The sequence below is a fragment of the Salvia splendens genome, chromosome 15 (genome assembly GCF_004379255.2).
Source record: "Salvia splendens isolate huo1 chromosome 15, SspV2, whole genome shotgun sequence".
NCBI classification, from domain to species: Eukaryota; Viridiplantae; Streptophyta; class Magnoliopsida; order Lamiales; family Lamiaceae; genus Salvia; species Salvia splendens.
The window spans coordinates 29,915,060-30,034,335 of NC_056046.1; the positions used below are offsets into that span (position 1 = coordinate 29,915,060).

Genomic DNA, 119,276 nt, shown 5'->3' on the forward strand with positions numbered 1-119,276 from the left:
GTACATACATCCAAATTTATGTAGGCTACAATAGACAACATACAGATCGACTTAGGCAAAATATTCAGGCGAGAATATAATTCTCTCTGGGTATAACCCTTTGCCATTATTCTAGCCTTTTGAGATCCATGCTTACACTTGCAGGTCCACTAGCTCCCACTGACTGAAATAGTCTATGGATAGTATCGCAAGTCTTGCAAACATTTTTGTCTATTTAAGATTGTTATTCAGAATCTATCATCTTATCAAGAATGATTATCTGAATAAGTCATTGCGTCCTTGTAGTTACAGGGATTATGTTCAAGTTGATCTAAGACTGTGTTTTAGGACTCTTTTAGATCCATGAACTTATTATGTTCGCAAAGAACGCTCCCACTACGACACGACTCTTACAATCTTAGGTACAAACGTTGATTTTCTTAGTGCATAAGTTTCTAATGGTATGACTTCTTGGTTAAGATGGAAAATAGATATTCTCATTATCTTGAGAATTATCATGTTTGTTATGCTTGTAGTTCTCCTCATAATCTTCATCAAAGAATCTAGTATTCATGTACACAAACACATATCTTGCCGTGAAGATTATAGAACCTATACCTTTTCTATCATTTGGGACAACCTTAAAACATACATCAGTACACAACTCCAATTACTTGGATACCTTTTCCAAAACATGTCTTGGAATAACTCCACACCTTGAGATGTGCTGGACTAAACTTACCTCTAGTCCACAACTCGTGTGTTGTAGAAGGTACCGATGTTATGGTAGTTTCTTTAAGGTATAACTCGTTGTTTCCAACGTATATCCCATCAATGATAAGGTGTTATTGACTAAAACTGTTCACTTATCGAACTTGTCTTCGAGAGACTTCGATATCTTCTTATATGACTATCCCATTCTTTAGAAGAATGCTTGGAGTAGTCAACTAGGATTTAGCTCCCACTACTGATCTTAACTCATTGCTCGTCTCCTATGGTATAAACCATTAAGATTTGCTAGTCTTTCTATGTCGCACCTCTATAAGTATTCTGAATCCCTTGAACCACCAAAAGATTCTAACTTATTGTGCATCAACCAGACTTACCTGACTTTCAAGCTATTTAACAAGTAAGCTATTAAAATCTCGATAGTCACTTGAGTTAGATAAAATTAGTTTGAACAATTACTAAGTACTTTCTTGGCCTTATGATTAAGTACCATAAATACTTTATCATTCATTGTTTAAGAAGTTGAACTGTCTTGTTAAACTCAATCTTTTTGCAATTACATTGTTTAGATATAATTTGTTTTTCTATGGTACTATGATAGATATTCGATCCACATTTCTCAATAATGCAAGCATTATAAAATGAAATTGAACATCGTAGAATCATAAATGAGTTTAGAAACTGAATATAAATTTGTTCTAAACAAGACTGTACCAATAAAACAAAATCTCTAATATCAAAAACAAAACAATAAAGTGAGCATAAATAAATAGCTCCCAGTGCAACAATTGCCCAACTGGATCTAGATCTCTCTTTTAGAAATTGCATTGTTATCTAAGTCATTGTCCTTCTATAGAAGAGCTCAATCCGACTTATAATGCATCTTCTTTTTGCCTTTTCACCCAATTTATCTTGTCTTTCTTGCTTTCAGCAGACATTGATGACAATTCAGCTCTTCCCTCTTTCCATTGCTAGTCTTCTGTTCTATTGAACTGAGACATAAGAAAGATGCAGCCTTAATGAATTCGTCAACTATCATGTTATCTTCCTCCAATAGTAATTAAGTGAATATAATGCTTAAGGTTTCCAACTTTTCAGTAACAACCTTCATATAATCACTTCCTATTACATTTGGCGATGAACTGAGTGTAGAAAATATTTGAGTAACTGAATCAGAAGATTCCTCAAAACATTCTATCTCTTGTGGATATTCCAATAGAATCTGGACAACGTCCTTATTGGATATCTCTTTATCATCAATAAAAACCAAGACATGTCTCACTACTTAAAAGAAAGTAGTTTGATCTTCTTCCTCAAAGAACTTGTCAAGTACATGCATAAAATGCATTCTCAAACTTTCTTTGTGGAATTTTGTCGATGAAATAGAGGACATGAATTGGTGAGTACAAACTTTAAGTTTTCAGCAATGAGAATCTTATCCATTTACATTTCCAGTCTACATAATTTTGGCCTTCGAGTTTGATTTCATTAAGGTTCGCAGACATTATTAAGAATTTGGCTGAGAAGAAATAAAACTATTTATCACATACTATGCTTGATACATAATTGCAAACAACCACAAAACAATTTATGTATTTAACAACTGTGAAAACCAAAATAAGTACGCCTCTAGGGAGGTCATACAAATTCGGATTCCAACAATTTCTTGGTCACAATACCGACGAATAGTCCAGAGACCACTAAGGTGGAATGGCCGCCAAATATTGCCTAAGCTTTTACCATAAATATTTGCATCTAGGAATTTCGTTTCTGTTTTGATACTCCTTCTAGGGAAGGTCGTACGCCACTAACAAAATTCCATAGCTATCTTATAAATATGTTTTAAACATATGAACTTGCAATTTCACAGGATTATTGCTCCCACTAGGGTGGGTCGCGATAATATTAGAAACATGCTTCTAGTTTAAACAATTTACTATTAAGAAGTCTAATCTTATGAACTTGCTATTTCGTAGGATTATTGCTCCCACTAAGGTGGGTCGCGATAGTATTAGAAACTGCTTCATAAATAGACCAATTTATGGAGACCATGTACAACGCATTGTTGTAATTATCGCTTAGTAATTTTAAACATAGTTTTTACATAATTATCACATAAGTAGATAAGGCAGATAACCCACTTAAAATAGATTAACACCAAATAAACAGATAAATCCATTTAATTCATGCTGATTAATCATTGGATAATTATTTAAATTATTTAATAAATCTTGGAAGATTTAATTAAATAATTAATTGCTTATCTTATCAAAAATAGGAATTTCGGATTTGATACGATTTACTTGGATACTTGATTATCCAAATTAATTTAGGATTTATCTAGATAGAGTTGAATTTATCTAAATCCATTTAAGATTATTCTAGATTTTATAAGAATAAAACCGCACTTCCTAAGGATAGGAAGCACGGGGAATCGTGACCAGTGGGGGAATTAAAGAGCGGGGAAGAAGGGGAAACAATCAATTCAAGGCAATACAACTTAACAGTCAAAGGCGAAATGCCAATTAAGTTAACTAACGTTTCAATCCCGAAGTTTACAAAATGAAAGATAACAGAGTTCGACAATAAAGAAAATAACAGAGTTTCTTAATGAATCGAGTATTTCATCCATACTTGGACAAGTTCGTCCTGATATTCATAGATGATGTGCTAGTTTACTAGAAGGATGAAAAGGAACATGAGGAACATCTAAGGATCACGCTGGAAACACTCAGAACAGAGAAGTTATACGCCAAGTTCAGTAAGTGTGAATTCTGGCTAAAGGAAGTGAATTTTCTGGGGCATATTGTGACAGCCGAAGGGATTCGAGTTGATCCCGCAAAGGTGGAGGCCGTACAACAGTGGAAGGCGCCAAAGACCCAAAAAGAGATTCGGAGTTTCCTTGGACTGGCAGGATACTACCGAAGATTTATTGAAGGATTTTCTAAAATTGCACGGCCAATGACTCAACAATTGAAGAAGGGGACCAAGGTCAATTGGACACCGGAGTGTGAGGCTAGCTTCCAGTTGTTGAAAGAGAAATTGACCACCGCACCTATTCTAGCCGTGCCGGAACCAGGGGTAGACTATGTGGTTTACACTGATGCCTCGAAGATTGGATTGGGGTGTGTTTTGATGCAGAACGGTAAGGTGATTGCCTATGCTTCGCGGCAGTTGAGACCACACGAGTTGAATTACCCTACTCATGACTTAGAACTAGCGGCTGTTGTACACGCATTGAAGATTTGGAGGCACCATCTCTATGGAGTTCGGTGTGAGATTTTTACCGACCACAAGAGTCTGAAACACTTCTTTGAGCAGAAAGATTTGAACATGAGGCAACGCAGATGGCTCGAGCTAGTCAAGGATTATGATTGTGGTATTAACTATCATCCGGGTAAAGCAAACGTGGTGGCGGATGCTTTGAGCCGGAAAGCTCAACCGCAGTTGGCTACTTTTCTCACTCAGGAAGCGGAGTTGATTCGCAATTTTAGCAAGATGCAATTGGAGGTAGTAAGAGCTCCGGAGACCGTGAAGGGAAAGATTGCCACCTTGGTAATTGCATCCGATCCGCAGACAAGGATAATAGAAGGGCAACGGAATGATGAAAATTTGGAGAAAATTCGACTGAAGGTGAGGAAGGGCGAACAAGAGAAGTTTCGAGAGGAGGCTGATAATGCTCTCACCTATGAGGGGAGACTATGTGTGCCAAGCGACGAAGGACTTCAAAATGAAATTCTGACCGAGGCACACGAGACTCCATACACCGCTCATCCTGGAAGTACGAAGATGTACCAGGACTTGAAGGGATCATTCTGGTGGGATGGAATGAAGAGGGACATAGCTTCGTTTGTGGACAGATGTTTGGCATGTCAACAAGTAAAAGCTTTACATCAACGACCCTATGGGAAGTTGCAACCGTTGGAGATTCCGGAGTGGAAATGGGAACATATCGCCATGGATTTTGTGACAGGTTTACCAAAGACCCGGCAAGGTAATACGGCCATTTGGGTGATTATAGACCGCCTCACCAAGAGTGCGCATTTTATACCCATCCCCATAACGCATGGATCCAACAAACTGGCCCGGATTTACGTGAAGGAAATCATTCGGCTACATGGAGTGCCAATAACAATCACGTCAGACCGGGATACAAGGTTTACTTCAAGGTTTTGGATAAGTCTGCAACGGGAGCTTGGTACACGACTGAATTTTAGTACTGCCTTCCATCCACAAACCGATGGACAGTCCGAGAGAACGATTCAAACTCTTGAGGACATGCTGAGAGCCGTGGTGCTCGACAGAGGAGAAAATTGGGAAGTAGTACTACCATTGATCGAGTTCGCCTATAACAATAGTTTCCAGGCGACAATAAATATGGCCCCGTATGAAGCATTGTATGGGAGAAAATGTAGATCACCACTTTACTGGGATGAGGTTGGTGAAAGAAGAGTACTCGGGCCAGATTCGGTCGAAGAAATGATAGAGATCGTGCGACAAATTCGACAAAGGATAAAGGAAGCTCAAGACCGACAGAAGTCGTATGCTGATGTCCGGCGTACCGATTTACAGTTCAATATGGGAGATAAGGTGTTCTTGAAAGTATCTCCGTCAAAGGGAATAACGAGGTTCGGTGTAAAGGGGAAGTTGAAGCCACGATACATAGGGCCTTATGAAATCCTTGAGAAGGTGGGACCCGTAGCGTATAGGTTGGCACTACCACCAAGTTTTGGGACTGTGCACAATGTTTTCCATGTGTCACAATTACGAAAGTACGTGTTCGATCCCAAGCACGTGGTTCATCAAGAGGAAATGATTTTGAATCCTGACTTGAGTTACGAGGAGAAGCCCGAAGCTATTCTGGACAGGAAAGTGCAAGAGTTGAGGAACAAATCGATCGCGTCCGTGAAAGTACTTTGGAAACACCATGGCCACGAGGAGGCTACTTGGGAACTCGAGGATAAAATGAAAGAGAAATACCCGGAACTTTTCGTTAGAAATGAGTAAATTTCGGGACGAAATTTCTGTTAAGGTGGGTAGAATGTAACACCCGTACCTTAAGTTTGAAATTTATTTTATGTAACGGAATAATTGATAAAATTATTTCGAAATGCTATGCTTCTCGATAAATGTGATAAGGGAAAAATTGTGGTTTATGTGTGTGGTGTGAAAAGGAATGTGTTTATGTTTTTTTTTTTTTTTTTGTGAACGATGGGGGGCACGTTTAAGGTCTCGATGAAAGGTAAATGATGAAATTGCTATTCTTTAGCAAGGCGAATGAATTAAGTGGAAAGGAATGTATGTTTTATGGATAACGACGCGCGTAATTTGAGGAACGGTTGAATGAATATTATATTTGGAACAACACCAAATATAAATTATGTACGATTTCTCGTACTTTAATTTTTGGTTATGAAGAACGAGATAACAAAATTTAATAAAGGCCCGTGAATTTTATTTAACGAAGGAAAATGCGAAAAATATAAAAAAATGTATGAAATTATTTTGGACTTTCCAAAATAAATTTGAAGTCCAATTAAATATAAGATAATTTGAATTCTAATCACTCTTTAAATCCATCAAGTGATAGTTTTTAACTTGGGCTTGTAATTTATTTGTTGATTTTAGCCCAATTGAAATTAAATCATAGAAGCCCAAGTATGGATTTAAATTATCTAAGCCCAAATTAATTCTCCCCCCCCCCCCACGTCCGACGGTTCCTTCTCCCCCCCCCCCCATGATGTTCGACGGTTTTCTCTTCTTCAAGGAGGAGACTCCTCTTTGTTCCACCTCTCCACTTCCCCCATCAATATCTACACCCTCCTTAAACCCCTCTAACCCACTCACCACTTTCACTTAGCAAAAAAAAAAGAGAGAAGAGAGAAGGAGAAGCGGCGAGAGAGAGTGCCGAGAGAAAAGGAGGAAGCTTGAGCCACCACTTTGTGTTTTCTTCTACCATTTTCAACCATCTTAGAGGTATAATTCTTTTCCACCCTCAAAGCATGAGTTTAATGTAGCCTTTCATGATTCATGTAATCTTAATCTTCTTCCGTAGTCAATTAAGTAGAAACCGACGTAGAACCAACCGAACGATCGCCGTACGTAGCCGAAGCTTAGAAAGAACTTAACTTTATAATAATAATGCGTGTTGCGGGTTGAATCGGGGTCGTTCGGGGTGGTTTCGGAGAAGGGGAAGCCGTCGCCGGCGACGGGCAGCGGCGGACAGCCGCGCTCGGCGTTCCCCGGTGCAGACAGCGTCTCCCGACGCGACGGCAGTAGCTCCCTTCCCCGTGGCAGTAGTGGCGGCGTCGTGGTGAAGTGGCAGCGGCCTCGCGGCAGCAGCAGCGTCACAGCGGCTCCCGGCGACTGTAGGCGACCTCAGCCGCGACGGCGGCGACTCCAGCGGCGGCGGCGGGCGACTCCAGCGGCGGTGTCGACGCTTCATGGCGGAGCGGCTGCTGCGTTGTGTCGAGAGAGAGAGACGAGTAGAGAGAAGTTTGAGAAGAGGATAGAGGGAGAGAGATGTTGACCGAGAGTTGTGGGAATTGAAAGTCAAAATTGGGCTTTGGAGGTAATTTGAGAATTTGGGCCCTTGGCCTTGTGTAAAAAAAAAAGGAAAAGGGAGAAGAGTTTGGGCCTCTTCAATTTAATCTTTTGGGCCTAGCTAAATAAATGGGAGAAATAAGGTGGGCTAAGATGCTAGTTAACTTGGATCAAATAAATTAAGTCTTGGGCCGATGTTTTAATCGTAAAGAATGATTTAATTTAATCGTGGGAAATCTTAATTGATTCTTGATTAATGTCAAGGATGAATAATTTATCTCAAGCCCGAAATAATTAATTCGAAGGAAAGAAATTGGTGAAAGTGAGTTAAGCGCTTAATCAAAATCTTGGGATTAAATCCTATATCATGGAGGAAAATTATGAGGAGTCAGCGAAGGAGTTATAAGCGTAAACGGCCGACCGGCGCCGCACGCGACGCCTTGGGCGGCCGCTGAATAATCGATAATGCACGAAAACCGATAAAAAGGAAATAAAAGACTTTAATTAGAGTGCATGCATTCTAAATGTTTTCGTTATTGAGATTGATGTGTACTTTAATTGTTTTTCGAAAAGGTGGTTCGCACGCTCGTTAAAGTCGGATCGAGAAGTTATAAAAGGAAATTTCCAAGCTATTGAGGTGGGCTTTATTCTTTAACGTTTATTTTAAATCAATATGTTTACGGTGTTATAAGGATGTTTCAATAAGTATGTCATGCCGTGTTTATGTTTTGAAACTGCATATCTGTTTGTCTACTAGAACAAAACTCTACTAGACTTGATGGTTAACGAATTCGGGTCTAACTAGGGTCTACGCCCTACTTAGACTAGTGCACTGATGGGGATCGTGAGCCGTCCCCTAGGTCGGCCGGTCCAGTGATCGAGATTGTGGCCACAGTCTCGTTTCACATGATGGTTCAGATATGGTATATGATAGAGGATGATGTTAGTCCGCGCGGACACTGTTTTATGGAAATGAATTTTTGTGCTTCTCGGTTCTTTTTAAAGTAAAACCCGGGATTCACACGATGATGGCTTGACATATCTTAACGATGAATGTTTTCGGGCGTGAGTTCACTGGGTGCATCAAGTACTCAGCCCCTGCATATGTTCTCCCTATGTGCAGGTTGGGCGAGGTCGGGAGGCGGAGGATGTTGAGTGATGATTCAAGAACTGGTCCGGTTACTATTATGTCATCATACGTAGTAGTAGCTAAACTCTCAAATTGCTTCCGCTATTTAATGTCCTAAGAAACTCTCTTATTTTCTTTATTGTCGAACTCTGTTATCTTTCATTTTGTAAACTTCGGGATTGAAACGTTAGTTAACTTAATTGGCATTTCGCCTTTGACTGTTAAGTTGTATTGCCTTGAATTGATTGATTCCCCTTCTTCCCCGCTCCTTAATTCCCCCACTGGTCACGATTCCCCGTGCTTCCTATCCTTAGGAAGTGCGGTCGTGACATTATAAGAATAAAACCAAATCCAAAATTCAAGATAAAACTGACCTTGGATTATCATTATCTAAATCATACCAGGATATTTCAGGATGAAAAAAAATTTCTCCAAATCCATAAGATAAAGATAAAACCCAATCATTCCAAGATTTAAAGAAACCTTAGATTATTTAGAATAAGAACCTAGAATATATCATATCTATTAGGATTTATTCTAGATAAAATTAATTTTATCAAAATCCAATTAGAAAAGGATTATCTTGTATTATCTTTATCCAAATTTATCTAGGATATTTTCTAAATAGAAATAAATCTATTTATATCCATAAAATTAAGATAATCTATAATTAATATTAATTTAATTCAAACAGGATTTAACTAGAAAGAACTAAATCTTTCTTAAATCCAAAAGATAATACAATACTGGATTAATAATTATCTAAATCTACTAAGATATATTTCTAGATAGATATGAATCTATCAATATCTATAAGATATAGATAAACTTATTTATCTAAATCACAAGGATAATTTCTTAATAGAATTAAATCTACAAATATCCACAAGATAAAGATAAACATAGATTTTAATATCCAAATCTACTAAGATGTATTCTAGATAGATATAAATCTATCAATATCTACAAGACATGGATAAACTTAATTAATGTTTATCTTAGTCTGTCTAGGATTTATTCACATAGAATTAATCTATATAAATCCATAAGACAATAAAATAATTGTTATCCCAATTTTATCTAGGATTTATCTAGATAGAATCAAATCTATCAAACTCCATAAAATAAGGATAAAATCCAAATATAATTAATTATTTATCTAGTCTATCTAGGATTTATTCACATAGAATTAAATCTATATAAATCCATAAGACAAAACAAAATTAATTATTATCCTACTTTATCTAGGATTTATTTAGATAGAATTTAATCTATATAAATCCATAAAATAAGGATAAAAATCACATTAATCCATAATTTAATTAAAAAATTATATTTTATAGATAATCCAATTAAATTGATATATTCAAAACTTATTCTAAATTATATCTTGAAATATATTCAAAACTAATTCCTAGGATTATGAAAACCCTAACTAATTTTGAATATTTTCTCCAAATTAGTTCCTAAGATTGAGGAAACCCTAACTAATTTGAAAAAATTTCAACGCAGCCCCACGAGCTTGGGAACCGCCACCGGGCTCCCACTCAGATCACCCTTTTGAGCCACTGATCGGACCGCCTGGGCAGTCTCTTGGGCTGCTCTCGGCTGAAACGAAACTGTCCAACCTGAACCCAAACTACCCTAGTCCGGAGGTTGCCCAATTCATGGCTGCTGCTGCAGCTGCTTCACCACAGCCAATGTCCGTCATGTCCCCGTAGCCGTCGGCGCTGCTCACGCGCAGATCGCCGTCCTCAGCCACATCATGCTGAACTGCTTGTGCTGTCTGGCCGCTGCCTTGCGTCGCTGAACTGCTGTCCGATTGTTAATTCAAGCAGTCGAAGTTGTTCTCTCAATTCTCTTTCCGCGAACTCGCGTTGTGACTGATTCTTGATGCCACAAGCGCGACAATTTGATTCGAACAAATAAAATGCACGACAACAGTTAAAACAAATTACAAGAAGGAGTTATCAAGTAATTATTCATGCAATCATTATTTGGGAATCAAAATTCTCGCAAACATCATGTAATCATTATATCATGACTACATACATTGAATATTGTATCCAATATTCATGCCAAGTTATCAAAATTTGGGAAAAGGTCAAAAACCCTAGCTTGGCAAATCGGCGTGTGCTGCTGCCGCTCAAACCCTTCTTCGTGTTCTTTGCGTTTATCACTATTGAAACGATACAAATAACAACACGAAGCGAAGAAGCTAATGCATTCAAGCAATTACATAACATGAAATTAATCCATATAATCAGAGCAAAATTGGCTCTGATACCAATTGCTGGGATTTGGTGGCCCCTTGCACAGCGGAAGACATGCATTCACAAATAAATCATACATATGGATCTATTTGACAGATTATGGATTAATTGATTCACATGTTAAACAATGAATTGCAACAAGAACGCACAAAATCATGCTTAAGGATTAAAATCCTAATTCATGATAATTCTACGGTTTAGGATTACCGATCTGATTCTCTAAAGAATCGACGATTGCTTGCGCCTTCTCCACGTGATGTTCTTCGTACTCAACCACGAATCTTCTAATCTATATCCCGAACTCGGAATCTGACCTTTGGGTGGGCAAAGCTTGTCAGAATCGAAAAGGGCTTGATTAGAAAGGAGACAGAATACCAGTTCTATCAAAAACTGATTTTTTCTTCCACTCCCAGAGGGGAGCACGAAAATTATAGGTTTATTAACGCTAAATCTCCCTACTAATCTCCTTTCTAATCTCCTTTTTTATTGAGTTATAATGAGCCAGATTAGATATCCATGGAGGTTGGACTTGGGCCAAACCTGTTGGAATTTTACTAATTAAATTGAGCCCCAATTTAATACAAGTCCAATAGAATATTATTATCATCCACTATAGTATAATAATATTGACTGCCCGTCTAATCCCAAATTACGAGTAATTCGGGCTTTACCTCTTTAATTTATTATTTCCCGTGTTTAAGATATAAATATCCATTAATTAATTTAAGACTGCTATTTGACTTTAATTAAGTAATATCTTTTTCCAAGAGTTCTCTAGTTCAAAATCTTTATTTATTATTCTGGAATAAATTCCAACCGGCCGGGTTACTGAATAATAAAACCTTTTTCGAACACCTCTTGAGGATATTATCAAACTTGACTCACCCAGCACACGATTCATTGTAATAACAATACTAGCACATCTAGACATTAATCACCACTACCCAAGATATCAGGATTCTTGGATTGCAAAAAATCCGCACCATTTGATAAATCAAAGTAGTGCATAATCAATATCGTATGCTCAATGTTATGTCAACAATGATTAAGAAATAACAATCACCGAGACCTCGTCTTTCAGTAAATAGCAAGAAAGACTTATCTCAATTGTTAGATCTTTCAGTGCTATACCACACCAGTGTCGTTTATTTCCTAAGGTAAGGAAACATGCAGACTGACACTGCAACCTTTCACGATAGGTAGTCAAAGCCTATCTAGGTTGTAAAATTCTATTTCTCTTCTACAAAGGACCGACTGTGTCACCTTCTGTGAACGTCGTTCACGACCAGTCTACTATGCAGAAGAATTAGACTTATTTGCTTCTTATACATTTAAATGTTTGAGAAACATCTTATAAATGCATAAGCAAACACCAATGCGATGAAATTAATTCTTCTCGCCTTGGGTTAAAAGTGGATTGTAGAGTTTATTGTATACAAGCAATTCTATCCGTGCAACATGCTCGAAATACGCTTTTCTGTATACCAATCCTAACAGTGTATAACTCGATCTACGATCGAGTACGAGCTTAAAGAAGAAGCTGCAGCTAATGTTGAAATCGCTTCCATTAAACCATTCATTGGCCTCATGCTACTCTGTGCTAAGTATTTGCTCCGCAACAATGACAATTGATCAACTATAGCCGCAACAATGACAATTGATCTACTATTAACTTGGGACTGCGTGTTTTACTTTCATGTTTGCTAAAATAAATTTCTATCCTCCTACTATATATCTCTGTATTTCATTTTCTCTTTTTCCATGCTTTAATAACAACAATCAATATGAATCTACATATTTTATCAACTCATAACTATGAAATCTTGAAAAAGCTGCCACAAGAAAATCCTGCTCCCTACGGTAGCTATTAAAAGTGACACTTTATCCGCCACGAATTTTAAAAAATGTTAATAGAAAGTGAGTTGAAAATATTAATGAAATGGGAGTCATACTCTTTGATACGCTCGGTTTTTGCACTATTTTAGGGCCTTTATAATGGTCATTTGATATATTTTGGAAAATTGATTGGAATATTGAAGTGAAAGATCATTTTTTGAGTAAGGAATTGAATATGGTAATGACTAATAACTAAGTGTGATTATGTGAGTGGATTAACCATAGAAATGAGACTAGAATTGATGATTGAAGCATATTCTAACGATTGCAAATAATTGAGATTAAAGAAATTTAGTTGATAAGGTTAATGAGTTTTATTTATAAGATTTGGTAATAGAAATATGATTTAGAATGACTATGGATGTGAAACTAAATTTGAGGATTTACTAAGTAAGATTAGTAATTACGGAGTATAAAGTACCTAGTGGAAATAGTTACTTAGAATTTGATTAAGGGAATAAAAAAAAGGAAACAAACATGGAATGGATAGATAAAATGAGTAGTATATGGAATGCATTTAGTTGATCTTGAAATTTATCTGTGATTATTAATATTTTTAAATTAGTATTAAGTTGACGAACATAAAACTGTGAATAGTAATAGAATATTTGGTGATTTTTTTTATTGGAGGATTTAATTAGGAGTAATTACTGCAATCTATATATATATATTGTTAGGGTTTGTATGCTAGAAATCACCTTTCGAGTGATTGAATACTGTAAAACTCTAATTATTCTTTTCCAAGTAATGCAACGGATTATTTTTGTCATAATGTTGTTATATTTTACATTTAATGGATGTTTATTGCATATTTAAATGTATAAGCGAATATAATAAAGTCTAAGTCTTTGTTTTAGTAGACCGGTTGTGGGCTGCGCTCAATTTAAGGTACGCGGTCAGTTCTGAACAAAGAAAAATAATAATTTCACAACCTAGATAGGCCTAGACTACCTATCGTGAAAGGTTGCAATGTCAGTCCGATTATTTCTAAGCCTTATTGAAATAAGATGACGTTGGTGTGGTATAGCACTGAATGGATCTAACAGCAAGACGAGTCTTTATGCTATCTACTGAAAAACGAGGTCTTGATAAATAATTTCTTAATCAATGTACGTTGGCATTGAGCATACGATATTGAGTATCTACTACTTTGACTTACCAAAGGTGCTGGTTTTTCGTCTTTCAGTAAATAGCATGAAAGACTTATCTCAATTGTTAGATCTTTCAGTGCTATACCACACTAGTGTCGTTTATTTCCTAAGGTAAGGAAACATGCGGACTGACACTGCAACCTTTCACGATAGGTAGTCAAAGCCTATCTAGGTTGTAAAATTATATTTCTCTTCTATAAAGGACCGACTGTGTCACCTTCTGTGAGCGTCGTTCACTACCAGTCTACTATGCAGAAGAATTAGACTTATTTGCTTCTTATACATTTAAATGTTTGAGAAACATCTTATAAATGCATAAGCAAATACCAATGCGATAAAATTAATTCTTCTCGCCTTGGGTTAAAAGTGGATTGTAGAGTTTATTGTATACAAGCAATTCTATCCGTGCAACATGCTCGAAATACGCTTTTCAGTATATCAATCCTAACAATCTCCCACTTATACTCAAAATCATGCTTTCGAGTATACCCACTGCCAAAACTCTCCCACTTATACTTTAAGCAGGTCTCGGGCCATGATACATCAAACTACTGTACTTTTCACCTCATGTGTAAAACATGTTGCCATATAGGCATTTTGTGAAAAGTTCTGTCAGGTTGTTCTCTGATGATATCTTGGAAACCATAACGTCTTGCTGAGCACTTAATCCTTAATTAATTTCATACTTCATCTCCATGTGATTGCTTAGCTTTATCAGATCTTGTTTCCCTCGAGTTAGACATATGACTAGAGTAATTATAACAAAATATAATACTCATACACATACTCGGAATCACGGTCAAAGCTATTAGGAAGTTACTGAGATTAACAACTACCTTAGTAGTTTCTGATGAAACCACACTTGTAATTTTCATGATAGAGTCTGTGATGTAATCACACTCCTTTATGACTCAGTTTTCAACTCCTAACGTTAACACATAGTCAGAGGATAACTCGATCATCAATCAATTATAAAATCGAGTCGATGCAACCTAAAGGACATAACATGGATGTCTGGTAAACTAGAGCATACTGTTTAGTCTTCTTCAAGTACTATAGTATATTCTTTACCCAATCCAATGTCCTTGGCCATGGTTAAAATGATATCATGCTTCTATGCCAACGGCAAAGCTAATATCTAACTTAATACACATCATAGCATATATGAGACTTCCAATTATGGAACTTGTCTCATTCTTCTTGATCTCATTCAATGTCGAAAAACACTTGACTAGAGACAAAATAATTCCATCTAGAAAAAGAAAAACCTTTTCTTGGAATTTTCATTGCTAAAGTGTCTAAGTATTGTGTAGATGTAGGATTCTTTAAGAAAACATACATTCTTTTCTAGCAATCTAATGACACAGATGCTTATAATATAACTAGATTATCTTAAATCCATCATCCTTAAACTGGGTAGACGACCAGTTTCCTACGCTAGATAATCCTCTTAGTTGTTTATCAACTTTTATAGATGTCATCATCGTAGAGTACCAGGAATACCAAATATAGTGCACGTTCAACTTTCTTGCCATGTATTACATAACCATTAAGATGTCCCATGCAGATGATCTCCTCAAGACTTCTACTTAAAGAAAACTGTCTTGACAATCATAGTACATACATCCTAATTTATGTAGGCTACAATAGACAATATACAGATCGACTTAGGCAAAATATTCAGGCGAGAATATAATTCTCTCTGGGTATAACCCTTTGCCATTATTCTAGCCTTTTGAGATCCATGCTTACACTTGCAGGTCCACTAGCTCCCACTGACTGAAATAGTCTATGGATAGTATCGCAAGTCTTGCAAACATTTTTGTCTATTTAAGATTGTTATTCAGAATCTATCATCTTATCAAGAATGATTATCTGAATAAGTCATTGCGTCCTTGTAGTTACAGGGATTATGTTCAAGTTGATCTAAGACTGAGTTTTAAGACTCTTTTAGATCCATGAACTTATTATGTTCGCAAAGAACGCTCCCACTACGACACGACTCTTACAATCTTAGGTACAAACGTTGATTTTCTTAGTGCATAAGTTTCTAATGGTATGACTTCTTGGTTAAGATGGAAAATAGATATTCTCATTATCTTGAGAATTATCATGTTTGTTAGGCTTGTAGTTCTCCTCATAATCTTCATCAAAGAATCTAGTATTCGTGTACACAAACACATATCTTGCCGTGAAGATTATAGAACCTATACCTTTTCTATCATTTGGGACAACCTTAAAACATACATCAGTACACAACTCCAATTACTTGGATACCTTTTCCAAAACATGTCTTGGAATAACTCCACACCTTGAGATGTGCTGGACTAAACTTACCTCTAGTCCACAACTCGTGTGTTGTAGAAGGTACCGATGTTATGGTAGTTTCTTTAAGGTATAACTCGTTATTTCCAACGTATATCCCATCAATGATAAGGTGTTATTGACTAAAACTGTTCACTTATCGAACTTGTCTTCGAGAGACTTCGATATCTTCTTATATGACTATCCCATTCTTTAGAAGAATGCTTGGAGTAGTCAACTAGGATTTAGCTCCCACTACTGATCTTAACTCATTGCTCGTCTCCTATGGTATAAACCATTAAGACTTGCTAGTCTTTCTATATCGCACCTCTATAAGTATTCTGAATCCCTTGAACCACCAAAAGATTCTAACTTATTGTGCATCAACCAGACTTACCTGACTTTCAAGCTATTTAACAAGTAAGCTATTAAAATCTCGATAGTCACTTGAGTTAGACAAAATTAGTTTGAACAATTACTAAGTACTTTCTTGGCCTTATGATTAAGTACCATAAATACTTTATCATTCATTGTTTAAGAAGTTGAACTGTCTTGTTAAACTCAATCTTTTTGCAATTACATTGTTTAGATATAATTTGTTTTTCTATGGTACTATGATAGATATTCGATCCACATTTCTCAATAATGCAAGCATTATAAAATGAAATTGAACATCGTAGAATCATAAATGAGTTTAGAAACTGAATATAAATTCATTCTAAACAAGACTGTACCAATAAAACAAAATCTCTAACATCAAAAACAAAACAATAAAGTGAGCATAAATAAATAGCTCTCAGTGCAACAATTGCCCAACTGGATCTAGATCTCTCTTTTAGAAATTGCATTGTTATCTAAGTCATTGTCCTTCTATAGAAGAGCTCAATCCGACTTATAATGCATCTTCTTTTTGCCTTTTCACCCAATTTATCTTGTCTTTCTTGCTTTCAGCAGACATTGATGACAATTCAGCTCTTCCCTCTTTCCATTGCTAGTCTTCTGTTCTATTGAACTGAGACATAAGAAAGATGCAGCCTTAATGAATTCGTCAACTATCATGTTATCTTCCTCCAATAGTAATTAAGTGAATATAATGCTTAAGGTTTCCAACTTTTCAGTAACAACCTTCATATAATCACTTCCTATTACATTTGGCGGTGAACTGAGTGTAGAAAATATTTGAGTAACTGAATCAGAAGATTCCTCAAAACATTCTATCTCTTGTGGATATTCCAATAGAATCTGGACAACGTCCTTATTGGATATCTCTTTATCATCAATAAAAACCAAGACATGTCTCACTACTTAAAAGAAAGTAGTTTGATCTTCTTCCTCAAAGAACTTGTCAAGTACATGCATAAAATGCATTCTCAAACTTTCTTTGTGGAATTTTGTCGATGAAATGGAGGACATGAATTGGTGAGTACAAACTTTAAGTTTTCAGCAATGAGAATCTTATCCATTTACATTTCCAGTCTACATAATTTTGGCCTTCGAGTTTGATTTCATTAAGGTTCGCAGACATTATTAAGAATTTGGCTGAGAAGAAATAAAACTATTTATCACATACTATGCTTGATACATAATCGCAAACAACCACAAAACAATTTATGTATTTAACAACTGTGAAAACCAAAATAAGTACGCCTCTAGGGAGGTCATACAAATTCGGATTCCAACAATTTCTTGGTCACAATACCGACGAATAGTCCAGAGACCAATAAGGTGGAATGGCCGCCAAATATAGCCTAAGCTTTTACCATAAATATTTGCATCTAGGAATTTCGTTTCTGTTTTGATACTCCTTCTAGGGAAGGTCGTACGCCACTAACAAAATTCCACAGCTATCTTATAAATATGTTTTAAACATATGAACTTGCAATTTCATAGGATTATTGCTCCCACTAGGGTGGGTCGCGATAATATTAGAAACATGCTTCTAGTTTAAACAATTAACTATTAAGAAGTCTAATCTTATGAACTTCCTATTTCGTAGGATTATTGCTCCCACTAAGGTGGGTCGCGATAGTATTAGAAACTGCTTCATAAATAGACCAATTTATGGAGACCATGTACAACGCATTGTTGTAATTATCGCTTAGTAATTTTAAACATAGTTTTTGCATAATTATCACATAAGTAGATAAGGCAGATAACCCACTTAAAATAGATTAACACCAAATAAACAGATAAATCCATTTAATTCATGCTGATTAATCATTGGATAATTATTTAAATTATTTAATAAATCTTGGAAGATTTAATTAAATAATTAATTGCTTATCTTATCCAAAATAGGAATTTCGGATTTGATACGATTTACTTGGATACTTGATTATCCAAATTAATTTAGGATTTATCTAGATAGAGTTAGAATTTATCTAAATCCATTTAAGATTATTCTAGATTTTATAAGAATAAAACCGCACTTCCTAAGGATAGGAAGCACGGGGAATCGTGACCAGTGGGGGAATTAAGGAGCGGGGAAGAAGGGGAAACAATCAATTCAAGGCAATACAACTTAACAGTCAAAGGCGAAATGGCAATTAAGTTAACTAACGTTTCAATCCCGAAGTTTACAAAATGAAAGATAACAGAGTTCGACAATAAAGAAAATAACAGAGTTTCTTAATGAATCGAGTATTTCATCCATACTTGGACAAGTTCGTCCTGGTATTCAAAGGATCACACTGGAAACACTCAGAACAGAGAAGTTATATGCCAAGTTCAGTAAGTGTGAATTCTGGCTAAAGGAAGTGAATTTTCTGGGGCATATTGTGACAGCCGAAGGGATTCGAGTTGACCCCGCAAAGGTGGAGGCCGTACAACAGTGGAAGGCGCCAAAGACCCCAAAAGAGATTCGGAGTTTCCTTGGACTGGCAGGATACTACCGAAGATTTATTGAAGGATTTTCTAAAATTGCAAGGCCAATGACTCAACAATTGAAGAAGGGGACCAAGGTCAATTGGACACCGGAGTGTGAGGCTAGCTTCCAGTTGTTGAAAGAGAAATTGACCACCGCACCTATTCTAGCCGTGCCGGAACCAGGGGTAGACTATGTGGTATACACTGAAGCCTCGAAGATTGGATTGGGGTGTGTTTTGATGCAGAACGGTAAGGTGATTGCCTATGCTTCGCGGCAGTTGAGACCACACGAGTTGAATTACCCTACTCATGACTTAGAACTAGCGGCTGTTGTACACGCATTGAAGATTTGGAGGCACCATCTCTATGGAGTTCGGTGTGAGATTTTACCGACCACAAGAGTCTGAAATACTTCTTTGAGCAGAAAGATTTGAACATGAGGCAACGCAGATGGCTCGAGCTAGTCAAGGATTATGATTGTGGTATTAACTATCATCCGGGTAAAGCAAACGTGGTAGCGGATGCTTTGAGCCGAAAAGCTCAACCGCAGTTGGCTACTTTTCTCACTCAGGAAGCGGAGTTGATTCGCAATTTTTGCAAGATGCAATTGGAGGTAGTAAGAGCTCCGGAGACCGTGAAGGGAAAGATTGCCACCTTGGTAATTGCATCCGATCTGCAGACAAGGATAATAGAAGGGCAACGGAATGATGAAAATTTAGGAGAAAATTCGACTGAAGGTGAGGAAGGGCGAACAAGAGAAGTTTCGAGAGGAGGCTGATAATGCTCTCACCTATGAGGGGAGACTATGTGTGCCAAGCGACGAAGGACTTCAAAATGAAATTCTGACCGAGGCACACGAGACTCCATACACCGCTCATCCTGGAAGTACGAAGATGTACCAGGACTTGAAGGGATCATTCTGGTGGGATGGAATGAAGAGGGACATAGCTTCGTTTGTGGACAGATGTTTGGCATGTCAACAAGTAAAAGCTTTACATCAACGACCCTATGGGAAGTTGCAACCGTTGGAGATTCCGGAATGGAAATGGGAACATATCGCCATGGATTTTGTGACAGGTTTACCAAAGACCCGGCAAGGTAATACGGCCATTTGGGTGATTATAGACCGCCTCACCAAGAGTGCGCATTTTATACCCATCCCCATAACGCATGGATCCAACAAACTGGCCCGGATTTACGTGAAGGAAATCATTCGGCTACATGGAGTGCCAGTAACAATCACGTCAGACCGGGATACAAGGTTTACTTCAAGGTTTTGGATAAGTCTGCAACGGGAGCTTGGTACACGACTGAATTTTAGTACTGCCTTCCATCCACAAACCGATGGACAGTCCGAGAGAACGATTCAAACTCTTGAGGACATGCTGAGAGCCGTGGTGCTCGACAGAGGAGAAAATTGGGAAGTAGTACTACCATTGATCGAGTTCGCCTATAACAATAGTTTCCAGGCGACAATAAATATGGCCCCGTATGAAGCATTGTATGGGAGAAAATGTAGATCACCACTTTACTGGGATGAGGTTGGTGAAAGAAGAGTACTCGGGCCAGATTCGGTCGAAGAAATGATAGAGATCGTGCGACAAATTTGACAAAGGATAAAGGAAGCTCAAGACCGACAGAAGTCGTATGCTGATGTCCGGCGTACCGATTTACAGTTCAATATGGGAGATAAGGTGTTCTTGAAAGTATCTCCGTCAAAGGGAATAACGAGGTTCGGTGTAAAGGGGAAGTTGAAGCCACGATACATAGGGCCTTATGAAATCCTTGAGAAGGTGGGACCCGTAGCGTATAGGTTGGCACTACCACCAAGTTTTGGGACTGTGCACAATGTTTTCCATGTGTCACAATTACGAAAGTACGTGTTCGATCCCAAGCACGTGGTTCATCAAGAGGAAATGATTTTGAATCCTGACTTGAGTTACGAGGAGAAGCCCGAAGCTATTCTGGACAGGAAAGTGCAAGAGTTGAGGAACAAATCGATCGCGTCCGTGAAAGTATTTTGGAAACACCATGGCCACGAGGAGGCTACTTGGGAACTCGAGGATAAAATGAAAGAGAAATACCCGGAACTTTTCGTTAGAAATGAGTAAATTTCGGGACGAAATTTCTGTTAAGGTGGGTAGAATGTAACACCCGTACCTTAAGTTTGAAATTTATTTTATGTAACGGAATAATTGATAAAATTATTTCGAAATGCTATGCTTCTCGATAAATGTGATAAGGGAAAAATTGTGGTTTATGTGTGTGGTGTGAAAAGGAATGTGTTTATGTTTTTTTTTTTTTTTTTGTGAACGATGGGGGGCACGTTTAAGGTCTCGATGAAAGGGAAATGATGAAATTGCTATTCTTTAGCAAGGCGAATGAATTAAGTGGAAGGAATGTATGTTTTATGGATAACGACGCGCGTAATTTGAGGAACGGTTGAATGAATATTATATTTGGAACAACACCAAATATAAATTATGTACGATTTCTCGTACTTTAATTTTTGGTTATGAAGAACGAGATAACAAAATTTAATAAAGGCCCGTGAATTTTATTTAACGAAGGAAAATGCGAAAAATATAAAAAAATGTATGAAATTATTTTGGACTTTCCAAAATAAATTTGAAGTCCAATTAAATATAAGATAATTTGAATTCTAATCACTCTTTAAATCCATCAAGTGATAGTTTTTAACTTGGGCTTGTAATTTATTTGTTGATTTTAGCCCAATTGAAATTAAATCATGGAAGCCCAAGTATGGATTTAAATTATCTAAGCCCAAATTAATTCTCCCCCCCCCCCCCCCATGATGTTCGACGGTTTTCTCTTCTTCAAGGAGGAGACTCCTCTTTGTTCCACCTCTCCACTTCCCCCATCAATATCTACACCCTCCTTAAACCCCTCTAACCCACTCACCACTTTCACTTAGCAAAAAAAAAAGAGAGAAGAGAGAAGGAGAAGCGGCGAGAGAGAGTGCCGAGAGAAAAGGAGGAAGCTTGAGCCACCACTTTGTGTTTTCTTCTACCATTTTCAACCATCTTAGAGGTATAATTCTTTTCCACCCTCAAAGCATGAGTTTAATGTAGCCTTTCATGATTCATGTAGCTTCTTCCGTAGTCAATTAAGTAGAAACCGACGTAGAACCAACCGAACGATCGCCGTACGTAGCCGAAGCTTAGAAAGAACTTAACTTTATAATAATAATGCGTGTTGCGGGTTGAATCGGGGTCGTTCGGGGTGGTTTCGGAGAAGGGGAAGCCGTCGCCGGCGACGGGCAGCGGCGGACAGCCGCGCTCGGCGTTCCCCGGTGCAGACAGCGTCTCCCGACGCGACGGCAGTAGCTCCCTTCCCCGTGGCAGTAGTGGCGGCGTCGTGGTGAAGTGGCAGCGGCCTCGCGGCAGCAGCAGCGTCACGGCGGCTCCCGGCGACTTCAGCAGCGACGGCTGCGACGGTAGGCGACCTCAGCCGCGACGGCGGCGACTCCAGCGGCGGCGGCGGGCGACTCCAGCGGCGGTGTCGACGCTTCATGGCGGAGCGGCTGCTGCGTTGTGTCGAGAGAGAGAGACGAGTAGAGAGAAGTTTGAGAAGAGGATAGAGGGAGAGAGATGTTGACCGAGAGTTGTGGGAATTGAAAGTCAAAATTGGGCTTTGGTGGTAATTTGAGAATTTGGGCCCTTGGCCTTGTGTAAAAAAAAGGAAAAGGGAGAAGAGTTTGGGCCTCTTCAATTTAATCTTTTGGGCCTAGCTAAATAAATGGGAGAAATAAGGTGGGCTAAGATGCTAGTTAACTTGGATCAAATAAATTAAGTCTTGGGCCGATGTTTTAATCGTAAAGAATGATTTAATTTAATCGTGGGAAATCTTAATTGATTCTTGATTAATGTCAAGGATGAATAATTTATCTCAAGCCCGAAATAATTAATTCGAAGGAAAGAAATTGGTGAAAGTGAGTTAAGCGCTTAATCAAAATCTTGGGATTAAATCCTATATCATGGAGGAAAATTATGAGGAGTCAGCAAAGGAGTTATAAGCGTAAACGGCCGACCGGCGCCGCACGCGACGCCTTGGGCGGCCGCCGAATAATCGATAATGCACGAAAACCGATAAAAAGGAAATAAAAGACTTTAATTAGAGTGCATGCATTCTAAATGTTTTCGTTATTGAGATTGATGTGTACTTTAATTGTTTTTCGAAAAGGTGGTTCGCACGCTCGTTAAAGTCGGATCGAGAAGTTATAAAAGGAAATTTCCAAGCTATTGAGGTGGGCTTTATTCTTTAACGTTTATTTTAAATCAATATGTTTACGGTGTTATAAGGATGTTTCTATAAGTATGTCATGCCGTGTTTATGTTTTGAAACTGCATATCTGTTTGTCTACTAGAACAAAACTCTACTAGACTTGATGGTTAACGAATTCGGGTCTAACTAGGGTCTACGCCCTACTTAGACTAGTGCACTGATGGGGATCGTGAGCCGTCCCCTAGGTCGGCCGGTCCAGTGATCGAGATTGTGGCCACAGTCTCGTTTCACATGATGGTTCAGATATGGTATATGATAGAGGATGATGTTAGTCCGCGCGGACACTATTTTATGGAAATGAATTTTTGTGCTTCTCGGTTCTTTTTAAAGTAAAACCCGGGATTCACACGATGATGGCTTGACATATCTTAACGATGAATGTTTTCGGGCGTGAGTTCACTGGGTGCATCAAGTACTCAGCCCCTGCATATGTTCTCCCTATGTGCAGGTTGGGCGAGGTCGGGAGGCGGAGGATGTTGAGTGATGATTCAAGAACTGGTCCGGTTACTATTATGTCATCATACGTAGTAGTAGCTAAACTCTCAAATTGCTTCCGCTATTTAATGTCCTAAGAAACTCTCTTATTTTCTTTATTGTCGAACTCTGTTATCTTTCATTTTGTAAACTTCGGGATTGAAACGTTAGTTAACTTAATTGGCATTTCGCCTTTGACTGTTAAGTTGTATTGCCTTGAATTGATTGTTTCCCCTTCTTCCCCGCTCCTTAATTCCCCCACTGGTCACGATTCCCCGTGCTTCCTATCCTTAGGAAGTGCGGTCGTGACATTATAAGAATAAAACCAAATCCAAAATTCAAGATAAAACTGACCTTGGATTATCATTATCTAAATCATACCAGGATATTTCAGGATGAAAAAAAATTTCTCCAAATCCATAAGATAAAGATAAAACCCAATCATTCCAAGATTTAAAGAAACCTTAGATTATTTAGAATAAGAACCTAGAATATATCATATCTATTAGGATTTATTCTAGATAAAATTAATTTTATCAAAATCCAATTAGAAAAGGATTATCTTGTATTATCTTTATCCAAATTTATCTAGGATATTTTCTAAATAGAAATAAATCTATTTATATCCATAAAATTAAGATAATCTATAATTAATATTAATTTAATTCAAACAGGATTTAACTAGAAAGAACTAAATCTTTCTTAAATCCAAAAGATAATACAATACTGTATTAATAATTATCTAAATCTACTAAGATATATTTCTAGATAGATATGAATCTATCAATATCTATAAGATATAGATAAACTTATTTATCTAAATCACAAGGATAATTTCTTAATAGAATTAAATCTATAAATATCCACAAGATAAAGATAAACATAGATTTTAATATCCAAATCTACTAAGATGTATTCTAGATAGATATAAATCTATCAATATCTACAAGACATGGATAAACTTAATTAATGTTTATCTTAGTCTGTCTAGGATTTATTCACATAGAATTAATCTATATAAATCCATAAGACAATAAAATAATTGTTATCCCAATTTTATCTAGGATTTATCTAGATAGAATCAAATCTATCAAACTCCATAAAATAAGGATAAAATCCAAATATAATTAATTATTTATCTAGTCTATCTAGGATTTATTCACATAGAATTAAATCTATATAAATCCATAAGACAAAACAAAATTAATTATTATCCTACTTTATCTAGGATTTATTTAGATAGAATTTAATCTATATAAATCCATAAAATAAGGATAAAAATCACATTAATCCATAATTTAATTAAAAAATTATATTTTATAGATAATCCAATTAAATTGATATATTCAAAACTTATTCTAAATTATATCTTGAAATATATTCAAAACTAATTCCTAGGATTATGAAAACCCTAACTAATTTTGAATATTTTCTCCAAATTAGTTCCTAAGATTGAGGAAACCCTAACTAATTTGAAAAAATTTCAACGCAGCCCCATGAGCTTGGGAACCGCCACCGGGCTCCCACTCAGATCACCCTTTTGAGCCACTGATCGGACCGCCTGGGCAGTCTCTTGGGCTGCTCTCGGCTGAAATGAAACTGTCCAACCTGAACCCAAACTACCCTAGTCTGGAGGTTGCCCAATTCATGGCTGCTGCTGCAGCTGCTTCACCACAGCCAATGTCCGTCATGTCCCCGTAGCCGTCGGCGCTGCTCACGCGCAGATCGCCATCCTCAGCCACATCATGCTGAACTGCTTGTGCTGTCTGGCCGCTGCCTTGCGTCGCTGAACTGCTGTCCGATTGTTAATTCAAGCAGTCGAAGTTGTTCTCTCAATTCTCTTTCCGCGAACTCGCGTTGTGACTGATTCTTGATGCCACAAGCGCGACAATTTGATTCGAACAAATAAAATGCACGACAACAGTTAAAACAAATTACAAGAAGGAGTTATCAAGTAATTATTCATGCAATCATTATTTGGGAATTAAAATTCTCGCAAACATCATGTAATCATTATATCATGACTACATACATTGAATATTGTATCCAATATTCACGCCAAGTTATCAAAATTTGGGAAAAGGTCAAAAACCCTAGCTTGGCAAATCGGCGTGTGCTGCTGCCGCTCAAACCCTTCTTCGTGTTCTTTGCGTTTATCACTATTGAAACGATACAAATAACAACACGAAGCGAAGAAGCTAATGCATTCAAGCAATTACATAACATGAAATTAATCCATATAATCAGAGCCAAAAATTGGCTCTGATACCAATTGCTGGGATTTGGTGCCCCTTGCACAGCGGAAGACATGCATTCACAAATAAATCATAAATATGGATCTATTTGACAGATTATGGGATTAATTGATTCACATGTTAAACAATGAATTGCATACAAGAACGCACAAAATCATGCTTAAGGAATTAAAATCCTAATTCATGATATTCTACGGTTTAGGATTACCGATCTGATTCTCTAAAGAATCGACGATTGCTTGCGCCTTCTCCACGTGATGTTCTTCGTACTCAACCACAAATCTTCTAATCTATATCTCGAACTCGGAATCTGACCTTTGGGTGGGCAAAGCTTGTCAGAATCGAAAAGGGCTTGATTAGAAAGGAGACAGAATACCAGTTCTATCAAAAACTGATTTTTTCTTCCACTCCCAGAGGGGAGCACGAAAATTATAGGTTTATTAACGCTAAATCTCCCTACTAATCTCCTTTCTAATCTCCTTTTTTATTGAGTTATAATGAGCCAGATTAGATATCCATGGAGGTTGGACTTGGGCCAAACCTGTTGGACTTTTACTAATTAAATTGAGCCCCAATTTAATACAAGTCCAATAGAATATTATTATCATCCACTATAGTATAATAATATTGACTGCCCGTCCAATCCCAAATTACGAGTAATCCGGGCTTTACCTCTTTAATTTATTATTTCCCGTGTTTAAGATATAAATATCCATTAATTAATTTAAGACTGCTATTTGACTTTAATTAAGTAATATCTTTTTCCAAGAGTTCTCTAGTTCAAAATCTTTATTTATTATTCTGGAATAAATTCCAACCGGCCGGGTTACTGAATAATAAAACCTTTTTCGAACACCTCTTGAGGATATTATCAAACTTGACTCACCCAGCACACGATTCATTGCAATAACAATACTAGCACATCTAGACATTAATCACCACTACCCAAGATATCAGGATTCTTGGATTGCGAAAAATCCGCACCATTTGATAAATCAAAGTAGTGCATAATCAATATCGTATGCTCAATGTTATGTCAACAATGATTAAGAAATAACAATCACCGAGACCTCGTCTTTCAGTAAATAGAAAGAAAGACTTATCTCAATTGTTAGATCTTTCAGTGCTATACCACACCAGTGTCGTTTATTTCCTAAGGTAAGGAAACATGCGGACTGACACTGCAACCTTTCACGATAGGTAGTCAAAGCCTATCTAGGTTGTAAAATTCTATTTCTCTTCTACAAAGGACCGACTGTGTCACCTTCTGTGAACGTCGTTCACGACCAGTCTACTATGCAGAAGAATTAGACTTATTTGCTTCTTATACATTTAAATGTTTGAGAAACATCTTATAAATGCATAAGCAAACACCAATGCGATGAAATTAATTCTTCTCGCCTTGGGTTAAAAGTGGATTGTAGAGTTTATTGTATACAAGCAATTCTATCCGTGCAACATGCTCGAAATACGCTTTTCTGTATACCAATCCTAACAGTGTATAACTCGATCTACGATCGAGTACGAGCTTAAAGAAGAAGCTGCAGCTAATGTTGAAATCGCTTCCATTAAACCATTCATTGGCCTCATGTTACTCTGTGCTAAGTATTTGCTCCGCAACAATGACAATTGATCAACTATAGCCGCAACAATGACAATTGATCTACTATTAACTTGGGACTGCGTGCTTTACTTTCATGTTTGCTAAAATAAATTTCTATCCTCCTACTATATATCTCTGTATTTCATTTTCTCTTTTTCCATGCTTTAATAACAACAATCAATATGAATCTACATATTTTATCAACTCATAACTATGAAATCTTGAAAAAGCTGCCACAAGAAAATCCTGCTCCCTACGTTAGCTATTAAAAGTGACACTTTATCCGCCACGAATTTTAAAAAATGTTAATAGAAAGTGAGTTGAAAATATTAATGAAATGGGAGTCATACTCTTTGATACGCTCGGTTATTGCACTATTTTAGGGCCTTTATAATGGTCATTTGATATATTTTGGAAAATTGATTGGAATATTGAAGTGAAAGATCATTTTTTGAGTAAGGAATTGAATATGGTAATGACTAATAACTAAGTGTGATTATGTGAGTGGATTAACCATAGAAATGAGACTAGAATTGATGATTGAAGCATATTCTAACGATTGCAAATAATTGAGATTAAAGAAATTTAGTTGATAAGGTTAATGAGTTTTATTTATAAGATTTGGTAATAGAAATATGATTTAGAATGACTATGGATGTGAAACTAAATTTGAGGATTTACTAAGTAAGATTAGTAATTACGGAGTATAAAGTACCTAGTGGAAATAGTAACTTAGAATTGATTAAGGGAATAAAAAAAAGGAAATAAACATGGAATGGATAGATAAAATGAGTAGTATATGGAATGCATTTAGTTGATCTTGAAATTTATCTGTGATTATTAATATTTTTAAATTAGTATTAAGTTGACGAACATAAAACTGTGAATAGTAATAGAATATTTGGTGATTTTTTTTTATTGGAGGATTTAATTAGGAGTAATTACTGCAATCTATATATATATATTGTTAGGGTTTGTATGCTAGAAATCACCTTTCGAGTGATTGAATACTGTAAAACTCTAATTATTCTTTTCCAAGTAATGCAACGGATTATTTTTGTCATAATGTTGTTATGTTTTACATTTAATGGATGTTTATTGCATATTTAAATGTATAAGCGAACATAATAAAGTCTAAGTCTTTGTTTTAGTAGACCGGTTGTGGGCTGCGCTCAATTTAAGGTACGCAGTCAGTTCTGAACAAAGAAAAATAATAATTTCACAACCTAGATAGGCCTAGACTACCTATCGTGAAAGGTTGCAATGTCAGTCCGATTATTTCTAAGACTTATTGAAATAAGATGACGTTGGTGTGGTATAGCACTGAATGGATCTAACAGCAAGACGAGTCTTTATGCTATCTACTGAAAGACGAGGTCTTGATAAATAATTTCTTAATCAATGTACGTTGGCATTGAGCATACGATATTGAGTATCTACTACTTTGACTTACCAAAGGTGCTGGTTTTTCGTCACCCAACGATCCAGGTATATTGGGTAGTGGTGATCATTATCTAGCGGTGCTAGGATTGCTATTATGTTGAATCATGCGCGAGGAGAGTGTCGTTTGATAACATCCACAAGAGGAGCTCGAAACGAGGTTTTATTATTCGGAACCTAGCTAGTTGGAGTTTAATTACTCTATGAATAATAAATAAGAGTTTCTTGCTAAGTCCACTCTTGGAGATTAAAAATATGTTAATTAATTAATCCCATAGCAGACATTAATTAATTAATGGATGTTTCTATTTTAAGCGCGGGAAATGAATTAAACAAATTAAAGGAAACCCGGAATACTTGTAATTTCGGATTTGGAAAGGCAGTGCAATATTTCTTCTGTAGTGGCTGCTCGTAATATTCCAATATAAGCTTGTTTTAAATTGTAGGTTCAATTTAATTAATAAAAAGCTAATTGGATGAGGCCATGTCCAAATTCATTCTTAGATCCCTGATTGGGCCCAATATGCGACTTAATATAAATAGGAGAATAAAGGAGACAGAAGACAACTTTTTCATTATTGTTTTTACTCAAATTTTCATCCCCCCTTATCCTAGAGGGAGTCAAAATTTTGCTCTTCTTCCATGAGCAGAATTCTGTCTGTCTTCTTTATTTAAGTCCTAGTATTTTGGTGAGATTTGCCCACACAAATATCAGTTTACAGTCCGGGACACCAGTCAGAAGATCCGAGGTCGAGTACTCAAGATCTTCGACTCTCAAGAGAATCAACGAGGTAATTTGGCTAACTTCGTAGTAAGCATGATTTAGGAATTATTTGTGCTAAAGCATGTTTAAATTCAAGTTATGAGCATGATACATGTGATAATTACGCGAATAGAATTTATCTAAATAATCTGCTAAATAGATCAGTTTATGTGATCCGTTACAAGCGCAACGCTTCCGCTGCCAACCCCTTCAATTGGTATCAGAGCCGGTCTTTAGCTCTGATTATTTGGATTTAAATTTCGCGAAATTCATGTGTGCATGTATTAATTGATTGCGAAGCATGTTCTTGGTGACCGAGACCGCAAACCCTAGGCGGCTCTCGCCCGAAGCTTCGACGAGGCGCTGGCGCGGTGCGGCGGTTCGACCGAGAACTTGCCGAGACACCGAGACGCCGAGCCCCAACCTTAGGCGGAAGGTCCGGCGCCACCCGACGGAAAGCCTGGCCGAGAGCGTCGCGCTTGTGAGCAAGACACTGGCTCGGGCAGAGGGAGGAGCTGGAGCGAGATGGACCGAGACGGGCGGTCGGAGCTGGCCGAGAGCAGGTGCGCCACCACGCGCGCTTCTGGCAGAGAGCTCGCGCCGCCCGACGGATCATCAGATCGAGACGGGCGCTCGCTGCAGGCCGAGAGGAGCCGCGCCACCGCACACGCTCCTGGCCGAGATGCCTGCGACACCCGACGAGCCATTGGCCGAGACGCTGGTGGGCCACCTGCGCGCCGGTGGCTGTGACGCCGCGTGCGTCGTGGTCCGATGATGAACTCGTCGGACCATATACAAACATTGAGTTCATCGTTCATGCACATCTTGATCGATGAGATAACGATGAAAGATTATTTTAATGATTGTTTAATTCATTAATTAAAAGATATCATTAAAATATTATTATTTAATGGAAATAAAATCTTTTGGAAGATTTACCTAGATTTTAGGAATATTTTTATTATTATCTATATCTATGGAAATAAATAATATTATTTTATTCCTAGATGATATGGATGAGAATAATTTAATAGTTTCCTAATATTTTCCTAATATTTATATATCTAGAATCCTAATTAGGATAGATATGAATGAATACATTAAATAATATAATTTCTCTTCCTAATCTTGAACATGGAAATAATTTGTATTTAATATTTCATGTCTAATTAAGAATTAAATACTTTGTTTATTTTAGATATATCTTATAGAAGACATGAACAAGAATTAAATTCTAGAATAATTATTTTCCTAAGATGAGATAATAAAATACATTATCAGATTTAATTATCCAGTCAATTAAATACTAATAGAATTTAATTAAGCCTTTTTCCTCCTTAAGGCTAAGGATAATTGAATAAAAACCATAACCCAAAATATCTATGCTATAATTACGAACTCAACGTTTGTATATGGTCTCCATCAATTGGTCTGCAATTTATGAAGCTTTTTTCTAATATTATCGTCACCTGCTCTGTGGGGACAATAATCCTAAGAAAATAGCGAGTTCGTAAGGGCGGACTTCTCAAATATAAATAGTATGAACTAGAATGTGGTTTCCAATATTATCGCCACCTGCTTTTTGAGGACAATAATCCTAAGAAACTACGAGATTCAGAAGTTCACACAGAATTTATGAGATAGCTTGATCTTGTTAGCAGCACATAAGCATTGTTATGTGAGTGTGTTGTAGGAATGAGATTCTGTAATGCTAAATTCGGTGGTCTTGTTTAGGCAACATTAGGCGGCCATGCCACTCTGTGTCTCTGGACTATTCGTCGATGATTGTGATCAGTAAAATTGTAAGATTTTAATGCGTATTGACCTCCTCTGGAGGGTACAAAATTTTAATTTTGCAGTTGTAAGATTTTGAAAAGTTTTATGGTTAATCTAATCAAACTTCTTACATAAGTTTATGACAAATAAGTTAAAACTCTGTTTTGCAATGCAAATCAAATCGTCAAAATGTCATTCTATCCTCTTTCTGCAATTCTTAAAGAAAGTAAACTCGAGGGCCAAAATTACATAGAATGGAAACAAAATTTGGACATCGTTCTTACAGCTGAAGAGTACAACTTTGTGCTCACAACCCCGCGACCTCCAGTGCCGGCAGCTAACGCTGCGGCAGGAGTCAGAGATGCACACAAACGGTGGCATAAGGCGAATGAGATGGCTAAGTGCTACATGTTCGCTTCTATGTCTTCAGTACTCAAGCATCCGCATTCTGCCATAGAAACTGCCGCCGAGATCATGCAGAATCTCAAGAATCTTTTTGGTACTCAGAATCGAACGGCCAAGTCTCAAGCCTTTCGGAGTATCATATCGAAGACAATGAAGGAAGGCTCCTCTGTGAGGGACCATGTCCTCGAGATGATGGGCAACCTCAACCAAATTGAGGTTTTGGGAGGGACGATCGATCCCTAGTCCCAGGTAACAATTATCCTTCAAAGTCTTCCCCCTAGCTTCCAGCAGTTCAAGCTCAATTTCGAGATGAACAAAAGGAATTTCACCTTGGCACAACTGTTGACTGAACTTCAGTCGGTAGAGGACCTTATGGTTCAGGCTAAGGCTGCCATGATGACTTCGGCGCCTCGTTCCTCTGGCTTCAAGCCTAGCAAAGGAAAAAGGCAGGTACCGAACTCAGAATCGGGCAAAGTGGCTAAGGGAAAGAAGAAGAAGAGGGCTAACAAGAAGCCCACGGGGAAGTGTTTCAAGTGTGGAGAGAAGGGGCATTGGAAGCCAGACTGTACTAAAAAGGGCATGGCTACAGGTATGCACCAAGCTCTAGTAGTCGAGTCATGTTTGGCTTCGACATCTACATGCACTTGGGTTATTGACACAGGAGCAACTGATCATATTTGTTTTGATCCTGACTTAATGCAGGTGACAAGACGGCTACATGATCGTGAGATCGAAGTCCAGCTGGGCGACGCTACAAAAGTGGCGGTCGTTGCAGTGGGAGACATTTATTTGCATTTTAGTAGTGATAGATTTTTGATTTTGAAGAATGTTTTGTTGATACCTACTTTTAGAAGAAATTTAATTTCAGTTTATAAATTAGTTTTTGATGGAAATTTAATTTAATGACAATTGCGTTATTAAGAAAGATGGTTCTTATATCTGTGGTGGTATCATGGAAAACGATCTGTACACAATCACATCTACACAATATAATAATCGCAAATTAGAACTCAATACAACATCGAAAATTTCAAAGAAACGAAAAGAACCTTCAAGTTCAATGAACGAAACGTACTTATGGCACTTTAAACTTGGTCATGCCAATGAAAGGAGGATCCATTCTCTTGTTCAACAAGATCTTATTAAAGGTCTAGAGGAGGAACCCTTTCATAAGTGTGAGTCATGCTTAGAAGGCAAGATGATCAAGAGGCCTTTTCAGGCTAAGGGCAATAGGGCCAAGGAAGTACTTGAGCTCATTCATTCCGATGTATGTGGACCAATGTCTACTGAAGCAAGAGGTGGTTTTCGATACTTCATCACATTCATTGATGACTTCTCGAAAATTGGATACGTCTAATTGATGACCCACAAGTCAGAGTCTTTTGACAAGTTCAAGGACTTTAAGGCTCAAGTGGAGAAGTATCATGGTAAGAGTATCAAATGCCTGCGATCTGATCGTGGAGGCGAATAGCTCAGTGCTGAGTTTTTGGACTACTTATCGAAGTCGGGAATTCAATCCCAATTGACTGTGCCGGGCACGTCCCAGCAGAACGGCGTGGCTGAAAGAAGGAACATGACCTTGTTAAACATGGTCCGATCGATGATGAGTTATGCACGGCTACCTACTTCATTTTGGGGACATGCCTTGCTTTCTGCAAGCCATATATTAGACAACTTACCGTCAAAATCCGTACCTACTACTCCTTATGAGTTGTGGACTGGGCGCAAGCCCAATCTAGCACATCTCAAGATTTGGGGTTGCCCGACTCATGTATTGGAAAAGGATCCAACTAAGCTAGGATCAAGGACAGAGGTATGTTTGTTTATAGGATACCCCAAAGGAACGAAAGGTTATGAATTCTTTAGTCTCCGAGATAAGAAAGTTATTGTGAGTACTCACGCAACATTCTTAGAGGAAGACTATGTAATGAATCATAAACCCAGCAGTGAAGTGGCTCTTGAAGAGCTAACTTCTGTCACAAATTCCATTAACCAAGAACAAGTACCAAGTGTACAAACAATTCCCGAAACTTCAACTTCTACTCCAAGTATTGTATTGCCGCGTCGCAGTGGGAGGGTCTCTAATGAGCCCGATAGATACATTGGTTTGGGGGAATCTATGGATCACTCCTCGGACAATAATGTATTAGATCCCTGGATCTTTGCAGAGGCACTGGCGGATATCGATCATTGCGAATGGGTGAAAGCAATGGATTCGGAACTACAATCTATGATAGACAAAGTCATCTACGATTTATCCGTCCTACCCGAAGACTGTACTGCCATTGGGAGTAAATGGATATATAAACGTAAACGTGGAACCAATGGACGAGTTAAAGTCTTTAAGGCAAGACTAGTGGCTAAGGTGTATACCCAAAAGAAAGGTGTCGATTACGACGAGACCTTCTCCCCGGTGGCCATGCTCAAATCGATCCGTATACTATTGTCTATAGCAGCTTATATAGATTGGGATGTATGGCAGGTGGACGTTAAGACTGCGTTCTTGAACGGTAGTCTTGAGGAGACCATCTACATGGAACAACCCGAAGGATATGCCATAAAGGGCAAGGAATACATGGTTTGGAAGCTTAAGAAGACTATTTATGGCCTTAAGCAAGCATCTATATTGTGGAACCAGTGTTTCGATCAAACTGTTCGAAAATTTGGATTCGAAAAGTGCCCAAATGAAAGCTTCGTTTATAAGAAGATTGAAAAGGGGAATGTGGTGTTCTTAGTTTTATAAGTAGATGACATTCTTCTTATTAGAAACAATAAAAAGATGTTGTCATCAGTACGAACTTGGTTATCAAACCAGTTCGAGATGAAGGATATGGGAGACGCGGGACACATCCTCGGGATCAAGGTTCTTCGGAATCGAGAAAAGAAGATGTTGTGCTTATCTCAAGAACCTTACATCAACACAGTACTTAGTCGTTTTAGCATGCAGGACGCCAAGAAAGGTTTCTTACCTTTGAGACATGGCATCCATTTATCTCAAGAGATGTGCCCTAAAACGCCGTCTGAGATAGAAGCAATGAGAAGGATTCCATATGTTTCGGCGGTTGGAAGTCTCATGTATGCTATGCTTTGTACAAGACCCGATATTTGCTTTGCCGTTGGCATGGTAGCAAGATATCAGTCCAATCCGGGCCAAGGACATTGGACTGCCGTAAAGAACATACTCAAGTACCTTTAACGGACTAAAGACTATGCTCTAGTTTTTAATGCAGTCGAGCTCTGTCCTTTGGGATATACTGACTCAGATTTTCAAGCTGATCAGGACTCGAGAAAATCTACTTCAGGATTTGTGTTCACCTTAGGAGATGAAGCCGTAATTTGGGAGAGTGTGAAGCAGAAATGCATCGCGGACTCAACCATGGAAGCCGAGTATGTGGCCGCTTCGGAGGCTGCAAAAGAGGCAGTATGGTTCAAGAACTTCCTTATGGATTTAGGTGTGGTTTCGAATCTGCCCAAGAGCATCACTATTTAATGTGACAACTCTGGTGCTGTGGCAAACTCGAAAGAACCAAGAGCTCACAAAGCGAGCAAACACATGTTCTTGCATCCATTGGAGTTGGAATTTTCAAGAGTTCCCGACGAATCGCATCAATCATTGCTTCTACCGTTTGATTTTTTATTCAAGAAGGTATAACTAAAATCTTTTCCTCATCTTCTCCATTGAAACCTTGTTCTTGATTCTCTCATGCATATAGTGAGTGTAGGAATCTTAGATCGCATAATTAATCGGTGAGAATTTGTGTTTGTATGAGAACAATTGTGAATATGCGATTTTGAATGAATATGTGTGAAGTTTGAATGAATCATTGATGAATGATGTGTGATTATATGAGAACAAGATTGTGAGAACCTTTTTAAGAATGATTGTGTGTGGGAAACATAAAAAAAAATTGTGCTGGGATGAATGAGGAAGAAACCCTAATTTCGAAATTGTGAAGCCTGAAAACTGTGGTGTTCGGACAGTGGATTCCGACGTGTGTTTGACCAACCAAACGATCGATTTTTGACACTTGTATTCTCGCCCAGAAGTTTCGTTTTCACTTTGACCGACCAAATAGCCTCCTTTTGATGTGAATTTTGAACTAGATGAAATTTTAAGTGTCTTCTGAGTTGTGTGAAAATTTCAGCCTCATTGGACATCGGATGACTTTTTGGTGAATTTTTCAATCGAACTGCACAGTGCTGCCAGAAATTTTGTGTTCCGACCAGAGAGTTGCATTATTGTTCTGACTGACCAAATGACGTGATTTTGGTGTGAAATTTTAACTGGATGAACTTGAATGTGTCTACTGTGTTGTGACCAAATATTAGCTTCATATGAGGTCGGATGGATTTTTGGTGATTTTTACAAACCAACCGCGCAGTTCTGCCAGATTTGTTGTTATGTGGAAATATCACTTGTTGCCAAGTTTGAGTGAATTATATGATGCATGTATGATTTAGGAATGTATCCTATGACGTGATTATGTGTGACACGTTGAGAAATATTATGGCATGTTTTCCTTATGTTGATGAATGTTGGGATGGGTAATTTAAGAGAATGATAAAAGGAACGATAGGACATGCATGATAATGTGAATTGATGGAAGGCTAATTTGTATTGTGGTTTGGCAAGGGTTTTTGTGTGTACGTGAGCACAAGGAACGAGGGTTGCCTTAAGTGGATATTGAATTGTTTAAGCAAACGAGGTGGGCTTTCTTTTTCAAATCTCTTTATTTTTCGAAAATATGTTGTGGTGTTATAAGGGTGGTTTAACTATTATGTCATGCCATGATGTTTTGTTTATGAGATTGTTGCCTGATGCCTAGTTCGTCTGAGCTTGGTCCGTTAGGCTATATGACTGTGTTGTGAAACGAATTCGGGTCTGAGTAGGGCCACAAACCCTATCAGGTTGTGTACACTGGTGGGATCGTGAGCCGTCCTTGCTAGTCGGCCGGTCTCATGGGCGAATAGTGTGGCCACACTTTCGTCACACTGTGATATGATGATTGTGATTGATGGATCGATGAGAAAGTGGGGAGAATAATTGTCTAGCCAGACTTTGAAATATTTTTGTGTTCTCGTGATATTTCTTAACTGCACATAAAACTCGAGATCACTGGTATGGATGACATAACTGTATAAAATGTTTTCGGCATGAGCCCATTGAGTACAACAAGTACTCAGCCCTGCATATGTTTTCTCTATGTGCAGGTTGAGCGGGATGTTGCGGTGGATGTTGAGTCGACCTAGGAAATGTTGGATGCGTTGTGTCTTCATACATAGGCGTCATCCTTGACTATCTTTGAAACCTTATTTCCGCTGCTATATTTCTGAACTATGCCTTAAGACCTTACTTTATTTCGTACTGTTTTGAGTATGTCAATTTCTATTTTAATCCGTTGTTTACTTCATTACTCTAAAATGGTGTTTCGTAAACTAAAACAAATATTTTCTTGTAGAAGTTAATTGGATTTTTGATGTTTATTTTCCCCGCTGCTTCTTTGGAAAAATCGTTTGCTAAGTCTTTGCTAATTAATAATGAATTTTCGACATTAAGTTTCTTTAAACTAAAAACTTGTTGTTTAACAGTTGATGGGCTAATTTTTTTTTTCTTTTAAGCTAATTGAGTCTTTCTTATGAACTGTTATCCTTAAATGTTGCCCTTAATGTTTGTCCCTTGGTCACGATCGCCTCGTTTGTAGTACCCCTAGTATGGGCGGTTGTGACATATATATATATATATATATATATATATATATGAATGTAAATACAAAATATGGGGTGTTACAACAATTGATCTATGTCAGTAGGTGAAATAATTATGCGACACGTTCTACCATCGCACTAATAAAAATGTGAAACATCTATGTCAATAATAATTCCGTTGGTGGATAACTTCGACCTGAGCTCGATTAGGATGGTTCTGTCAGGGGCGGTGCTGCTGGGGAACGAGCTGGAAGTCGCAGACAGTTTTGTAAAGGTGAAAAGTGAAAAATAACTTATATTCCTTACTACATTTTTCATGTCCTTTGAATGATCATTTAATACCGGAAACACTAAATTCAATTTAATTAGTCCCTATATTTGTGTAGAGATTATAAGAATTATACAACTAATTGATTAACTTTATTTTATTCTAAATTCAGTGTTAGGAAAATTAGTTGGGTAGGTGGAGGAATGTGAAGTTAAGTCGGATTAACTTGTCATTACTCCCTATTGATGTATTGCATATATAACTAATCGATTTGAATCCTTATTATGACAATAGAATGGCATACTTAATATTTAGTTATATTATAATCCAAAATTGTCAAAGTATTAGATGCAAGTGGTACCATGATAAAGATTCGAATCGATTAGATATATATGCATCACATCAATGAGGAGTAATGACAAATTAATCCGACCTAACTTCACATTCCTCCACGTACCCAACTAATTTTCCTAACACTGAATTTAGAGTAAAACAAAGTAAATCAATTAGTAGTATAATTCTTATAATCTCAACACAAATATAGGGAGTAATTAAATTGAATTTAGTGTTTCTGGTATTAAATGATCATTTGAAGGACATGAAAAATGAAGTTAGGTATATCAGTTATTTTTCACTTTTCACCTGTCCAAAAACCGCATGCGACACGCGGCTGAGCAGAGGCGCTTCCAGCTCCCTCCCCAGCGGCGCCGCCCCTAGCATAACCATCCTGATCGACCTTAGGTCGAAGTTATCCACCAGCGGAATTATTAGTAACATAGATGTTTCATACTTTTATTAGTGTGATGGTTGAATTTGTCGCAGAATTATTTCACCTATGAAACATAAATCAATTATGTCTTCAACTAGTCTTTTCAAGTGATGTTTCAAAACTAATAAAGATGATTTTTATATTTCTACGGCCGAGGGCTATATTAGTAAATTCTGTGTAATTTAAAATTGAAATAGTGTTGCACATATTATTATCACTGAATTTTTCATGATAATAAAACAGTCATTTTCAGCCATAGTTCAACGGGCCATTTCCCATTAAACGAGTCACACAGAAAATTTAACCAACAAATCAAACACTATATTGGGCCGTTAAATGCTCTATGAATGCCCCTATTTACCAATTCAACCACACCCTTATTTTATAAATAATAACCCTCTCAATCTCAACTCCTCTTTGTAGTACATAGACATCACATCTGCCGCAACCGGAAATCGAAGATGTACGGAACAATGTCCGCTGAGATGACGGTTGATGTACCGGCAACCGAAGCGTGGAAGCTCTACGGCACTCTACAGCTCCCCAAAGTGGCAGAGAAAGCCAACTCCGACTTTATCAGCCGGGTCGACGTCGTCCAAGGGGACGGCGGCGCCGGAACCATTCTCGAGGTCGTTTTCCGTCCAGGTACCATCCACATTCAGTTCAATCAACTTCCGCTAGATTTATGTAATTATTAATTAATTGATTAATTGAGCAGGGATGGGAGGGGGAATGAAGTCGTTCAAGGAGAAATTCGTGGTGGTGGATAATGAGAAGCGTGTGAAGGAGGCTGAGGTTGTGGAAGGAGGATTTCTGGATCTAGGGTTCACGCTGTATCGTATGAGAGTCAATGTGATAGAGGTGGAGGGAAACGAGAAGCAGTGTATAACTCGATCTACGATCGAGTACGAGCTCAAAGAAGAAGCTGCGGCTAATGTTGAAATCGCTTCCATTAAACCATACATTGGCGTCATGCTGCTCTGTGCTAAGTATTTGCTCCACAACAATGACAATTGATCAACTATAGCCGCAACAATGACAATTGATCTACTATTAACTTGGGACTGCGTGTTTTACTTTCATGTTTGCTAAAATAAATTTCTATCCTCCTACTATGTATCTCTGTATTTCATTTTCTCTTTTTCCATGCTTTTAATAAAAACAATCAATATGAATCTACATATTTTATCAACTCATAACTATGAAATCTTGAAAAAGCTGACACAAGAAAATCCTACTCCCTACGTTATTGAAAGTCACACTTTATCCACCACGAATTTTTAAAAATGTTAATAGAAAGTGAATTGAAAATATTAACGAAATGGGAGTCATACTCTTTGATATGCTCGGTTTTTGCACTATTTTAGGGCCTTTATTTGGTCCATTTTGAGTATTAATGTTGCATTACATGTCCAATAATTATATATTTTATCTATTTTGGTATTTTGACGTGTTTTGTGAGAAATGTGCAAATTTGAGCCTAAAAAGATAGCTAAAACTCGAAGATGAAAATCTGGAGCATTCGACCCGCCCAGCGGACCACTGGCGGCCAACGATTGTTGAACAAATAGCAGTCCGCTTCGAAAAAGTTGTGCTGGAAAGACTAGTTCACGACATAATATTAACACCCCAAATCAGGGTTTAGTTGGAAAATTCCTTTCTACCTAAATTTGTCAATTTAGGCTGAAATTTTTATAATTTGTGCACAACACTGAATGTTATTTTATATAGAATTGGGGTTACACAAGTATCACGTCAGTAAGATTGAGCAAGAAAATAGAATTAAATCGGAAATTATATAGTGCATACAATAGAAGGGAGAAATGGTCATTTTGCATAAAAGATGCTATGTATATTTTTATCTCCAAAACTCTTCGAGAGGCACAATTTTTTTAGGTTTGTAATTTTTTTTACTACAATCAAGACAATTATACATGGAATCATCTAGAAAGAATATGAATGATCAAAATAGTGTCATTTGTCATTTACTATTCATAATTAATTAAATAATGTGGCTCTTGCTGTACAATCAAATATAGCTACTAGCCTACTATTCACCCCACTTTGGAGAATCAACCGATTAGTAATCAAAGGAGGAATAAGAAGTTGCAATCTATGAAAGTTTCACTTAATTTGTGTTGACGCTTTGAACCAGTCGAACCAACGTATGGTTATCAAGGTAGGGCTCTCTTTTATCCTATTTTTCTTTTATTTGAAACTTATGATAGGTTATGAGGTAAAAATTTTCTGACATCGTTGGTTATCAAATAAGGTGTGTGTTACGTTTTGAGTTTATCTATCAATCCTTGTCCGTAGACGTCGGAAACATTAGTTTTTCCATTGAACTAAATTGAGTTGAACCTATGTATGATTTTGGGTATGAACTGACTATCTTAGTGCATTAATCCATGAATCTTAATTGGTCAAATTGTTGTTGAAAATGAATAATATATCTTATTTAGTGACCAAAATAAATTTATTAGAATTTATAATGGTCAATTGATATATATTGGAAAATTGATTGGAATATTGAAGTGAAAGATTTTTTTTTGAGTAAGGAATTGAATATGGTAATGACTAATAACTAAGTGTGATTATGTGAGTGGATTAACCATAGAAATGAGACAAGAATTGATGATTGAAGCATATTCTAACGATTGCAAATAATTGAGATTAAAGAAATTTAGTTGATAAGGTTAATGAGTTTTATTTATAAGATTTGGTAAAAGAAATATGATTTAGAATGACTATGGATGTTAAACTAAATTTGAGGATTTACTAAGTAAGATTAGTAATTACGGAGTATAAAGTAACTAGTGGAAATAGTAACTTAGAATTTGATTAAGGGAATAAAAGACATGAAACACACATGGAATGGATAGATAAAATGAGTAGTCTATGGAATGCATTTAATTGATCTTGAAATTTATCTGTGATTATTAATATTTTTAAATTAGTATTAAGTTGACGAACATAAAACTGTGAATAGTAATAGAATATTTGGTGATTTTTTTATTGGAGGATTTAAATAGGAGTAATTACTGCAATCTATATATATATATACTTATATATAATGGGGTGTGCTAGGGTCCTTACAGCATCTTAGTGTAAAACACAACACAAATCACAACCCTTGGATCATTAGGTTGGATGATTGTGATTAGTTACATTATCATACTAAAAATCTACATTATTAGCCGAGGTACATTAGACTAGAAATTTACATTATTAGACTAAAACTGTACATTTTTAAACAAAATGCTACATTATTAGCCGAGGTACATTATTAGGCTAAAAATCTACATTATTAGATGACACGCGGCATTAATCTAACCGTTAGATCACAAAACCAATGGATTGCATGTGTTTTGTGTTTCACTTATACTTAGCTTTTGGATATGAATACATCCCTATAATATATACATATATATATATATATATATATATATATATATGTGTGTGTGTGTGTGAATGTAAATACAAAATATGGGGTGTTACAACAATTGATCTATGTCAGTAGGTGAAATAATTCTGCGACATGTTCTACCATCACACTAATAAAAATGTGAAACGTCTATGTCAATAATAATTCCGTTGGTGGATAACTTCGACCTGAGCTCGATTAGGATGGTTCTGTCAGGGGCGGTGCTGCTTGGGAACGAGCTGGAAGTCGCAGACGGTTTTGGACAGGTGAAAAGTAAAAAATAACTTATATTCCTTACTTCACTTTTCATGTCCTTTAAATGATCATTTAATACCGGAAACACTAAATTCAATTTAATTAGTCCCTATATTTGTGTAGAGATTATAAGAATTATACAACTAATTGATTAACTTTATTTTACTCTCAATTCAGTGTTAGGAAAATTAGTTGGGTGGGTGGAGGAATGTGAAGTTAAGTCGGATTAACTTGTCATTACTCCCTATTGATGTATTGCATATATAACTAATCGATTTGAATCCTTATTATGGTACCACTTGCATCTAATACTTTGTCAATTTTGATTTATAATATAACTAAATGCACGGTTCCTAGAGAGAGATATTGCACCGAATTTTCAACAAATTCAACATTTATTTATTGAACAATAGAATGGCATACTTAATTTTATTTCATTTTATTTAACCCTTTTTTATAGTGATGCTCCCCTCTTTGTCGGGTAATTTCAATAAATTGTTTAATTAATCATAGAATGACTGCCAATCTCTGCAGTTGCTACCACGTAACATGCATGTTAAAAATTTGTACACAAAGTTATGTACTTGGCCATGTATGATAATAATAATATTATCATAATTTATATCCTTTTTTATTCTAGGTGGGTTAGATAGACCACGAGGAATTCAAAGATATTAGACAAAAATAATAAATTCATGGGCCGACTAATAAACATAAACTTCCTAGCCCGTTTGTCCATTATTATAGGTGGGTTAGATAGACCACATGGAATTCATGTTATTGGAAAAAAATAATAAATTCATGGGCTGAATAATAAAAATAAATTTCCTAGCCTGTTTGTCCATACTATATTTTTTCGTAAGTAATATTTAGTTATATTATAATCCAAAATTGTCAAAGTATTAGATGCAAGTAGTACCATGATAAAGATTCGAATCGATTAGATATATATGCATCACATCAATGAGGAGTAATGACAAATTAATTCGACCTAATTTCACATTCCTCCACCTACCCAACTAATTTTCCTAACACTGAATTTAGAGTAAAACAAAGTAAATCAATTAGTAGTATAATTCTTATAATCTCAACACAAATATAGGGAGTAATTAAATTGAATTAGTGTTTCTGGTATTAAATGATCATTTGAAGGACATGAAAAATGAAGTTAGGTATATCAGTTATTTTTCACTTTTCACCTGTCCAAAAACCGCATGCGACACACGGCTGAGCAGAGCCGCTTCCACCTCCTTCCCCAGCGGCCCCGCCCCTAGCATAACCATCCTGATCGACCTTAGGTCGAAGTTATCCACCAGCGGAATTATTAGTAACATAGATGTTTCATATTTTTATTAGTGTGATGGTTGAATTTGTCGCAGAATTATTTCACCTAGGAAACATAAATCAATTATGTCTTCAACTAGTCTTTTCAAGTGATGTTTCAAAACTAATAAAGATGATTTTTATATTTCTGCGGCCGAGGGCTATATTTTGTTTATTTATGTGGCTAGCCAGGGCCATATGGGCTATATGTATATATATATCTTTGGATTGGACCGGCCCGACCCGACCCAATATCTTGTTGGCCCATAATCTATATGGTCAGATCAGTTAATTATATGTAAAAGAAATTAATTAATTTTGTCACTTTATATATATACCTCTTTATGGCTTCATTCAGGTACGATTCTTCATTGTAGTTGAATGCATCATCAAACCCCAATATGTTCTTTAAAAGGTCAACCTTGAACAAAGTAATATATATAAATAAATTAACTCTAAAAAATATAGTAATTACAGCCCCAAAAAGAAAATTGCTGCTTCAGTATGAAGATAATTGCTGAGGTTATTTTTATTAATATTTTTTATTAAAGATAATGCTTATTGAATATTTTAAACCTTGAATTAGAGTTGACTTTTGACTGTATGGTTATTTATGTTAATTATTACTATTATGTTCCATATTCATTTAATCACCAACAAATTATGCAAATTTAAATTGAAAAAAGAAGTTGGTGAATGGATTTTTATAAATTAATTTAAAAGAGTAATTAAAAGACATTATGTTGTGATCCTGCGCTTCCAACGACATAACACCTAAATAGCTTAGCAAATTGGCCAACAAGCTAACCTACAACTCCTGATGCAGCCGATATAAAGACGAGTTCACCCTTTTTTGGAGAGCAAATCTCGTAAAATCCAACATATGCAGTGATACCGGCCATACCTTCACAAAATGATCGTCAAAAAATGCAGTGATAGACACAGAAAATTTCATTTAAAGATTATTACTTAAGTCTAATACTTTTGTTAGCGATGCGTGTATGATGTGGTTATGTGTTATTATTGTTAACATTTTAAAACACGTATTTCACAATTGATTTATTCTGATTTTGCTTCCGATTAAGATTTTGAGTTTAAAATGGTTTGATATAATTCTATAACCATAATTCAACCAATGAATTATTTAACTATAAAATTTAACATTATTTTGGTTGATGTCACATTTAATAGTTAAAATGCAAAATCAAATCGAATCAGTAATTTGGTTGTAAAATCAGAACAAATTAATAGTTTGATCGTTTACATGTGAATTTAATAGTTTGGTTGCAAAATAGAACAAATTAATAGTTTGATAATTTACATATGAATTGTAAAGTCTGTATGCAAAAACTATATTTTGATGAAAATTTATAAATTTATAGGCAAATTATCCTACAATAATATGCACTGACACGATACATACGGCGGCTAATTTGACAAACAAATTTACCAAGAATTCCAGTGTAATAGGAGAGAGGCACATCCATAGAAGGGATTTTTAATAAATGTGATGTATATTAAATTCAACCCTACTTATATTTTTCTTTTGTTTCTTGAACTTTGTTTATAGTTTGCCGTTTTTATATATTAAATTAAGTGAAAGATATGGATTAAAATCCCACTAGTCACGAATAAATATATTACGGTTAATTTTTACCGTGAATTATCCAAGTTTATACATTCAAAATATTATTCTTGATTCTCACATAAAATGTGATTTTCACATTAATCCATGAACACAGATAAAGTGATGTAATTATGTTATGACTATGAAAAAAATACACTAGAACATTTAGTGTCTTAATACCTTCATAAATAACTTTATAGCGCCTAAATTAACACTTTATTAAGCAATAACGTGTAGTTTCTTCATAGCCTCCAATAAATATAGTATAAATTCTCAATTGATCCTTGATTAACACTCTCCTTGTCATTAGCCGTTGCATATCTGCTATTCTTTCTACATCGTTGGGTCGAAGACTTGAAGCACAACGACAGAAGCTTGATTCTGGCGGTATTCATGGGCCGGCGGTGGGGCGGTCGGCCCCCCTCGACCCCAATCGCCGTTCATTCCTAGATCTGGTTATATGTCTTGGCCATATTAAAATACTAATTTTGTTAATAATTAATGGTTAATTAATCTCATTTTGACTTACGAATGAGTTAAATATGGATTGACTTGATTAACATGTTAAATATGAATTGAACTATATAGGTTAGGACCAGAAGCGAGGACACTTAATTGATTATTATTGTATAGGACAAAATATGTTTTTTTAATATACGAGCCTAATTTTGGACTTTAAAATACAAGTACTCTTCTAATTATTAATGTATAGGATAAAATATGTTTTTTAATATACGAGCCTAATTTTAGACTTTAAAATAAAAGTACTCTACCTAATTGACAAATCTATTACTCCCTCCGTCCCCCAAAATTTGTCACCATTTGACCCGGCACGGGTTTTAATAAATGTAATAGAAAGTGGGTTGAAAAAGTTGGTGGCATGTGGGTCCTACTTTTATATATTAGTTTTATAATAAAATGTGAGTGTGAATGAGTTAGTGGAATGTAGGGTCCACTACCAAAAATGGTAAAAGTGATAGGTGACAAATTTTTAGGGACGGACGAAAAAGGAAATAGGTGACAAATTTTCAGGGACGGAGGGAGTAATATATAGGACAAAATATGTCTTTTTAATATACGAGCCTAATTTTGGACCTTAAAATACAAGTACTCTACTAATTATTAATGTATAGGATAAAAATGTTTTTTTTAATATAGGAGCCTAATTTTAGACTTTAAAATAAAAGTACTCTACCTAATTGACCAAATCTATTAATGTATAGGACAAAATATGATTTTTTAATATACAAGCCTAATTTTAGACTTTAAAATACAAGTACTCTACCTAATTGACAAAATCTTTAAACAGTGGATCAAAATATCTTTTTAAATAAATATGCGAGACAAAATTTAAACTTTAGTCCAACTAAATAAATAATAAGTCTAATATTGTGTCGCATTTTTACGAAAAATTGAAAGTATTGAAAACAACTTTACAAATGTTGTGCGTGAATTAGTCAAATGTAGTGAACTTAATACCTAATGACCTATAAATACAATAAATTTTGCCAGTCATAACCTAAAGTCATAAAAGAAAATACAAACTGAGACTCGTTCAGTTTCCCTTATATGGCCTGGTGGGCCCACGTAATTGGATCTTTTTTCTAGTGTTCAGTGTTGGAGAATTGCAGCTGGTTAGGGGCTTTAGGTGTTAATATTTGTTTTTTAATTAAATGGTTGTTGAAGAAAATACCCCTGCCTATTATAGAGTAGAAGGAATTTTTTTTAGTCCACGAACTTTGTCAATGTATCATTTTAGATCCGTGAACTTTAAAAATATCATTTGAAGTCTGTCAACTATGAGTTAATATCAATCGAAATATTTTTTTACTATTTTCAAGTTTTTTTTATGAAAATACCCTCAATACCGGGTACATATTTTTAATAAACTTATCACATACCCATATTTTTTTATACATATTTTTACTACTCCCTCCGTCCCTGAAATTTTGACACATTTCATTTTCTGCACTCGTTTTGAACAAATGATACTTCCTCCTTCCGCAAAATGTTGTTCATGTTTGATTTGGCACGTGTTTTGAGAAATGTAAAGAAAAGTGAGTGAAAGAAGTTAGTGGAATGTAGGTCCCATATTTATATATTGAATTTATAATAGAATGTGAGTGTAATGAGTCAGTGAAATATGAGAACCATTTACCAAAAAAGTAAAATAATAGCAAAGTGGACAACATTTCACGGACGGACCAAAATGGAAAAACTGGAAAACGTTTCATGGACGGAGGGAGTAATAAATAATTAATGAATAAAGGGTAAAGTAAGATAGAGAATAATGTAGATAAGACTCTCTTCTAAGTTATTCTCTCTCTTACTTTGTCATATGTCCACTTTAGCTATTTATTATCATTTACAAAAACCATATGAGTATGTGATAAGTTAATTAAAAATATGACTGAGGGTATTTTCATCCAAAAAACTTGAAAATAGTAAAAAAAGTACTTCGACTGATATTAACTCACGGTTGACGGACCTCAAGTTATATTTTTAAAGTTCACGGAATCTAAAATAATATAAAAAAAAGACGTCCCTCCATAGGAAAATTAGAGCTCCCTATGATTCTCACCTAGCAGAGGCGCCGCTACTACACACAACCCAAAACTTCTACTCCATTAGCCAAGAGCTTTTCTAGGGATTTTCAGATATAAAACAATGAAGCTGAACACCAGAATTCCACCAGAATCAACGGCAAAATGGGTGAGGAAATTAGCAACAAGCAAGTGATACTCAACACTATGTCAAACATCTGTGAAAGAATCCGATTTGTCGCTGAGAACTTCCAAAATTCAGCTCAAAATTCCCAGCGGTTGCGACGGCGCCGTTTTCGTGAAGAATCTCTACTTATCCATCGATCCTTTTATTCTTGCCCTCATGAAGAATCAGGAGCTCGATTTACCTTCTTCACGCTGGATTCTGTAAGTTTAGTCTTTTTAAGTGAAATTTTTCTTGTTGAAATTAATTTTTCTTCTGGTTGGAATAGAATTGTTATACATGTCTTGATTTAAATGGGGCCCTTAATTTTTTTATTTTATTAAAAAAATAGACTTATAATACAATATTGTGTAGATGATCTCATTGGACTATAACAGTAGTATTTTTTTCGTTTGATGAATAGTTTGAGATTTCGGGGAGAAAATTATAAACTGTATCTTTCTATTGATAAAATGTTTGTTATGTCTTTTTGATGTTTCTGCAGAGGTCTTGTTTGATGAATAGTTCGAGATTTTGGGGAAAGAAATAAAAAATGTTATCTTTCCATTGATGCAATGTTGGTTGCATCTTTTTTGTGTTTGTTGACCTTTTTCTGGTGACAGCCTATTTATGGATTTGGAGTGTCGAAAGTACTGGATTCGTCTCATCCAAATTTCAAGACGGGCGAGCTAGTTTGGGGGTTTACTGGCTGGGAGGAGTATAGCCTTATTAAAGATCCAGACCAATTGTTTAAGGTTCAAGATAAAGATTTGCCCCTCTCTTATTTTATAGGGATTCTTGGTGAGTTTCTCGAGCCCCTTGTGATTATCGACTTCAAATTTCACGCATGATTCCTGCTTCCTAGTGCTATTTGTCTGACTAGAACTAGTTGTTTGTGATTCTGCAGAAGTTATGTATGCAGTTAAACTGTTAACGAAAACGAGCTGTTGATGAATTATATCTGCTTGAATTAATAGATTGGGATTTGTAGCGTTTATCTTGATAGTTTCTGAAAAACAACAGTAGGAGATGTACTAACTTGAGACTGAAAATCAACGTGTTTCGCTTTATCATTTTAGGCATGCCTGGCATGACAGCTTATGTTGGTTTTTCAAGTTTTGCTCTCCCAAAAAGGGGGAAACTGTGTATGTCTCTGCTGCATCCGGAGCTGTTGGTCAGCTCGTTGGTCAGTTTGCAAAGATCGCAGGGTGTTACGTTGTTGGGAGTGCAGGGAGCAAAGAAAAGGTCAGAATCTAATGGCTTATCGAAAACTTATTAGATTGTTGGCTAGATTGGTTGTCGATTTATGTGATATTTTTCTTCTGTGGCAAGTTTATGTTTCACATTTGATGAACAAGTCGGCTTTTGCATTGATGAAGGTCGATCTCTTGAAGAACAAATTCAGGTTTTTCGAAGCATTCAACTACAAAGAAGAGCAAGACGATAATGCAGCGTTGAAGAGGTTCTATCATTGCTATAAAAATGTGTATACTTATTTAACATTGAAGAATAGTTAGTAATTTAACACACAATACACATATTTATGTTATTATATAACAAAAGAATCCTTTTGTATTCAACACAAATTTCATAAAAACTAGCAAAAAACCGCGAAGTTTGGTAAATAAGCTGAGAAAACCACCAAGTATGGATCAGTTCACAATCATCCCACGACTGTGGATAACAAATCCAAATATATAATTTTTTGGTTAGTTTTTGAAAGAATTTGACCAAATTTATAGTTTTTCCGGCAATTTTATCGTTATGTAGATAATACTCACAAATTTGTGTTGTTGTTAATTAGGTACTTCCCCGATGGCATCGACATCTACTTTGACAACGTGAGAGGGAAGATGCTCGAAACGGTGCTAAACAGCATGAGACTCAACCGTCGTGTTGCACTTTGTGGGATGATCTCCCAATACAACAGCCTTGAGATGCCCGAAGGCGTCCACAACTTGAATAACGCATTAGTAAAACGGGTCCGTGTGGAAGGATTTTTCACTAGCGACCACTACCATCTCTACCCCAAGTTCTTGGAGATGGTTGTGCCTCTAATCAAGGAAGAGAAGATCACATACGTCGAAGACATAGCCGAAGGCATTGAAAGCGCGCCTGGGGCTCTCTTTGGCTTATACTCCGGTCGCAACGTAGGGAAGCTGTTGGTGGTGGTTGCTCGTGAGTAATTATGTTTTACCATCGGAAACAAGGAAGGACTTAAATAAGGTTATAATCATGAATTATAAATATATGATCATGAATTTGATGTATTGTTATTAATTTAAACAGTAGCACCTCCAATCCTCCATTTCTTATTTATCTCTTCCCTTCACTATTCATGGCTCTCATTATTTCATTTTCTATTTAATATATTTATTATAAAACTTAGTCAAAATACGAACATACAGAATCAGGGCTTAGGAGGAGTTAGAGGAACTCAAGGAATACAGAGATAGCTATCCAACAGTAGCTCTTTAGTGGACCGCTGGGTCTTATTAGAACCCACCGTGATTGTCACGTGGGTGCGCACCTCGTGCTTGTTTGTCAAAAGAAGGGATGGTATCTGATGAGAAATTTTGGGTGATATGATCTTTATTTAGGTGACGTACCGATGACTCAAGAAGAATTACCACTCGTTCTGGGAGTGATGGAATTAAGCAATATACTCTGAATTTCAACTCAACTTTGAGGAGCGTCGTATTCTTCTAAAGATTTGGGAGTTCCGCTAGGTCACCGTGTACCTATCCAGTTATGATAAGAGTGGTGAAGAGAGGATATATACTCATAATGACGGCTTTTCGTACGAGATATGGTCACTATGAGTTTGTCGTAATGCCGTTTGGATTGACAAATGCACCCGCAGTATTCATGGAATTGATGAACCGAGTATTCCACCTATACTTAGATAATTTCGTCTTGATCTTCATAGATGACGTGCTTGTCTACTCGAAGAATGAGGAGGAGCACGATGGGCATCTACGAATCACCTTGGAGACGTTGAGGACCGAGAAGCTATACGCTAAATTCGGCAAGTACGAGTTTTGGCTTAAGGAAGTAAATTTCCTTGGTCACATCGTGTCGGCAGAAGGAATCCGAGTGGATCCCGCCAAAGTTGAGGCTGTAAAATAATGGAAGTCACCATCGACACCGAACGAGATTCGGAATTTCCTAGGATTGGCAGGATACTACCGAAGGTTCATAGAAGGATTCTCCAAGATAGCGAGACCAATGACCCAACAACTCAAGAAGGGAGTGAAAGTCAATTGGACTCCCGAGTGCGAGGCTAGTTTCCAACTCTTGAAGGAAAAGCTAACTAGTGCACCAATCTTAGTTGTACCAGAACCTGGAGTGAACTACGTGGTATACACGGACGCTTCGAAGGTGGGACTTGGATGTGTATTGATGCAAAACAACAAGGTGATTGCTTACGCATCCCGGCAATTGAGACCACACAAGTTGAGCTACCCAACCCAAGACTTGGGTCTAGGTGCAGTAGTACATGCCCTAAAGATTTGGAGGCATCATCTCTACAGAGTTCGATGTGAAATCTTTACGGACCACAAGAGCCTGATATATTTCTTCGAGCAAAAGAGATTTAAACATGCGACAATGAAGATGGCTCGAATTGGTGAAGGACTACGATTATGGCATCAACTACCACCCTGGCAAGGCAAATGTAGTGGCAGATGCCTTGAGACGGAAGGGTCATTCCCAACTAGCCACCTTTCTCACCATAGAAGAAATCCTGGTTCGCGAGTTTAGTAAGATGCGCTTGGAAGTGGTGAGAGCACCGGAAACAGTGAAAGCGCGAATCGCCACTTTAATGGTTGAACCTAATCTAAGAACAAGAATCGTTGCACAACGAATGTATACGAAAGTTGGAAAATTTCGAACTAAAATGAGAACTGGAAAATCGGGAAGTTTTAGTGAGGAATCCGACAACGCCCTCACTTTTGAAGAGAGACTGTGCGTACCGAACAACGTGGAACTCAAGAACGAGATCATGAGTGAAGCTCATGAGACTCCATACACCGCTCACCTGGGAAGCACGAAGATGTATCCAGACTAGAAAGAGTCCTTTGGGTGGAATTGTATGGAGAGTGACATAGCGACATTTATGGAACGCTGCTTAGCCTGCCAGCAAGTGAAGGCTCTACATCAACGACCGTACGAAAAGTTGCAACCACTAGAAATTCTCGAGTGGAAATGGGAGCACATTGTCATGGACTTTATGACAGCTTTGCCAAAGACTCAAAAAGGGAATACTGCCATATGGGTAAGTATAGACCGACTCACCTACCGATTCCCGCAACGCCTGGATCGAACAAGCTAGCTCAGATCTACATATAGGAAATAGTGCGACTGCATGGAGTCCCAGTGACGATCACGTCTGACCGTGACTCGAAACTCACATCAAGATTTTGGATAAGTCTGCAACGCGAGCTTGGAACTCGATTAAATTTTAGCACGACTTTTCACCCGCCGACCGATGGACAATCAGAGAGGGCGATCCAAACTCTCGAGGTCATGTTGAGAACCGTGGTGCTCGACCGCGGAGGAAGTTGGGAATCAATGCTACCGCTGATCGAATTAGCTTACAACAACAGTTTCCAAACAACAATAAACACGGCGCCGTACGAAGCCTTGTATAGAAGAAAGTGTAGATCGCCGCTCTCTTGGGACGAAGTTGGCGAACGAGGAGTACTTGGACCTGATGCAGTTAAAGAAATGATTAAAATTGTTCGACAAGTTCGTGAAAAGATCAAAGAAGCACAGGACAGACAAAAGTCGTACGCGGATGTCCAACGAACCTACTTGCATTTTCAAACCGGCAACAAAGCTTTCCTCAAAGTATCCTCGTCAGAAGTGGGTAAGGAAGAACACATATTCTGTTAATTTGACTGGGAACATGTCAGGGTCTAAAGTGAAAGTGGGTGAGGAAGATTGCATTGAAAACCGAATGGACTTGGTGTGAGTCTCTGTCTCCTTCTAATAAATTGTTGATTAAAGATGTCGATGCGTAAGCTTAGATACAAGTATAAGAAAGTGACTCTCGGCAGGTTACTTTTATATCCTCAATTTGCTTCTCTCTTGGAATAGAGAGACTCTGCCAGTGTTGTGCTACATGGTTGCTCATTGAGCAGTTCCTTTTACGACATCATAATTGGAGGGTATGATATTTTTTTCTTACTACTTTTGTTCGTATACTATAATATAATCTAAATTTTGTAGCCATTGCCCGAAAATACTGTGTGCCCAAGCTGAAGAGGGAATTTTAACTTATAGTAATCTATTTGTTCAAAGTAGAGCAACTAACCACTAAACCAGTATGGTAATTCTTCAACAAACAGTGCCAGATTTTGAATAACTAATGCTACTAAATCAACTTCTGTTATTTGCACTTAGACCTTTGTATTTCAGTGGGAATGTGCAGGGGATTCCTATCGAAGTGTTCCAGATATCCCAAGTGGTAGAAGACTCTCTTAGAAGGGCTCAGCATCTGAAAATACATCTGCTAAACTCTTACTCAATGGGGTTGGATGGTCAAGACCACAATCACATGGTAAATAGAGTACCAAAACCATCACACCGAGTAAAAGTATGTATGAGTTGTACCAGAATCCGGCTGAGAGGATTGGAACAACTTCAAGTTTAGGAGTGCAGGAACCTTGGTATTGGTTTCCTAGTCCTGCATCTAATTGGAATGGGCTTGATTTTGCAACTCGTGCTGGAGGTCTGAAGGTTGAACTTCCATGGAAAATCAGAGCATCTATCGTACAATCTGTTCGTGCACATCATGGAGCTCTGAGATCTTTTGTTGTTTGTCAGAATGAGTATACTGTTTTCACAGCAGGAGTTGGGCCAGGATTCAAGGGAAATATTCAGAAGTGGGATTTGTCAAGGGTGGACTGCATGTCAAGCTATAATGGTCATGATGAGGTTTGTTGTGTCAGTGATACCGATATGCATCTTAATAGTTTATTAGTTTTTCAGCCGTCATTAGTTTGTTAAAGATAAGTTTATCTCTTAGAGCTTTATTTGGATTAGGAGTCTAGTATATATCTTTATAGTTTTATTGAAGTTGAACTCTTTTATAGAGTCTCTACAATAGGGCTTTGCTCAGAATTAAAGTTTGGTTCGACTATTTTTGCTGTGGCTTTTTCGGAGGATGGTCTCTTAGTCACAGGAGGAGTATTTAACCTTTACTATATTGATCTTATTTTTTTCGTTCCATGTCTTCTTCCTTGTTATCGTGTCACTTGTACAACATGCTTCGTATGATGAGATATTAGTGAATGCTTATGGTAAGCCCACCTATCACTTTGTGTCAAATGGTGTGGTGAACATACCTTGTGGGAGGGAGTATGTAGTATGTACCTTGCATGAGGTAGAACATTGACGGATAAGAGAAGGCGATTGAGGATCTGTACGCAGACGAGCGGGGAGACTTCCATTAGTCATGCACAATAAACATGCACAATAAACATTTGGCCCACTCTATGCCTCTCTAATTGTCTTTTATGTCCCATCATTATCACATAAGCGTTTATCCATTAGTCATGTGACTAGAGAGCTGAACAGTAAATTAGTAATGCAACCTCAATTTTGCATGTTGCAGGATATCAAGACGGGGACGATAGTTGGGTGTGGCGCTAAGCGATGCGGACTGTACTATGTGGACGAGATAGCCCAACAGAGTGCTGCGATGATGCTGACTCCCGGACCGACAGACAGACAGGCTTGGCATCGTCGGTTAGGGCACCCATCTTTAGGATATTTTTGCCTACTTTTTCCTGAATTAGCTACTTCTTTGAGCTCTTTTCAGTGTGATACTTGTGTGTTGGCCAAAAACCATAGACATTCTTTCAAGTTGAACAATACGAGAATACCAATTTAAGAGTACTACCGGGGCATATCTCGTCTTGCGAAAAGAGGACTCCTCGACTCGGCTAAACTATTGTTTGCAGTTTACTGTTTCGTTTTCTACTTTGTAATTTCGTTTCAGTTTGGTCTTTTGTATTCCTTCTTTTGGGTTGTATTACGCCTGGTTTATCCCTTGTAATCTAGAAACCAACAAAAGCTGCTGGAATTATAATTCAAAATAAAAGGCTTAGTAAATGAAGATCATAGATTAACATTAAACCATGGAATCCATAAATTATTCAAATATTTCACAAACCAGGAGCACATAAGACTTTTAGTTACAAATCCTCCTTTTGCTTTAGTTCATTCTGATGTTTGGGGTCCTGCTCCTATCACTAGGGGACAAGGTTTTCGTTACTTTGTACTTTTTATTGATGATTACTTCCGCATGACCTGGATCTATTTTTTGAAATATAAACATGAAGTGTTTGATAAGTTCGTAGATTTCTATAACCTTATTCAAACTCAGTATAACCACACAATCCAGATCCTTAGATCAGACAATGGGGGGGAATTTTTCAATAATAAAATGCAAGACTTCTTTTGGATAAAAGGACTAGTCCACCAAACCTCGTGTGCATATACTCCGGAACAAAATGGGGTAGCCGAAAGAAAAACACCGTTACATCCTTAATATTACCCGAGCCCTCTTAATTGAATCCAAAACACGAAAATCCTTTTGGCCCGAAGCTATAGCTACCACAGTCTATCTCATAAATCATCTACCTACCGGGATACTTAACTTTAAAACACCCTTAGATACCTTTTCCCAGCACTTCGAAATCCCATCATCTTTATTCCTTGAGCCCAGAGTTTTCAGATGCTCGGTCTTTGTCCATATTCCTAAACACGAACGTTTCAAATTTGATCCCTGCGCCCTAAAATGTGTCTTCCTTGGCTATGGAAAAAATCAAAAAGGTTACCGATGCTATGACCCAAAAACTCGTCGGATGCACACCACCATGAATTGTGGTTTTGTGGAGGGGAAATCCTTATACGGCCAATCTAGTAGTCAGGGGGAGATACAACATTCAGACAATAGTCCAAACAATGACCTCCTAGATTGACTACCAGATATTGAAAACCACCACTTAGGGGGAGAGCCACATCCAGGGGAACACCCAACAAGGGGAGAGTCACAGCCAAGCCCTGTTACAGACGTTTGTCCACCTAAGGAAGTTAGCGGCACCGCCGGATAGTCAAGTCCTATAATACAGAACGAAGAACAAAGTGACACTGACCAACTGTCAACTCCGCCTTCGATTCTTGAGGTAAACAGTTCAGATTTTGATAATATACCTTCGGACGCACTACTCTTGATAGGGGAAATAATGAGGAGTGTGGAGCTAGTGGAAGAAGTGGAGATACAGGAGATCCATACGAGTTTCCCCCGAGGAGGAAGTGGAAATACGCAGTATCCAATATTGCTCAAAGTCACCTATCCGAAATGGCCCTGGCCTTCGAAGCTGCTATATGAGGAAGAAGACATTCCACAGTCATTTGAGAAGGCCAACAAACATAAACATTGGAGAGAAGCCATGAAGAAGGAGATAGATGCCCTAGTAAAGAATGGCACATGGGAGAAATGTAAGTTGCCAAAAGGAAAGAAGCCAGTTGGATGTCGGTGGATATTCACCATAAAAAGAAGAGCAGATGGTTCAATCAAGAGATACAAAGCGAGACTCGTGGAAAAAGGATACACTCAAGTGTATGGAGTGGATTATGAAGAGACAATCTCCCCATTTGCGAAGATAGATAATGTGCGAGCACTACTATCTGTAGCAGTGTGCAAAGACTGGCCACTACACCAGTTCGATGTGACCAACGCCTTCCTCCATGGAGAGCTAGAAAAGAACAAGGAAGTGTACATGGAGGTTCCACCAGGATTCTCCGAAGAATTTGGAGCAGAGCTCGCAGACAGGGAAAGGTACCAACGGCTTGTCGGAAAACTCATTTATCTCTCACATACTAGACCCGACACCACGTATGCCGTGGAAATTGTGAGTCAGTTCATGCACCAACCTCAAGCTAATCACATGGAGGCCGCATTGAGGATCGTGCGTTATTTGTAAAGTACTGTAGTATTCCTAGCAAAGAGAGAAGACTTGGAGATTGATGGAAGGGGCACCAAACCCCAACAATTGGTATCAGAGCCAATTTTTTACTCTGATTATGTGGAATAATTTTATGTTATTTGAGTTGCTTGAATGCATTAAGAAAATTACATAGGTTCAATTGATATCAAATTCACGTGAGTTTGAATAAACAAATATGTAATTTTATTTCAGTACGCTTTTGAATTAAATTATTTGAATGAGATTCAATTTGTAATGATGATCACGAGGGAAATTCATGGTGGCTGCCTTTATTGGTTGATCATGGAGAATCAACGACTCCACAATGTTTTTGAGTGGGAGACCCGACTGCGTTCGCGAAGGAAATCCGAGGGGCAGCTGCTGCAACGCAGAGACAGCAACCCCAGCGGTGGGACATCGACGCAGCAGCGTCGGAGATGTCCAGCAGTCACGATGGCAGTTCAGCGCGGAGAGGCAACAACGCAGCAGCCGCTGCGAAGGGAGCATCGCAGCAGCGAAGGCGAAGCGTGACAGAAACTGTCGGCAAAGGCGGCTGATCGCGCAGCCGCGCCGGCGGAGAGGCAGCGACGGAGCAGCGAGACAACAGCAGCACCGCGAAGGTGGCTGCGCTGCAGCAGCGGTGATCGGGCGGCGGCAGGTGCGACGACGCAGCGACAGCAGCGTAGGTATCCCGCAGTGCAGCGCCAGCAATCCGACGATGACGCACTCCAGCAGCCGAGGACGGCGGTCTGCCATGAGCGGCGCCGGCGGCTACGGAGAGCAGCGGCTGTGATTCGAGTGGGAGCCTTTCGCGGGTAGTTTCCCGGACTCGAGTTCTACGTCGCTTGGCCTCGTTCAGTCAATTCTCTTTCCAAAATTGATTAGGGTTTCCAAATCCTTGGAATTAATTTTGGAAACAATTCAAGATTAATTTGGAAATAAGATTTGAATATATATTTTTGTGGATTTTATATATTATATGAGATTTAATTGTAAATTAAATCATGGATTAATTAGATTCTTTCCTTATTTTATGGATATATATGGATTTTACTCCTAGATGAATCCAAGTAATATTTGGAAAGTAATAATCTAATTTTTATCATATGGATTTAATGTATTTATTTCTAGACGAATCCTAGTTGGATTTAGATAATGATAATATTATTTTATTCTTATCCTATGTATTTATAGGAATTTATTCATATACGAGTTCTAGATGGATTTGGATAGTGATAATATAATATATTATTCTTATCCTATGAATTTATATGGATTTATTCATATATGAGTTCCAGATGAATTAGAATATTGATAATATAATATTATCTAATTCTATGGATTTATATGGATGTATTCCAAGTTAAATCCTAGATGGGTTATGATTAATATTAATATTAATTTATTTTTTTCATATGGATTTGAGTAGATTTAATTCTATTAAGACAAATCCTAGATGGATTAGAATAACTATTAATCCAAGTTATCCTCATCTTTTGGATTTATATCCTAGATAGATTAGGATATTAATTAATATATAAGAAAATCCTTATTTAATTGGATTTAGATAAATTTATTTATCTAGAAAATCCTAAGTAATGTTTGATATATTCTAGTTGTCTATTCTAAATAGAATTGAGATTGATATAAATCTTGGTTGATAGGATTTTAGTTTTATCTAATGGATTATGATGGAATTGTTTCTATCTAGTAATATCCGAGTACGATATAAATAATGATAATCCTAGATCAACGTTATCTTGAATTGTAGGATTTGATTTTATCGAAATAAAATCTAGAATAATCCTAAATAGATTTAGATAGTTAACTCTATCTTGATAAATCCTAAATGAATTTGGATAATTTCTATCCAAGACAAAATTTAATTATTTAATTGAATCTCCCTTGACTAGATTAAATAATTGTTGTTTATTATCCAATGTGTTTAAATGCCATGCAATAAATGAAATTATCTGTTTATTTGGTGTTTATCTTTTTAAGTGGATTATCTGTTTTATCTACTTATGTGATAATAATGCAAAAACCATATAAAATATCTAAGCGATAATTACAACAAGTGCGTTGTATATGGTCTCCATCGATTGGTTTGTCAATTTATGAAGCTAGTTTCTAATATTATCACCACTCATTATGTGTTGTTGTTGTTGACATAAATAATATAGGTCGTTGACATGAAAATATTTGTTGTTGACATTAATTATTGGTAAAATGCTGTTGTTGACATAACAGTTGACATAAATAACGTTTGTTGTTGACATCATAGTTGACATAAATAACATTTGATGTTGACATCGCGTGAAAATGACAATTATGCCCCCTAGTTGACATAATGTCTGCATAGTTGAAATCGCGCGAAATTTGTAATGAGTGACTGAAAATGCATCTCAATTTTCAAATAAGCTAAAAAATCTCAACCTAACAAGACCCCATATAATGTCAACTACATGTATCTACATATATTATATGTAAAACGTTGTTGTTATTGTTGACATAAATAATATAGGTCGTCGACATGAAAATATTTGTTGATGACATTAATTATTTGTAAAATGTTGATGTTGACATAACAGTTGACTTAAATAACATTTGTTGTTGACATCATAGTTGACATAAATAACGTTTGTTGTTGACATCGTAGTTGATATAATGTCTGCGTAGTTGACATCGCGCGAAAATGACAATTATGCCCCCTAGTTGACATAATGTCTGCATAGTTGACATCGCGTGAAAATTGTGAATGAGTGGCTGAAAATGCATCTCAATTTTCAATTAAGCAAAAAAATCTCAACCTAGCAAGACCATATATATATATATATATAGGAAAATGATCAATACAAAACTTGATCTCAATACAAAATCCAGACCAAATCCTGACCATGAGATTTGACAATCCAATGGTCAATAATTAAACAAAAACACGGAGGGTCATTGTAAAGCAGTTTTAGGTCATATTATAAACTTTGGATTTGAGGTCATGTTAAGATCATTTCATGTCATCCTTACTATAATGACGTAAAAATAAGCTTACAATGACCTAAAAATGACTTTTGTATGCTTAGTTCTGCATTTTTGTATTAAGAATGGTTTTGCATGGATCAAAACCATATATATATATATATATATATATATATATATATATATATATATATATATATATCTTTATAAAATAAGAAAAAAAGTCTCACTAATAAATTCTCAAACTATTACTATCAAGGGATAATATTTTTTCTATTTTTTCTTTTACATGAATAGAATAGTACTCCTTCCGTTTCACTATAGTTGAGTCATTTTATCATTTCGGGAAGTTTCTTCATAGTTGAGTCATTTCCTTATATGGTAACTTTTTTCTCTCTCTTACTTTACTCTCTCTTACTTTATTCTCTCTATACATTATTCTCTCTACCTTTTCCTCTCTCTTACTTTTTTATCTATTTATTTAACACACCCAACATTACTTTCTAAAACTCCGTGCCGAAATGTTTCGCCTCAACTATAGTGAAACCGAGGGAGTAATATGATTACTTTTCAATGTGTAAAATATTACTTCTATTATATTAAGAGGTCAATATACTTTTATATGTCTATATTGCACACAACACACCTATTCTATGATTGCAATTTCCATATTTAATAGTAATAGTATATTAATGCTACTTTCCATGAATAATGGATGTTTATTTTGTGAAAGTTTTATTGAATTGGTGTTTAATTGATGTGGCATTACAGATTTTTTTATTTCCATTTGTCAAGGAATTATTGGTAAGGTACACCAAGTCACTATGTCAACTTGGTATGGAGGGATCTTGGAATTTTTACACCCAAAAAGTCATAACCAACATTTAAACTATGGAAAGATACAATTTTTATTTCTTCCCACTATTCGTCAAACAAAAACAATACCAATATATTCCAATGAGATCATCTACACAATGTTTTATCATACGTCAATAAAAAATTAAGGGCCCGAATTTAAATCAAGACGTAAATAAAAAATTATATTCGAACAAGAAGAAAAAATTAATTTCAACAAGAAAAATTTCACTAAAAAAAACATAGTTACAGAATCTAGTATAGAGCTCCTGCTTCTTCATACGGATAAGCATGTAAGGATCGCAGGATAAATAGAGATTCTTCACCAAAAGGGTGTCGTCGCAACCCCTGGGAATTTTGAGCTGAATTTTGGAAGTACTAAGCGACATATCGGATTCTTTCACAGATGTTTTGACATAGTTGTTTAGTATCACTTGCTTGTTGCTAATTTCCTCACCCATTTTGGCTTTTGCCGTTAGTTCTGGGAAATTCTGGTGTTCAGCTTCATTGTTTTATATTTGAAAAGCCCTAGAAAAGCTCTTGGCCCGCACTCTTCTTCCTAGACTTTTCCAGTTTCGAACAAGAGCTGCAAATTAATGGAGTAGAAGTTTTGGGTTGTGTGTTGTAGCTGCAAATTTAGAAAATTCATAAAAAAAGAGTAATGATATTTATAAAAATATATGAGTATGTCATAAATTTATTAAAAATATATATCCTTCAGGGTATTGAGGGTACTTTCGTCCAAAAAACTTAAAAATAGTAAAAAAAACTACTTCGATTGATATTAACTCATAGTTAACGGACCTCAAATGATATTTTTAAAGTTCACGGATCTAAAATGATACTTTGACAAAGTTTGTGGACCAAAAAAGATGTTCCTTCTTCTCTATAATAGGCAGGGCTATTTTCGTCAGCACCCATTTAATAAAAAAAACAAAATTAACACCTAAATCCCTAACCAGCCGCAATTATTCAACACTAAACACTTAAAAAAAGATCCAATTACGTGGGCCCCACCAGACCATATTAAGGAAACTGAACGGGTCTCAGTGTGTTTTTTTTTATTTATGACTTTACACTTCCACATCAAGTCATTGACAAATTATCATCCTCGCATTTCATATCCACATATCACATCGCAATGCAGTTCAAAAGAACACATCACAAAGTCTCATGTTCTTGAAACTCGCACTTTTCAAAATTTTCACATCGCACGAACATTTTCCCACCTTGTATCTCCCAAATGTTCGAAAAATTTGACACACAATCATCATAAAAATTTGGGACTTCACCCATTTTCACAAAAGTTCAAAAGTCTCACTTTTCTCAACATCATCAAAACAATTCGTTTTCCTCATTTGAAAATCGATAGTACCTCTTTTCGTGATTGAGCATGACGTGTCGGGTGTTGAGCCATCGATAAATGAATTCGTTTAGTCTAAGGATACAAACTAGACCAAGATTGAGAAAGACTCTTGGGTCGAGAGCTTGAAAGAACATAAGCTCTGATACCACTCTGTCACACCCGCCCTTTCTAAGGATAGAAAGAACGGTTTATCACGACTGGGAAGGGATATAAGAAGCGGGGAAGAAAGGGGAATTGAAGTAATATCATACTTAGACAAAAATAGACCGAATAACAATTTATTTAATCTTCAAAAAGATTTATCAGAATGATCGAGTTTAAAGTATCTCGGCGCACAGCGCATTATTCAAAATAGTAAATTGTGTAAGCGGAAGCAATCAAGAGTAAAAGAATGACACCATGAAGGCACGACTCATTCGGTACACGATAACAAGTAGACTTCAGAGGCTCCACTCAAACCCAACACGACTCATCATAGCTCAACCTGCACATAGGGAAAACACATGCAGGGCTGAGTACTTGAAAAGATACTCAGTGGACAGTTGCCGAAAATATTTACATAAAAATAATTGTCAAGCCAATCTCGAGTGATCTTGGGTTTTAGCTTTCAAAATAACCCAAGTACACAAAAGTGTTTCGTTTCCATAAAAAGTCCGTTGCGCAACCTTTTTCCGTTGTCCATACACTATCCAAACTATCCTCGTGAATCGGGAATGTGGCCACATTCCACGACGGTCACTGGACCTGCCAAATGAATGACAAATAGCACACGTCCCCACATGGTGTACACTAGTCTATGATGGGTTTGCGCCCCACACTTGAACACGAATTCGATTAAACATCTGGCACAACCAGGCAACCAGCAAAAAGCCAGGACAGATAGGTATTCCACAAAATCCAAAACACGGCATGAAAATCATTCATTTCACGTCAAAGAATTTATCATTATTGGGAACAAAGCCCAAAATATTTCATGAACGGTACTTAAAAGAAAGTCCACCTCGTTCGCTTAACAGATATCACAACTTGAGTATTCCTCTTTCCGGATTAGGGTCTCACGGAACAATTCCCTTTAAACAAATAAAGTAGTAACACAACAATTAGCGCGAGAAAACTACTAACTAGAATTTTTTGCACTCTAATTAAAGTCTTTTTTATCTCGTTTCTTGATTTTTGCGTATTTTCGAGTGTTCGGCGGCCGCCCAAGGCGTCCCGTACGACACCGGTCGGCCGCTCACGCCTAAAATTTCTTCGTTGGCTCCTTGTATTTTCCACGACGATGTTGAAATAAATTCCCCAAAATTATTTAAGTACATAATTACATTATCGCAACATTTCCCTTTGCAAAATTATATTTATTTCAGATTTGGGATTATTCCTGAAATTAATTAAATAATTCCCCACAATTAAATTAAATTATCAGCCCAAGGAATTAAGTTAATTGGCCCAAAACTTAATTATTTCACCCCATCCTTCTTTCTCCAATTTAATATTTGAGGCCCAACTTAATTAAAAGAAGGATCCCAAATCCATATTAACAATAAAAGCTCGATTTCCCCAAAAAAAAAGAGGGGTTCCCCCCCCCCAAAAAAAAGAGTGGGTTTTCCCCCCCAAATAAAAGAGGGGTTTCCCCCCCAACAAAAAAAAGAGAGGAGGTTTTCCCTCCTAAAAAAAATGTATGTTTTCCCCCCCAAAACAATCGTTAGTTTCCTCTCCCAAAATAAGTGGTGGTTTTTCCCCCCAAAAAAGTGTGGGTTTTATTCCCTCCAAAAAAGAGAGTTTTTCCCTCCTTTAAAAAAAAGTTGGTCTATAAATAACAGTTTCAATCACTCACAAGATAATCATTCTCTCTCTGTAATTAACTACATGTTCTTTTCTTATTCTCTTTCTTAAATGTTAGTCTCTCTTATTTTTCTTTTACTACTTCTTTGTTTTGTAGGTATTGAAGGTGGAATTTATTTAATTCTTTTTTTTGATCTTTTACTTTTTAGCTTTAAAATGCTAACCATTTCTTATCTTGCAGACAATAAAGGTAAAATATTGTATTTTAATTCTTATAGATTTCGTATTGTTTTATTTAATGTTTAGTGTTTTTTATTCATTAATTATTTAAAAGCTAACTTTTTTTATATTTTGCAAATTATTAAAGGTGAGATCTGTGTATTTTAATTTTGTTGGTTTTAGTATTGTTTCTTTTCTGTTTTGTTTTGTATTTTTATTTTATTAGCCTATCTATTACAAAGATACAAGGTAAAAACAATAAAAAAATAAAAACTCATTCATTATTTTTACAATATCTTCAAGCGTTTTGCAGAAATCGTCTTTATCTTCTACGCAGAAGTTCGCCAATGTTCACTGCAAATACTGCACAGGGAAAACCAACAGAAGTTAGAACTTTACTTTTTTTAGCCAAAATACATCGATAGTAAATGATTTTAACTTATAGATCTGGATCTAAAAGGAAAACAAAAAATGTTGAATAGAATTACAAAATACGTAACATAATTTTGTTTTTCGCAGGAAGAGCTGAGAATGAGCTAACGCAGTTTGAATTTGAAGATGGAAGGTGGAGAGAATTGAACAGGCGATACCGTAGTTTGATTTTGGAAGATGGTGGAGAGAATTTAGCTACATCACTTAGCATCAGCTCTTCTTGTTTCGCTCCTTTTTTTTTTGAAGCTTCATTTCGTCTTCTCTATCATCATCTTCTTGAAATCTTCCTCGTATTTCTTTTGTCCTTATCATTCACGAAAAACGATAGAAAATAGTAAAATAGTTCACACACTAAGCTTGCTTCAACGTTCCGCGCCATTCCAAAGAATAGAAAAAGTTTCATGGTTCACCGGCCTCCATTCGCACTCTCGATCTCCTTGTCTCGTATCTTGGTAATCTAGGAATTTCGCCCCTCTTCCCTTTCTCGTTCGTTTTCATCGCTCGGGAAAGCGATAGATAAATTGTCAACTTACAACTATGGTTCGCGCACATTCCATCTAGCTTAGTCTTAGGCATTCTAATTTCACAACACATTTCACCACCTCATAGATCAACAACTATCACATTTAAAGTCATTCATACTTAGAATATCAACTTTCATCTTTCATGTAAAAACAAACAATCCATCGTCCCTCATCAAAACTCGTTCTTTTCTCAAACATTAGCCAATACTCTTCTCAACTCGAAATCAATCCCTCACAGAAAGATTCTACTTCCTCCTTCGTATAAAAATTTTCTCCTCTTTCTTTCTCAAAAATTTTCTCCTCTTTCTTTCTCAAAAATTTTCTCATCGTCCTTTCTCCGAAACTTTCTCATAAAAATTTTCACATAAAAAAAATATTACCTCTTTCTTGGTTGAGCGTGGCGAAGCGGGATGGTGAGCCTTCCAAATTTAATCTTGTTTTAGTCTAGCGAATTGAATCTAGACTAAGAATGAAAAAGACTCTCGGGTCTAGAGTGGAAAGAAAAAATGCTCTGATACCACTCTGTCACGATCGCATTTTCTAAGGATAGAAAATACGGTTGATCGCGACTAGGGGAGGATGAAAGAAGCGGGGAAGAAAGGGGAAACTGTGGCACAACTGAAGCTTGAACCGAAATAACTCACATAGTATATATCAGAGTGCACGATAAAAAGAGTGCAAACTCGACTTTTGCAGTGCAGTGGAAGAGTCAAGAGCAGATAACGTTGTATATGGAGACACGTCGCATCCGAGTACTATTCTATTGAAGGATCTTCATCGTCTATGCTCAACATCGCCTGCCGTCATCACTGCTCAACCTGCACATTTTTAAAACATATGCAGGGCTGAGTACTTGGTGTACTCAGTGGACACGTGCCGAAATATATTTTCATAACAACTGATTTTGTCAAGCCACTCTTTGAGTGAACTCGGGGTTTTAGGAAAAGTCCGAGAACACTAAAAATTTTTCTTTTCCTTTTTCAAAAGCGATCTTTCAATCTATTTTCCTGGAACATATGCCGTATCTGACAAACCCGATTTCACTATCTCTTGTTCATTCATCAATCCATTCATCATTCATCGGTCCTTTCATCAATTATCATATCTTAACATTCAAGTGCCGGGGAAATGGTTACCTCCCACGGTCACCCATCAATCTATTCCATTCAAGTGCCGGGGAAGTGATTACCTCCCACGGTCACCCGTCAATCCATTCCATTCAAGTGCCGGGGAAGTGGTTACCTCCCACGGTCACCCATCAATCCATTCCATTCATTGTTGCAGTCAGATAGGCATAGTTCCAAAACAAAATATGGCTTGACATAACCTTTTCAACTTTTATTTTTTCATAACACATTTTTGAAATGTCAATCATTTTTCTGTCATCAAAAGCCGTACACATAACTTTCAAACTCAACAAAAGCTACACTTCATAAGCACTCGTAAAGCAACACCTAACGACATATAATAACACCAAGCAAATAACACTTATCATAATACTTCACATTAAATAGCAAGCTCGCACTTAACATCATATCTTAATTAGAAAGCACATATAAATACTTTTCATAAAAACTGTAAACATACTTTAAAGAGAGTCTTAAAAATACTCAGTTCGAAAGCCCACCTCGTTTGCTTAAACAATTCAATATTCACTTAAGGCAAACCCTCGTTCCTTGTGCTCACGTACACACAATAACCCTTGCCAAACCACAATACAAATCAGCCTTCCATCAATTCACATTATCATGCATGTCCTATCGTTCCTTTTATCATTCTCTTAAATTACCCATCCCAACATTCATCAACATAAGGAAAACATGCCATAATATTTCTCAACGTGCCACACATAATCACGTCATAGGATACATTCCTAAAAAATACATGCATCATATAATTCACTCAACTTGGCAACAAGTGATATTTCCACATAACCACGAATCTGGCAGAACTGCGCAGTTGGTTTGTAAAATCACCAAAAATCCATCCGACCTCATATGAAGCTAAAATTTGGTCACAACACAGTAGACACATTCAAGTTCATCCAGTTAAAATTTCACACCGAAATCATATCATTTGGTCAGTCCGACGTTCTGGCAGTACTGCGCGGTTCGATTGAAAAATTCTGGTCGGAACAATGAAAATTGTGGTCGGAACATAAAAATTCTGGCAGTACTGCGCGGTTCGATTGAAAAATTTACCAAAACTTCATCCGATGTTCAATGAGGCTGAAATTTTCACAAAATATAGAAGACACTTCAAATTACATACAGTCAAAAATTCACATCAAGATAAGGCCATTTGGTCGGTCAAATAGAAAAAGAAACTTTCTGGGCGAGAATACAAGTTTCTGGCAGAATTGCGCAGTCAACTTCAAAAATTTATTAAAAATTTATCTCTCGTCAAAAAGGTCTGATATTCACACACAACACAGATAATACCTTGAAGGTTACTCAGTTAAAATTTCGTGTTAAAATTCGATCTTTTGATTGGTCAAACACACGTCGGAATCCACTGTCCGAACACCACAGTTTTCAGGCTTCAAAATTTCGAGATCAGGGTTTCTTCCTCATTCATCCAAACACAATTTTTCATGCTTCCAACACACAATCATGCTTCAAAAGGTTCTCACAATCATGTTCTCATATATTCACACATCATTCACCAGTGATTCATTCAAACTTCACACATATTCATTTAAAATCGCATATTCACAATTGTTCTCATACAAACACAAATTTCCACCAATTAATTATGCGATCTAAGATTCATACACTCACTATATGCATGAAGGAATCAAGAACAAGGTTTCAATGGAGAAGATGCGGAAAAGATTCAATTATACCTTCTTGAATCGAAAACCAAGCGGTAGAAGCAAAGATTGATGCGATTCGTCGGGAACTCTTGAAAATCAAACTCCAATGGATGCAAGAACAAGGATTGGAAGAAATTTTGGAGAGGATGAAGAGAGGGCGAAAATCTTGATGGTAGCTCTTTGTTGGTGAAGTAAAAGAATTTGGAGTGGATGGAAGTTATATATAGAGAGACAAAAGAGAAACAAAAGCATGGAATGAAAATTACATTTTTCACAAAAGACAAAAACTCCCAACTTGTCATTTCGAAACGACGACTAATAAATGCGGCCGTCGTTTGGAAAACGTGAAATTTCGTTTGGAGTTGAACCGTGGTTCGTAGAACGCGAACCGTCGTTTGGAAAACGTGAAATTTCGTTTGGAGTTGAAGCGTCGTTCGTAGAACACGAACCATCGTTTGGAAAACGTGCTTGATGTGATGCGGTTCTTGTCAAACTTTTCGTCTTAATTTGATGTCGAAAGTGGATTTGACACGTGGTCCATCCTTTCGTGTAGGTATCGGGAGTAAAAAAAATATGGTGATCGAGCAAGACCCGGAGGAAGGAAGACGGCTGTCCCGGGGCTGCCCGGCGCGAGTCCGTCCCGGCACGACTCTTGCGATGTCCGAAATCGTGTTCTTATTTTATTCTAGCATCGAACTCGTTGTAAAAACGCTTTTGGACTTTTATTTGTAGAAAGAACCTCTCAACTAGCTATTAGTTCTTCAATGCTAAAAGAACTTCATTCAGCTGACGACATGATACTTACTTTAAACATATCACTCGATCACAACGCGAGGTGAAAGAGATTAGATACGAATAACAACACTAAAGAGTCAATTTTCCACAAGTTAGAAAAAAAAGTGGGTGTTACATCCATAGAAGGGATTTATAATAAATGAGATGTATATTAAATTCAACCCGGCCTACTTATATTTTTCTTTTGTTTCTTGTAACTTTGTTTATAGTTTGGCGTTTTTATATATTAAATTTAGTGAAAGATATGCATTAAAATCCCACTAGTCACGAATAAATATATTATTTTCATACGGTTAATTTTTACTGTGAATTATCTAAGTTTATACATTCAAAATATTATTCTCGATTCTCACATAAAATGTGATTTTCACATTAATCCATGAACACAGATAAAGTGATGTAATTATGTTATGACTATGAAAAAAAAATACACTAGAACATTTAGTGTCTTAATACCTTCATAAATAACTTTATAGCGCCTAAATTAACACTTTATTAAGCCATAACGTGTAGTTTCTTCATAGCCTCCAATAAATATAGTATAAATTCTCAATTGATCCTTGATTAACACTCTCCTTTTCATTAGCCGTTGCATATCTGCTATTCTTTCTACATCGTTGGGTCGAAGACTTGAAGCACAACGACAGAAGCTTGATTCTGGCCGTATTCATGGGCCTGCGGTGGGGTCGGTCGGCCCCCCTCGACCCCAATCGCCGTTCATTCCTAGATCTGGTTATATGTCTTGGCCATATTAAAATACTAATTTTGTTAATAATTAATGGTTAATTAATATCATTTTGACTTCATGAATGAGTTAAATATGGATTGACTTGATTAACATGTTAAATATGAATTGAAATATATAGGTTAGGACCAGAAGCGAAGACACTTAATTGATTATTATTCTATAGGACAAAATATGTTTTTTTAATATACGAGCCTAATTTTGGACTTTAAAATACAAGTACTCTACTAATTATTAATGTATAGGATAAAAATGTTTTTGTTAATATAGGAGCCTAATTTTAGACTTTAAAATACAAGTACTCTATCTAATTGACAAAATTTATTAATGTATAGGACAAAATATGTTTTTTTAATATACAAGCCTAATTTTAGACTTTAAAATACAAATACTCTACCTAATGGACAAAATCTTTAAACTGTGGATCAAAATATCTTTTTAAATAAATATGCGAGACAAAATTTAAACTTTAGTCAAACTAAATAAATAATAAGTCTAATATTGTGTCGCATTTTTACGAAAAATTGAAAGTATTGAAACAACTTTACAAATGTTGTGCGTGAATTAATCAAATGTAGTGAACTTAATACCTAATGACCTATAAATACAATAAATTTTGCCAGCCATAACCTAAAGTCATAAAAGAAAATACAAACTGAGACTCGTTCAGTTTCCCTTATATGGCCTGGTGGGCCCACGTAATTGGATCTTTTTTCAAGTGTTCAGTGTTGGAGAATTGCGGCTGGTTAGGGGCTTTAGGTGTTAATATTTGTTTTTTAATTAAATGGTTGCTGAAGAAAATACCCCCGCCTGTTATTGAGAAGAAGGAATATTTTTTTAGTCCACGAACTTTGTCAATGTATCATTTTAGATCCGTGAACTTTAAAAATATCATTTGAAGTCTGTCAACTATGAGTTAATATCAATCGAAATATTTTTTTACTATTTTCATGTTTTTTGGATGAAAATACCCTCAATACTGGGTACATATTTTTAATAAACTTATCACATACCCATATTTTTTTATACATATTTTTACTACTCCCTCCGTCCCTGAAATTTTGTCACATTTCATTTTCTGCACTCGTTTTGAACAAATGATACTTCCTCCGTCCGCAAAATGTTGTCCATGTTTGACTCGGCACTTGTTTTGAGAAATGTAAAGAAAAGTGAGTGAAAGAAGTTAGTGGAATGCAGGTCCCATATTTATATATTGAATTTATAATAGAATGTGAGTATAATGAGTTAGTGGAATATGAGAACCATTTATCAAAAAAGTAAAATAATAGCAAAGCGGACAACATCACGGACGGGCCAAAATGGAAAAACTGGAAAACGTTTCACGGACGGCAGGGAGTAATAAATAATTAATGAAGAAAGGGTAAAGTAAGATAGAGAATAATGTAGATAAGACTCTCTTCTACGTTATTCTCTCTCTTACTTTATCATATGTCCACTTTAGCTATTTATTATCATTTACAAAAACCATATGAGTATGTGATAGGTTAATTAAAAATATGATTGAGGGTATTTTCATCCAAAAAACTTGAAAATAGTAAAAAAGTGATATTAACTCACAGTTGACGGACCTCATATTATATTTTTAAAGTTCACGGATCTAAAATAATATAAAAAAAAGATGTCCCTCCATAGAATATTAGAGCTCCCTATGATTCTCACCTAGCAGAGGCGCCGCTACTACACACAACCCAAAACTTCTACTCCATTAGCCAAGAGCTTTTCTAGGGATTTTCAGATATAAAACAATGAAGCTGATCACCAGAATTCCACCAGAATTAACGGTAAAATGGGTGAGGAAATTAGCAACAAGCAAGTGATACTCAACAATTATGTCAAAACATCTGTGAAAGAATCCGATATGTCGTTGAGAACTTCCAAAATTCAGATCAAAATTCCCAGCGGTTGCGACGACGCCATTTTGGTGAAGAATCTCTACTTATCCATCGATCCTTTTATTCTTGGCCTCATGAAGAATCAGGAGCTCGATTTACCTTCTTTCACACTGGATTCTGTAAGTTTAGTTTTTATTCTGTAAGTTTAGTTTTTTTAAGTTAAATTTTTCTTGTTGAAATTAATTTTTCTTCTGGTTGGAATAGAATTTGTTATACATGTCTTGATTTAAATTGGGGCCCTTAATTTTTTATTTTATTAAAAAAATAGACTTATAATACAATATTGTGTAGATGATCTCATTGGAATATAACAGTAGTATTTTTTCGTTTGATGAATAGTTTGAGATTTTGGGGAGAAAAATATAAACTGTATCTTTCTATTGATAAAATGTTTGTTATGTCTTTTTGATGTTTCTGCAGAGGTCTTGTTTGATGAATAGTTTGAGATTTTGGGGAAAGAAATAAAAAATGTTATCTTTCCATTGATGCAATGTTGGTTGCATCTTTTTTGTGTTTGTTGACCTTTTTCTGGTGATAGCCTATTTATGGATTTGGAGAGTCGAAAGTACTGGATTCGTCTCATCCAATTTCAAGACGGGCGAGCTAGTTTGGGGGTTTACTGGCTGGGAGGAGTATAGCCTTATTAAAGATCCAGACCAATTGTTTAAGGTTCAAGATAAAGATTTGCCCCTCTCTTATTATACAGGGATTCTTGGTGAGTTTCTTGAGCCCCTTGTGATTATCGACTTCAAATTTCACGCTTGATTCATGCTTCCTAGTGATATTTGTCTGATCTAGAACTAGTTGTTTGTGATTCTGCAGAAGTTATGTATGCAGTTAAACTGTTAACGAAAACGAGCTATTGATGAACTATATAAGCTTGAATTAATAGATTGGGAAATACTGGATTTGTAACGTTTATCTTGATAGTTTCTGAAAAACAACAGTAGGAGATGTACGAACTTGAGACTGAAAATAAACGTGTTTCGCATTATCATTTTAGGCATGCCTGCCATGACAGCTTATGTTGGGTTTTTCAAGTTTTGCTCTCCCAAAAAGGGTCTACTGCATCCGGAGCTGTTGGTCAGCTCGTTGGTCAGTTTGCAAAGATCGCAGGGTGTTACGTTGTTGGGAGTGCGGGGAACAAAGAAAAGGTCAGAATCTAATAGCTTATCGAAAACTTATTAGATTGTTGGCTAGATTGGTTGTCGATTTATGTGCTATTTTTCTTCTGTGGCAAGTTTATGTTTCACATTTGATGAACAAGTCGGCTTTTGCATTGATGAAGGTCGATCTCTTGAAGAACAAATTCGGGTTTGACGGAGCATTCAACTACAAAGAAGAGCAAGACTATAATGCAGCGTTGAAGAGGTTCTATCATTGCTATAAAAATGTGTATACTTATTTAACATTGAAGAATAGTTAGTAATTTAACACACAATACACATATTTATGTTCTTATATAACAAAAGAATCCTTTTGTATTGAACACAAATTTCATAAAAACTAGCAAAAAACCGCGAAGTTTGGTAAATCAGCTGAGAAAACCACCAAGTATGGATCAGTTCACAATCATCCCACGACTGTGGATAACAAATCCAAATATATAATTTTTTTGGTTAGATTTTTGAAAGAATTTGACCAAATTTTATAGTTTTTTCGGCAATTTATCGTTATGTAGATAATACTCACAAATTTGTGTTGTTGTTAATTAGGTACTTCCTCGATGGCATCGACATCTACTTTGACAACGTGGGAGGGAAGATGCTCGAAGCGGTGCTAAACAACATGAGACTCAACGGCCGTGTTGCGCTTTGTGGGATGATCTCCCAATACAACAGCCTTGAGCAGCCTGAAGGCGTCCACAACTTGATTAACGCAATAGTAAAATGGGTCCGTATGGAAGGATTTTTCACTAGCGACCACTACCATCTCTACCCCAAGTTCCTGGAGGTGGTTGTGCTTCTAATCAAGGAAGAGAAGATCACATACGTCGAAGACATAGCCGAAGGCATTGAAAGCGCGCCTGAGGCTCTCTTTGGCTTATACTCCGGTCGCAACGTAGGGAAGCTGTTGGTGGTGGTTGCTCGTGAGTAATTCTGTTTTTACCATCGGAAACAAGGAAGGACTTAAATAAGGCTATAATCATGAATTATAAATATATGAACATGAATTTGATGTATTGTTATTAGTTTAAACAGGTAGCACCTCCAATCCTCCATTTCTTATTTATCTCTTCCCTTCACTATTCATGGCTCTCATTATTTCATTTTCTATTTAATATATTTATTATAAAACTTAGTCAAAATACGAGATTTCTGAATTTTAACTTCCATAGACGTCTCTGGTAGGGATGTCAATCGGGTTCGGCCCAGCGGGTTTCAGGCCAACCTTGCCCGAGTTATGGGTCACTCAGGTGCGGGCTAATCAAGTAGTGGTTTTTTTCAGGTTATAGAAGTTCAACCCTAACCCTAAAAACTCGGGTTTCGGGCTAGCCCAACGGGTTAATCGGTTTGTTACCGATAAATTTAACATGTGATTAATCAAATAATGTTGAAAATTAGTTATATTTATAAAATGTAAAACATTTAATAATATTGAATTTGAGATATATGCTTAAATTCAAACATAAACACGATTAAATACTATTGAGACTTATGCAAAATAAAACATAAACATCAAGAAATTTCAAAGCATATTTTAGAATTTTAAATGTTTTTCTTAGTGAATTTGAAGTTTCCAATTTATTTTATCTATTATTATATTAATAAAATTTAGTATATAATTTATATATTTAATATAAAGTTGAAAGTTATTTTTTTTAGTTATCTATATTATAAAATAATCAATGAAGTGTTGAATTAGGAGTCAAACAAATCGGGCCAACCCTAATTTTACCCCCGTGAAGCGCAATTATATTGACTCTTTTGCCCCCCGGCGAGGTCCGTGTTTTCCCTTTTCCTTCACCAAAAAGGCACCGTTGGGAATATTCCGTTTGATTTATGAGGTTTTCAGAATCAAATCTGATTCCTTTATCAAACCCTTCACGTAGTCTTTCGATACAATCTGCGTGTTTCCCTCCATTTTTCATTATGTGTTTTGTTTTGTTTATATTCTAAATTGAAGTGATCTTGACATATAATATCATGAAACTTTCCAAGTATTAGTTTATCCCAAGAGCATTAAAATTAGTCTAAATTATCACAAACCTTACATTTTATTGTTATTTCACAACTCAGCACAAATATGATTTTTTCAGAAAAAATCTTATTATACGTGGGCAACCGTGAAGTGTTTATAATATTTTAGATATACGTTGAAAAGCTACGTTGAAAATCACAATGATTTAGTAAGTGCCAAGTAAGATAAAAAATGCGCGGAAGTTGGTTGGATATGGTGATTGACCTGCCATGGGAAATAGTAGTACTAACAAACAAATTAAGTGTAAAGTTTGTTATATTTTAGACCATTTTTTAAGTTATTGGGAAATACTAAATCTTGGCCTAATTTTGATGATTTTGGAGACCGATATACCTTTATAAAACAATATGTGTTGGAAAAAAATTGCTTCCTGTTATGTGTTGAAAATTTGGAAGTGCAATAAATTGAAAGGAATAATTTTCTTTAACCAAGCGTGAAATACGTTTATTTTTAGATGTGTGGGGATGGTCCGAGGAGTACTATAAAATTGACCATGCTTGTGAAAAATAAATGTTGGATTTATAGCAGCAGACCTTTAATAACAAAATGACTGCGTAGGAGTAATACTAATATAATACTAGTACAATAAATATCAATAATTGATCAACCATTGCCAGCGGATTCAAAATATAATTTGGATAGGAAATTTGTGTTCTCAACTTATCTTAGAGTACTTTAATGAGAGATAAAATTTTGATTCATAATCATAATGTTAGTTTAAAAATACAGATTACATCATTAAGGGACGTCGTTGAAGTCTTTTCGACACATGTTCCTCGATAAGAATGCAACATATAACATTTAGAAGACTGCGATATTTTAGTTTAATTTAAGCCCATATAATGGTGGTTGAAAGATGATAAAACTATACTATTATACAAAATTTCAACATGGAAATATTAATATTATAATATTATAATTCAAGAATAATAAATTATTATGAATCTAACAACATCTCCTGCTGTGACTGAATACAAAGTATGAGATCGAAATGTGAACTATTCAGTGGCATTACTTTCACTCAAATTCAAATGTTCTATCCCTTTGACTAGTGTATTCAAGCGTCGATTTCTCTTGACTAGGTCATCGAGAATTTTTTTTTAATGAATTAAACAATTTTAAGCAAAGAAAATTTCATTGTTGCCTTCGATTTATTCTACAAAGAAGTTTCTAACATGTATAAAAATGGTAATTCTTTATTGAAGCTTACACAAATTATTTTAGATATAAATTAATACACAAATCAATCCTCACCGTCCATTAAATCAAGATCGATAGGACCAAATTGATCAATCACGAGCCACAAGAACAAATTGCTTTCCCACATTGCGACCAGAAAAGTGTCCAACCAAAGCAGCTGGCGCAGCCTCAATTCCTTCAACAATGAAGTAGTAGAAGACGACGAATCCTTGCATTCGGATTTTCTTTACGATCACATACATCAAGTTGTGTGTCGCGTCTGGCTCCTCCTCGTCATACTGCGAAATCGTCCCGCAGGCGGTGATGCGACCGTGGGGTCTAATGTTCGGTAGCACCGCATCGAGAATTTTGCCTCCTACAGTTTCGAAATATATGTCGATCCATTCGGGGAAGTACCTAAATAGTTGTGATTAATTTCATACACTTATTAGAGATAACAAAGTACGGGCCGGGGTTGTGCTCATTAGACCGAAAGAGAAATTTTGATCATAAATATATGTTTTTTGTTTATTTATGTGGCTAGCCAGGGCCATATGGGCTATATGTATATATATATCTTTGGATTGGACCGGCCCGACCCGACCCAATATCTTGTTGGCCCATAATCTATATGGTCAGATCAGTTAATTATATATGTAAAAGAAATTAATTAATTTTGTCACTTTATATATATACCTCTTTATGGCTTCATTCAGGTACGATTCTTCATTGTAGTTGAATGCATCATCAAACCCCAATATGTTCTTCAAAAGGTCAAGGCTAGCCAGGGCCATATGGGCTATATGTATATATATATCTTTGGATTGGACCGGCCCGACCCGACCCAATATCTTGTTGGCCCATAATCTATATGGTCAGATCAGTTAATTATATATGTAAAAGAAATTAATTAATTTTGTCACTTTATATATATACCTCTTTATGGCTTCATTCAGGTACGATTCTTCATTGTAGTTGAATGCATCATCAAACCCCAATATGTTCTTCAAAAGGTCAACCTTGAACAAAGTAATATATATAAATAAATTAACTCTAAAAAATATAAAGTAATTACAGCCCCAGTATAAAGATAATTGCTGAGGTTATTTTTATTAATATTTTTTATTAAAGATAATGCTTATTGAATATTTTAAACCTTGAATTAGAGTTGACTTTTGACTGTATGGTTATTTATGTTAATTATTACTATTATATTCCATATTCATTTAATCACCAACAAATTATGCAAATTCAAATTGAAAAAAGAAGTTGGTGAATGGATTTTTATAAATTAATTTAAAAGAATAATTAAAAGACATTATGTTGTGATCCTGCGCTTCCAACGACATAACACCTAAATAGCTTAGCAAATTGGCCAACAAGCTAACCTACAACTCCTGATGCAGCCGATATAAAGACGAGTTCAACCTTTTTTGGAGAGCAAATCTCGTAAAATCCAACATATGCAGTGATACCGGCCATACCTTCACAAAATGATCGTCAAAATATGCAGTGATAGACGCAGAAAATTTCATTTAAAGATTATTACTTAAGTCTAATACTTTTGTTAGCGATGCGTGTATGATGTGGTTATGTGTTATTATTGTTAATATTTTAAAACATGTAATTCACAATTGATTTATTCTGATTTTGCTTCCGATTAAGATTTTGAGTTTAAAATGGTTTGATATAATTCTATAACCATAATTCAACCAATGAATTATTTAACTATAAAATTTAACATTAATTTGGTTGATGTCACATTTAATAGTTAAAATGCAAAATCAAATCGAATCAATAGTTTGGTTGCAAAATCAGAACAAATTAATAGTTTGATCGTTTACATGTGAATTTAATAGTTTGGTTGCAAAATAGAAAAAATTAATAGTTTGATAATTTACATATGAATTGTAAAGTCTGTATGCAAAAACTATATTTTGATTAAATATTATAAATTTATAGGCAAATTATCCTACAATAATATGCACAGACACGATACATACGGTGACTAATTTGACAAACAAATTTACCAAGAATTCCAGTGTAATAGGAGAGAGGCACATCCACAGAAGGGATTTATAATAAATGTGATGTATATTAAATTCAACCCTACTTATATTTTTCTTTTGTTTCTTGAACTTTGTTTATAGTTTGGCGTTTTTATACATTAAATTAAGTGAAAGATATGCTTTAAAATCCCACTAGTCACGAATAAATATATTATTTTCATACGGTTATTTTTTACCGTGAATTATCCAAGTTTATACATTCAAAATATTATTCTCGATTCTCACATAAAATGTGATTTTCACATTAATCCATGAACACAGATAAAGTGATGTAATTATGTTATGACTATGAAAAAAAAATACAGTAGAACATTTAGTGTCTTAATACCTTCATAAATAACTTTATAGCGCCTAAATAAACACTTTATTAAGCCAAAACGTGTAGTTTCTTCATAGCCTCCAATAAATATAGTATAAATTCTCAATTGATCCTTGATTAACACTCTCCTATTCATTAGCCGTTGCATATATGCTATTCTTTCTACATCATTGGGTCGAAGACTTGAAGCACAACGACATAAGCTTGATTCTGGCGGTATTCATGGGCCGACGGTGGGGTCGGTCGGCCCCCCTCGACCCCAATCGCCGTTCATTCCTAGATATGGTTATATGTCTTGGCCATATTAAAACACTAATTTTGTAAATAACTAATGGTTAATTAATCTCATTTTGACTTGATGAATGAGTTAAATATGGATTGACTTGATTAACATGTTAAATATGAATTGAAATATATAGGTTAGAACCTGAAGCGAAGACACTTAATTGATTATTATTGTATAGGACAAAATATGTTTTTTTTAATATACGAGCCTAATTTTGGACTTTAAAATACAAGTACTCTACTAATTATTAATGTATAGGATAAAATATGTTTTTTAATAAACGAGCCTAATTTTAGACTTTAAAATAAAAGTACTCTACCTAATTGACAAAATCTATTAATGTATAGGACAAAATATGTTTTTTTAATATACGAGCCTAATTTTGGACTTTAAAATACAAGTACTCTACTAATTATTAATGTATAGGATAAAAATGTTTTTTTAATATAGGAGCCTAATTTTAGACTTTAAAATACAAGTACTCTATCTAATTGACAAAATTTATTATTGTATAGGACAAAATATGTTTTTTTTAATATACAAGCCTAATTTTAGACTTTAAAATACAAGTACTCTACCTAATGGACAAAATCTTTAAACAGTGGATCAAAATATCTTTTTAAATAAATATGCGAGACAAAATTTAAACTTTAGTCAAACTAAATAAATAATAAGTCTAATATTGTGTCGCATTTTTACGAAAAATTGAAAGTATTGAAACAACTTTACAAATGTTGTGAGTGAATTAGTCAAATGTAGTGAACTTAATACCTAATGACCTATAAATACAATAAATTTTGCCAGCCATAACCTAAAGTCATAAAAGAAAATACAAACTGAGACTCGTTCAGTTTCCCTTATATGGCCTGGTGGGCCCACGTAATTGGATCTTTTTTTCAAGTGTTCAGTGTTGGAGAATTCCGCTGGTGGATAACTTCGACCTGAGCTCGATTAGGATGGTTCTGTCAGGGGCGGCGCCACTGGGGAAGGATCTGGAAGTCGCAGACGGTTTTGGACAGGTGAACAGTGAAAAATAACTTATATACCTAACTTCATTTTTCATGTCCTTTAAATGATCATTTAATACCGGAAACACTATATTCAATTTAATTACTCCCTATATTTGTGTAGAGATTATAAGAATCATACAACTAATTGATTTACTTTATTTTACTCTAAATTCAGTGTTAGGAAAATTAGTTGGGTATGTGGAGGAATGTGAAGTTACGTCGAATTAATTTGTCATTACTCCTTATTGATGTATTGCATATATAACTAATCGATTTAAATCCTTATTATGGTACCACTTGCATCTAATACTTTGTCAATTTTGATTTATAATATAACTAAATGCACGGTTCCTAGAGAGATATTGAACCAAATTTTCAACAAATTCAACATTTATTTATTGAACAATAGAATGGCATACTAAATTTGATTTCATTTTATTTAACCCTTTTTGTATAGTGATGATCCCGTCTTAGTCCGATAATTTCAATAAATTGTTTAATTAATTATAGAATGACTGTCAATGTCTGCAGTTGCTACCACATAACATGCATGTTAAAAATTTGTACACGAAGTTATGTACTAGCCATGTATAATAATAATATTATCATAATTTCTAACCTTTATTTATTCTAGGTAGGTTAGATAGACCACGAGGAATTCAAAGATATTAGACAAAAATTATAAATTCATGGGCTGACTAATAAACATAAATTTCCTACCCCGTTTGTCCATTATTCTAGGTGGGTTAGATAGACCACAAGGAATTCATGATATTGGACAAAAATAATAAATTCATGGGCTGACTAATAAACATAAATTTCCTTGCATGTTTGTCCATACTATATTTTTTCATAAGTAATATTTAGTTATATTATAATTCAAAATTGACAAAGTATTAGATGCAAATTGTACCATGATAAATATTCGAATCGATTAATATATGCATCACATCAATAAGGAGTAATGACAAATTAATCCGACCTAACTTCACATTCCTCCACCTACCCAACTAATTTTCCTAACACTGAATTTAGAGTAAAATAAAGTAAATCAATTAGTAGTATAATTCTTATAATCTCAACACAAATATAGGGAGTAATTGAATTGAAGTTAAGTATATTAGTTATTTTTCACTTTTCACCTGTCCAAAAACCACATGCGACACACGGCTGAGCAGAGCCGCTTCCAGCTCCTTCCTAGCGGCGCCGCCCCTGGCATAACCATCCTAATCGAGCTCAGGTCGAAATTATCCCCCAGTGGAATTATTAGTGACGTAGATGTTTCATATTTTTATTAGTGTGATGGTTGAATTTGTCGCATAATTATTTCACCTACTGACATAGATCAATTTTGTCTTGAACTAGTCATTTCAAGTGATGTTTCAAAGCTAATAAAGATGATTTTTATATTTCTACCGCTGTGGGCTCTATTAGTAAATTCTATGTAATTTAAGATTGAAATAGTGTTGCATATATTAATATCACTGAATTTTTCATGATAATAAAACAGTCATTTCCAGCCTTAATTCAACGGGCCCTTGCCCATTAAATAAGTCACAGAGAAAATTTAACCAACAAATCAAATTCTACATTGGGCCATTAAATGCACTATGAATGCCCCTATTTACCAATTCAACCACACCCTTATTTTATAAATAATAACCCTCTCAATCTCAACTCATCTTTGTAGTGCATAGACATCTCATCCGCCACAATCAGAAATCCAAGATGTACGGAACAATGTTCGCTGAGATGACGGTTAACGTACCAGCAACCGAAGCATGACCTAAAAAATGCTTAATTATGACCTTCCGTGTTTTTGGTTAATTATTAACCATTAGATCATCTAATCCTAGGGCTAAGATTTGGGCTGCATTTCTGGATTTAAACACATACTTATTTTGATCATCTCCCTATATATATATATATGTGAATGTAAATACAAAATATGGGTGTTACAACAATTGATCTATGTCAGTAGGTGAAATAATTATGCGACACGTTCTACCATCACACTAATAAAAATATGAAACATCTATGTCAATAATAATTCCGTTGGTGGATAACTTCGACCTGAACTCGATTAGGATGGTTCTGTCAGGGGCGGTGCTGCTGGGGAACGAGCTGGAAGTCGCAGACGGTTTTGGACAGGTGAAAAGTGAAAAATAACTTATATTCCTTACTTCATTTTTCATGTCCTTTAAATGATCATTTAATACCGGAAACACTAATTCAATTTAATTAGTCCTTATATTTGTGTAGAGATTATAAGAATTATACTACTAATTGATTAACTTTATTTTACTCTAAATTCAGTGTTAGGAAAATTGGTTGGGTAGGTGGAGGAATGTGAAGTTAAGTCGGATTAACTTGTCATTACAACCTATTGATGTATTGCATATATAACTAATCGATTTGAATCCTGATTATGGTACCACTTGCATCTAATACTTTGTCATTTTGATTTATAATATAACTAAATACACGGTTCCTAGAGAGAGATATTGCACCGAATTTTCAACAAATTCAACATTTATTTATTGAACAATAGAATGACATACTTAATTTGATTTCATTTTATTTAACCTTTTTTTATAGTGATGCTCCCGTCTTTGTCGGGTAATTTCAATAAATTATTTAATTAATTATAGAATGACTGCCAATCTCTGCAGTTGCTTCCACGTAACATGCATGTTAAAAATTTGTACACGAAGTTATGTACTTAACCATGTATGATAATAATAATATTATTATAATTTATATCCTTTTTATTCTAGGTGGGTTAGATAGACCACTAGGAATTCAAAGATATTAGACAAAAATAATAAATTCATGGGCCGAAATACCTTTTAATGTTATTAGAGTTCGAAAGTTGTGCAATTCATCACTCCTTTCATTCTAGGGTGTGAGCCCTTTGTAACTCTATCAAGCATACATTAGTTCCATTTCTGAATATTTCCACTTTTAAAAGTAGAAAAATACAAGTCTGAATATTCTTTATGTCACGCGACCTTACTAAGGATAGCAAGACGGGGGAAATCGACGATAGGAGGGACTAAGAAGCGGGGAAAGAAATGGGGGACGCAAAAAAAAATGGACGTTTAAGGCAAAGTAATTAATTCCACACGAACAAATGTTTAGACCACAAAACTTTTAGTTTTTAAAGTAAGCAGCGGAATTCAAAATATCTAAGTGTTTTACCCCCGTTTGTCCATTATTCTAGGTGGGTTAGATAGACCACCAGGAATTCATGATATTGGACAAAAATAATAAATTCATATGGGCTGACTAATAAACATAATTTCCTTGCATGTTTGTCCATACTATATTTTTTTTCATAAGTAATATTTAGTTATATTATAATTCAAAATTGACAAAGTATTAGATGCAAATTGTACCATGATAAATATTCGAATCGATTAATATATGCAATACATCAATAGGGAGTAATGACAAGTTAATCCGACTTAACTTCACATTCCTCCACCTACCCAACTAATTTTCCTAACACTGAATTTAGAGTAAAATAAAGTAAATCAATTAGTAGTATGATTCTTATAATCTCAACACAAATATAGGGAGTAATTGAATTGAAGTTAAGTATATTAAGTTATTTTCTTCACTTTTCACACCTGTCCAAAAACCACATGCGACACACGGCTGAGCAGAGCCGCTTCCAGCTCCTTCCTAGCGGCGCCGCCCCTGGCATAACCATCCTAATCGAGCTCAGGTCGAAATTATCCCCAGTGGAATTATTAGTGACGTAGATGTTTCATATTTTATTAGTGTGATGGTTGAATTGTCGCATAATTATTTCACCTACTGACATAGATCAATTTTGTCTTGAACTAGTCATTTTCAAGTGATGTGTTCAAAGCTAATAAAGATGATTTTTATATTTCTAACCGCTGTGGGCTCTATTAGTAAATTCTATGTAATTTAAGATTGAAATAGTGTTGCATATATTAATATCACTGAATTTTTCATGATAATAAAACAGTCATTTCCAGCCTTAATTCAACGGGCCCTTGCCCATTAAACGAGTCACAGAGAAAATTTAACCAACAAATCAAATTCTACATTGGGCCATTAAATGCACTATGAATGCCCCTATTTACCAATTCAACCACACCCTTATTTTATAAATAATAACCCTCTCAATCTCAACTCATCTTTGTAGTGCATAGACATCTCATCCGCCACAATCAGAAATCCAAGATGTACGGAACAATGTTCGCTGAGATGACGGTTAACGTACCAGCAACCGAAGCATGACCTAAAAAATGCTTAATTATGACCTTCCGTGTTTTTGGTTAATTATTAACCATTAGATCATCTAATCCTAGGGCTAAGATTTGGGCTGCATTTCTGGATTTAAACACATACTTATTTTGATCATCTCCCTATATATATATATGTGAATGTAAATACAAAATATGGGGTGTTACAACAATTGATCTATGTCAGTAGGTGAAATAATTCTGCGACACGTTCTACCATCACACTAATAAAAATATGAAACATCTATGTCAATAATAATTCCGTTGGTGGATAACTTCGACCTGAACTCGATTAGGATGGTTCTGTCAGGGGCGGTGCTGCTGGGGAACGAGCTGGAAGTCGCAGACGGTTTTGGACAGGTGAAAAGTGAAAAATAACTTATATTCCTTACTTCATTTTTCATGTCCTTTAAATGATCATTTAATACCGGAAACACTAAATTCAATTTAATTAGTCCTTATATTTGTGTAGAGATTATAAGAATTATACTACTAATTGATTAACTTTATTTTACTCTAAATTCAGTGTTAGGAAAATTGGTTGGGTAGGTGGAGGAATGTGAAGTTAAGTCGGATTAACTTGTCATTACAACCTATTGATGTATTGCATATATAACTAATCGATTTGAATCCTGATTATGGTACCACTTGCATCTAATACTTTGTCAATTTTGATTTATAATATAACTAAATACACGGTTCCTAGAGAGAGATATTGCACCGAATTTTCAACAAATTCAACATTTATTTATTGAACAATAGAATGACATACTTAATTTGATTTCATTTTATTTAACCTTTTTTTATAGTGATGCTCCCGTCTTTGTCGGGTAATTTCAATAAATTATTTAATTAATTATAGAATGACTGCCAATCTCTGCAGTTGCTTCCACGTAACATGCATGTTAAAAATTTGTACACGAAGTTATGTACTTAGCCATGTATGATAATAATAATATTATTATAATTTATATCCTTTTTATTCTAGGTGGGTTAGATAGACCACTAGGAATTCAAAGATATTAGACAAAAATAATAAATTCATGGGCCGAAATACCTTTTAATGTTATTAGAGTTTCGAAAGTTGTGCAATTCATCACTCCTTTCATTCTAGGGTGTGAGCCCTTTTTAACTCTATCAAGCATACATTTAGTTCCATTTATGAATATTCCACTTTTAAAAGTAGAAAAATACAAGTCTGAATATTCTTTATGTCACGGCCGCCCTTACTAAGGATAGCAAGGACGGGGAAATCGCGACTAAGGGAGGGACTAAGAAGCGGGAAGAAATGGGGGACGCAAAAAAAAATGGACGTTTAAGGCAAAAGTCAATTAATTTCCACAAGAACAATGTTTAGACCACAAAACGTTTTAGTTTTTAAAGTAAGCAGCGGAATTCAAAATATCTAAGTGTTTTACACAGGCAAAACCATACGACGTAAAGTAAATTCTTATGACATCAGTTTCAATAAATAGCAGCGGAAAAGAGTTATCAAAAGAGAGTCATAGGATGACGCCTATGTATGAAGACACAACGCATCCAATTTTCCTATGCCGACTCAACATCCATTGCCACATCCCGCTCAACCTGCACATAAGAAAAACATATGCAGGGCTGAGTATTTGATATACTCAGTGAACACGTGCCAAAGTAATTTATATAAGTTATGTCATCCATACCATAGTGAACTCGAGTTTTACGTTTATTTAAAAGAAAATATCACGAGTATCACCAAAACATTTTCATAGACTGGCCAGTCAAACAATCTCCCCACTTTCTCATCACAAACCAACAATCACATCATCATCCACAGTGCCCCGAAATTGTGGCCACACTATTCGCCCACGAGACCGGCCGACTAGCTATGACGGCTTCCGATCCCACCAGTGTACACATTTTCATAGGGTTTGCGGCCCTACTCAGACCCGAATTCGTTTCACACGAAGTCATATAGCCTAACGGAGTAACCTCAGACGAACTAGGCATCAGGCACACAATCTCAACATCAAAACTGTCCATGGCATAACATAACACTTTAAACCACCCTTATAGCTCCACAATCATACTTTAGAAAAATAAAAGAGTTTTCAGTTAAAGAAAGCCCACCTCGCTTGCTTAGATATCACAAAACATAATTCAATGTAACTCTCGCTCCTTGTGCTCACGTACGCACGACAACCCTTATCAACAACGCAATAAAATCAGCCCTTCATCACAACCATTATCATGCATGCCCTAACGTTCCTTTCATCGTCTCTTTAATTTTTACCCATCCCAAACGTTTATCAATACAAGGAAACACAACATAGCCTGCATCAACAAACAACACATCACTTCATCATAGAATGAGTTCCTTAACACATATGCATCATGTATATCCTTCAAGACTTAACAACAAAGATTATTTTTGTAAGATAGAAATCTGGCAGAACAGCGCAATCATTTTCTAAAAATTATTAAAAATTCATCCGACCTCCGTTGGGGCTGAAATTTTACCAAAATAAAGTAGACACATCAAATATCATACAGTTAAAATTTCACATCAAACTCACATCTCTAGCTCGGTCAAATCAAACTTATCATGTGAAAAAGTACACGTTTAGCATTGATGAGGCTACGAAAAAGCCTTTAGATGTTGAGAATTTGCATGCTATCGATGTAATTAACCCCTTGGTCCAGGAATATCTTGAGACTGACCAGTCAACTTCAACTTCAAACAACTTCAACTTCAAAAAACGAAACTTACTAGACGAGAATACATATTATGGCAGAACTGCGCAGTCAACTTCAAATATTCATTAAAAATTCATTTTTTGTCCAAAACGGCTGAAATTTTCACACAACACAGAAAGCATCTTGAAATTTACTTAGTTAAAAATTTGCACCAAAATACGAACGTTTGGTCGGTCAAACACACGTCGGAACTTACTGCCCGAACACCACAGTTTTCATGCTTCACAATTTCGAATTAGGGTTTCTCAAATATTCATCTAAACACATATATTCATGCTTCTAACACATAATCATGATTCGAAAAGATTTCATAATCATATTCTCATATATTCACATAGCATTTACCATAAATCATCCGCAAATTCATTCATATACCACCATAAACGCATACACACATCTTTTCTTGTGCAATCAAACAATTCCCCCCGATTAAAACTTAGATCTACGATCTCTACACTCACTATATGCATGAATGAATCAAAATCAAGGATCCAATAGAAGGGATGAGGAAAAGTGAATCAAATATACCTTTCTTGATCAAAACGAACGGTAGAAACAAAGATTGATGCGATTCTTCGGTGAAACTTGAAGTTTCAACTCCAATTGATGCAAGAACAAGGATGAATGGAGGATTTTTGGAGAGAATGAAGAGAGGGAGGAGAGAGGCGTGTGAGGAGAGAATGAGGGAGAGGGAGGCGTGTGAAAATAGTGGCTAGGGTTAGGGTTTAGTCTATTTTATGTACTAGGTTTAATTCACACCCAATTAAAATAATTAAATTGTGGAAGGAATAAAATAAAATCCCACAATATGGAGCAAATAAAAATAGGCGTGTGAATGTGGGAGGATTTTGAAATTTGCTGATTTAATTAGCAAGGAAAAATAGAAATACTTACTTGGAGAGAAATATATTCACAACTTAGGAAATAAAATAGTGGGTATTTCACAATTAAGGGAACAAAATAATTTAAATCTCCAAGTAGGAAAAATAAGGGAGGGGGCGTGTATTTTGAAGGCATGGAAGGAATAATATTTAAATCCTCAATTAAATGGGAATAGGATTTAAATTTGGTAATTTTTTTTATAGGAAAAGACTCCCATAAAATAGGTAACAAATAAATAAATTTCCACAAGGAAAATAGAAGCATATGGGGCGTGTGGGATGGAGACAAAATAGAAGGAAAATATTCACATCCCCAATTTATTAGGCATAGGTATTAATTTGGCATTTATTTGAATAAAAAAAATAAAAGGATTCCACAACAATAGGAAACAAATACAATTTCTCCACAAATAGGGAAGGGGCGAAAATTTGGCTTTAATTGCCACAATGAAATATTTCAAATATCAATTTAATTAGGGTTTGGAAATAAAATGTGGTATGATTTAATTGGATTTAAAATAAAAGAAGGGAATCAATAAGACACCAATTAAATCAAAAGAAATAATTCATCCTCCTATTAAATAGGGGATTTTTCGAAAACTCCCGAAAGAAGTAGGCTAGGGTTCGAATTTCATGTAACACAATTTAGGGATAATTTGGTTTGGATTTAATTTGGATAAATATCCCAAAACAATTAACTAAATCCAAGAAGAGAATATTAATTCCAATAATTGAAGGGGCCGAAAATATCCCATTAAATTGGCTAGAATAAAAATGCATGATCTCATTTAATTAATTCCCCACATTGAAAAATACAAAAATATACAACACTTCATTCCACATCACTCATGGCAATTATTTCACATAATCAACTCAATCACATAAAAACCAATAAATTTCATAAAAGAAGTTTTCACTTGACATCCGCATTAAAAAAAATAAAAGTCACAAAATTTTTGGGATGCTACATCCTACACCTCTTAACAGAAATTTCGTCCCGAAATTTGATCATCTCACATAAACAACTCGGGGTACTTTTCTTTCATTCGATCTTCTAGTTCCCACGTGGCTTCCTCGGAGCCATGGTGTTTCCACAACACTTTCACGGATGCTATCGACTTGTTTCGCAACTCTTGTACCTTTCGATCTAGGATTGCTTCGGGTCTCTCTTCGTAGCTCATGTCGGGGGTCAGGATCACTTCTTCTTGATGAATCACGTGCTTGGGGTCGAACACGTACTTGCGTAGCTGCGACACATGGAACACGTTGTGCACATTCCCAAAACTGGGAGGTAACGCCAAACGGTATGCTACGAGACCTACTTCATCGATAATCTCGTACGGCCATATAAAACGCGGTTTCAACTTGCCCTTCACTCCAAATCTCACAACTCCTCTCGTCGGGGATACTTTCAAAAATACTTTATCACCAACATCGAATTTGATTTCTGTTCGACGCACGTCAGCATACGACCTCTACCTATCTTGCGCTTCCATGATTCTCGCACGGATTTGATGCACGATTTCAGTCATTTCTTTGATGGCGTCGGGTCTTAACATCTTCCTTTCGCCAACTTCATCCCAGTAGAGTGGGGATCAACACTTCCTCCCATACAAGGCTTCATACGGCGCCATATCGATCGTCGCTAGATAGCTATTGTTGTAGGCGAATTCGACCAACGGTAGAACAGTTTCCCAACTTTCTCCTCGATCTAGGACAATGGCTCGCAGCATGTCCTCAAGCATTTGGATCGTCGGTCGTCCTCTCCGATTGTCCGTCGGATTGCGGGTGATAAGCCGTGCTAAAGTTTAACTTCGTGCCTAGTTCCCGTTGCAAACTCATCCAAAATTTTGACGTGAACTTCGTATCGCGATCAGATACAATGGTCTTTGGCACTCCATGCAGACGTACAATCTCGCTCACGTAGATCTTAGCTAACTTGTCCGATCCATAGGTAATCCTAATCGGTAAGAAGTGCGCGCTTTTAGTAAGTCGGTCGATGATCACCCAAATCGCAGTGTTACCCTTTTGTGACTCTGGCAAACCCGTCACGAAGTCCATGGCTATGTGTTCCCACTTCCATTCGGGAATCTCGAGCGGTTGTAGTTTCCCATACGGCCTTTGGTGTAAGGCTTTCACTTGTTGACAAGCTAGGCATCGCTCCACAAACGATGCTACGTCTCCTTTCATTCCGTTCCACCAAAAACGTTACTTCAAGTCTTGATACATCTTTGTGCTTCCAGGGTGAGCTGTATAAGGTGTGTCGTGTGCTTCACTCCAATCTCGTCCTTTAGTACCTCGTCGTTCGGCACACACAAACGTCCATCGAACGTCAAAGCATTGTCCGCCTCTTCACGAAAATGGTCATGTTTCTCGGTTCTCACTTTCACACGTGTCTCTTCCAATTTCTCATCACGTCGCTGTGCTTCTATGATCTTGGTTCGTAAGGCTGGCTCGATCACTAGCGTCGCTATTCTTCCTCATACTGTCTCGGGAGCTTTTACTACTTCCAAGTGCATCCTCTCGAACTCACGTATCAACGTTTCTTCTTGAGTTAGTAACAAAGCCAATTGAGGCTGGTTCTTCCTACTCAAAGCATCTGCCACTACGTTCGCTTTGTCCGGATGATATTGAATACCACAATCATAGTCTTTTACGATCTCTAACCAACGTCGCTGTCGCATGTTTAGCTCCTTCTTCTCAAAGAAGTACTTGAGACTCTTATGATCCGTATGAATCTCACATCTCACTCCATAGAGATGGTGTCTCCAAATCTTTAGCGCGTGCACTACAGCTGCTAACTCCAGATCATGAGTCGGAAAATTCAGTTCGTTCGGTCTCAACTGTCGGGAAGCATATGCTATCACTTTCCCATCCTGCATCAACATGCATCCTAGTCCTACTTTTGACGCGTCAGTATAGACGGCGAAGTCCTTGTCAGGTTCTGGTACCGCTAGGACATGTGCTGTAGTCAATTTCTCTTTTAACAGTTGGAAACTCGCCTCGCATTCCGGCGTCCATACCACCTTGATTCCTTTCTTTAACAGTTGCGTCATCGGTCTCGCAATCTTAGAGAATCCCTCTATGAAACGTCGGTAGTATCCCACCAATCCCAAGAAACTACGGATTTCACTGGGCGTTTTCAGCGACTTCCAATTCTGTACAGCCTCAACCTTTGCGGGGTCTACTTGAATCCCATTAGCCGTCACGATGTGGCCAAGAAAGTTCACTCGAGTCAACCAAAACTCACACTTACTGAACTTGGCATAAAGCTTCTCTTTTCGTAAAGTCTCCAACACGGTTTGCAGGTGCCATCCATGCTCTTCCTCGTTCTTCGAGTATACCAACACATCATCAATGAAGACTAAAACAAACTTGTCGAGATACTCGTGGAAAACTCGGTTCATCAAGTCCATAAAGACTGTCGGGGCATTAGTAAGTCCAAATGACATCACGACGAACTCATAATGGCCATAACGAGTGCGAAAACAGTCTTAGGCACATCCTCTCGTCGGACCTTTAGTTGATGATACCCCTACCTCAAATCCATTTTTGAAAATACGCCCGCTCCTCGAAGTTGGTCAAATAAGTCGTCGATTCTTGGCAGTAGGTACTTATTCTTCAATGTCAAGTTGTTGAGTTCGCGATAGTCAATGCACATCCTCATCGTTCCATCCTTCTTCTTTACGAACAGAACAGGCGCTCCCCATGGTGATACACTAGGCCGAATAAATCCCAAGTCTAGCAGTTCTTGCAACTGAATCTTCAATTCAGCCAACTCTTTAGGGGCCATTCGGTATGGTGCCTTCGATACTGGCGCAGATCCGGGTTCCAAGTCAATCAGTAAACTCCACTTGTCTGTCGGGCGGCGGTCCAGGTAGGTTTTCAGGAACACATCGGCAAAGTCTCGCACTACTGCCTCGTCTTCCACTTTCAATTCCTTCTTTTCTTCTCCGTTTAAGTACACAAGATACGCGGAACGCCCTTTTCTTATCATCGTGGTTGCTTGTAAAGCAGAGATTATGGAGGTTCGCCGGTTCAAGGAAATCCCATGCAAGATGGTCGGCTCGTCGCCAGGAGCTCGAAAAGAAATCTGCCTCTCCTTACAGTGAATCGTTGCGTGGTTCTCGGTCAGCCAATCCATTCCCAAAATTATATCTACGTTCTCCAAAGGCATAACGTGCAAAAGTCGAGCTACTACTCCTAATTCTCCTAACACAAACTCTACGTTCGAGCAAGTTCGTGCAATGTCAATCAGACCTCCAACAGGTGAAGACACGTTCAAAATCGGTTCAAGCTTAACAGTAGGAAGTTCTAGGGCATTCACACATGACATTGATATAAAAGAGTGCGAAGCACCCGTGTCAAACAGCACAATAATAGGGAGTTGTTGGATCTTTCCCATACCTGCCAAGTTATCTTTGCCCTTATTGGCCGCCCTTTTCTTATCATCGTGGTTGCTTGTAAAGCAGAGATTATGGAGGTTCGCCGGTTCAAGGAAATCCCATGCAAGATGGTCGGCTCGTCGCCAGGAGCTCGAAAAGAAATCTGCCTCTCCTTACAGTGAATCGTTGCGTGGTTCTCGGTCAGCCAATCCATTCCCAAAATTATATCTACGTTCTTCAAAGGCATAACGTGCAAAAGTCGAGCTACTACTCCTAATTCTCCTAACACAAACTCTACGTTCGAGCAAGTTCGTGCAATGTCAATCAGACCTCCAACAGGTGAAGACACGTTCAAAATCGGTTCAAGCTTAACAGTAGGAAGTTCTAGGGCATTCACACATGACATTGATATAAAAGAGTGCGAAGCACCCGTATCAAACAACACAATATTAGGGAGTTGTTGGATCTTTCCCATACCTGCCAAGTTATCTTTGCCCTTATTGGCCTGTTGCTCCTGTCTTGGATTCCCTTTCAGTGCATATGCCCTTGCTGGTTGTGGGGCGACTTGCCGGATCGGTTGTGGTTGCTGCGGTGGTCTCTGTCCCTGCCCGTTCCTCGTTCCACCCTTGTTGTTGTTCGGGCACTCTCGGAACATGTGGCCATTCCCACCACAAGCAAAGCATCGGGTGCCTCCGACTCTACACTCCCCAACGTGGAACTTGGAGCACCGATTGCAGTAAGGTGTCCTTGGCTGATTTCCTCTTTAACCTGTCGGCTAAAATTCTGAGGGTGGCGGAAAGTAGGATGGTGTCTCTTGTTGTCATACTGGGCTCGGTTCATTCCCACTTCCTCTTGTCTCGATAATTTTGTTGTTCTGTGGGTGGTGTAGGATTGTCACTCTCTCATTCTTAGGAAGTGCCTCTTCTACGTCCAAGGCGCAACTCAAAAGCTCGGCGTAAGGAACTCCTTGTCAGCTAGCCACGGCCACTCTTATCTCAGTCCTAAGGCCAGAGTGAAAGTTCGCGGCCATCTTCTCATCCGTGTCCACCAACTCAGGTGCATAACGAGTCATCTCGCAAAGTGCGCGGTCATATTCCGACACTGTCATATTTCCCTGCTTCAAAGTGTGGAACTCTGCCGTCTTGGCTCGTCGGTAGCTCATAGGGACGTACTTATTATATATCTCTTCCTTGAACTCATCCCAAGTCAAAGCCTCTCGGCAGGCGGGGTCCACTGTTCTTCGTCTAGTCTCCCACCAATGATCTGCTGGCCCAGTCAGTTGATAAGTCACGCATGCCAGAGGCTCCCTGTCCGTGCACAACATGAACTCAAAGATGCGCTCGATCTCGCGGATCCAGGCCTCTGCCTTCTGTGGCTCTCCTAACCCATCAAACTTTGGGGGTTTCTCTTTGCGGAACGTCTTAATGTATTCCTTATCTTGAGGTTGTAGTGGAGGTGGCGGTGGAGGCGGGGGTTGACCTCCGATACTTCCCTTGGATCTTTCTTCCACAGTACTTTCCACTCGTGGGCCTCGGCCTGCCCCACGTCCACGTCCACGTCCACGTCCTCGTCTCGGTGGCATTCTGATCCAAAATACAAATTAGCATCTTTGATAGTATTCATTGTGATCAAAACCAAAACATAACTCGCTTGCATTTAAACATGGCACGAAACGATAAACCAAAAAAAAACACGCAAGGTCGATCAAAACGTGGAACTTTTATAGAAGCTCGGAAAAGGAAACAAAACAGTCGTTCGACTCAAAAACAGGAAACATACTACTTCTATTTAGTTCTAACAACTTAAAAGGAAAACGACATCGAACTAGCTATCGCTAACTTTCTTCCTCTGGGTCTTCTTCTTCCTCCGGATCCTCTTCCTCTTCCGGATCCTCTTCTTCTTCCAGGTCCTCTATCCTGTGATACTCATCAATCAGACGGAGGGCCTCGTCATCATCCATCATGTCCATCACATAGTCATCCACGAAGCCCGGAACCATTCCTACTCTTGCTCCGGCTTCGCCCCCTGCTACGAGTTCAATCTCGACCATGTGCTTGTCCTCCCATACTATCTCATCTTCCTTCTTCTCTGCCGACGGTGGTCGCTCAAAACGGGAGTCAACTAGAGCACACTTCAAGACCTTCAGAAAGCCTTTCATGTCGCCATCCATCCCGTCAATTCGTGGTTCGTACCACGTGAATCGGCTGGACGTTGCTTCCATCCAATCTTTCCAACTCTCGGGCATCAGCTCAACTAGTCTCCTTATGCCACCATAGGATGTCGCATGGTACCCGAGGACATCTCGCCACAGGGTTTCGAAGTGAGCGACGACCTCCCCTAGAGCTTTTCATTCTTCTCTCTCGTAGATGCGGTAATCGTGTATCGCCTGTCGCATTCGGTCACTATACTGGGAGCTCTTAACTGCGGTTCATTTCATCCGTACCATCTACGCGAAGAAGAAGATTTTCTTTAGTAACCGAAGATTCCTCAAACTACGTTTCAACTCGCTATTCGTGCTAAGTCTAAGGCTTGTCACGCATCACTAATGTGAGGACACCTAAAGGCTCACTATGTTCACATGCTTTTGTCATATCACTTATACACATATAACACATACTTAAGTCATCATGCCAATCGTGCTCATGTCTCACATACTCATACCATAACAATATCATGTTAACACATACCACACGTGTTTAGATTATCTTGACAATCATGCTCATACTCCATAGAATCATACTATCACAACTTCATATTCACGCACATAACACATGCTTAAATTTTCATGGCAATCATGCTCATATTTCACATAATCATGTCATTACAATTCATCTTCATGCTTAGCGTTCATTTACCTGCATACACTTGCCAAACATCATCATCATATCATCATCAATTTCATACATCGATCTCACATTCTTTCAACAACTTAAAACATACCTCACTTTCTTTGGTTGAGCGTGATGCTTTGGATGTTGAGCCTTCCTGACACTTCTAGTCTAAGGTTTACTATTCTAGACTTACGGTGAAAGAAGACTCTCGGACCAGAGCGAAAGAAACGAAGCTCTGATACCACTCTGTCACGGCCGCCCTTACTAAGGATAGCAAGGACGGAGAAATCGCGACTAAGGGAGGGACTAAGAAGCGGGGAAGAAATGGGGGACGCACAAAAAATGGACACTTAAGGCAAAAGTCAATTAATTTCCAAAAGAACAAATGTTTAGACCACAAAACGCTTTAGTTTTTAAAGTAAGCAGCGGAATTCAAAATATCTAAGTGTTTTACACAGCCAAAACCATACGACGTAAAGTAAATTCTTATGACATAAGTTTCAATAAATAGCAGCGGAAAAGAGTTATCAAAAGAGAGTCATAGGATGACGCCTATGCATGAAGACACAACGCATCCAATTTTCCTATGCCGACTCAACATCCATTGCAACATCCCGCTCAACCTGCACATAAGGAAAACATGTGCATGGCTGGGTATTTGATATACTCAGTGAACACGTGCCAAAGTATTTTATATAAGTTATGTCATCCATACCATAGTGAACTCGAGTTTTACGTTTATTTAAAAGAAAATATCACGAGTATCACCAAAACATTTTCATAGACTGGCCAGTCAAACAATCTTCCCACTTTCTCATCACAAACCAACAATCACATCATTATCCACAGTGCGACGAAAGTGTGGCCACACTATTCGCCCACGAGACCGGCCGACTAGCTAAGACGGCTCCCGATCCCACCAGTGTACACAGCCTGATAGGGTTTGCGGCCCTACTCAGACCCGCATTCGTTTCACACAAAGCCATATAGCCTAACGGAGTAACCTCAGACGAACTAGGCATCAGGCACACAATCTCAACATCAAAACTGTCCATGGCATGACATAACACTTTAAACCACCCTTATAGCTCCACAATCATACTTTAGAAAAATAAAAGAGTTTTCAGTTAAAGAAAGCCCACCTCGCTTGCTTAGATATCACAAAACACAATTCAATGTAACTCTCGCTCCTTGTGCTCACGTACGCACGACAACCCTTATCAACAACACAATAAAATCAGCCCTTCATCACAACCATTATCATGCATGCCCTAACGTTCCTTTCATCGTCTCTTTAATTTTTACCCATCCCAAACGTTTATCAATACAAGGAAACACACCATAGCATACATCAACAAACAACACATCACTTCATCATAGAATGAGTTCCTTAACACATATGCATCATGTATATCCTTCAAGACTTAACAACAAAGATTATTTTTGTAAGATAGAAATCTGGCAGAACAGCGCAATCATTTTGTAAAAATTATTAAAAATTCATCCGACCTCCGTTGGGGCTGAAATTTTCAAAAATACATTAGACACATCAAATATCATACAGTTAAAATTTCACATCAAACTCACATCTTTAGGTCGGTCAAATCAAAAACGAAACTTACTAGACGAGAATACAAATTCTGGCAGAACTGCACAGTCAAATTAAAAAATTCATTAAAAATTCATTTTTCATCCAAAACGGCTGAAATTTTCACACAACACAGAAAACACCTTGAAATTTACTCAGTTAAAGATTTGCACCAAAATACGAACGTTTAGTCAGTCAAACACACGTCGGAACCTACTGCCTGAACACTTTTCATGCTTTACAATTTCGAATTAGGGTTTCTCAAATATTCATCTAAACACATATATTCATGCTTCTAACACATAATCATGCTTCAAAAAGATTTCATAATCATATTCTCATATATTCACATAGCATTTACCACAAATCGTCCTCAAATTCATTCATATACAACCATAAACGCATACACACATCTTTTCTTGTGCAATCAAACAATTCCCCCCGATTAAAACTTAGATCTACGATCTCTACACTCACTATATGCATGAATGAATCAAAATCAAGGTTCCAATGGAAGGGATGAGGAAAAGTGAAATAAATATACCTTTCTTGATCAAAACGAACGGTAGACACAAAGATTGATGCGATTCTTCGGTGAACCTTGAAGTTTCAACTCCAATTGATGCAAGAACAAGGATGAATGGAGGATTTTTGGAGAGAATGAAGAGAGGGAGGAGAGAGGCGTGTGAGGAGAGAATGAGGGAGAGGGAGGCGTGTGAAAATAGTGGCTAGGGTTAGGGATTAGTCTATTTTATGTACTAGGTTTAATTCACACCCAATTAAAATAATTAAATTGTGGAAGGAATAAAATAAAATCCCACAATATGGAGCAAATAAAAATTGTTTAATTAATTATAGTGATGCTATGATTAGGGTTTAGTCTATTTTTTTTATAGTGATGCTCCCGTCTTTGTCGGTTAATTTCAATAAATTGTTTAATTATTTATAGAATGACTTCCAATCTCTGTAGTTGCTACCACATAACATGCATGTTAAAAATTTGTACACGAAGTTATGTACTTAGCCATGTATGATAATAATAATATTATCATAATTTATATCCTTTTTTTTATTCTAGGTGGGTTAGATAGACCACGAGGAATTCAAAGATATTAGACAAAAATAATAAATTCATGGGCCGACTAATAAACATAAACTTCCTAGCCCGTTTGTCCATTATTCTAGGTGGGTTAGATAGACCACAGGGAATTCATGTTATTGGAAAAAAAATAATAAATTCATGGGCTGACTAATAAACATAAATTTCCTAGCCTGTTTGTCCATACTATATTTTTTCGTAAGTAATATTTAGTTATATTATAATCCAAAATTGTCAAAGTATTAGATGCAAGTGGTACCATGATAAAGATTCGAATCGATTAGATATATATGCATCACATCAATGAGGAGTAATGACAAATTAATACGACCTCCTCCACCTACCCAACTAATTTTCCTAACACTGAATTTAGTAGTAAAATAAAGTGAATCAATTAGTAGTATAATTCTTATAATCTCAACACAAATATATGGAGTAATTAAATTGAATTTAGTGTTTCTGGTATTAAATGATCATTTGAAGGACATGAAAAATGAAGTTAGGTATATCAGTTATTTTTCACTTTTCACTTGTCCAAAAACCGCATGCGACACGCGGCTGAGCACAGCCGCTTCCAGCTCCTTCCCCAGCGGCACCGCCCCTGGCATAACCATACTAATTGAGCTCAGGTCGAAGTTATCCACCAACGGAATTATTAGTGACATAAATGTTTCATATATTTATTAGTGTGATGGTTGAATTTGTCGAAGAATTATTTCACCTATGAAACATAAATCAATTATGTCTTGAACTAGTCTTTTCAAGTTATGTTTCAAAGATAATAAAGATGATTTTTATATTTCTACGACCGAGGGCTATATTTGTAAATTCTATGTAATTTAAGATTGAAATAGTGTTGCACATATTATTATCACTGAATTTTTCATGATAATAAAACTGTCATTTTCAGCCTTAATTCAACGGGCGCTTGCCCATTAAACGAGTCACATAGAAAATTTAACCAACAAATCAAACACTTTATTAGGCCGTTAAATGCACTATGAATGTCCCTATTTACCAATTCAACCACACCCTTATTTTATAAATAATAACCCTCTCAATCTCAATTCCTCTTTGTAGTGCATAGACATCACATCCGCCACAACCGGAAATCGAAGATGTACGGAACAATGTCCGCTGAGATGGCGGTTGATGTACCGGCAACCAAAGCGTGGAAGCTCTACGGCACTCTACAGCTCCCCAAAGTGGCGGAGGAAGACAACTCTGACTTTATCAGCTGGGTCGACGTCGTCCAAGGGGACGGCGGCGCCGGAACCATTCTCGAAGTCTTTTTCCGTCCAGGTACCATCCACATTCAGTTCAATCAACTTCCGCTAGATTTATGTAATTATCCTAATTAATTTAATTGATTAATTGATCATGGATGGGAGGAGGAATGAAGTCGTTCAAGGAGAAATTCATGGTGGTGGATAACGAGAAGCGTGTGAAGGAGGCAGAGGTTGTGAACGGTGGATTTCTGGATCTAGGGTTCACGATGTATCATATCAGATTCAATGTGATAGACTAACTACTTGATTAAACCACGGAACAGTAAATCATTTTAACATTCATTATAACTAGGCACATGGAACAATATTTAAAAGCGAGAAATTAAACTGTGACAGTGAACTTGAAGATCCGAAAACAAAAGAACTTTGATTCCAGAATAGATCTCGTCCAAAATGAAAACTAGCTACGAAATTGAAAGAACATAAAGCTAGTAAAGGCCGAGCGATTCTCGGTCGGAAACTGGAAACTGCGCCGGACAGAACTGAGGCCTCTATCGCACTGAATCACTTACGCTTCACTAACTGAAATTCTAAACTAAGCTAGCTAAGAACTGGAATGAAAGTTAAATAAACTAAGCTAAAACTAAGAACTAACTAGAAAGCGGATAAAGGATTCTCTATTGTGGTGTCGCATCCTCTATTTATAGGCACGCCGCAGCGATCCTCCAGCAGGGATAACAACCTTGTCGGCGAATATTCACTTTCTTCCAGGACCGCGCGTCTCTTTGGTCGACACGTATTCCTCCTTCTAGAAGACAGTGGTCCCTTCATAGCAGGATGGTGTCCTTTGTATCGGCACGTGTCCTCTTCTCTTTGCCAATGGTCCCCGCCTAACTGCTTGATCACTCCCCTTCATCAATCTCCCTGATTTCTTGGCCTTTTGCGTCCTTTGTGCCGACTTGAGTTTAGCCTTGATGCCTTGGTCAAGCTGCATTCCTGCACTTTTAACACTTGTTTTCCGCAATAAACAGATCAAGTGGCGTACTTTTTACCCTTTAAACCGATGCATGAAATGAGCCATATAAGAGTTTCAAGACAATCACAACATTTTAATTAACTTGCTCAACACCGCCAACCGCTGGTCGCCGCTCAACCTGCACATAGGGAAAACACATACAAGGCTGAGTTAGTACTCAGTGGACTTATGCCGAAAACAGTTTATCAAAGTATTATTTGTCATGCCATTTTCAAGTGTCAATCGGGGTTTTATCTTTAGAAAGGCCCGAAGCACCAGAATATTTCCTTCGTTCAAAAGTCACGGTCGCGCAACCATTTTTCTCATCGACGTTTACCATATCCTCATTCTACATGACAAGGAATGCGGCCGCAAACCAGGTCACTAGACCGGCCAACCCGTACGCTGACACACGGTCTAACATTGGTGTACACTAATCCAAGTAGGGTTTGCTGCCCTACGAGGATCCGAATTCGATTTAATAATAGTGGCAAGGCCACAACGGATAGGCACGACAAAACAAATCACGGCATGATAAACACAGATTTCATTCTCAACGATAAAGATTTAGGACGTTGTCCTTATTTTAAAATAAAGCCCACCTCGACTGCTTAGATCTCAAGTACTTTCTTCCCTTTGCTATCATGCTTTGAGCGCGATTATCACCTTTAAATACTATGTATCACAAATCAGTCTCGATTAACGACTCAAAATCATGCATATCCCCAAACGTTTCCCTTTTCCCATTGATTTGTTTCATATTCATATTCACAATCAAGACATGCTCTTCATATCAATTTATTCATACTACAACACCAGATCTATCATCAAAACATGGTCACGCATGAGTGTTCTTCACACAACACACATCACACGCACACACACGCACACACGCGCGGCATACACACATGCACAACACTTCTAATTCACCAATTATTTCCCTTTCCGCTCGATCTATATGCATGAGGGTTCAAGAACACCAATTAATTGGTTAGATAGATCAAAAATACCTTTTCTTGATAGAAACGAATGGTAGAACAAAGTATTACCCTTGATTCTTCAACAATTCTTGAGTTTCAACTTCAATTCTTTGCAAAGAATGAAGAATTCTTGGAGAAAAGTAGAAGAAAAATTGAGAGTGAGAGGGAGAGTGGAGAGTGGAGTGAGGGAGAGAAGTAGGCGTGTATTTAGTGGGGGCTAGTGTTAGGTTTTCTCTCTTATTTATAGAGTGCAAGAATATATTCCCATAATTAATTAAATAAAGATTTGGGAAGATATGGGAGAGAGAAAGTGGCGTTAATTCTGGTAGAGAAATAAGGGATTTCGAATTCTACGTTGTTTAATCAGCATATGAATTAATTTTGAATTTACTTGGAATATCACGAAGTAGAATAAAATATCACGGAGCAGAATAAAAATAAAAATTTCCACTATTAAAATAGGGAAGTAGGCGATTTTTATTCCTCTCCCACAAGGAATTAAATTCAAATCCTAATTTAAATAGGATATGGCAAGATCTCCTTAGATATGGTAAGATTTGCTAGGATATTTTTATATTTATTCATGGAAGGGAATAAATAAGGGATCAAATAATATAATAAAATAATTCCTTCTCCCATAAATAGGAGATTTTCGAAATCTCCATAGTATAAGCATAGGGGTCGAAAATTTCATGGAGGAAATGGAGAATAATCGGACTTTGGATTTAATTTGGATGAATATCCCAAGCAAATAATTAAATCCAAGAAAATAGAATTCCTTTCCATAAATCATAGTGGTCGAAAATTCCAAGAAAAATATGTATGATATTTATTGATGAACAAATTTAATCTCACTCGCCCTTAGGAAATAATTCACCACAATATATTTCACCCCGCATCATAATTCACACGGTCACGTCACATATTCAACGATATTGACCATTCAACGACCACGTCATTTCTTCAATAGTATTGACTAATCAACTGCCACATCATATACTCAACGGATTTGACTATTCAAACCAAATCTCAACTCCAAATCGCAATTAGGTCACAAAGAATTCATGCAATTAATTCACTCATCATTTAATCCACATACTTCACGGCATTAAAAGCATTTAATGCAAAAATTTTATGGTTCGAAAATTAGGGTTCAGAGAGTGGGGCGTTACAAGATCTCACTTGCATATGTTCCGACGACGTTCGGATGATGAAATTTGATGATTTTTGTTTCAGTTTTCGTATATGTTGATAAGCATATTTTTTATCAACAAATACATAAAAAAATCTCAATATAATGCATATAAAATCTCAATATATTGCATGTAAAATTTCAATATAATACATGTGAAATCTCAGTAAAACTGTCTTGATATTTTGTCTACTATTTATTGAGAATCGTAAGATTTAATCTCATCCACTCATTTTAAAATCTAAGGGAGGAGATTTGGTCTTGATTTTGGATTATGATGATATAAGCAATAGAAGAGGACCCCATCCCTATAATAAATATATGTATGTATGTGAATGTAAATACAAAATATGGGGTGTTACAACAATTTATCTATGTCAGTAGGTGAAATAATTCTGCAACACGTTCTACCATTACACTAATAAAAATATGAAACATCTATGTCAAAAATAATTCCGTTGGTGGATAACTTCGACCTGAGCTCGATTAGGATGGTTCTGTCTGGGGCGGTGCCACTGGGGAAGAAGCTGGAAGTCGCAGACGGTTTTGGGCAGGTTAAAAGTGAAAAATAACTTATATTCCTCACTTCATTTTTCATGTCCTTTAAATGATCATTTAATACCGGAAACACTAAATTCAATTTAATTAGTCCCTATATTTTTGTAGAGATTATAAGAATTATACTGCTAATTGATTTACTTTATTTTACTCTAAATTCAGTGTTAGGAAAATTAGTTGGGTAGGTGGAGGAATGTGAAGTTAAGTCGGATTAACTTGTCATTACTCCCTATTGATGTATTGCATATATAACTAATCGATTTGAATCCTTATTATGGTACCACTTGCATCTAATACTTTGTCAATTTTGTTGTATAATATAACTAAATGCACGGTTCCTAGAGAGAGAAATTGCACCGAATTTTCAACAAATTCAACATTTATTTATTGAACAATAGAATGGCATACTTAATTTGATTTCATTTTATTTAACCCTTTTTTTTATAGTGATGATCCCATCTTAGTCTGATAATTTCAATAAAATTGTGTAATTAATTATAGAATGGCTGCAAATATCTGCAGTTGCTACCACGTAACATGCATGTTAAAAATATGTACAAGAAGTTATGTACTTAGCCATGTATGATAATAATAATAATATTATCATAATTTATATACTTTTTTTATTCTAGGTGGGTTAGATAGACCACGAGGAATTCAAAGATATTAGACAAAAATAATAAATTCCTGGGCCGACTAATAAACATAAATTTCCTAGCCCGTTTGTCCATTATTCTAGGTGGGTTAGGTAGACCACAAGGAATTCATGATATTGGACAGAAATAATAAATTCATGGGCTGACTAATAAACATAAATTTCCTAGCCTGTTTGTCCATACTATATTTTTTCGTAACTTTTATTTAGTTATATTATAATTCAAAATTGTCAAAGTATTAGATGCAAGTGGTACCATGATAAAGATTCGAATCGATTAGATATATATACATCACATCAATGAGGAGTAATGACAAATTAATCCGACCTAACTTCACATTCCTCCACCTACCAGACTAATTTTCCTAATACTGAATTTAGAGTAAAACAAAGTAAATCAATTAATAGTACAATTCTTATAATCTCAACACAAATATAGGGAGTAATTAAATTGAATTTAGTGTTTCTGGTATTAAATGATCATTTGAAGGACATGAAAAATGAAGTTAGGCATATCAGTTATTTTTCACTTTTTCACCTGTCCAAAAACCGCATGCGACACGCGGCTCAGCATAGCCGCTTCCAGCTCCTTCCCCAGCGGCGCCGCCCCCGGCATAACCATCCTAATCGAGCTCAGGTCGAAGTTATCCACCAGATTACTAGTGACATAGATGTTTCATATTTTTATTAGTGTGATGGTTGAATTTGTCGCATAATTATTTCACCTATGAAAATATATCAATTATGTCTTGAACTAGTTTAAAAGCTAATAAAGATGATTTTTATATTTCTACGGCCGAGGGCTATATTTGTAAATTCTATGTAATTTAAGATTGAAATAGTGTTGCACATATTATTATCACTGAATTTTTCATGATAATAAAACAGTCATTTTCAGCCTTAATTCAACGGGCCCTTGCCCATTAAACGAGTCACATAGAAAATTTAACCAACGCCGTTAAATGCACTATGAATGCCCCTATTTACCAATTCAACCACGCCCTTATTTTATAAATAATAACACTCTCAATCTCAACTTCTCTCTGTAGTGCATAGACATCACATCCGCCACAACCGGAAATTGAAGATGTACGGAACAATGTCCGCTGAGATGACGGTTGATGTACCGGCAACTGAAGCGTGGAAGCTCTACGGCACTCTACAGCTCCCCAAAGTGGCGGAGGAAGCCAACTCGGACTTTATCAGCCGGGTCGACGTCGTCCAAGGGGACGGCGGCGCCGGAACCATTCTCGAGGTCATTTTCCGTCCAGGTACCATCCACATTCAGTTCAATCAACTTCCGCTAGATTTATGTAATTATCCTACTTAATTTAATTGATTAATTGAGCAGGGATGGGAGGGGGAATGAAGTCGTTCAAGGAGAAATTCATGGTGGTGGATAACGAGAAGCGTGTGAAGGAGGCAGAGGTTGTGGAAGGTGGATTTCTGGATCTAGGGTTCACGCTGTATCGTATGAGATTCAATGTGATAGAGGTGGAGGGAAACGAGAAGCAGTGTATAACTCGATCTACGATCGAGTACGAGCTCAAAGAAGAATCTGCAGCGAATGTTGAAATCGCTTCCATTAAACCATTCACTGGCCTCATGCTACTCTGTGCTAAGTATTTGCTTCGCAACAATGACAATTGATCTACTATTACCTTGGGACAGCGTGTTTTACTTTCATGTTTGCTAAAATAAATTTCTATCCTCCTACTATATATCTCTGTATTTCATTTTCTCTTTTTCCATACTTTTAATAACAACAATCAATATGAATCTACATATTTTATCAACTCATAACTATGAAATCTTGAAAAAGCTGCCACAAGAAAATCCTACTCCTTACGTTAGATATTGAAAGTCACACTTTATCCACCACGAATTTTAAAAAATGTTAATAGAAAGTTAATTGAAAATATTAATGAAATGGGAGTCATACTCTTTGATACGCTCGGTTTTTGCACTATTTTAGGGCCTTTATTTGGTCCATTTTGAGTATCAATGTTGCATTACATGTCCAATAATTACATATTTTATCTATTTTGGTATTTTGACGTGTTTTGTGAGAAATGTGCAAATTTGAGCCTAAAAAGATAGCTAAAACTCGAAGATTAAAATATGGAGCATTCGACCCAGCGGACCGCTGGCAGCCAACGATTGTTGAACAAATAGCAGTCCGCTTCGAAAAAGTTGTGCTGAAAAGACTAGTTCAAGACATAATTGTAACACCCCAAATCATGGTTTAGTTGGAAAATTCCTTTCTACACAAATTTGTCAATTTAGGCTGAAATTCTAATAATTTGTGCACAACACTGAATGTTATTTTATATAGAATTGGGGTTACACATGTATCACGTCAGTAAGATTGAGCAAGAAAATAGAATTAAATCAGAAATTATACAGCGTATACAATAGAAGGGAGAAATTGTCATTTTGCATAAAAGATGTTATGTATATTTTTATCTCCAAAACTCTTCGAGAGGCACGATTTTTTTAGATTTGTAAATTTTTTCTACTACAATCAAGACAATTATACATGGAATCATCTAGAAAGAATATGAATGATCAAAATAGTGCCATTTGTCATTTACTATTCATAATTAATTAAATAATGTGGCTCTTGCTATAAAATCAAATATAGCTACTAGCCTACTATTCACCCCACTTTGGAGAATCAACCGATTAGTAATCAAAGGAGGAAGAAGAAGTTGCAATCTATGAAAGTTTCACTTAATTTGTGTTGACGCTTTGAACCAGTCGAACCAACGTATGGTTATCTAGGTAGGGCTCTCTTTTATCCTATTTTCCTTTTATTTGAAACTTATGATAGGTTATGAGGTAAAAATTTTCCGACCTCGTTGGTTGTCAAATAAGGTGTGTGTTACGTTTTGAGTTTATCTATCAATCCTTGTCCGTAGACGTCGGAAACATAAGTTTTTCCATTGAACTAAATTGAGTTGAACCTATGTATGATTTTGGGTATGAACTGACTATCTTAGTGCATTAATCCATGAATCTTAGTTGGTCAAATTGTTGTTGAAAATGAATAATATATCTTATATAGTGACTAAAATAAATTTATTAGAATTTATAATAGTCATTTGATATATTTTGGAAAATTGATTGGAATATTGAAGTGAAAGATGTTTTTTTGAGTAAGGAATTGAATATGGTAATGACTAATAACTAAGTGTGATTATATGAGTGGATTAACCATAGAAATGAGACTAGAATTGATGATTGAAGCATATTCTAACGATTGCAAATAATTGAGATTAAAGAAATTTAGTTGATAAGGTTAATGAGTTTTATTTATAAGATTTGGTAAAAGAAATATGATTTAGAATGACTATCGATGTTAAACTAAATTTGAGGATTTACTAGGTAAGATTAGTAATTACGGAGTATAAAGTAACTAGTGGAAATAGTAACTTAGAATTTGATTAAGGGAATAAAAGACTTGAAATAAACATGGAATGGATAGATAAAATGAGTAGTATATGGAATGCATTTAATTGATCTTGAAATTTATCTGTGATTATTAATATTTTTAAATTAGTATTAAGTTGACCATAAAACTGTGAATAATAATAGAATATTTGGTGATTTTTTTTATTGGAGGATTTAATTAGGAGTAATTACTTCAATCTATATATATATTGTTAGGGTTTGTATATTAGAAATCACCTTTCGAGTGATTGAATACTGTAAAACTCTAATTATTCTTTTCCAAGTAATGCAACAGATTATTTTTGTGGGTTGCGCTCAATTTAAGGTACGCGGTCAGTTCTGAACAAAGAAAAATAATAATTTCACAACCTAGATAGGCTTAGACTACCTATCGTGAAATGTTGCAATGTCAGTCCGATTATTTCTAAGCCTTATTGAAATAAGATGACGTTGGTGTAGTATAGCACTAAATGGATATAACAACAAGACGAGTCTTTATGCTATCTACTGAAAGATGAGGTCTTGATAAATAATTTCTTAATCAATGTACGTTGGCATTGAGCATACGATATTGAGTATCTACTACTTTGACTTACCAAAGGTGCGGATTTTTCGTCTCCCAACGATCCAGGTATATTGGGTAGTGGTGATCATTATCTAGCGGTGCTAGGATTGCTATTATGTTGAATCGTGCGCGAGGAGAGTCTCGTTTGATAATATCCACAAGAGGAGCTCGAAACGAGGTTTTATTATTCGGAACCTAGCTAGTTGGAGTTTAATTACTCTATGAATAATAAATTAGAGTTTCTTGCTAAGTCCACTCTTGGAGATTAAAAATATGTTAATTAATTAAGCCCATAGCAGACATGAGTTATGAAGACTCCGTAGTAAGCATGTTTTAGGAATTATTTGTGCTAAAGCATGTTTAAATTCAAGTTATGAGCATGATACATGTGATAATTACGCGAATAGAATTTATCTAAATAATCTGCTAAATAGATCAGTTTATGTGGTCTGTTACAAGCGCAACGCTACCGCTGCCAACCCCTTCATATATACCTATATATAATGGGGTGTGCTAGGGTCCTTACGGCATCTTAGTGTGAAACACAGCACAAATCACAACCCTTGGATCATTAGATTGGATGATTGTGATTAGTTACATTATCATACTAAAAATCTACATTATTAGCCGAGGTACATTATTAGACTAGAAATTTACATTATTAGACTAAAACTGTACATTTTTAAACAAAATGCTACATTATTAGCCGAGGTACATTATTAGGATAAAAATCTACATTATTAGATGACACGTGGCATTAATCTAACCATTAGATCACAAAACCAATGGATTGCATGTGTTTTGTGTTTCACTTATACTTAGCGTTTGGATATGAATACATCCCTATAATGTATATATATATAAATATATGTATGAGAATGTAAATACAAAATATGGGGTGTTACAACAATTGATCTATGTCAGTAGGTGAAATAATTATGCGACACGTTCTACCATCACACTAATAAAAATGTGAAACATCTATGTCAATAATAATTCCGTTGGTGGATAACTTCGACCTGAGCTCGATTAGGATGGTTATGTCAGGGGCGGTGCCGCTGGGGGACGAGCTGGAAGTCGCAGACGGTTTTGGACATGTGAAAAGTGAAAAATAACTTATATTCCTCACTTCATTTTTCATGTCCTTTAAATGATCATTTAATACCGGAAACACTAAATTCAATTTAATTAGTCCCTATATTTGTGTAGAGATTATAAGAATTATACTGCTAATTGATTTACTTTATTTTACTCTAAATTCAGTGTTAGGAAAATTAGTTGGGTAGGTGGAGGAATGTGAAGTTAAGTCGGGTTAACTTGTCATTACTCCCTATTGATGTATTGCATATATAACTAAACGATTTGAATCCATATTATGGTACCACTTGCATCTAATACTTTGTCTATTTTGATTTATAATATAACTATATGCACGGTTCCTAGAGAGAGATATTGCACCGAATTTTCAACAAATTCAACATTTATTTATTGAACAATAGAATGGCATACTTAATTTGATTTCATTTTATTTAACCCTTTTTTTATAGTGATGCTCCCTTTTTTGTCGGGTAATTTCAATAAATTGTTTAATTAATTATAGAATGACTGTCAATCTCCGCAGTTGCTACCACGTAACATGCATGTTAAAAATTTGTACACGAAGTTATGTACTTAGCCATGTATGATAATAATAATATTATCATAATTTATATCCTTTTTTATTCTAGGTGGGTTAGATAGACCACGACGAATTCAAAGATATTAGACAAAAATAATAAATTCATGGGCCGACTAATAAACATAAACTTCCTAGCCCGTTTGTCCATTATTCTAGGTGGGTTAGATAGACCACAGGGAATTCATGTTATTGGAAAAAAATAATAAATTCATGGGCTGACTAATAAACATAAATTTCCTAGCCTGTTTGTCCATACTATATTTTTTCGTAAGTAATATTTAGTTATCCAAAATTGTCAAAGTATTAGATGCAAGTGGTACCATGATAAAGATTCGAATCGATTAGATATATATGCATCACATCAATGAGGAGTAATGACAAATTAATCCGACCTAACTTCACATTCCTCCACCTACCCAACTAATTTTCCTAACACTGAATTTAGAGTAAAACAAAGTAAATCAATTAGTAGTATAATTCTTATAATCTCAACACAAATATAGGGAATAATTAAATTGAATTTAGTGTTTATGGTATTAAATGATCATTTGAATAACATGAAAAATGAAGTTAGGTATATCAGTTATTTTTTACTTTTCACCAGTCCAAAAACCGCATGCGACACGCGGCTGAGCAGAGCCGCTTCCAGCTTCTTCCCCAGCGTCGCCGCCCCTGGCATAACCATCCTGATCGAGCTTAGGTCGAAGTTATCCACCAGCGGAATTATTAGTAACATAGATGTTTCATATTTTTATTAGTGTGATGGTTGAATTTGTCGCAGAATTATTTCACCTATGAAACATAAATCAATTATGTCTTCAAATAGTCTTTTCAAGTGATGTTTCAAAACTAATAAAGATGATTTTTATATTTCTACGGCCGAGGGCTATATTAGTAAATTCTATGTAATTTAAGATTGAAATAGTGTTGCACATATTATTATCACTGAATTTTTCATGATAATAAAACAGTCATTTTCAGCCATAATTCAACGGGCCATTTCCCATTAAACGAGTCACACAGAAAATTTAACCAACAAATCAAACACTATATTGGGCCGTTAAATGCTCTATGAATGCCCCTATTTACCAATTCAATCACACCCTTATTTTAATAAATAATAACCCTCTCAATCTCAACTCCTCTTTGTAGTGCATAGACATCACATCCGCCGCAACCGAAAATCGAAGATGTACGGAACAATGTCCGCTGAGATGACAGTTGATGTACCCACAACCGAAGCGTGGAAGCTCTACGGAACTCTACAGCTCCCCAAAGTGGCGGAGGAAGCCAACTCCGACTTTATCAGCCGGGTCGACGTCGTCCAAGGGGACGGCGGCACCGGAACCATTCTCGAGGTTGTTTTTCGTCCAGGTACCATCCACATTCAGTTCAATCAACTTCCGCTAGATTTATGTAATTATCCTAATTAATTTAATTGATTAATTGAGCAAAGATGGGAGGGGGAATGTAGTCGTTCAAGGAGAAATTCATGGTGGTGGATAACGAGAAGCGTGTGAAGGAGGCAGAGGTTGTGGAAGGTGGATTTCTGGATCTAGGGTTTACGCTATATCGTATGAGATTCAATGTTATAGAGGTGGAGGGAAACGAGAAGCAGTGTATAACTCGATCTAAGATCGAGTACGAGCTTAAAGAAGAAGCTGCAGCGAATGTTGAAATCGCTTCCATTAAACCATTCACTGGCCTCATGCTACTCTGTGCTAAGTATTTGCTCCCCAACAATGACAATTTATCAACTATAGCCGCAACAATGACAAGTGATCAACTATTAACTTAGTACTGCGTGTTTTACTTTCATGTTTGCTAAAATAAATTTCTATCCTCCTACTATATATCTCTGTATTTCATTTTCTCTTTTTCCATGCTTTTAATAACAAGAATCAATATGAATCTACAGATTTTATCAACTCATAACTATGAAATCTTGAAAAAGCTGCCACAAGAAAATCCTACTCGCTACGTTAGCTATTAAAAGTCACACTTTATCCGCCACGAATTTTAAAAAAGTTAATAGAAAGTGAATTGAAAATATTAACGAAATGAGAGTCATACTCTTTGATACGCTCGGTTTTTGCACTATTTTAGGGCCTTTATTTGGTCCATTTTGAGTATCAATGTTGCATTACATGTCCAATAATTACATATTTTTTCTATTTTGGTATTTTGACGTGTTTTGTGAGAAATGTGCAAATTTGAGCCTAAAAAGATAGCTAAAACTCGAAGATGAAAATCTGGAGCATTCGACCCGCTCAGCGGACCGCTGGCGGCCAACGATTGTTGAACAAATAGCAGTCCGCTTCGAAAAAGTTGTGCTGAAAAGACTAGTTCAAAACATAATTGTAACACCCCAAATCAGGGTTTAGTTGGAAAATTCCTTTCTACACAAATTTGTCAATTTAGGCTGAAATTTTTATAATTTGTGCACAACACTGAATGTTATTTTATATAGAATTGGGGTTACACAAGTATCACGTCAGTAAGATTGAGCAAGAAAATAGAATTAAATCGGAAATTATATAGCGTATACAATAGAAGGGCGAAATGGTCATTTTGCATAAAAGATGCTATGTATATTTTTATCTCCAAAACTCTTCGAGAGGCACGATTTTTTTAGGTTTGTAATTTTTTTTACTACAATCAAGACAATTATACATGGAATCATCTAGAAAGAATATGAATGATCAAAATAGTGTCATTTGTCATTTACTATTCATAATTAATTAAATAATGTGGCTCTTGCTATAAAATCAAATATAGCTACTAGCCTACTATTCACCCCACTTTGGAGAATCAACCGATTAGTAATCAAAGGAGGAAGAAGAAGTTGCAATCTATGAAAGTTTCACTTAATATGTGTTGACGCTTTGAACCACTCGAACCAACGTATGGTTATCAAGGTAGGGCTCTCTTTTATCCTATTTTTCTTTTATTTGAAACTTATGATAGGTTATGAGGTAAAAATTTTCTGACCTCGTTGGTTGTCAAATAAGGTGTGTGTTACGTTTTGAGTTTATCTATCAATCCTTGTCCGTAGACGTCGGAAACATAAGTTTTTCCATTGAACTAAATTGAGTTGAACCTATGTATGATTTTGGGTATGAACTGACTATCTTAGTGCATTAATCCATGAATCTTAATTGGTCAAATTGTTGTTGAAAATGAATAATATATCTTATATAGTGACTAAAATAAATTTATAAGAATTTATAATGGTCATTTGATATATTTTGGAAAATTGATTGGAATATTGAAGTGAAAGATGTTTTTTTGTGTAAGGAATTGAATATGGTAATGACTAATAACTAAGTGTGATTATATGAGTGGATTAACCATAGAAATGAGACTAGAATTGAAGATTGAAGCATATTCTAACGATTGCAAATAATTGAGATTAAAGAAATTTAGTTGATAAGGTTAATGAGTTTTATTTATAAGATTTGGTAAAAGAAATATGATTTAGAATGACTATCGATGTTAAACTAAATTTGAGGATTTACTAGGTAAGATTAGTAATTACGGAGTATAAAGTAACTAGTGGAAATAGTAACTTAGAATTTGATTAAGGGAATAAAAGACATGAAACAAACATGGAATGGATAGATAAAATGAGTAGTATATGGAATGCATTTCATTGATCTTGAAATTTATCTGTGATTATTAATATTTTTAAATTAGTATCTAAGTTGACGAACATAAAAATGTGAATAGTAATAGAATATTTGGTGCGTTTTTTTTTTTTTATTGGAGGATTTAATTAGGAGTAATTACTGCAAATCTATATTATATACCTATATATAATGGGGTTGTGCTAGGGTCCTTACCGCATCTTAGTGTAAAACACCATCACAAATCACAACCCTTGGATCATTAGATTGGATGATTGTGATTAGTTACATATCATACTAATAATATACATATTAGCCGAGGTACATTAGACTAGAAATTACGTTATAGACTAAAACTGTACATTTTTAAACAAAATGCTACATTATTAGCACGAAGGTACATTATTAGGCTAAAAATCTACATTATTAGATGACACATGACATTAATCTAACCGTTAGATCACAAAACCAATGGATTGCATGTGTTTTGTGTTTCACTTATACTTAGCGTTTGGATATGAATACATCCCTATAATATATACATATATATATATATATATAGGGTTTTGATCTATGCAAAACCATATTTAAATACAGAAACGCAGAATAATATCATGCGTTGTGCATTTTTAGGTCATGGTTAGTGTATTTTTAGGTCATACTAACCAAGTATGACCTAAAATGATCTTAACATGACATTAAACTCAAATCTTATAATATGACCTAAAAATGCTTAATTATGACCTTCCATGTTTTTGGTTAATTATTGACCATTAGATCATCTAATCCTAGGGCTAAGATTTGGGCTACATTTATGGATTTAAACACATAGTTATTTTGATTATCTCCCTATATATATATATGTGAATGTAAATACAAAATATAGGGTGTTACAACAATTGATCTATGTCAGTAGGTGAAATAATTCTGCGACACGTTCTACGATCACACTAATAAAATGTGAAACATCTATGTCAATAATAATTCCGTTGGTGGATAACTTCGACCTGAGCTCGATTAGGATGGTTCTGTCAGGGGCGGTGCAGCTGGGGAACGAGCTGGAAGTCGCAGACGGTTTTGGACAGGTGAAAAGTGAAAAATAACTTATATTCCTTACTTTATTTTTCATGTCCTTTAAATGATCATTTAATACCGAAAACACTAAATTCAATTTAATTAGTCCCTATATTTGTGTAGAGATTATAAGAATTATACTGCTAATTGATTAACTTTATTTTACTCTAAATTCAGTGTTAGGAAAATTAGTTGGGTAGGTGGAGGAATGTGAAGTTAAGTCGGATTAACTTGTCATTACTCCCTATTGATGTATTGCATATATAACTAATTGATTTGAATCCTTATTATGGTACCATTTGCATCAAATACTTTGTCAATTTTGATTTATAATATAACTAAATGCACGGTTCCTAGAGAGAGATATTGCACCGAATTTTCAACCAATTCAACATTTATTTATTGAACAATAGAATGGCATACTTAATTTGATTTCATTTTATTTAACCATTTTTTTATAGTGATGCTCCCGTCTTTGTCGGGTAATTTCAATAAATTGTTTAATTAATTATAGAATGACTGCTAATCTCTGCAGTTGCTACCACGTAACATGCATGTTAAAAATTTGTACATGAAGTTATGTACTTAGCCATGTATGATAATAATAATATTATCATAATTTATATCCTTTTTTATTCTAGGTGGGTTAGATAGACCACTAGGAATTCAAAGATATTAGACAAAAATAATAAATTCATGGGCCGACTAATAAACATAAACTTCCTAGCCCGTTTGTCCATTATTCTAGGTGGGTTAGATAGACCACAGGGAATTCATGTTATTGGAAAAAAATAATAAATTCATGGGCTAACTAATAAACATAAATTTCCTAGCCTGTTTGTCCATATTATATTTTTTCGTAAGTAATATTTAGTTATATTATAATTCAAAATTGGAAAAGTATTAGATGCAAGTGGTACCATGATAAAGATTCGAATTGATTAGATATATATGCATCACATCAATGAGGAGTAATGACAAATTAATCCGACCTAACTTCACATTCCTCCACCTACCCAACTAATTTTCCTAACACTGAATTTAGAGTAAAATTAAGTAAATCAATTAGTAGTATAATTCTTATAATATCAACACAAATATAGGGAGTAATTAAATTGAATTTAGTGTTTCTGGTATTAAATGATCATGTGAAGGACATGAAAAATGAAGTTAGGTATATCAGTTATTTTTCACTTTTCACCTGTCCAAAAACCGCATGCGACACGCGGCTGAGCAGAGCCGCTTCCAGCTCCTTCCCCAGCGGCGCCGCCCCTGGCATAACCATCCTGATCAAGCTTAGTTCGAAGGTATCCACCAGCGGAATTATTAGTGACATAGATGTTTCATATTTTTATTAGTGTGATGGTTGAATTAGTCATAGAATTATTTCACCTATGAAACATAAATCAATTATGTCTTCAACTAGTCTTTTCAGGTGATGTTTCAAAACTAATAAAGATGATTTTTATATTTCTACGGTCGAGGGCTATATTAGTAAATTCTATGTAATTTAAGATTGAAATAGTGTTGCACATATTATTATCACTGAATTTTTCATGATAATAAAACAGTCATTTTCAGCCATAATTCAACGGGCCATTTCCCATTAAACGAGTCACACAGAAAATTTAACCAACAAATCAAACACTATATTGGGCCGTTAAATGCTCTATGAATGCCCCTTATTACCAATTCAACCACACCCTTATTTTATAAATAATAACCCTCTCAATCTCAACTCCTCTTTGTAGTGCATAGACATCACATCCTCCGCAACCGGAAATCGAAGATGTATGGAACAATGTCCGCTGAGATGACGGTTGATGTACCGGCAACTAAAGCGTGGAAGGTCTACGGCACTCGACAGCTCCCCAAAGTGGCGGAGGAAGCCAACTCCGACTTTATAAGCCGGGTCGACGTCGTCCAAGGGGACGGCGGCGCCGGAACTATTCTCGAGGTCGTTTTCCGTCCAGGTACCACCCACATTCAGTTCAATCAACTTCCACTAGATTTATTTAATTATCCTAACTAATTTAATAGATTAATTGAGTAGGGATGAGAGGGGGAATGAAGTCGTTCAAGGAGAAATTCATAGTGGTGGATAACGAGAAGCGTGTGAAGGAGGCAGAGGTTGTGGAAGGTGGATTTCTGGATCTAGGGTTCACGCTGTATCGTATGAGATTCAATGTGATAGAGGTGGAGGGAAACGAGAAGCAGTGTATAACTCGATCTACGATCGAGTACGAGCTCAAAGAGGAAGCTGCAGCTAATGTTGAAATCGCTTCCATTAAACCTTTCACTGGCCTCATGCTACTCTGTGCTAAGTATTTTCTCCGCAACAATGACAATTGATCAACTATAGCTGCAACAATGACAATTGATCTAATATTAACTTGGGAATGCGTGTTTTACTTTCATGTTTACTAAAATAAATTTCTATCCTCCTACTATATATCTTTGTATTTCATTTTCTCTCTTTTTCCATGCTTTTAATAACAACAATCAATATGAATCTACATATTTTATCAACTCGTAACTATGAAATCTTGAAAAAGCCACCGCAAGAAAATCCTACTCCCTCCGTTAGCTATTAAAAGTCATACTTTATCCGCCACGAATTTTAAAAAATGTTAATAGAAAGTGAATTGAAAAAATTAATGAAATGGGAGTTATACTCTTTGATACACTCGGTTTTGGCACTATTTTTGGGCCTTTATTTGGTCCATTTTGAGTATTGCATGTCCAATAATTGCATATTTTATCTATTTTGGTATTTTGACGTGTTTTGTGAGAAATGTTCAAATTTAAGCCTAAAAAGATAAATAAAAGTCGAAGATGAAAATGTGGAGCATTCAACCTACCCAGCGGACCGTTGGTGGCCAATGATTGCTTAACAAATAGCGGTCCGCTTCGAGAAAGTTGTGCTGAAAATACTAGTTCAACACATAATTGTAACACCCAAAATCAGGGTTTAGTTGGAAAATTCCTTTCTACACATATTTGTCAATTTAGGGTGAAATTCTTATAATTTGTGCACAACACTGAATATTATTTTATATAGAATTGGGGTAACACAAGTATCACGTCAGTAAGACAGAGCAAGAAAATAGAATTAAATCGGAAATTATATAGTGTATACAATAGAAGGGAGAAATGGTCATTTTGCATAAAAGATGCTATATATATATTTTCATATCCAAAAATCTTCGAGAGGCACGATTTTTTTAGGTTTGGAATTTTTTTTTTACTGCAATCAAGACAATTATACATGGAATCATCTAGAAAGAATATGAATGATCGAAATAGTGATATTTGTCATTCACTATTCATAATTAATTAAATAATGTGGCTCTTGCTATAAAATCAAATATAGCTACTAGCCTACTATTCACCCCACTTTGGAGAATCAACCGATTAGTCATCAAAGGAGGAAGAAGAAGTTACCATCTATGAAAGTTTCACTTAATTTGTGTTGACGCTTTGAACCAGTCGAACCAACGTAGGATTATCATGGTAGGGCTCTCATTTATCCTATTTTTCTTATATTTGAAACTTATGATAGGTTATGAGGTAAAACTTTTCTGACCTCGTTGGTTGTCAAATAAGGTTTGTGTTACGTTTTGAGTTTATCAATCAATTCTTGTCCGTAGACGTCGAAAACATAAGTTTTTCCATTGAACTAAATTGAGTTGGACCTATGTATGGTTTTGGGTATGAACTGACTATCTTATGGCATTAATCCATGAATCTTAATTGGTCAATTTGTTGTTGAAAATGAATAATATATCTTATTTAGTGACTAAAGTGAATTTATTAGAATTTATAATGGTCATTTGATATATTTTGGAAAATTGATTGGAATATTGAAGTGAAAGATCTTTTTTTTTAGGAAGGAATTGAATATGATAATGACTAATAACTAAGTGTGATTATGTGAGTGGATTAACCATAGAAATGAGACTAGAATTGATGATCGAAGCATATTCTAACTATTGCAAATAATTGAGATTAAAGAAATTTAGTTGATAAGGTTAATGAGTTTTATTTATAAGATTTGGTAAAAGAAATATGATTTAGAATGACTATGGTTAAACTAAATTTGAGGACTTACTAAGTAAGATTAGTAATTACGGAGTATAAAGTAACAAGTGGAAATAGTAACTTAGAATTTGATTAATGGAATAAAAGACATGAAACAAACATGGAATGGATAGATAAAATGAGTAGTATATGGAATGCATTTCATTGATCTTGAAATTTATCTGTGATTATTAATATTTTAAAATTAGTATTCGCAAAATTTCCCATGCTCTCCTGACCTTACTTTCACTCGCACATTCTCCAACGCGGCATCGGCCCTTTGAGCTTCTACGATCCTCGCTCAAAGATCAGGTTCAATTACCAAAGTAGCGATTCTTCCCTCTACCGTCTCGGGTGCATTCACCACTTCCAACTTCAATTTACTAAATTCCCATATCAGACTCTCATCTCTCATCCTGAGTGAGAAATGTAGCTAGTTGAGGTTATTCTTCTAACTTAACGCATCGGCCACCACGTTGGCCTTGCCAGGATGATAATTAATTCCACAATCGTAATCTTTCACCAACTCAAGCCATCTTCGTTGTCTCATATTCAAATCCTTCTGCTCGAAAAAGTATTTTAGGCGCTTGTGATCCATGAAAATTTCACATCGAACCCCATAGAGGTGATGTCTCCAAATTTTCAAGGCATGCACAACTGCTGCCAATTCCAAGTCATGTGTGGGATAATTAAACTCCTGCGGCCTTAGTTGTCGTGATGCGTACGCAATCACCATGTCATTCAGCATTAGCACGCATCCAAGTCCCACTTTTGAAGCATCAATATACACTATATAGTTCGTTCCCGGCTCCGACACGGTAAGAACTGGTGCAGTGGTCAATTTCTCCTTTAGAAGCTGAAATCTTGCTTCACACTTGGGAGTCCATACGAATTTGGTTACTTTCTTCAATTATTGGATCATCGATCTTGCGATCTTAGAAAATCCCTCAATAAACATTCGGCAGTATCGTGCCAGACCTTGGAAACTCCGAATCTCATTAGGTGTTGAAGGAGAGTTCCATCGTCGAACTGTCTCAATCTTCGCAGGATCCACTCGAATTCCTTCTACGGTGACAATATGTCCAAGGAAGTTCACCTCGTTAAGTCAGAACTCGGTCTTGCTAAACTTAGCATAGAGTTTCTCGGCTCTTAACGTTTCTAAGGTGATTCTTAGATGTTCTTCGTGCTCTTTCTCATTCTAAGAGTAAATAAGTACATCATCTATGAAGACTAGTACAAATTTATCCAAGTACGGGTGAAACACTCGGTTCATCAAATCCATGAACACGACTGGCGCATTAGTGAGCCTGAAAGGCATTACTATGAACTCGTAATGGCCATATCTTGTAAGAAACGCAGTTTTGGGGACATCTTCCCGTCGCACCTTCAGATGATGATATCCTGATCTCAAATCCATCTTCGAGAAGACACCAACTCCTCAAAGTTGATCAAACAAGTCATCTATCCTTGGCAAAGGATACTTATTCTTAAGAGTCAGTTTATTAAACTCTCTATAGTCGATGCATATTCTTAAAGTGCTATCTTTCTTCTTTACGAACAGTACTGTTGCTCCCCATGGCGATACGGTAGGTCTTATGAAACCTAAGTCCATTAATTCTTTCAACTGAATTTTCAGTTCCTCCAACTCCTTAGGCGCCATTCTGTAAGGTGCCTTTGATACTGGGGCCGATCCTGGCTCCAGATCAATTGTAAACTCCAATTGTCTGTCAGGTGGGGGTCCTGGTAAAGCGTCAGGAAAAACGTCCAGAAATTCTCGCACGATTGCTACATCCTCTATTCTCTTTTCCTTCTTCTCCTCACCGTACAGGTAAGTAAGATAAGATGATCGTCCTTTCGTCATCATATTTGTTGCTTGTAACGCTGAGATAATCGATGTACGCTGATTCATGGAGATCCCATA

General features: G+C 36.2%; 6 protein-coding genes, 4 long non-coding RNA genes and 3 pseudogenes across 12 annotated transcripts; 8 read left to right on the plus strand and 5 right to left on the minus strand.

Moving 5' to 3' along the window:
* Positions 1-39,044: 39,044 nt before the first annotated feature.
* Positions 39,045-39,748, plus strand: LOC121768129 (norbelladine synthase-like). Its single transcript, XM_042164506.1, has 2 exons — positions 39,045-39,278; positions 39,352-39,748. Exons 1-2 carry the CDS (start codon positions 39,095-39,097, stop codon positions 39,648-39,650), a joined length of 483 nt encoding a protein of 160 aa, XP_042020440.1. The 5' UTR covers positions 39,045-39,094; the 3' UTR covers positions 39,651-39,748.
* An 8,222-nt stretch (positions 39,749-47,970) lies between these two features.
* LOC121766997 lies at positions 47,971-50,254 on the plus strand (annotated as a pseudogene).
* A 2,596-nt stretch (positions 50,255-52,850) lies between these two features.
* On the plus strand, positions 52,851-53,515 carry LOC121768135. The gene is made up of 3 exons (XR_006043289.1): positions 52,851-52,939; positions 53,029-53,139; positions 53,390-53,515. It is a non-coding gene; the product is annotated as an uncharacterized LOC121768135 (long non-coding RNA).
* A 10,900-nt stretch (positions 53,516-64,415) lies between these two features.
* LOC121768134 lies at positions 64,416-65,300 on the minus strand. The gene is made up of 2 exons (XR_006043288.1): positions 64,756-65,300; positions 64,416-64,528 (listed from the first exon to the last, which is right to left on the minus strand). It is a non-coding gene; the product is annotated as an uncharacterized LOC121768134 (long non-coding RNA).
* A 5,850-nt stretch (positions 65,301-71,150) lies between these two features.
* LOC121768127 lies at positions 71,151-73,686 on the plus strand (annotated as a pseudogene).
* Positions 73,687-75,738: 2,052 nt separating this feature from the next.
* Positions 75,739-92,387, minus strand: LOC121766998 (annotated as a pseudogene).
* Positions 85,767-95,798, minus strand: LOC121768132. Its single transcript, XM_042164510.1, has 3 exons — positions 95,706-95,798; positions 92,210-93,315; positions 85,767-86,043 (listed from the first exon to the last, which is right to left on the minus strand). Exon 2 carries the CDS (start codon positions 93,312-93,314, stop codon positions 92,703-92,705), a length of 612 nt encoding a protein of 203 aa, XP_042020444.1. The 5' UTR covers position 93,315; positions 95,706-95,798; the 3' UTR covers positions 85,767-86,043; positions 92,210-92,702.
* LOC121768130 (nucleolin-like) lies at positions 93,435-96,841 on the minus strand. The gene is made up of 2 exons (XM_042164508.1): positions 96,696-96,841; positions 93,435-94,178 (listed from the first exon to the last, which is right to left on the minus strand). Exon 2 carries the CDS (start codon positions 93,975-93,977, stop codon positions 93,567-93,569), a length of 411 nt encoding a protein of 136 aa, XP_042020442.1. The 5' UTR covers positions 93,978-94,178; positions 96,696-96,841; the 3' UTR covers positions 93,435-93,566.
* A 1,210-nt stretch (positions 96,842-98,051) lies between these two features.
* On the plus strand, positions 98,052-98,778 carry LOC121768131 (norbelladine synthase-like). The gene is made up of 2 exons (XM_042164509.1): positions 98,052-98,552; positions 98,645-98,778. Exons 1-2 carry the CDS (start codon positions 98,369-98,371, stop codon positions 98,776-98,778), a joined length of 318 nt encoding a protein of 105 aa, XP_042020443.1. The 5' UTR covers positions 98,052-98,368.
* Positions 98,779-98,796: 18 nt separating this feature from the next.
* Positions 98,797-100,828, minus strand: LOC121768133. 3 transcript variants are annotated; one of them, XR_006043286.1, is made up of 3 exons: positions 100,544-100,828; positions 100,097-100,160; positions 99,597-99,633 (listed from the first exon to the last, which is right to left on the minus strand). It is a non-coding gene; the product is annotated as an uncharacterized LOC121768133 (long non-coding RNA). The 3 variants fall into 3 exon arrangements; XR_006043287.1 differs by having other exon boundaries at positions 100,505-100,828; XR_006043285.1 differs by lacking the exon at positions 100,097-100,160 and having other exon boundaries at positions 98,797-99,633; positions 100,505-100,828.
* A 3,077-nt stretch (positions 100,829-103,905) lies between these two features.
* Positions 103,906-104,600, plus strand: LOC121768128 (norbelladine synthase-like). The gene is made up of 2 exons (XM_042164505.1): positions 103,906-104,150; positions 104,231-104,600. The coding sequence occupies exons 1-2, from the start codon at positions 103,967-103,969 to the stop codon at positions 104,527-104,529; spliced, it is 483 nt and encodes a 160-aa protein (XP_042020439.1). The 5' UTR covers positions 103,906-103,966; the 3' UTR covers positions 104,530-104,600.
* A 4,963-nt stretch (positions 104,601-109,563) lies between these two features.
* LOC121767931 lies at positions 109,564-110,492 on the plus strand. The gene is made up of 2 exons (XR_006043242.1): positions 109,564-109,949; positions 110,032-110,492. It is a non-coding gene; the product is annotated as an uncharacterized LOC121767931 (long non-coding RNA).
* Positions 110,493-114,990: 4,498 nt separating this feature from the next.
* LOC121767933 (norbelladine synthase-like) lies at positions 114,991-115,742 on the plus strand. The gene is made up of 2 exons (XM_042164259.1): positions 114,991-115,248; positions 115,329-115,742. The coding sequence occupies exons 1-2, from the start codon at positions 115,065-115,067 to the stop codon at positions 115,625-115,627; spliced, it is 483 nt and encodes a 160-aa protein (XP_042020193.1). The 5' UTR covers positions 114,991-115,064; the 3' UTR covers positions 115,628-115,742.
* Positions 115,743-119,276: the final 3,534 nt, after the last annotated feature.

What these genes read in the sequence shown, in the direction of transcription:
- LOC121768129 (XM_042164506.1), top strand. Translation starts at nt 39,095, where the DNA reads ATGTACGGAACAATGTCCGCTGAGATGACGGTTGATGTACCGGCAACC. An exon ending in CGAGGTCGTTTTCCGTCCAG is followed by an intron (nt 39,279 to 39,351) that starts GTACCATCCACA and finishes TTAATTGAGCAG; the next exon opens with GGATGGGAGGGGGAATGAAG.
- LOC121768132 (XM_042164510.1), bottom strand. Translation starts at nt 93,314, where the DNA reads ATGCCACCGAGACGAGGACGTGGACGTGGACGTGGACGTGGGGCAGGC.
- LOC121768130 (XM_042164508.1), bottom strand. Translation starts at nt 93,977, where the DNA reads ATGCCCGAGAGTTGGAAAGATTGGATGGAAGCAACGTCCAGCCGATTC.
- LOC121768131 (XM_042164509.1), top strand. Translation starts at nt 98,369, where the DNA reads ATGTACGGAACAATGTCCGCTGAGATGGCGGTTGATGTACCGGCAACC. An exon ending in CGAAGTCTTTTTCCGTCCAG is followed by an intron (nt 98,553 to 98,644) that starts GTACCATCCACA and finishes GGATGGGAGGAG; the next exon opens with GAATGAAGTCGTTCAAGGAG.
- LOC121768128 (XM_042164505.1), top strand. Translation starts at nt 103,967, where the DNA reads ATGTACGGAACAATGTCCGCTGAGATGACGGTTGATGTACCGGCAACT. An exon ending in CGAGGTCATTTTCCGTCCAG is followed by an intron (nt 104,151 to 104,230) that starts GTACCATCCACA and finishes TTAATTGAGCAG; the next exon opens with GGATGGGAGGGGGAATGAAG.
- LOC121767933 (XM_042164259.1), top strand. Translation starts at nt 115,065, where the DNA reads ATGTATGGAACAATGTCCGCTGAGATGACGGTTGATGTACCGGCAACT. An exon ending in CGAGGTCGTTTTCCGTCCAG is followed by an intron (nt 115,249 to 115,328) that starts GTACCACCCACA and finishes TTAATTGAGTAG; the next exon opens with GGATGAGAGGGGGAATGAAG.